This window comes from Dipodomys spectabilis, unplaced genomic scaffold, assembly GCF_019054845.1.
Source record: "Dipodomys spectabilis isolate Male_0828 unplaced genomic scaffold, ASM1905484v1 ptg000297l, whole genome shotgun sequence".
Classification (NCBI taxonomy): Eukaryota; Metazoa; Chordata; class Mammalia; order Rodentia; family Heteromyidae; genus Dipodomys; species Dipodomys spectabilis.
The window spans coordinates 15025598-15156431 of NW_024870974.1; the positions used below are offsets into that span (position 1 = coordinate 15025598).

Below are 130834 nucleotides of genomic sequence, written 5' to 3' on the forward strand. Positions count from 1 at the left end.
GTACAATGAGATGGTCAAAAAGTACTTGATAATGTAGCCAGGCATGAGTGGCTTGTGCCTGTAACCCTAGCCATCCAGGAGGCTGAGATCTGAGGATTAAAGTGTTTTGTTTTGTTTTTGTTTTTTTTTGTTGGTCATGGGGCCTGAACTCTGGGCCTGGGCGCTGTCCCTGAGCATTTCAGCTCAAGGCTAGCACTCTATCACTTGAGCCACAGCGCTATTTTGGCTTTTTCTGCCTATATGGTGCTGAGGAATCAAACCCAGGGCCTCATGCATGCAAGACAGGCACTCTACCACTGAGCCACCTTCCCAGCCCCAGGCTTGAAATTTGAAACAAGCCTGGACAGGAAAGTCCATGACACTCCTATCTCTATCCACCACTACAAAAAAAAAGAAAGAAAGAAAGCCAGAACTAGAGCTTTGACTCAAGTGGTAGAATGCTAGACCTTGAGTGAAAAATCTCAGGGATATCACCAGGCCCTGAATTCAAGATACACACACACACACACACACACACACACACACAAATGTTGACAAAACAGAGCACAATTCTCAAGTAAGAGTTCATACCTTGATGGTTTGGATCTTAAGATTGCAAATCTAGGAAACAGTATCTTCCTCATCTACTAATGGACTGGTAACCACATCCTCATCTTACCTAAGTGTACACTACTCAAAAAGGCGTTCAGCATATCTGCATCCCAAAAATGTACTACTAGCCAGCAGGGAAGGCCAGGGAGGCCTTCCCTGACACCAAACATGGGGAAGTCAGCCCAGCCAGTGGACTTGAGCACAGTGTGTACAGCCTCACTTTCTAAGCAAGCCACCTCTCAGAGTGTGTTACAGAGTGGGCAGTGTGGAGGGCCAGTACCCGGCCTTGCAGAGTGCAGTGCTTCTGCTTCCCTGCTCCTGCTCTTCCTCTCTCTGCCTGTTTTTGTTTTTGTTTTTTTCTAGAATGAACTGCTTCCTTTATCCAATTCATTTTCTTTCTTCTTGCTATGAGAAGCTGGCAGTTGCTTCTATATCAAATTTAAATGTATTATTAGGAACCACTAAGCAAAGCCTTCAAATCAAGAAGAATGAAACTTCAAACTCTATTCTAAAGAACTTCACAATTTTTTTTTCTTTTTCTTTTCCTTTTTTTTTTTTTTAGCAAGGCCTCATTTGCTGAGATCAGTCCCCTTGGGGCACAGGATGAAGCAACAGACTGATTTTGTCTTTCTCTTTCCCTCCCTTCCTTCCTTGTTTCTTGTCCCTCTTTTACCTTAAAGACTAAGGCTTGCTTTCCTTTATCTTTTAATGTTTATCTTTTAAAAAACATATAGCTGATCAGATCAGTTTTTCAGTGTTGAGATTTAGGTTCTTTGCCTCTTAAAGCTGGAATCTGTAGAAACAAACAGCTAACTCTAGTCAGACTCACAGACAAATGCAGACTCAAAAACCCACCTTCTAGCTGTAACCATTGCTCACTACTAGAAACTGCTAGATGGTTTCCTCTAAAAGGAAGAAATTGCACAACAAATAAAACCCATAGAATTGCTGTTAACACTATGGATGCAAATCTGCAATAAATACATAATTGGCCAAATGGAGCAGAGCTGAAAAACAACTCTTTTAGAGCACGTAGGAGTGAGGAGGACCTTGTTCCCCACCATCTGTATATATTTAGAGTAATGTGCCCGTTTTCTCCTTTTGTGGTGTGTGCATGCATGCATGCATGTGTACATGCATGTGTTCATGTGTGTGAATCAGGATTGAAGAAAGAACAAAAGAGAAAGAAATACTTTCTGGATGAAGATTTTCACCCAGAAAACCTTTAGCTAGGCCTCCTTTCAGTTTACATCAATTTAGTGCTTAGGAAACTGGTTTATGTGAATCATTAATGTACAATCTGACTGGTATAACATCACAAACTTAAGCAGAAATGACGTTAAAATATTACACGACAGCTTAGTAGAACTTTCCTTTAACCATCACCAACTGCAAGTCTGAAAAGAAGGGAGCCAAAAGAACAGATCAGATTGCCAGTTGCTTTTACTACCAGTTTTAACTGTTTTCTAACTGTTTACCCATCTGAGAAGTTAGAAGGGCAAACAGTAATTCGAAACCCTAAAGCACACAGTATAAGCAGTTCCCAAACAAACCCGTTGAATCAATACACATGTCTCTCTCTGCCACCCCCCCCCTCCTCCGTGCACCCGGGGAATAAATACTTTGTGCACATCCTGCTAAACTTTGTAGGGTATACAAAGGTGGCAGAAAGGGAGCTGCTGGTGACTTAGCAACTTGGAGAGCTTTTTTTTTTTTTAAATCTGGGTTGGCCTAGACTAACCTCTCCTACTTGGGCCTCCTGATATGACAGGTGCTCACCACCACATCCAGAATGGCTTTTTTTTTTTTTGTCAGTTGTGGGGCTTGAACTCTGGGCCTGGGCGCTGTCCCTCAGCTCTTCAGCTCAAGGCGAGCGCTCTACCACTTGAGCTACAGCGCCACTTCCGGTTTTCTGGTGGTTTATTGGAGTCTCACGGTCTCTCCTGCCCCGGCTGGCTTTGAACCGCGATCCTCAGATCTCAGCCTCCTGAGTAGCTAGGATTACAGGCGTGAGCCACCAGCGCCCGGCTCCAGAATGGCTTTGAACCATGATCTTCTCAATCTCTTCCTCTTAAATATTTGGAATCACAGATATGAGCCACTATGCCCAGCTCTACTACTGGACAAATTTTGATTGACCTTGTATACAAAGAGAATTCCTATCAGATGCTCAGCATTTGCAGTTAGTCCCTGTTTATACCTTCTGTAGACCTGACTAGACGAAATTGAAGAGGATGTATTGGGACTAAAGCAAAAACTTCTCTTTCATCTTCTCTCCTAGCTTGCTAACTTACCAGAAAAAAAAAAAGAGCGCTCTGCATTTAATCAGAGAAAGGTGGTATTAAATCCTAGAAACTGTTGTTTTTAAGTAGATGGGAAAGTTTCTCTCACACTCATAAATCCATTTAATCTAGTGTATTTCTGCACATAAGATGGACTTTTGTATGTTAGACACTAAAGAGTGTGCTAGGTAATAAAGTTTATCTGTACAATGTAGCAATTGCTCATGACTAGGTTAGTAAAAAGAGCAAATAATTTCTCACTTAATTGTTCTGGAAGTGATGCTGATTTCCAAGCAACTTCAAGCTACTGACCATTCCCCCATTCCCCCATTTCCCCACTTCTTTTTCTTTCTTTCTCCCTCCCTTCCTTCCCTCCCTCCCTTCCTTCCTTCCTTTCTTTCTTTCCTTTTTTTGGTTGTGAGGCTTGAACTCTGGGCCTGGGTGCTGTTTCTGAGCTCTTCAGCTCAAGGTTAGTGCTCTACCACTTGAACCACAGCTCCATTTCCAGTTTTCTAGTGGTTTATTCGACATAAGAATTTCATGGACTTTCCTGTCTGGTCTGGCTTTGAACCATGATCCTCAGATCTCAGCCTCCTGAGTAGCTAGGATTACAGGTGTGAGCCACTGGCACCCGGCTCTTATAGGTAAAATTGAATGAATTTCTGAATCTGGGGACCTTATGTCATGGTTTCTGTGGATGGCTGATATGTCACTTGAGGTGTGTTTTAAATGTAGGGGAACTCAGGGGGAGTGCATGGCATGTACATAAACATAAGACATGTCAATACTGTGCAAATTTTATGCTGCAGATGTACACACACACACACAATGAAATATCACTTTCTAGGAACATTGAAAATCTCACCACAGATTCTTATTTACCCTAAATTTGGGATCACACAGATACCCCACATTTGCTATGTATCAATGTGTGTACACATTGTCATCCCTACCTACATGCTTCCTTTTACGAGGATTTGTCTGGCTTTATATTCTTTTATAAGCATGCCTTCTATATAGTTTTGCTCAATAAGAAACTAAGCCTCCTAGGGCAGCCATTTGCTTGCTGGCATAATCAGGTTCAACTTAATCTCTGGATAGAGCTCATAAGAAATGGGAGGGCTTGTGATCTCCATGCTATGGTACAGGGTCTACAGAAGTCACTTGATGGGTCAAGGCCTTTGTTCTGTATGGAGGCTGGGGACAGGTATCCTAAAGGAATCAGAGAAGGCTGGAGAAGTCTTCAGGGAGACAGGGGGTCATGGAGGTTATGACTCAACCTCCATCTCCTCTCCAATAGCATACAGAATTTTTAACAAAAGTCACATGCTTTTAGCCAAAGCTCTTGAGAAAACAAGGATTTTTAAAAATGTGTTCTCTTGTCATGCCAATTTCTTCTGCATTAAGCTCCAAAATTGATAGTGCAAAAGGACTTACCAGCCAGAACTGTTTTCAAGTTTCACGAAGACATCCCTGTAGATTCTAAGATTCCCCCAGGTGGTCCTGAGAGCGTTGTCCTCATGTGCCTATGGCTAGCATCCAAAGACTTAAAAATAATGGGTAGCTATTAACTTCTTTTCTTTTTAGAATATGCTAACATTTAGGCTGACCTAAAGGATAGATAGAACTAAAGCCCTATAAGAAAGAGTCATACAGTAGATGGCTAAATCAGTAGAGTTCTCCTGACTCCTTTAGGAAGTTTAGGTGAATTCTGTCACTTGGCCTGCCCAACTACATCTTGGTACCACCAGGTAAATAGGAACCAAACATGTAAACATTCCATGTTGGATTGGCTTGTAGAGGATCAAGTGTTAAGACTGAAACTCTACAAAGAAATGATACTTCAGTCTGTTTAAGATTTGATTAATGTACCACCTACCTGAGCAGCACGGATGGAGGACCATTTTTACTGACCAAGCAATTATAGTAGGATAGTAACATGAAACACACACACACACACACACACACACACACACACACACACACACACACGCACACACGCACACACACACACACGCACACCAACCACCAACAGTATATTCTCCACACTGGTTCCTGTGTCACCAGAACCATTCTATGATTTGGGTAGACTTTCTCCTTATTCGACCTAAACATGTGAAGGCAGGGCTGTCTTCCTCATCTTCATCCAAGCAGTATCTACTCCTAGATTCTGCCAGTGGTTAGAGTCCATGGGTCTACCATGAAGACTTGTGATCCTCATTACCAGCAAATGACAACTTTGGGTCTCAAGTCAGTAAAGGCCAAGGTGAATTATCATCGAGAACATTGAGTGCAGGCTGGGAATGTGGCTCAGTGGTAGAGTGTTTGCCTCGCATGCATAAGGCCCTGGGTTGGATTCCTTAGCACCATATAAGCAGAAAAAAACCAGAAGTAGCACTGTGACTTAAGTGGTAGGACACTAGCCTTGAGCTGAAGAGCTGAGGGACAGCGCCTAGGCCCAGAGTTCAGGCCTCACGACTGAACAAGGCAAAACAAAACAAAACAGAAAACAAAAACACTGAGTGCTTTTGATGCTTAAGACATGAGGAAAGCTAGAAAATGCTCTAAATGGTATTGTTCTTTCACAGACTTCTATGGTTCAGAAGGAAACACACCAGATAAAGCAGGGCATAAGACCACGAAGACAACAGCCAGGTGTCCTAACATGTTATGGTGAACTGAAGAACTATGGGCTTGCACAGGCCAGTTAATATTTCAGAAGACATGCTGCTGCTTGACTCCAAGCAATGCAGACTGGTGTGGGACTGAAAAACAGCCCCAGATCTCACATGGTTTGGGAAGAAGAGGAATGAGGAATGATTTTGTTGTTGTCGTTTTGGACTCTAATCTGAAACCTGAGAAAATGATAGGCTATAAGGATTTGAGATTCTAAAAGCAAGAAATGTTTCTTTCTCTTTTTCTGTTTCTCCCTACTCTACCCTGTTATACTAAGACAAATCCTTGCGAAAACTTAAACAACACAAAACATGTAGTTTGGATCATCCACTTTTTTAGGGCTATGTGAGAGATGGGATGTGAGAGATGGGACTGGACTTTTGATTTCAATCAAGGAGAAACCAAGCAGGCCCTTTGGTAAGACAGTGGTCTGGCTGTCTCACTGCTGGTTACACTACTTCTACCAGTGAAGTATATATGAGTCCGAAGAAGCCAACATGGGGGAAAACACCAGATTAATAATGAAAAGTCAGCAAATTAAAGGTTAATCACAATTTAAGTTTTTCCTTAATTAATTGGGCAAATCCAGTTTACTACTAGTGAACAAGAATTCACATAAAAATGAGTTGAATGGGCTAAAAAGACCCAATAGGCAGAGTTCTACCTGGAAGGGATAAGTCAAGGTCAGTGTAGAGGTCATTGGCAAGGAAGTTTGGAGGGGCTTGGACTGAGGCAACTTGTATTGTGGGGGAAAAGGCTTGTTTTAATTCCTCTGGTCATGGGCACAAATAGCGGCTCCCAAAGCCTGAAAGCCTGAAGACAGCACAACACCTTCTTATTATGTCATTGTGGGTTGTTTTTTTTTGAAAAAGGTAGAACCAAAGCTTGTTATGAAGCTTTAATGCTTTACTTACTCTTCCTTTGTGAGTTCAAATAAGATCTATAATATTAAAAAACAAAAAGTTTTCTTTTGCCAGACTTTCTTTTGTCTGTTTGCATTTTCTAACTAATTTCTCTTGCTTTATGGCTGGCTTAATTGGAGGGAAATGTACCTAAGTATCATGAAGAAAAGTCTTTTTAGAGAAGAAAATTGAAAAATAAAAATATTTAGAGGATGATTGTATTGTTGTGGTATTGGAGATTTAACTCAGGGCCTTCAAATACAGGCAAGCACTACTTTAAGCCACCCTCCCCACAAACCCTTATTATTTTTTAAAAGACACATACCAAAGCAAATACTGATAATGGATTCAAGGTCTGCTCTGGTGGTCAACTCCACAAGGAGAACTTGCTGGTGCTCACCTTCAAGATCAGCTGGGCCTCTTTAGCGTTTTAGAATCAGGTGATGAAAGTCAACATGGTAGCTGACTAGTCATACAGCAAATACTTAAGGCTCAAACTTACACACTTAAAAAACAACAGAAAAGCCTCCCTTGATAACTGGTGATTATACAGTAACTATTGAAATGGTTCAAACTCATTCTCAAAACATTGCCCAGCTTTGTTATTTCTATTATGGATATTAACTAGTTGGGACATTTGAAATCATATGTCCCTTATTCTTCTCTGAGACCGTGGGATAGAGTGAGGAAAAAGAATATTGTAAACAGTTATTACTTCTTTGGGTTTAAAGAGTTAAGCTCTTAAGAAGTCTGAATTAGGGGAAAAAACTTGGCGGTCATTAAATATTCTTTTAGATTAAAAATTAGTTATAAAAATTACCAACAAATATAATTTAAGAAGACTTACATTGTTAAGAGTAAATGATGCCATAGTAAAAGCAGTTAAGTCCTTATGACATCTAGATCCTAATAGGATACATTGATAGTATATGCTTATTTATGAGAATAGGGCAAAGGATTGAGACAGAAGAAACCATCCTAATAAAGCTAAAATAAAATTGGTATTTTGTTTCGGCCTTAACTTCTCATTCATATAGCAACCAAGAAACAAACTTAGGAGGACAAGTGGGGTGGGGTGTAATTCTAGTTTAGTGAATACATGATTTCCAACATGGAATTTATCCTTTTGTCCTGAATCTTGAACTATTTCTTCTTCTCTGCTGAGTTTCAGTAATCTTTCCTAGCAAACAGAAGACTGTCCAAGTTTGTACTTCCAAACATAAACCTAGTTTATTTCATGCGCTTGAGGGGGGCTTCTGGGAGGAGGAGGAGGAGGAGGAGGAGGAGGAGGAGGAGGAGGAGGGAGAGAGGGAGGGGGAGTGGGAGGAGGAGGAAAGTTAATTGCCACCTTTGTGGAAAATGAGATACGGCAGATTCCTACCTACTCTCTGAACCCATGAGCCTCTATAGATCTTCCCTCCTGCTTCAGTAATAATATCTTGCATTATTTAAAACAGCTTTCCTAGCCAGGCACCCGTGGCTCATGCCTGTAATCCTAGCTAATCAGGAGGCTGAGAGCTGAGGATCACGGTTCAAAGACAGCCTGGGCAGGAAAGTCCGTGAAACTCTTATCTCCAACAAACCACCAGAAAACAGGAAGTGGCTCTGTGGCTCATGTGGTAGAGCGCTAGTCTTGAACTGAAGACCTGAGGGGACAGCACCCAGGCCCAGAGTTCAAGCCCCACGACCGAAAAACAAAAAACAACAAAAAAAAACAAAACAGCTTTCTACCATACATGTGAGTAAGCATGAATGTTCTGGTGCTAACCTGATGAAAAGTTACAGAACCTTCGCCTTGAATGCGTTAACACACATTTCCTAGTGATGCCAGTCCCTTATATCACAATACAGTCATCATGGCTGCTAAAAAGCTGATGCAAGTGGGGCAGTGGCTCAAGCCTGTAATCCTAAGGCTGAGATACGAGGAATGCAGTTTGAAGCCACCTAGGCAGGAAAGTTTGTGAGACTCTTATCTCCAATTAACCAAAAAGCCACAAGTGGAGCTTTGGCTCCAATGGTAGAGTGCTAGTCTTCAGCACAAAAACTAAGGGTTCAAGTCCTAGGACTGACATAAAATAAATATAATAAATAAAAAACTAATGCAAAGTCCCTTGTGTATCAACACGTACTTTAATTATTCAGTTGTTCCTATTTTTTTTTAACTATGATCTAAAGATACAGAGTAAAAAGCATCACACACTGCCTTTTTCAGCCAAATGTCTAGTCAGAGTAAGTATATACTCCTCAGAGAATGAATTATAATTATCCACAGATGTTTTCATAAGAACTTCCTTAATGTAGACTACATCAGAAATCATTTAGAGGGAAACAAATGTAAATTAGCATATACAAATAATTTATCTAGGGTCCATTATTCCAAAATCTGTTTTAGAAGAGCAACAGGATTAAACTTACCTTCCATCTCCCCTCCACCTTTTTTTACAGGGAGAGTTTGCTCTTCTTTTAGTGGAACGCCAGTAATCAAAGCTTGAAGACAGGAAGTTTACATGATGACAGTTTTCTTCCATTGGGCCCTATGCCAGTTAGGTATACACTCCCCTGCTATACCAAAAGCAAAAAAACGAGAGAAAAATCTCATCTGAGAAAAGTTAACTCTTAAGAAAAACAAAATGGTAACTGATTTTGCTTATACCTTTCTGTATGTCAGGAAATCATAGATAAACCACAGCTGCACAAAGTTTTTGACAGACCATGCTCATGGATAGCCTTGCTTGGCTCACCCCAGCTCCCAAATTGTGCTCTTGGTTTTTGAGGTACAGCTTTGTCAGACTGTCATTGGCATTCCCAGCTGTAACATCACGAGTGAATTAACTGCACACACATTAAAGCTCACAGACTGGGACTAACTCCCCTTTCCTTTTTGATAGTCTCCCTTGGATTAACAGAATAACAAGTAGTTCTCATTTAATATGGATAAACTTTCAGAACCACCCTTGTGGCTCACACTAATAAAGCTGAACTTCAGTTTCCTGTACATTTAGAAGGATCTCTTGGCAACTTATCATAAAGAGCCATTTATGCCAGGAAACCTGTTGAGCAGGAAACCTTCAAGTGGGAACACAGAACAGAATTTCATCAAAGTTCTCAAAAGAGGAAAGTTGTTTGCGTTGTTCTATTTTAATAGGTCTTGTTATATTGTAAAAATATACAAGGACCCTTGGCCTTGGAGAAGCTTTGAATAAGTACAAAATTTTCCTAGCTTTTTGAGAAGGAAACAGTCTACTTATAGATGGATAGTCTTTACTGATATAACATTTTCTACTTATAGGAGAATCAGGTATTTTTAATGCCTAAATTTGGTTAGAACTGAGTGAAAAAGGAAGTCTCAACTCTCCTGGCAACTAAGTGGATCACAAAAGGAGCTACAGAACAGGCACTGGTGGCTCATGCCTATAATCCCAACTACTCAGGAGGCTGAGATCTGAGGATTGCAGTTTGAAGGCAGCTGCAACAGAAAATCCATGCGACTTTTATCTCCAAGTAGCCTCCAAAAAGCTAGCAATGGAGCTGTGACTCGAGGTAGTAATGTGCCAAAATGTAGTTAGGAATTATTACAAAATGTAGATATTCTACGTAGTTTAACAGTAGTAGCAAAAATTACATACAAGTTTTGCACTAGCAACTGAATTTGCTTTTATTTTTCACACCTACAGTCATCTGCAAGGAAAATTAAAGGAGACAGCACATTTTGAGGTGGGTATATTATTCTTCAAATCAACAGTCACATGATGAAATGAAACTTCTCTTTCACTTTTTTCCCCAATGTACTTATTTTTACTTTCCATGACACTTTTCTGCCTTACATCATTTCTTATTTGCAGTTAAAAATTACAAGTCAATGGAAAGAACAAATATCTTCCATACTTTGCACTGTATATCATATGAATTCATTGGTGAATGTTTTTTAATTTTTTAACCTGGGAAGATAGTTTTTATACAGATACATGTGTGTGTATATGTACATATATATATTTATATATATTTGTACTCACCTATAGAAGGAAATTGATATAACCCATTATCACACAGTTGAAATAGCAGGATTTGAAGAGGAATTATGTATTTAGTTTCAAACACTCATCTGGTTTATATTTGAAGATGGTGGTCAGCTAATTAGTTTAATATATTTTGTGTGCTTGGTTTCTTCAACTGGGAAAAGTGTTTAAATAATCTCTAGGGAACCTTCAGATCTCGTGTTTAGGATGTGTTTTGAACTTGGAAAAAAATGGTTAAGGTCTATGTTCAGCTAAATTACTTCTATAAGCCCAGGAATTTCTCAGACCTTACGATTTGATAGTATGGGATGAAGAGATTAGTTTCTTTGGTGTATTTTTTTTTCTGGAGTAACTGGTATTTGAATGAGAGAAATGCCAGTTGTTTCTATTCAATTCATCTCCTGCCCTTTCACTCCATATCCCAAACTCCCTAAATCTCATAGTTCAGCCTTCATGAGTTTTCCCGTTCATGTAAAACATTTACAAAGTAGTCTCCTGCTGATTCTATGTATCATTTCATTTTTTGTGAATTGGTTTACAAATCCGCAAAATAAGTCGCCTATGTGTGCTTTTGGGGCTGTTATCTGAAAATCAAGTACAAAGTTCTCTAGGAATACAGCTGAGGGAAGTAACCACACACAAGTACAAGATGAATGCAAGCCTGTTACAGAATATAAACGCGAGGGGATACTATAAAAATTGGTAAGGGAGCTGTGTGCCAGTGGCTCACACTTATAATCCAACCTTCCCAGGAGGCGGAGATCTGAGGACCTCTGTTCAAAGGCAGTCTGAGTAGGAAAGTCTGTGAGACTCTTATCTCCAATGAACTACTCAGAAAAAGCCAGAAGTGGATCTGTGGTGCAAGTGGTAGTGTGTTAGCCTTCAGCACAAGGAGGCTCAGGGACAGGCCCTGAGTTCAAGCCCCAGGACTGGGGGTAGGGAAGTGGGGAATGGTAACTGAAATATCTAACTTCAGGAGAGTTAAGTGTTTCCACACAGTATTTGTTCTCTTGGGAAGTTTTATGATATTTTCTTCTTTTTCTACAAAGGATATGAGTTACTTTCCTAGGAAAGCAAATGTGTCATTCGATAGTATTTGAATTTACTTATTTCTCTCATACATTTTTAATTTATTTTCAAATGAGCAGTGACATGATGAACAAAATTTATATTTTCATTTCCTTTTTTCATTCATTCATGGAACTACCTAGCTTGGTTGCCACTACAACTGTTCTTGAGATGTGCTGAGAGTGGACATGTTTAGCTCCCAAGAGATGCAGACCTGGGGAGAAGAACCAGTTTCAGCATGACAGTTATAAGTAACATAAGCACATTTTGTAGTTGTTGCTATTAGAGTTCAGAAAAATGAAATATCCTGTAGCCTCAGAATTTCTTCCTTTCTTTTTTTTTTTGTTTTTTTTTTTTTTTTGGGTCCAGTCCTGGGCCTGAACTCTGGGCCTGGGCGTTGTCCCTCAGCTCTTCAGCTCAAGGCTAGCGCTCTACCACTTGAACCACAGCGCCACTTCCGACTTTTTTTCTTTTTGCTTATGTGGTGCTGAGGAATTGAACCCAGGGCCTCATGCATGCAAGGCAAGCGCTCTACCACTGAGCCACCTTCCCAGCTCTCCTCAGAATTTCTAAACAGTGACTTCTGATTTAAAACTATGAGGGCCAGAGACACAAGGTACCGTAGCAAACACTTTTAATAAGAATACAAAGTTCACACCAGAGGCACATTCTGGGGAATGTAAGAGAATAATCACGAGTAGTTATTCTGTTGGAAGAATCCAATAAGGCTCTCAGAGTACAAATATACACGGGGGAATGATTTCAAATACGTTTATGATTTACAATCACATTACACTGTAGTAAGCACTCAAAACAGGCATATTAATTAAAAAGCCAGCTAAAAGGCATTTGGACATATATAACAAATCTTACAATCCACAAAGTTCACGTATAACAGTAATTTTAAGTACTTCATTTCAATACAATAGAAATGAACAGGAGAAGAGATATCTTTTAAAATACTAATTTATATCTATGACAAAAAAATTAAAGGAACTTTACATTTAAAGAGGATTAGATTGCTGAAGAACAGCAGACAGGTCAAACACTGAACACAAAACCTGCAGTGCCACACACCAGAATAGCACTGTCTTTCTGTCACCTTTTCCACCCCATACCACCACAGTTCCACATGACCTTTTCATTACCCAAAAGAAAAATGTCCTTCCATGTTCTCATACCTCCAAAGGAATCAAGAGAAACCAAAACAGTAAACTCGAAGGCTGATTTTTACCATAAACCTCAAGTATGGTTTAATAAGAACAAAGAAATCCAACATTTACATATGGTGCTCCTTTCTAAGGATCAGACACATCAACATTATCTAAAGAGGTTTCTTTAAGGATTATGTACATTGGTTGAACAAGAATTACTGTATCTGAGAAGGCACATATCTGTGATTTAAGGCTTAATTGGTATAGCTATATAAGGAAGTCAATGAAAGCTGTCTAGGAATTCACTTCTATCAAAATGAAAGTTACCCAGAAACAAGCTTTCTAAGTACAGATTTCTACCTTAGAAGCTATCAAGAATTTCCATTCCCAAGTCTTCAGGTTAAAAAAAAAAGTATCTCATAGCAGGTTTCATTATAAATCAAAATAAACTGCTAATATAACCACTAGTGACTTTGGATGATACAAATTCGTAAGCTTACACACCTCACAAAATGGACAGTGTGATTCCTGCATCTTTCAAAAAATGTCTAAACAAAATTACAATGGTAGATTTATTGTTCACAACTCCACGAGCCAATTATTCATTCATCACAGCTGCTACCTGGGTGTATGCTGCATGAACACCATATAATTTACTCTGCAAAATAGTTTCCTTTTAAGACAATACATGAAAACGAATCTCTTAAAGATGTTTAATATATATTCATATATAAAATATCTGATGTTGATACAAATCATGTAAACCTCCCTTTGGAAAAGTTACAACTGGTCCTCACCTCCAGGACCAAAAACCTTGAAATTTTATCTCATCAGTGCAAATCTATATTAGATGTTTTTAAACTACAGAAATAGCCATCAATCCTCACAATACAAAAGGATTTCTCAAAAAGGAAGATTACTGTGTTCAGATTATAGAAATTACATTTACATGAACACCACTCACCTGCTCATTGAATGAAGGGTGCAATTGTTAAGGTATGAAAAAGGGAACATACTAAGTTACGTGCAAGAATCACCACCCTGGCTGTCCCTTCACCACTAACTCTTACTAGGCTTGTTTACGTGTACAACAGTTTAAGACGTGCTTTTTCTGCCAGGTGACATTTTACTGTTCTTCAAGCCAAGATGGGGCATCCACTCCAGGGGTTTTCAATTTGATATGGAACTGTTTAAGTGTCTGTTCAAGCTGCTTCTGATTCCCAGCAAAGTAGGCAGCGATGGCATTGTGGAAAAGGACCAGCTGATTGTGCAACACTTTAACCTGTGGATGAGCAGAGTGACAAGACCCAGCATTAGCAGCAAGAGACAATGAAATGGAAGGTGACCAATTACATCCCCTAATTAAAGTTTGTCTCTCCTTAAGAAAAGCATTTAAATAATGACACAGTATTCACACCCAGCAAGTATATACCACTTTGTGGGGTCACTGGGCCTTTGATGACTTCTTAATTACCCTAACAGGAAGAGGTCAGTTAAAAATGTTACACATGTGCTCTGTAACCGTTTACCCCTCCAGTGATAGGAATAGAACCTGGAGCCACATGTATTCTATTACTCAACTAATTGCCAGCCCAGTTGATCACAAATATTATTGAGAGCATTTCAAGTATTATGAAATCCCCTCAAGATAAATATATTCAAAATCATGGGAGACAATGAGATAGGAAAAATTACATGTTTTTACTATGCTATACCTATCACATAGCTATCAGTAAGGCTAAGCCTTTTGTAGAACTGTAACGGCTGAATACTTTTTTTTTTTTGGGGTCCAGTTGTGGGGCCTGAACTCTGGGCCTGGGAGCTGTCCCTCAGCATTTCAGCTCAAGGCTAGCGCTCTACCACTTGAGCCACAGTGCCACTGCCGGCTTTTTTCTTTTTGCTTATGTGGTGCTGAGGAATCAAACCCAGGGCCTCAGGCATGCAAGGCAAGCGCTCTACCACTGAGCCACCTTCCCAGCCCACAGCTGCATACTTTTATACTGCATTTCCTTGTAAAGAATTAAGTAAGAGCAGAGAGTGCTGTCCAGAAATCAATGTGTTTAAAGTTCATATAATTCGTGGTTATTTTCAATTTCTTTTTTGATGCTGAATACATTTTAGCCAAGCGACACTACCTCTATGAATTTTTCTTGACAAAATAAAGCAAGCCATCACAAATATTTACAAATAAGCTGTGTCCTAAGGTCTTGTTTGTAACTTCAACTATTTGATAAATATATATGAAATATATTCATTGGAACTGACTCTTGTTTGATTGATGAAGAAATACCTGAAATATGATGCTAAGTACAAAAGTGGTCATCTAACATGTGTATTTACCCTGTGTCTCTCTCACCATTTCCAAAGACGTTTTCTATCTGAACTGCCTCAGCTACCTCTGCTGTTGGGCCTGAGTTTCTCTTTGGAGGAATGAGCTGTCAGGGGACTGGTCAAAGGAGGTCATTCACCCACTTTAACACGGGTGCATGACCTTACACATGAAAGAATTTCTTTTTTAAAATCACAAATGATAGCTGGGTGCCAGTGGCTCATGCCTGTAATCCTAGCTATTCAAGAAGCTGAGATCTGAGAACAGTAGTTTGAAGCAGCCTGGGCAGGAAAGTCTGTGAGATTTTTACCTCTAATTAACCACCAAACAAGCCAGAAATGGAGTTGTGGCGTAAGTGGTAGAGCGCTACCTTTAAACAGAAAAGCTCAGGAACAGTGACCAGGTCCTGCATTTAAGCCGCAGCACCAGAAAAAAACAAAAAAACAAAAAGAAAAATCCCTCAAATTATGAAGGAAAAGGTCAATAAATTATGTTGAACTTTTTAATTTCTGTTCACTATACAAGAGAGTGAAAAGCCAACCTACAAATTAAGTATGTATATTATATGTAACAGACAAAGACTTTAACAATTACTGGCAAAAATGGGATACAAGTGACACATTTTCAACACCTAATACCAGAAATGATTACGGTAAATCAGAATTACATGAAATCATGTGAGCTCAATTACAAATCATTTTCACAAAGTTCTGCCTAATAATGGGAAACCCAGATCAAACAGAAGCAAAACCACTGTAGCAACATCAACCAAGTGATCCAAACATACCATACAATAATGTAGCTATTACAGGAGAAAGCAAACTTTATACTCATTCTCAAGGTGGAGAGAAGCAGAAGTCTCTCCCCCACCCCCCACCCCCCCCTTGCCCTTTGCTATGTTTTTGTTTGCTTGGTGCCAGTCCTGGGGCTTGAACTCAGGACTTAGATGCTGTCCTTGAGCTTCTTTTGCTCAAAGCTAGTACTATACCACTTGAGCCACAGTATTACCTTTGGCTTTTTCACAGTAGTTTACTGGAGATGAGAGTATCATGGATTTTCTTGCCCAGGCTGGCTTTGAATGGAGATCCTCATATCTCAGCCTCTGAGATACTCTAAAGTATCTAGATTATTGATGTAAGGCACCAATGCCTCTCACAGAAGCAGAAGATTTAAATGAAATGAGTAAAGAACCTTCAGAGTAGGACTGAGAGGCAAAGTGGATGATATCACCTTTCTTCCCTGTCTGCCCAGCATGTGGCACTACCAGACGTAGCTTATAGTGACTGGAAAACTTGAAGGTGAACCCATAAAGCAGGAACTCTTGTTTTAAAGCAAAGTTAGATGATGTATACCTTCTTATTCAGAGAGTTTATTTCAAAACAAGCATTTTCCAGTTAAGGTAAGTTAAAGTTAGTCTAAATATAATTATTAAGTTCTTCAAAGTAATTACTGGCTCTCCCAATAAGTCTAGGAAACAGGGCTTTTAATAAGTGCAGCAAATTATGGACCAGTAGCTTGGGTTAATGTATGAGAAAAAGTGGAACAAAACTATTCTTTTTTTTTTTTTTGGTCGGTTGTGGGGCTTGAACTCGGCCTGGGCGCTGTCCCTCAGTTCTTCAGCTCAAGGCGAGCGCTCTACCACTTGAGCCACTGTGCCACTTCTGGTTTTCTGCTGGTTAAATGGAGATGAGTCTCATGGACTTTCCTGCCTGGGCTGACTTTGAACTGTGATCCTCAGATCTCAGCCTCCTGAGTAGCTAGGATGACAGACGTGAGCCACAGGGCCCCAGCCCCAAAACTATTCTGTAGGGAGAAGTCCCATATCCTTTCTTTGTGCAAGACTACTTCAAAATGGTCAAATACTCTTTCTCTTGCCCATCCTCGATTTTTCCCAGTTAGCAAGGCACCAGGACAACAGCAGGAGCGTAGAATATAATTTTATTAGTTCATAACAGCCTTGGAAATGCCTGTCATGTTAAAGCAACTACTGGTTGAGAAAGAGAAGCATTATCAAAAATATGGGTGTGGGCACTGGAAAGGGAGGAGGGAAGGAAAGACAAATATGAGCTCCAAGTGGGGGTGGAAGAATAGATTTTATTTTTCTGACTCACTGGGATAGGTTTCAACAAATCACTGACAAGCAGAAGGTTAAAAAAAAGTAGTTCTAAGCAAGAACTACTTTCTGTGTTTTGTAAAGAAAACTAAAACAGCTTATAAGGTCATGTCAACAGCTCATGGGATTTCAATAATGTCCTAGTTTTTAAAATATACAGTAGCACCTTAAAATTCTGAATAGTTTGATTTCTAGCCCTTAGGGGAATGCTAGCCAGGTATGAGGCAGTGTGCCTGCTACTCAGGAGGCTGAGACATGAGTATCATTTTGGCCCTGGAGTTTGTGGCAGCCTGGGAACATAGCATAACATTGTCTCAAGGAGAAACAACGAAACAAAACACAGGGATTTTCTCATCCTTAGCCAAAATTGTCTGGTGTGTTGTCATTTCTATTCTATGATTTTTCACTGTTAGTTCTCTTTGCTCACTTATTCCTTCTCTTCTGATTGCTGGTGGTTTAGGTATCATTAATATGGCTTCTGTTTGCCAAGGTTATATTCCCATCTTTTCTCTCTGCTATTTTAAGAGCCTTACCTTGAGCAACATTAGCATTCTACTTATTAAAAGCTGAGTTCTGGAGTCAAAGAAACCTATGTTTAAAAATCTCATCTGACTGTGAGACTTTGGGCAAAGTACTTAACTTCAGTAGCAGCATCAGTATTCTGGGTATATGACCATCTAGATCACGGATTATAAAGACAGAGATATTATAATATACAAAATCCTTACAGCAAGCACTCTCTATTATTAGTTAAAGGTCAGTTTAATGGCTTCTCTAGGAGGAAACCAGACTAGTAAGAAAGTACAGCTTTAACTGAAGAAAAGCCTGGGCACCACGGTAATACATAGGGAAAAGAGAAGAGAAGGAAAAGAAAAGGAAGATGTTTCCCACTTCATTCTTTTCTTGACCTATCCTACAAGTTCTCTTATCCCATTTTTGGTTTCAAGTTTAGAATTAGTCCCTGTTCCTTCAGATACTCATGAAATCCAGAAGAAAGACAGAAGTATGTAAGCAGGGATTATGTGCATGCTAAATTCCTTGATATAAAAGATCAAATGGAGCTATGTGAGTGCAGCAAAATGAGGCCATGAGTAGACAGATTCACTAAGGAAGCAGTAGATTCTGTGCTCACTGGCCTCTCGACACTTACTAGTCAGTAAGAACTCAGTGAAACCAATGGTTAGGCTACACTCACTTTTATCCACAAAAATATACATACACATAATATACATGCAAAATATATGTATAATTTACTTTATAAGTATGGCAGTAGAAAAACGATATTTTTGAGAAAAGCCCAATCTTACATACATATAAAAATATAATTCTATTTCACTTATTAACTATAAGCTTAATAGAAAAAGCTCTATCAAAATTTAAGGCAACACCATTAGTACTTAAAAATCTATGAGCAGTAATATTATGCTAAGCTTTAAGCTTTAAGCAAGGAGCAGAAGGATTGGGGCTGGATCTCAGTAGCTCGCTCGCTTAGCGTGTGTAAGACCCTAGGAAAGAAAGAAGACAACTGAAAATTTAATACGTTTATAAATCATTAACACATTTGATCTGGAGACTTTTTCCTGACCTTTTACACCTATATAGTACTTATTTTCACAGTCTTGCTCATCAAAATGCCATCTAGTGTAGGCACTTCAGGCTATCATGGACATTTCTCTTCATCTAACTCTATCTCTTCTTTTTCAGGCTTCACTTAGCATGCTGTATGTAACAGATTTTGTGACTGACCCTCATCACAGAGGGCTGGTCATAATGCCTTTATTGGCTATTTAGTGCCACTAAATAGCCACTGAAGTGCCACTATAGCCCAAGCACCTTAAAAAATTAGGAATTTTTTTATAAATGTAATTTTATTGTTATTATTAAGGTGTTTCACAGAGGGTTTATCATTTCATAATAAGGAATTTTTTTAAGAGTATCTTTTGAAAAGTTAAAGGATGGCATAAAAAGATAAAAGAATCAAAACACTATTACACTGAAGAGGGAAAATTCCTCTTTATCAATGACTTTTTAAAATCAAACAAAGCAACGTGCAGCTGAGTCATGCAAGGAGCTGGGGTCAACACGCAGTACTGAGTCACGGCTGAGGGTTTCCAGGTCAGGTTTAAAGGCACAGTGCAAGGTCAATTATTAAACACTGCTCTGACATTTTACTCAAAAGGTTCTACTTTTAAACTGCAAAAGCTATAACTAACACCTAAAAAGAACACATGGTACTCCGGCAGTTAATAAGCATTAGTGATGCACTGTTCTTAATGCAATCAATATGCCCAACACAGGGACTGATTTTGCCAACTGCATGCTTAAGGCAAAGGACAAACTGAGAATACAGACAGCTTGGAGATATTTCTCTGAAAGTCTAGGGGCAATACTTCATTTTTGGAATAAAAGCCACTGGACACAATGTTAAGCCTGGCTAGGACAATACTCCATATATGTAACCTCTACTTATTATTGTAGAGTGAAATTTCCCAGCATTAGCTTCCTAAGGGCACAGGTTTTTCTCTGCTTTGTGATTGGACAGCCAAGTCCATCACATCATCTGTGATAGCAAAAAGAAGCAGAAGGCTCTCATTTTCCTGAGTGCAGATCTCTAGCATTTGTTTCTGCATAGCACAACATGTTAAGCACTGTGGCCGCCAAGCGTTTTCTCAGGACTTCTTCACCAAACCTGATCTGGCACTCCAGCAGTGCCTAAAGTTATGAGGAGGAAAGGCACCTTCTGGGATCTCATCAGCCTCATGCCCGTACACAGGTATGTTAACCATCAAAATTTCTAATAAAGACAATAGGTACCCTGTGTTTTCCTTCTTTTCAGGGTTTAAGTCTTTTTTATTTTATTTTGGTATTAATCTTGGGACTTGAACATAGGGCCTGAGCACTGTCCCTTAGTTATTTTGCTCAAGGCTGGCACTCTGCCACTATAGCCATACCTCCAGGCCTCCAGTCCAGCTTTTTGCTGGGTAATTGGAGATAATTTTCTCAGACATTTTCTGCCTAGGCTGGCTTAGATCTCAAGTCTTCTGAATAGATAGACCTATAGGCCTGAGCTATAGGTGCTTGGCTCATTCTACATTTTCTATTGTCTTATGTATTCTCTTCTTTTTTTATTTTTTATTGTGAAAATACTGAACAGAGGGGTTACAATTACATGGGCAAGATAATGAGTACATTTCTTATCAAGCATTGTAGCCTCCTCCTTTGTTTCCCCTTTATGTATTCTCTTCTTTCTCCTGTCCTTTAAGTCACTAAAATAAAAATAATGCAACGATGACCTAGTCCAACAGTGGCACACAAAAAGAAATTCATGAATATTTGCTGAATGAAGGAATAAAATGTAAAATAATGCCAATTTTACACACCAATTCAATTAATTCACCCATATTTACTAATTCATATATCTTTTTCTTTTACTGTTCAAGTATCTCTTGAACTCTGCTCTTACTAATTCACATATATTTTTCTTTAAGTATCTCCTGAACTCTATTTTAATGGTTATAGAAATTAACACTGCCTTAGTGAAAGACTTGATATTTTACCCTTCTTTTTTATGTTGGTCGTGAGGCTTGAACTCTAAGCCTGGGCGCTGTCCCTCAGCTCTTCAGCTCAAGACAAGCACGCTACCACTTGAGACACAATACCACTTCTGGTTTTCTGGTGGCTTATTGGAGATAAGAATCTCATGGGCTTTTCCTGCCCGGGCTGGCTTTGAGCCGTGATCCTCAGATCTCAGCCTCCTGAGTAGCTAGGATTATAGGCATGAGCCACTGGCGTCTGGCTTATGTTAGCCTTAAGAATACAAAATCTTCACTTTTTAATATTTATATCCCCAAATGCTATTAGATCTTTTGATAAATCTATCTCTTCCTTGGTAGATTCACAGCCCTAAAAAAAGACTTACAATACTCAAGTTAAATTATAGTCATATTAAGGAAAAAACTAATCTTTTCTTTTCCTTTTTTTGAGGTGCTGGGTTTTAGAATGCAGGGCCTCAGTCTGTGCTAGAAAGAGTACATTGAACTGTTATTACTAGCCTGAAAAATTAATTCTGAGCAAAATTTTCCCACATCTGATATAGTTCTAAGTCATATAGAGTTGTTAAAAGAGTTGCAGCTGGGCACCGGTGGCTCATGCCTATAATCCTAGCTACTCAGGAGGCTGAGATCTGAAGATCATGGTTCAAAGCCAGCCCGGGCAGGAAACTCTGTGAGACTCTGATCTCCAAGAAAAACCACTAGAAAACTGGAAGTGGTGCTGTGGCTCAAGTGCTAGAGTGCTCGCCTTGAGCTGAAGAGCGCAGGGACAGCGCCCAAGCCCAGAGTTCAAGCCCCACGGCCAACAACAAAAAAAAGAGTTGCTTATTCTGATCTCCAAATTCTTCTCTACCTATTTCTGTACTTCTAATTCTGGAAAGAAAATATGCATGCATTTGCTGAATGACTTCTATATACTTAGCACTATGTATGCGTCATGAGTGTTGAAAAAGAATGCAGGGAACCTCTCACAGTCTATAATAACATCACAAATGTTGTTTTTTCCCTCTTCACTAAAGTAGCTGTGATTTTTTTGAGCCTTGAAAGGAACAGTAACAGGTCAACAAACTGCTTTAAGTCACAAAACAGCTCAAGTTACATCATTTAAAGGTCTTCAAAAAGAGAAATACACATGAAAGGAGAAAGATGAGAAGAGCCCTTACTGCTATGCAACTTAATGTTGTTTAGTAAACAAGAAGAGTATCAGAAACAGAAACTGGTAAGGACTTTTTAGGTAAAAGGCAAATACAATTATATCAAGATATGGAGAGGTAGGAAGGTTTCTCATTAAGGACAAATAATACATCCATATACATGATTTCACACTCAGTGCATACATACATAGCATACACACACATATATAAAGATATATATTACATATATAAAAGTGCATATTTTATACACTCACCTCTCTTTGTTTGGCCAAAGAAGGCTGGACTAAGTACATAGTATAAACATCTTAATTTCTAAACTAGAGTTCAGAACTAGACACTTCTTTATTGTTATTACTAAGGAGTTATACAAAGGGGTTACAATTCCATAAATTAGGTGAGTACAATGCTTCTTGGACAATAACACCCCTTCCTTTGCTTTCCCCCATCCCTCCATCCCTGCCCACAAGTTGCATTTTTTTTTTGGTCCGTTGTGAGGCTTGAACTGAGCCTTGGTACTGTCCCTCAGCATTTCAGCTCAAGGCTAGAGCTCTACCACTTGAGCTACAGTGCCATTTCTGGCATTTTCTGCTTATGTGGTGCTGAGGAATCGAACCCAGGGCCTCATGCATGCAAGGCAAGCGCTCTACCACTGAGCCACCTTCCCAGCCCCTACACAGTTCATTTTTTACATAGTGTATATTAAACACCACGAATACATTTGCAGAACCTAACTCTTGACATGTCTCAAAATTTAAAAAGGAGTTAAGCGCTGAACACTGAAACTTACTATGATAGTCACAAGATTGGCTTTTATTAAACTATTTTAGTCCCTTATAAACTATTTTAGTTCTTTGTTATCTGGTCTTGCATTTTAGAAAAGAAGTTGGCCTAGCAATGTAGCTCAGTGGTAGAGTGTAACCATGCTAAGAACATTACGAGGAGCCACGAGAGAACCGTGACAGACCCTCCCTCTGCAACAGGCTACCAACAAGTACAAAACAAGGTCTTTCGGGCATTATCAAAGTACAAAAGTGTATATTTCATGACAAGTTAGTTTGCATATTTAAAAATCAATCTGCAATATTTAAGAAATAGGTAAGTCTATTATATTTCATTAAAACTCAAATATTAAGTGGATTATGTGACATCTGTACATAAGAGAGAAGTTAAGGTACAAAGTTAGCTGTGGTTTAACAACAGATCAGCAAAAATCCCCACATCTGATGCAATTCAAATTGCCAAGGAAGCAAATTAGTATTATTGACAGTTTCTAGGCCTACATGCTTGTTTTACCTTTTTTTTTTTTTTTTTTTTTTTTAGCTATTAGAATAAGAGTGAAAGTTACTCAATAATAACAAAAACAAAAGAAAGTTCTCTCACAGGTATGTCTTTGTCCAAATTATAGTCACTATGTGGTATAACAGATTGACATACCTCCTCAGTTTTGAAGGATTACATTAAAAAAAATAAGCCAGGCATCAGTGGCTCACACCTGTAATCTTAGCGCCTAAGACATTTCAAGCTGGACCAGGCAGAAGTCTTTAAGATTTCATCTCTAACATTAAGAGGGCTAGATGTGTGGCTCAAGTGACAGAGTGCCACCTGTGATTGAAAAGAAAAACCCAAATGAGAGTGTGAGGCCCTGAGTTCAAGCCCTAGTACCAGCACAAAAGCCCCAAACAACAACAACAAAAAGATAACTATAAGAACTTATCAGTGGACGAGTGCTTGCCTAGCATGCTGAGCAACATTGTTTGATAGCTGTTATACAGTAAAAACTGGGAAAGCAGTTAGTAATTTACATGACAGAAAGGCAAATAAATGCTCTTCATGTACCTCTAAAACCTCAAACTGATTAATAGTGGAATTCCTTCTTGTAACTGTCATGAAAGAGAATTAATAGGGGGAAAAAACCCTTTCTATTAATTTTTCTCTTGTGTGATTTTAAAGTCCCCAGAAAGGTGTCAGAAAGTTAAGAATAAATTTACCTTATTTTCTTCTAAAAATTTCAATTTGATAGACACATCACTGCGCATTTTATCATATTTTTCTTTATGTGCTTGGAACAGATGCTGTGACTGCTCAATTTTTGGCAAAGTGTTTGCATCACGTGGTCCAAGATTGAGTTCTTCCAAGTCAGTTCTATATGCATCATATTCAATCCTAGGAAGAAGAGATTAGGTGATATGTACTACAAAGAAATGCATTCAAATGGGCTGGAAACAAGAGTTAAGGTAATCTATCCCATATGTTTGTGAAATCATTATTTCTTTAAAAACAAAGAGCTACTAATGTAAGAATAGGGTGGAGATTGAAGATATAATTCAGTGGTAGAGTGCTTGTTAGCAAGTGTGAGGTCCAGGATATGATACCCACCACCACAAAATACACACATACATACATAAAAAGAAAGTACAGTATAAGAATGAGGCCAGGTGCTGGTGGCAAAATCAGAATCATAAAGTTTATATCCTAAAACTAAAGGTATTCAGATATCTATAGGGTGATATCTCCTAGTCTGGGAATACTTTACCACAAAAAGTAGAGGTGTGTGGGTGGTAAAGAATAATGGCAATCAGGGAAATAATTAACTAATTAGATATCTGAAAAAGCATCACAGAGTAGAATTAAAAAACTGTAATTAAATTTTAGAATGGTAAAAACTTACTGCATCGACTAGAGTAAGATTGGTAGAACACTGCAGAATGTAAACAACAATGGGCCAATCAGAGATGTTTAAGATAGCATGGCCCATGAGGGAATTAATTCAGTATGTTGTAATCTGAAGTGATAACACAATAATTGGCAGAATTAAACAGTGACTTAACAGACAGGCGGACTGAGGTTGAGCAATACTATGCCCTGTTTAGCAGTGCAGACTTAACTGAGTTGTATGGGAGGCCACTGAAGAACTGTGATATATCAAGAAGCCAGCATAGATAGCTCTGTTCTGGAGAGAAAGGTGACCCTAGTAGCAGTGCAAGGAACAGAGACTGGAGAAGTCTAAGAAAGCACAAGAAATCAAACTACTTAGAACACCATAGACATGAGGAATCAGTCACTGAAGAAGGACAAAAAGACAGTGGTGCCAGGAAGACAGTCACAAAAGACTTCTAGGGCAAGACTAAATTGGTACCAGGAATGAGCTAGTTAATTCATGAGTTCAGTAGTCAAACTCCACCGCCCAGTGGCTCCAGTGTCTTTAGCTAGTATTATCCTCTTTGTCATATGTAAATGGGAAGAATCTCCAGAAAACTTATGTGCTGTGTGCATGCACACATTTTAGAAACCAAACAGTGAAGAAAACCTTTAGAATGCTTATTATTACAGTTCAGTTAGAAGAGTTGCTAGAAGCAAATATACTAAAACTAAGAAAAAGAAAAAAGGTAGAACAAAGGCAGGATCCCACATCTCATGTCTGTAATTCCAGCTACTTGAGAGACAGAGGTAGAAGAATCATCATCTGAGGCCAGCTTGGGAAAAATACAAGACCCTTTTCTGAAATATGACTACTAGCGAAAGGGGCTAGAAGAATGGTTCAGATGGCAGAGTGTGGCTCATAAATGCAATGCTATGCGTAAAAAACCCTAGTACTACATTAGGAGGGGGAAAAAAAACCTAAACTAAATTTAAAATTGCCCTTACAATAAATCACCACATGCTACTATTTTAAATATCCTTCAATGCTCTGGAGAACATTAAACAGTAGCTAATGATTTCAGCATAGTTGAAGTTGTAATTCTGACTTTATGCTCTTTAACTTTTTTTTCATTAAGTTTGTAGATGTGTCCAAATAAAACTTCCCAAAGTGCTCAGTATTACCAAGGGCAGTGTGTACACTAAGTTTTCCAAATGCAACCCTCTCCTTCAAGACTGCCAATCTGAACTGAGCATACATTAACGAAGTTAATGAGGGTTACTTTAAGATTTATGTAAAACTTCTAGAAAACAGGTGTCCACATCTGAAACATCTTCTACACAACTGACTCCCTTGTTGCTGCTGCTGAGTGTGGCTGTCAGAAGATCTGCGACACACAAAGCACACAAAGCGCCACAGGACTAGGAAATCCTTGTATACAATGCATAATAGGGAGCTTTAAAAGGCCACCCAGGCATTTGCCTAAATTGCCACTTTTTGTACTGATCAAATACATGACCTTTGCCCTAAAAGTCAGTAAGTTCTGGTTTTGATGGAGAAGAAAGTCAGTTCCTGAAACACTTTTAGATTCTTTTAGAATATTATTTCTCAGTAGGCATTATTTCAGTGTTACAGCTTACCTAATCTGTAGCTACTATATTAACAGGAATCCAACCTTGTACCAAGCTTAAAGAATAAGATATATATTGTAATTTGAATAGAAGGATAAATGATGGGCTGGGATTGTTGTTGGTTTGTCAAGCATATATAAAAGTTGTCTAAAGGTTTCCTTTAAGTAACCAGCTACCAAGTACATACAACTTGATTTATAGCTTTATAAATGCTCCAAATGAATTTATATGTTATATAAACTGAGATATCATCTTTTCAGTTAGGTTTCTCATTACAAGATGTGAACACTTAAAAAAAAATATATATGACATGGGCTGGGAATGTGGCTCAGTGGTAGAGTCCCTGCCTCGTATGCATGAAGCCCTAGGTTGGATTCCTCAGTACTACACACAAAAAGCTGGAAGTAGTGCTCAAATGGTAGAATGTTAGCCTTGACCCAAAAATATATGTTAAAATATATATTAAAAAAACATGACATGATCATTGCTTTCTGGTGCTGGTGATTGAATCCTAGGTCCCTGCACATGTTGGCCAAATATTCTATTACTGAGATGAAACTCCATTCTCCCAATTTTTATTTATTTTATATTTTATTTGTGCCAGTCCTGGGGCTTGAACTTAGTGCTGCCTTTGAGGTTTATCTTATCACTACCACAGCTCCACTTCCGGCTTTTCTTGGTGGTTAACTGAAAATGAGTCTCTCCACCACCAGACACTGGCTCATGTCTGTAATTCTAGCTACTCAGGAAGATGAGATCTGAATCACACACACAGTTCAAAGCTAGCCCAGGCAGGCAAGTCTGAGAGTCTTATCTCCATTGAACCAGTAGAAAGCTGGAAGTGGCGCTGTGGCTCAAAGTGGTAGAATACTAGCCTTGAGCAAAAGAGCTCAGGAACAGTGTCCATGCCCTGAGTTCAAGCCTTACAGCTGACAAAAAGAAAGAAAAAAAAGTCTCAAACTTTCCTGCCTGGGCTGGTTTTGAATCACTACTCTCAGATCTCAGCTTCCTGAGCAGCTAGGATAGGCATGAGCCACCAGCATCTAGCCCTCCTCCCAGTTTTAAATTAATCCATATCAAGTATAAAAGTAGGAGCACATGGGCTCTAGTCTTGGCTTTGAAACTGACTATGTGTGAGGGGAAGAGCCTTAATATTTGTCCCCTGTAAATAAAATATAAAATGTTTTACATTTGCGACTTTATTAAAGTCACTGTCCTTCAATATGTGTCAATTTAAAAAGGTATTGTAGAAATAAAGACTGAAGGGAAAGACAGTATATGCTAAACAATTAAACTATATTTCTAATATAGGTAAATAAATTATTTTTTTTATCTACCTATGCACTGGAGAAACAAAACAGATTCACATGTTTCTTAATTGGGAGCTGGGGGTGTATTTTTTTTTTTTTTTGGGTCCAGTCGTGGGGCCTGAACGCTGGGCCTGGGCACTGTCCCTCAGCTCTTCAGCTCAAGGCTAGCGCTCTACCACTTGAGCCATAGCGCCACTTCCAACTTTTTTTATTTTTGCTTATGTGGTGCTGAGGAATCGAACCCAGGGCCTCATGCATGCAAGGCAAGCGCTCTACCACCTTCCCAGCCTGGGGGTGTATTTTTGAAACAAAAGAATTCTCATTTCATGGGGCTGAGAAGGTGGCTTAGTGGTAGAGTGCTTCCCTTGCATGCATAAGGACCTGGGCTCAATTCCTCAGCATCACATAAGCAGCAAAAGCCAGAAGTGGTGCTGTGGCTCAAGTGGTAGAGAGCTATCCTTGAGCTGAAGAGCTGGGGGACAGTGCCCAGGCCCAGAGTTCAGGCCCCACAACCGGCAAAAAAAAAAAAAAAAAAAGAGGCTTCAGATGATTAAAGCCAAAAAAGGAAGAGTATCAAGTATGTACAAATTAGGAGATTATAAAGAATATTTGACATTTAGAAAAGAATCACGTAAAACTTATACAAATAAAATGCTTCATTCATACTGAATATGTATATAATGAATCCTTTGAAAAACATACTGTCAATGAAAGAAGTTAAACAGACTGGAAAACAATTCACTAGGAGTATTATCAAAGGCAAAATCATTAGAAGATTTTTTTACAGACAGATTCCTTCAATGTAAGTGAAGGAGATGCTATTGAAAGATTCCTCTTGATTCTTTTCTCCCTCGTTTTCTAGTTTTAATACCATGTTAAGATTCAAACAATAAAGAATAGAAAAAAAAAACCTAAGACCTAGACCTGCACACACATACAAAAGCACTTAAACTGGGTATGGTGGTGCATGCATTTAACTCCAGCATTTGTAAAGATAATGTAGGAGAATTTTAACTTGGGAGGTCAGCCTGGACTACAAAGCAAGACCTTATCTCAAACAACAACAAGAACAAGAGTATAAACATGTAACAGTAAGAAGACTAGGTGTGTCACTTCTAGAGCAAAAGGTCAAAAAAGTCATGCTTCTAAAAGGTGAAGTTTGCATCCATCTTTAGCTAGGGTATCAAATTTCACAGAAAAATATAATCAGAACCTCTAAGAGAACTGGACTGAAAAGTAAGGGGACTGAAAAGGCAGGGCATATGGTGGAAAAACTAGGCCTAGAATCAAAGCAGAAATTTTTTTTTTTGCCAGTCATGGGGCCTGAACTCTGCGCCTGGGCACTGTCCCTCAGCTCTTCAGCTCAAGGCTAGTGCTCTACCACTGGAGCCAAGCACCACTTCCAGCTTTTTCTGCTTATGTGGTGCTGGGGAATCGAACCCAGGGCCTCATGCATGCAAGGCAAGCACTCTACCACTGAGTCACCTTCCCAGCCTCAAAGCTGAAAAAATTTTATCATGGGTTTATCTCTTTTTAGACATTTGTAAGTATTTATAATATACATTTTATTCACATATCAAAATGGTTGTGATAGGGTATATGTATGAAATAAAACGTATGGAATACTTGCATTATAACAACTTCAACATATAAGGCAAATACTGAAAAGGCATGGTGGTGGATACTTGTAATCTCAGCACTCAGGAGGCAGAAGTAGAATCATGAATTCAAAGCCAGCTTGAGCTATATAATAAGACCCTGTCTAAAAAGACCAACAACAAACTACAAATACTTCTACAAAAGGTAAACTGGCACATGTTTGAAGGCTAGTAATACCTGGACAAAAGAAAAATGGAAGTTGGGGCTGGGAAGGTGGCTCAGTGGTAGAGCGCTTGCCTTGCATGCATGAGGCCCTGGGTTTGATTCCTCAGCACCACATAAGCAGAAAAAGCCGGAAGTGGCGCTGTGGCTCAAGTGGTAGAGTGCTAGCCTTGAGCTGAAGAGCTGAGGGACAGCACCCAGGCCCAGAATTCAAGCCCCACGACCGACAAAAAAAAAAAGAAGAAAACTAGAGGTTGGTGTCCACAGTTCAAACTTGGCTGTGGAGACAGAAATGAGCTCCTGTATCAGGAGCAGACAGTGCGATCAGTGCGCTGTGAGGGCAGTGAGCTGCTTTTGTCAGGAAATACCAAGTAACAGGGGTGACAAGTACATTGGGCCACATTATTGAGGACCATCTACTTTCTGGTCGTCTTTCTGGTAGGACAGAGGGCCCTGTGCTTTTCCAGGGAAGCTCAAGCAGGGAGGTTCTCCATTTCTTTGCTTCTTAGCAGGCAAGGTTTGGACACCTAACAACGCTCAAATGCACCTTCCCAAGGCTGAAGCAAATACTCAAGGCCTTTAGAAACTTCTGTGGGAGGTATGGCAGCATCAAGCACTAGAGGCACTTAGATCAGAGTCCTAATTATGTATTTCTGAGTTTTTATTTGGCTTTGGGCTCTTGTGTATTTCTAGAATTATGTTCTCCTCTCTCTTAGTTCTGTGAATTTTCTATATTTTTGTATATTTTTTCCTCGGTCAATATTGGACAAAGTTCTTTCTGCAATTAAATTTACAGGTGAGTATGTGCCACCTGAAAAATGGGCAATCTAGTGGAAATTGGTACCTACCTGGCACTCTCGTATTGTTTCACCGTCATTAGTGTATCTTCAATTGTTTTGTTCACCAAAGTGTTCACGCTGGCAATGAAAAAATTAATGGCCCCAAGAAGGGTTTCTCCATTTTTAGCCAGCAGCTTCTGAGTATCTGCATTGTAGCCAAATTCTTCCTAAAACAAAGTACCACCGTTATTTAACCAGTAAAACAATTAGTAGAAATGACTTCGAAATTTCAACCATATCTCTAATGGGAAAACATCTGATTTAGAAATCTAGCAATAGAAATTTTACTTTTTCTTTAGATCTTTAAATATTTAAAACTCTAAATCACAGTTAGCTATATAATTATCAAAAAGTTTAGTCATCAGCTCAGATGCATAGCTAAACCTAGTTTTTAAAAGTAAAACTACTTTGTACTAGAGAAAGAATATTTTAGTTTCTACATTCTGTTTGTATTATATTATAAGCACAGCTGTTAGGGAAAACTATAGCAGATTATTAATCAGAGAAACTATAACTTTCACAACCAAATTAGGTAATAATTGGCTAAAACTATGAGACATAAAATAGATTGTAATTTTTTTGTGTTTTGACTGAATCTCCTCAAAGTATAAATATTAACAAGACACATTTCTTTGTAGACTTAGTGACTAGCTGACTTCCAAGCTCAGGTCTATCTATACGCACAGCTAAGGAAGGATCATTTGATGCCAGATTTAATTCATTTTCTTTGAATGAACTATGTTTTAGCTCAGCAAACATTACAAATGATTCCTTTAGAGATAGCCAGTATAAACACCAAATGTTCAGCAGTGAAAGCTTGCCAGTCTGTTTGGTTAATTATAGATTAATTAGGAGCATATGTGATCAAATAATAATAAATGTTAATATTTTATTGCAAGATATTATCACTGAACTTGTTAGAAGCACTTCAATTTCAGTTGAAAAAGTAATTATTTTTGGTCAGTCGTGGGGCTTGAACTCAGGGCCTGGGCGCTGTCCCTAGAGTTCTTTTTGCTCAAGACTAGCATTCTCCCACTTTGACACACAGTTCCACTTCTGGTTTTCTGGTGGTTAATTGGAGATAAGAGTCTAACAGACTTTCCTGCCCAGGCTGGCAGGAATCGGGATTCTCAGATCTCAGACTCCACAGCAGCTAGGATTACAGGTGTGTGCCACCTGTGCCTGGTGAAAAATGTAATAGTAAATCAACTAGATTCTCAGATGAAAATTTAATGCTAGTTTATTATAATCAAATTTCTAGGTGGTAAATTATCGAATAATTCAATAAAGAGCAGGAAGGTAAAATTTCTGTATTTAAGAGAGATCCATGTAAATCTTTCCTAAAGATTAAGTCTGTGGCATTGTGTAGAATTAAATGACAACTACTGGTACACAAAGGATTACATAAAAAGAAATCTGAGGTTAGCAGTTCAAAGTCAATTTGGGCAGGAGCCGCCATAAGATTTTTATCTCCAATTAACTACCAGAAAGCTAGAAGGGGAGCTGTGGTTCAGTTTGCCTTGAGCAAAACAGTTCAGGGACAGCACATAGGCCTTGAGTTCAAGCCTAAGGGCTGGCACCAAAAAAAAAAAAAAAAAAAAGTAAGACGTAATATATTGCAGTCACTGATATAAAATAATTAGAATATTAGTAAGTAAATACATATATGTATATGCTTTGTTTATTAATAAGTTAAATTTTCTTGTCAGTTACAAACGAAACTAAAACATCAAAGAATATTCACATCATGAATAAGGTTTAAATTCTAATTTGCCACTAGAAAAATGGAAGACTAGTACAATTTCCAGAGTTAAAAATCTAGTTGCTGGGAAGGTGGCTCAGTGGTAGAGTGCTTGCCTTGCATGCATGAGGCCCTGGGTTCAATTCCTCAGCACCACATAAGCAGAAAAAGCTGGAAGTGGTGCTATGGCTCACATGGTAGAGCTCTAGCCTTGAGCTGAAGAGCTGAGGGACAGCACCCAGGCCCACAACCGACAAAAAAACAAAAAACAAAAAAAACCTAGTTGCTAAAACATCTTACTATTGGCATAAAAACCAATACAGAGACCAAAGGAATATAATAAAGAAGCAGAAATAAATCCATGCACCTATATAGCCAATTAATCTTTAATGAAGACATCAAAAACCTACACTGGAAAAAAGACAACTCTTGAATAAATGATGTCAAAACTGTACAGAAGCTACCCTTATTCCTCACAAGCTAAAAAAAACCCATTTCAAATGTACCAAAGATCTAAACACAGGGCCTGAAATTGAAACTACTAGCAACAAACTGGGGAATACACTTCAAGATACTGGTATAGGAAATGATCTTTGGCTAATATACCAAAAGCACTGCCAACAAAAGCACAACTAAACAAATAGAATGGGAGATTATACTGTATTTGCAAACAACTCCTCTGATAAGAGATTAATATTCAGCATGTATAAGGGACTCAACAACAAATGAACCAATTAGAAATAGGCCAATAATCTGAATAAGCATTTCTCAGAAGAGAATAAACAAATGGTCAACATCACTCACTAATCAAGGAAATGCAAATCAAAATCACAATGGAAGCTCAATGCTCTCAGTTCAACCCCAGTTCTGCTCCCCTAAACAAAACAAAAAACTCACATGAGTTAGCATTGCAACTCAGTTAAACTAGCAATAAGCCAATAAGCAAAGAATAACAATAACAAAAACACAGGTGAGAATGTGGAGAAAGGGGAGCTTTTATGCCATCATAAAATATTATACGGACCTGGTTCCTGGAAAATTTTAGAAAACCCAGGAATTGCACTACTGGCTATATTTTCAAAGGAAATAAAACCAGAAAGTCAGACACAAAAGCCAAGTATATCCTTTTTGTCTATCAAATGACTCAATTAAAATTGAATTTCTGTATTTTTCATTGTTATGATATTAAAATTCTTCATAGCAAACAATTCTTTGTCCAAAGTTTTAGGATAAAGTGATTTAATCTTCTACTCTATCTAATTCTTCAAGTTAGAAGTCTATAGGCCAAGAATATCTATCTGTAACTTTTGGTTCCAGGCAATGAACAAGAAAAAGAGGGTCACAAGATAGTTAAAAAAAAAAATCCTAAGAATTTTGTTGAATACTTAGAGATAAATCTTGAGAAATAATTTCATGCTAAACTTCATAATTCATTTTATTTTATTGTTGCAGTGTCTTGTATGTGCTAAGTATGCACATTACACCTGAATTCTATCCCTAAACTTCATAATTTAGTGATTTCAATAAAAGTGTATCACAAATCCATTTGAGAAAGTTACCATTTGTTTGCACACTTGCTTGGTAAGAGATTTCCAATAAGTGACTAATTGCTTTTTAACCTACACCAAAGAATTATACAGAGCTAAGATTCTTTGTAGGCTTAGTCACTGGCTAACCATTTTCCTACTTTCTAACCCAATTGTTTTCTCCCAAAGTTTCCATTAACATCTATTCTAAGGTATAAAAAGATCACTATATTGACAGAAGTCAGTTGGTCCTTCTTAAGTATATTAAAAGAAAACACCTCAAAATTTTCATTACGTGGGTTTAAAGCCTTGTGCTGGGCTGCATCCAAACACAGTATTTCAAATTGTATTAAAGAGTTCAACAAATCATAAAAATTACCTCTTAGAACCCTTATTCCCACCTCTCACCCTCCAAATAGTTTTAAACATAATCTTACATGGAGCTCTAGGGACTTCAAACTCAAGTCAGCAAATGCATCTCCAAGTTGTCTTTGTGTATGCACCATCTGGAAAAGCTGGGTCGACAACGTCTGAGCCAGTCTTAGAATATTTTCATATTTTTTCTTATTATCTCTTAATATATCAATCTGAGCTTCAAGTTCAAGGTCCACAGTTCTTGAGCCACGGCCTAGTTTCTCAGAGATAATTTGTCGAGTACACTAAAAGAAGAAAGATGTACTTAATTAGGGAAGAAAAATAAAGAACAAAGTAACAGACAAACCACAAACATAAACCCTAGGGCATATCACATATACCAGTTGTTTTTCTTCCATGAGCTAGTCTAACAAACTGAAAATTGATGCTGCTTTACAAGCTTATCAGGATTCAGAAAAAAAATCAATGTATCAGGGATCAGGCATGTCTAATAACTATTACTAACCAAAGGAAGTTTTAAAATTTATCTAGCTCATTTATATACTGCCAAATAAATTCTCTCATATAATCCAATTTCAAGTTTACTGTATTTGGATAAATGACTTCAATATCTGACAATGTTTGAAAAGTACATATTGAGACTGTTAATATAAGAATAACTATCAAAATTCTAACTTCTTATTGGTTTAAATATTTTTCTCTTCTATCTTTCCCTAAAATAGTTTATGTGTATGTATATGTGTAAAGGAGGAATGGCAGGAAAAAAAGGAAGGAAAAGAGAAAGAGGGAGAAAGGAGACAGGTAGAGATTTGATAGTCTTGAATTCTCCTTTTACTTTTGCCCAGATGGCATAGTGTTAAATTACATTCTTCTACATTACATAATGTAGTAGAAACTTATACATGTTTAATGTATTGAATTTCAAAGCCCTTGGAAATAAGTTTCTTAGTAATAATTTGTGATAAAAATTTAAAAATGCATTTATTTCACCATTCACTAATATATTTCAAAGTTAACTGTATATGGAATCCATATATTCTTCATAATTTGCTCTTTATTAGGTTTCACAATTTTGGTTGAAGGATTAATTTTGCCAGCAAGTAATACAGGGAAAAAATAGTGAATTCCCTCTTTCTTTCTTTAATCTTAGCAAACAATAGAAAACTGAAACTATTAACAGTCTCATGGATGTTCTAAACTCTCTCTTAAACACACAATCAAGTATATGCTATTTTCAGAGTAAGTATGAGATTGTGTTATACATAGTATATCCTAAACATTTCTTTCTTTTTTTTTTTTTTTTTTGGGTCCGGTCGTGGGGACTAAACTCTGGGCCTGGGCACTGTCCCTCAGCTCTTCAGCTCAAGGCTAACGCTCTACCACTTGAGCCACAGTGCCACTTCTGGCTTTTTTCTTTTTTCTTATGTGGTGCTGAGGAATTGAACCCAGGGCCTCATGCATGCAAGGCAAGCACTCTACCACTGAGCCACCTTCCCAGCCCCTAAACATTTCTTTTCTATGAACAAAATATCTTGAACCTTTTCGCCAATATAGATAAAGTGCCTGGCTTTTTTTCTTTATTTTAAGAGAGTCTTGCTGGGCACCAGAGGGTGAGCCTGTAATCCTAGCTACTCAGGAGGCTAAGATATGAGGACAGCAGTTCAAAGCCAGCCCAGGCAGGAACATTAGTGAGACTCTTATCTCTAATCTCCAACTAACCATCAAAAAGCAGAAGGTTAAGCTCAAGAATAGAGCGCTAACTAGCCTTGAGCAAAAAAGCTCAGGGACAGCAACCAGTTCAGAGCCCCAGGACTGGCATACACAGAGAAACAAAAACATCTTAGCAATTACCATGGAAAGCATAGAAACATTTCTGGAAGATAAAATCGCACCAGGTGAAAAGTTTAACTGGAAACACTGTGATTTTTAAGCAGATAAACTTTAGCAAGAAGTATCTGAAATAGTAACAAGATAAAGGAGATGAGTCACTCATCCTTTCACCTTTTTTTAAAAATTTACTTTATTGTATTATAAAGACTAAGATTTCTCCTGCCAGAGACATTTATTTATTTGTAAGCTAAGACATGCAGTATCTTCCATAGAATAATCTGTTGATAGGCAAGAAGTCAGACTTATTGGAGGTTTGTAGACTGGCAAAATGAAAGAGATGTCTACTGTTGTCTGAGTGGCCATATTTTCACAAAAATAGCAGCTACAAGCAGGCAAAGATTTAATAAGAAATGCTGTATATTTCCGGGAAGGAAGACAGTGACCAGAATAAGGTCACTGTGATGCAAATTAAGATAAAACTGGACATCTGAAACAAGTTTTGAAACTGAATTTACACAGCCTATACTCTTAACACAGGCTATTTATACACCCTTAAGAAAAAAAGCTAAGGGCTGGGATGTAGCTCAGTGGCAAAACGCTTCCCTAGCAAGTGCAATATCCTGGATTCAATTTCTAGTACCAAAAAAGAAAAGACCAAAAAAAAAAAAAAAAATACAGTTAAAAAAAAGAAAAAAGCTAAATCTGGAAATGAGATCATTAGAAGGTATCCACCTAGTTTTGCAAAGAAATAAGTTTTGCCACTCATCAGGGTCTCAGAGGAAGTTTTTTACATAATCCTTGAACACTGGATTTTTTAATTTAAATTTATTTCTAGTGTATACTAAACTTAAAATGCAAAATTGAAGACCAAGATGTATTACAGAGCAAGTTTAAGATAAAAGGGAATGAAGATTAAATGTTCTACCTTTCCTCAAAGTCTGTGAAAATGGAAACCAATGAGCTGGGAAAGTTTCTCATATAAATTAAGAATTAATTTTGAGAACAATAGCTGCTACATGAAATTAAATTAAAAGGACAGAAGGAAGCTACAGTCAATTATTGACTTACATAGAGGTTTTTCTATTTGGAGAAGGGCGGATGAAACAAAATTAACACATAGTGTGCAGAAAACTATGAGTCACCACTGTATTGGCTCATGAATTTATGTGTACTTAAATAGAAGCAAGACATTTCTCTGTAATGTCAAATAATAAAGACATTTAAGTATAAAACACTTACATTCATAACAACAACTGAACAATTTTTAAAAGGATGATTAAGAGCCAGGCACTGGTGGCTCATCATGCCTGTAATCTTAGTTATTCGAATGCTGAGACCAGAAGATCACAGGTGAAAGCCAGCTCTATCTAGCAGGAAAGAGTGTGAGACTCTTCTCTCCACTAAACTACTAAGAAGCCAGAAGTAAAGCTGTGGTTCAAGTGGTAAAGCACTAGCCTTGAGCAAAAAAGCTCAGGGATAGCACTCAGACCTTGAGTTCAAGACCTAGGATTAGTGTGTACACATGGCATGTGAGCATGCACACATACATACACACATGCATGCACGCGCGCGCGCGCGCACACACACACACACACACACACACACACACACACACACACACACACAAAGAGTGATTAAGGTGATAGATAGAGAAATGAATGGATAGAGTAGGTCAACCAATAAATAAATAAGCAAGATGACAAGAAACTCAGTTATGAATTTAAAAGGTATCACTTTAGTAAGAGTGTGATTGCTGGGCTGGGAAGGTGGCTCAGTGGTAGAGTGCTTGCCTCACATGCATGAGGCCCTGGGTTTGATTCCTTAGCACCACATAAACAGAAAAAGCCAGATATGGCACTGTGGCTCAAGTGGCAGAGCGCTAGCCTTGAGCTGAAGAGCTGAGGGGTAGTGCCCAGGCCCAGAGTTCAAGCCCCATGACAAAGAAAAAGAAAAAAAAAAGTGATTCCTAATGGAAAAAAAAAAAAAAAAAACATTTTGCATTTAGGAAAGTTGAACTGAGATGACTATTTAAAAAAAGCTGAGATGAATATTTAAAATGATTTCAAACTGGGCATTACAGCACAACCTTACCTTTTAAAAAAGATTTTAAGATAGCTGGGTGTTGGTGGCTCATGCCTGTAATCTACTTAGGAGGCTGGGAATGTGGCTTAGTGGTAGAGCACTTGCCTTGAGCACAAAGAGGCTCAGGGAGAGCATATAGGTCCTGAGTTCAAGTCCCACAAACACCCCCCCCCCCTTATATTTGTTTTTAATTATATATTATATAAATGGAATTAAGTATTTTCTCTGAATAAAATCCTCAAAGTATTTGCTAGAATAGAAACAAGAGGAATTAAAGGCATAAATCACAAAGGAGGGAGGATCAAAGTCAGAGCCAGAATCAAGTTAGTCAAGAGTAATATGAATACAAGCAGTCTTAAATCAAGCAACTCAGAACAAGAACTTGAAGCATTATCCAAGGACAACAAATACCCAACATTGGCTCTAATTTGGACCCAAATAGGTGAAAAAAGAAAGTCATGTAGACTCACTAGAATTCTTACAGTGAGCTTCTTTTGGTTCAGAGATTTATCTCAGCCTAAACACACAGGATACAATGCTCCATTAAATTATTTAGGTCCAATTTTTTTTCTTCTTTTGTGACCTAGACTGGAATATCCAAATTAAGTTCTGATTTTTCATGTAAAAATAAAGTGATCACAGTAAGGGAAATGATCCTTCTTTCAAATGGCATTATACCATGCATGCACTATCTTATGTAAGCCATTTTCATTAACATTCATTTTAAAACAAGCTTCAGATGGTGTGCTAGTACTGTAAGACAGATTACTGCAGAGGTAAGAAACAGGTGAAAGGAAATGATAACACAGATACAGACAGGAACAACTAGATAAGGAACAAGAAAAACAAGTAAACGACAGCAGAGGAAGACAAATAAACAAAAGCCTCAATTTGAAAACAAAACAAAACATCGAATTGGTATTTATTAGCTTCAGAAATAATACCTGTTCTCTTAAAGTTCAAAATGTGTGGATACACAATATTTATAGAGGCAGATTTCCTGAACAAATGAAGAAAAAATGGCTAAGTTTGAAGAATGAATGAATTAAACTCTGTGTGGTATGAAAGATAAACAAGCAAAGCTAAGGGGAATTCCAAACAGTTGGTGGATCCAGCTCATGAACGAAGTGCAGAAGTGTGAGAAAGCACAGGCTGCTTAAGGGGATCACTGTGGAATCTGGCACACACAGATCCACAGGCAAGAGAGAGTAGCAGAAGACAGAGCTGGCAAGGTGGGCAGAGGTCAGATTCAGGCCACCTAGAGACAACGTGGATCTCCTGAGGGATTTTAAAGCAACAATGACCACATTAGCTGAACATGATCTAAGAGAATCTGCTGAGAAGCTATTAACAACACTGAGAAAGAGAAAGACTGAAAAGACAGAGACACAAGGACAGAGAGACAGAAACAGGGACAGAGAGAAATAGACATTAACTCTGGCTTTAAGGCTGCTGGAGGACATGAAGACGGCAGAACCCATAAGGTACACCGGGTGCATATGTGAGCTCAGAAAGAAGACAGTAGCCACTGATAAACTCTCCGGCTAGCAGCTGTGATATGAGGCATACAAACGTAAGAAGATTCATAGAATCCCCACCTTTGACAACAGAAGGGACATTGATTTACAAGAATGGCCTACAGGAAAACAGCTTAAGCAGTGTCTTTTCTTTTTTCCATTTTAATTAGCTTATCATCTCATTTATGTGGAGGGGGACACCTTGCTGCATCTCCACCTGTTTACACTGCATTCCACTCAATTTCGCTACTTCTATCACAAACAGCATCTTACCATTGGCATTTCTTGGGTCTGTTCTAACATGGGCTATTTTGAAAAAATTCACATAGCACATTTAAAGACACTTTTCTTTTCTTTCTTTCTTTTTTTTTTTAAATTTGGTTGGTCATGGGGCTTGAACTCTGGGCCTGGGCGCTGTCCCTCAGCTCTTCAGCTCAAGGCAAGCACTCTACCACTTGAGCCACAGCACCACTTCCTAAAAATACTTTTCAATCTGAAGAAAACTTGTACTTTTGTAGATGATTTTAATTTAAAAATACTAACTAAAAGAGCAAATTTACTCTAACACTTCAGAAGACAAGAGAAATCCACTCTGTACAAAAATGTAGACAATTTTTTTTTCAGTCATGGGGCTTGAACTCTGGGCCTGGGTGCTGTCCCTCAGCTCTTCAGCTCAAGGCTATTGCTCTGCCAGTTGAGCCACAGCACACTTCCAGTTTCCTGGTGGTGAATTGGAGGTAAGAGTCTCACGGACTTTCCTACCCACAGTAGCTTGGAATTGTGATCCTCAGATCTCAGCCTTCTGAGTAGCCAAGATTACAGGCATTAGCCACCAGGCCAGCTTTGACAATTCTTAATACACTAGATCCTCAACCAATCAACTCCCATCACAAAGTTGTGTACTGCTGGCACTTTCAGCTATTTAACTACTCCAGGAATTCTACTGCCTTATCTTTGCTAAGATTCCAACAGATTCCAAGTGGATTTGTGGCCTGAGCTGTTTGTAATACATCCAATCCCTTGTAGGTTAAATAGTTAAATGAATTTTAGAGAATAAAGAAAAATAATAAATTTCTCTGGAACAATGAAAATAACAATATTTAAAACTCAGAATCTAATTATTTTGCAGTTAGATGCTGCCTGTACAGTTATTACTTAGTTATTACAAAAGATCAGAGAATTTCAAGTATGAATATACTTTTATGTATGAATATACTAGTGTTGTATGTCTATAATCTTAGCTCTACAGGAGGCTATGACAGGAGGATTACCTGACACCAGGAGTTCAAGACCAGCCTGTGCAACACAGTGAGACATCATCTCTTAAAATTAAAAACAAGTCAAGTGCTGAAGCTGGTGGCTCATTCTTGTAATTCTAGCTACTCAAGTGGCCAGAAATCCTCAGATTTCGGTTCAAAACCAGCCAGGACAGGAAAGTCTGTGGAGTCTTATCTCCAATTAGCAGCTAGAAAACCAGAAGTGGAACTGTGACTCAATGTGGTAGAGGGCTAGCCTTGAACAAAAGAAGCTCAATGACAGCACCCAGGCCCTGAGTCCAAGCCGTACAAACGACAAAAAAAAAAAAAAAAAAAGTGAAGTATCAAAGAAAAGGGGAAAATATACCTATAGCAACTCTTAAGCTAAATGTATTTCAAGGCTGTTGAGCATTTTAGTACCTTTTTACACTCTGTACTGACTTTTTTTTTTGGTCAGTCATGGGGCTTGAACTATGAGCCTAGGAGCTGAGCTGTCCTTGAGCTCTTCAGCTCAAGGCGAGTACATTACCACTTCTGGTTTTCTGGGAGTTAATTGGAGATAAGAGTCTCATAGACTTTTCTGCCAGGGCTGGCTTTGAACCGTGATGCTCAGATCTCAGCTTACGGAGTAGCTAAGATTACAGGTGTGAGCCACTGGCTCCAAGCTTGTACTGACTTTTAAAGTATATGTATAGATCAACAATGAAAAAAAATGAAATAAACATTTCATTTTTCTAATTGTATTACCATGTTTCCATGAAAATGTAATTCCTATTCATATAAATGGAAAAAAAAGAATCTAAATAACATACAAATGAAAATTCTTAGAAAATAGTTTAAAAAATACAAACCTTATATGTGTTTAGACTCCATTTTCTAACAAGTTCTAACTTTTCCATTGCAGGACTTTTAATTTCATCTGCTAGAACAACTGGTCCACTTTTTGTCTGAGTTCTTTGGCCACCTGCATGATCATAACAAAAGACAAAAATAATCCACATAAAGACAAAGGGGAGAAAGAAAAGGAAATACTGATGCTGTTCACACTAAATTACTTCTGCACTTAAAAAATTAAAAAGGCTCCCACAAAGTGAAGAATTACAAACTTCCTGGAAGCATGGAAGGTAATAAATTTCCTAATCACTTAAAAAATGAATGTTTTTGATATAAAGAAATGATAAATGATAACTTTGTTTAACTTGATTTAAATATAATATATATGTATGTATCAAAATATCTTCACTGTTAATGTTCAGTTTTTGTTTTGTCCGTTGTGGGGCTTGAACTCTGGGCTTGGGTACTGTCTCTTAGCTCTTCAGCTCAAGGCTGAGTCACAGTGCCACTTCTGGTTTTCAGAGTGGTTTACTGGAGATAAGAGTCTCACGGACTTTCCTGCCTGGGCTGGCTTTGAACCACAATCCTCAGATCTCAGCCTCCTGAGCAGCTAGGATTAAAGGCGTGAGCCACCAGGGCCTGGCTACTTTTTGCTTTTATATATCAGTTAGAATATTAAAAAAAAAGCGCTACTATCATTACAGCAAAATGTGTTAAAACAGACCTACAGTGTACATTTTTCTAAGTAGCCCCTCACCCCCAAATTTAAAAAGCAAGGCAATGTAAAGTCCTACCAATCAATAGACTGCTCCAACAACTAAGACATAAAACCAACTTTTCTGTAGTTCCTAGAAACTGTACAGAGTGCTCCACCATCCCAGCTCATTTTTCCTGTTTTTATAGTCCAACCATATGAGTTTCTATAGAAACTACAGGGTTACTATTGAAACTAATTTGAGCATGGCTGTATACTCCTTTAATCCTCCCTACCTTGTAAGATCAAGATTCCAGGTCAGCTTGGACAAAGAAGTTAGTGAGAGTTCATCTCAATGAAAAAGCAGGATACAGTGGCATATGTTTACAACCTCAGCTATGAGGGAGGTATAAATGAGAGGATCATAGTCCACGGATAGTCAGGTAAAAATATAAGATTTAAGCTTAAAAATAGCAGAAGCAAAGGGGCTAAGGACATAGCTCAAGTGGTAGAGTACTTGTCAGAAAGCAAGGAGGCCCTGAGTTCAATTTCTAGTATTAGAAAGAGGTGGGGGAGGGGCAGGGAAATACATTCCATAGTTTGTAATAAAATATTTCTAGTAAAGTATTTTCCACAGCAGAAAGATTTTCATAAATGTTTATGAGAATTATGGGAGACTGATTCCTGTGGTGGTTGGAAAAACAGGTGTAGGAGAAATAGTAGGACAGGGTGGCCTGGGACCCCGCTGCAGCGCCAGGTGAGCCTGCAGTACCTTCCTAACATCGTCAGGCCCCTGGGGACACTGCTTGCCTGGGCCAGTGAGGATTATAGCAGGTGAAGTGGGGCTGGGGCATCTGGGGAAGGAAATGGAGGTGGGGTGGGGGGCAGCGGGGTGGAAGGCAGGCTGGGGGGAGGTGTAGGAGATCCCTGCCCTGCACATGGTATGACTACTGTGCCATGTAAGTTCTGAAGCCAGGCAATGCAGAGTACCAACACACTGAAGCGCGGGGAGTGTGGTGGTAGAAAGTTTATGATATCAATGACCTGGGATGGAAATTGTCTAAAAATTAATTTAAAAACAGTAAAATAAGGAGAAAAAAAGGTTTAAAAAATGTCTTTTTCAACTTCTTCTTATAGCCAGACCAACCTTAAACATAACTTCACTACAAAGATTGAGCATGGTTTATAAAATCAAACACATCTGAGAATTTACAAAATCCTCACAGTAATAAAATAAAAAGAAGTGTGGAGTTCCTTTTTCCTATTTTGTTTCTTAGAGGTGGAGTCTCGCTATACAGCCCAGGCTGTCTCATAATCTTCATGCCTCAGTCTTCCAAGTACTGGGGCTTTAGATGTGTGCCATCGCAATGAGCTTCTTTTTCTGTTTTTATAGTCCAACAACATTAAAGTGCAGCCACACTGGTATTTTCCAAGTGTTTTTCAGTGGGTATAACTGGTAAATTAGGTGGTATTTTGTTTTACTCTACAAACTACTTGTAAGTTGAGACTAAAATAAGAAAGCAAACTTATCCAATAATAAACAACTTAGTTGTTGAAGCTTCCGCTCCCCCCACCCCTTTTTTTAAACTGAAAACAGGACAGAGGTGACAAGCTGAGATTGTTAGAATGAAATAAATGAACCTGCAATGCCCAGAGCAAAGAAAGAATGGTTTGAAACAAACCACATTTCAATATGTTTTTAACTTAAAAAAGATTGAATTTCAGCTTTGAGATGTAATTACTCTGAAAAGAAAGATAGGCTGTGTCTAGAAAAATTATTTTCCTTATTGTTAAGAAATAAAGAAGCAGTCATCGAAAAGGCCAGAAAAACACACACCTAAGAATACAAAGCAAGTGAGTATGAAACTGAGTTAGTTTAGCTTCAGCAGTAGCAAGAGGACTTTATCCAATCAGTGCAGTGAATACCTGCAGGAACTATTAAATCACTTCCTTGTTGAGCCAGTCGGCTAGCTGCAACCCTGCTAGGAGACAGAACAGATGGCAAAGGTGGTGCTGGGGAACCTGGAAAGGGCAGACATTTGACTGTGAAAATCCTTTTCCTCTTCCGCAAGCTGCACATTTTGAATACAGGTTTAATGACATTTCCTTTAAATATTCAAACACTGAGATTAAAGACTGGATATGTTCACTTTCCTGTAGGATTAAATGCACGACCAGGTTGTGCTCTTATACAAACTGCATCAAAATGAAGCTATCAAAGTGAAACTAAGCATCTTTTGGATTAGGGTTTAATCTTTGAACAAGTGTGACTAGTGTTTTAATGTTCATGTACTAAAATTACAATTGCCAGGAGACCCTAATTCTGCAATATTGTTTCAGTTACGGGGGAAAAAGAGATTTAATTAAATGTGAGCTACATAACTTCATTGAAATACTTAAAAATATCTGAATATTAAATTCATTTTTGTTCTATGTTGACATTTAAATTTTGAAAACGGGGCTGGGGTTTGCCTAGTATGTATGAGGATCTGGGCCTGATTCCCAGTACGTAAACAAGTAAAAATAAAATGTGAAAATGGAGGTCAACAAAAATGATGTCAAATAAGGTAAAGTAAGTCTTTTTTTTTTTTTTTGGGTCCGGTGGTGGGGCCTGAACTCTGGGCCTGGGCACTGTCCCTCAGCTCTTCAGCTCAAGGCTAGCACTCTACCACTTGAGCCACAACACCACTTCCGGCTTTTTTCTTTTTGCTTATGTGGTGCTGAGGAATGGAACCCAGGGCCTCATGCATGCAAGGCAAGCGCTCTACCACTGAGCCACCTTCCCAGCCCAGTAAAGTAAGTCTTATTCAGTTAATCCTGTCAAATTAAAAGTCATCCCCTAGTGACAATGTTGTCAGACACCTTGTATTCATACACTGTTTTGTAGAATGGGAACTTCTTTGTATAACTACTTAAGGATAATAATAATTTTTTAAAAAAAGAAAAAAAAGTCATCTCCTACACAGCATTGCTACAATGATTCAGAATGAATGAATAGAGTGCCCATAGGGCTTATACTGTATACTGCTAAGACATGACGTGCTTTCTTCTTTTTTATAGCTTTGCTTTTCTAAACATAAAAAAATGATGTTACTACAAGGTCCATTCACTTCACAGCCTAGAGAGGAGAATATGATACTGGATTATTCTTAATGCCTATCCCAGCAAAAAATATGTACCAAAATCTAAGTTGTCCTAAACAGTTGGACAATTCTACAATAAAAATATACATTACTATTATCTGCAACCTTTTGCAGATAATAATAATAGTGGATCTTTCCACTTGTGGAATTACAAGACAGCACTAAAATTAATATAATTCACTGGTCATCAACTGTAACTACTTAACTATATAGGTCTACCAAAAAAAAACGATCAATGTTTCTACATAGAAATATTTACAGGTTTTTCTTTCACTCCTAAAAATGAGCACTAGAAAAGTTATTCTAGGTAAGAACATTAAAACAGGAGGCAATTTTTCATTTCTATTGAATACACAAACACACACATATCATACAGGATGTGTGCAGAAAAGCTATTTTACTTTTAACAGTAGGTCTAACTCAGCTTATACATCTGGCTCTTGACTGGTGACTAGGAACCTGAACTTAGGAGGGATTGTCTCCTTCCCACAGGGATGGGCTCACTGGGCCTACAGCGTTTATATAAACAATGTGGTTTATGCTGAGTCTGTATTCCTTCTCAAAATCTAGACGCTTGATACTGCTAGACAGAGGATGATTTGTGAGTAATCTTAATTAAAAACCCTGGGGAACGAAGACACCTCTGTGCAACTTTGTTAGAAGACTCTTGGAAGCTTACACCTAATTTTACTTTTTGTCTCATACAGTTTCTGACTTTACTGAATATGCCTGGTAGTCTTCCACTATAATAAAGTATAGCCATGAGTGGGGCTTTACACTGATTCCTGCAAGTTCTCTTAGCAAATTACTGAACTTGCAGATGGCCTTGAAGACCTCCTCTATAGCATGAAAGTAGGAAAAACAGGAATTCATTTTCTTATCTCTTTTGAAATAAGAAATATGTATTTATACAAGTAAGTATAGCCATAAATTCTTTGTTACAAACCAACCAACATAACCTATATTTATGTTATGATACAAGTTCTGATTTTCCATTTCAATACTTCACAGGCTGGGGATATACGCTGTGGTAGAGTTGTACCCAGCACTACAGATGCCCTGGTCCCAACTCCAGATGATAATGAGTAAAATTACACTCACTAATCTAAAAAGAAAATTATTACAACAATTTCTAAATTGTGTAAGTTCAAGAGGATAATAATTACATTTGTGACCAATTGTTTTGTAATTTTATTAATAAGTATGTATACAAAGAGGTTACAATTCCACACAAGTCAGGTTGTAAGTACAATGCATCTTGATCAAAGCCGTATGTATATTCCAGCATTCCCCCTCCATCCTACCCTTAAGTTACACTGTTAAATCTGTGACTTGTTTTATCAATAAAGTTAGAGGCTCAGCTCTTGTGCTGTCTTCATAAAGGTGGCATAGGGTGAACTTCCTCCCTCCTCCACCCAGTCATATTTACAAGCACATGGCTCTTACCTTGATATGCTCCTGCTTCAATAACCCTTTCTTTGGTACTATCAAAGCCATGAGATGTAATTTGAGATTCTGAGAGACCCAGTCCAGATGGTAATGAACGCTTCAAATCCTTAGTAATGTATGGATAAAAGAAAAAAGTTATGAATTCCACAGCACATAACAGTTCAGAATAATTGTGTTATTTTAATCTCATACTATTTTTCTCTTTTCCTTTATATTGTTATGGTTTTCTATAATGATATATAATCAGCAGCAAATATAGCAAGATGTACTATTAAGTATCACAGCATATGTCAAATATAACAGGTTTTCATTATTTTAGAACTAAGCAGCAGACAGAAATTAATATTTAATTTAATTTTGTGTATGCTGATGTTGAGCTTGAACTCAGGGCTGTGCTGTCTCTGAGCTTCGTTGCTCAAGTTTAGCATTCTATGACTTGAGCCATAGCTCCACTTTTAGCTTTTTGGTGATTAACTGAAGATAACAGTCTCACAGGCATTCCTGCCTGGGCTGGCTTTGAACTGCAATCCTCAGATGTCAGCCTCTTGAGTAGCTAGGATTATAGGCATAAGCCACTGGTGCCTGATCGAATTAAAAATTTTAATCTACTAATAAATCAGAAAAATCATAATTAAGATCACTAAAATGCTGTGTCTAATATTTAGAAGTTTACTGATGTCTAATACAATGATGAGCCTATACCAGTGGCCAATGTAAACAAATTATTGACTTGCAATATTAATTTATCTTCAGCTTCAAGGTGAGCTGGGTAAATTGGGTTTCTCCAACTTCAGAAAAGGAGAGGCAGCTCAGAGCAAAAGTGTGAAAGGCAAAAGCAGGGCTGAAGGTGTGGCTCAAGTGGTAGAATGTCAATCTATCAAGCTCGAGGTTCTGAGTTCAAACCTCAACAACAACAACAACAACACACACACACACACACACACACACACACACACACACAAAGATACTATGCTATAAAGTAGTGTTATATATTTTACTAATCCATCGTACCTTGTGTAATTTAATGCTAAAGTATATAGCCTACAGTAGGGATCCAGGATATTTTTTTCCACAAGGAGAATTATACTCATTTAATATATCTTAATCAGTTGAAGACAAGTTATAATCAAGCAGGAAAGTATGCAACAATCTGTGATGTAGTTAAAATATTCAGAAGAATAACTACTGTGAGTTAAATGGAAGTAAAGTCTTAAAAGATGGCATCTGTGTGTATAAGCTACCAAGGTGGAGGATACAGAAGGCTGGAGAGATGGAATGAGGATAAACCAGGATGCATTCTCAACATAATAAAAACATTTGTTGGGGAGAAGGCAGGAAGGCTAGCCAAAAGCATATTATTGGCACAGGCTAGCAATTAGGTGCCATGGCAGGTATAGTGAAAGTCTATGTTGAGATATGGGGGCACAGAATGGCAGAAAAATTTGGGAGACACGTACGAATAACAACAGTCACAAGATGCACCTACATCTAGCCCAAGACCAGAGGAGGAGCCAAGGAAATGTGGAGAAAAGATGAAATTAGGAATTAAGAATACTTTAAATACAAACTTCTAATGATAGTTTATGGTATAGCCACATGTTAATAAAATGGGATAGCTAAGATTTTATACACACACACACACACACACACACACACACACACACACACACAAAACACACACACACACAACCGACATAAGTTGCCCTTATACAAGTTAATTTCCATAGACAAACCAGGATATTATTTAAACCACTCATCAAGATATAATTCAATTTAAACAACCATTTCTACTCTGCAAAGGAAGAAATGCAATAAAAAACAGCTAGGTTTATTTTATATATGGTTCTGGGAAAAGGTATGTGCTGCAAATGGAAGTATCTGAGAACAAGAGCAAAACCCTTAGAAGGTGAGCAGGTATGGGCTGATGCTTTTCTCTACCTTGAGGTTACCTCTGGAGGACGCCTGATAATCAGACTGGGTATCTAGGTCCAGACATGTTGATTCTCTACCACTAAATTCTTTAGTTAAAACCACAAACATTTAAAAAGACACATGACTTAAATACATAGAAATTAAAATAATCTACACTTTAGGACATCAGTTAGTTTTAATATTGCTTAAAACTATCCTTAAGTACTCTTATTAAAGCACCTTAATAATAATTTTCTCCAGTTCCTAACTCCTGTATATTGATCTCCTGCTGTCTTTCTTGTATTTTTAGGCTGTATATCAAATCAGTAAAATTACTGTATTAATAAATGATCATGCAACATCATCTTTTAAAGCACTTTGGTTTAGCTTTGGAAATTTGTTTCATTTATTCAATCTTAAATCTCCAAATTTGTAGCTTGATTTCCCAAATAATCCAGTTACTGAGTGATTATTGGGAATAAACTAAATGAACTTGCAGTTGTGTCTGGGAATGGCTCCTTTATCCTACTGTTTAATTAGGACTGGAATTCCATCTTATCTTCACTTGTAGCAAAGTGTGTATCAAGTGATTTGCTACTAACATAGTTGGAAATAAAGCAGTTATCATCATTAGTGTGTAAAATGCTTCTCATGTGGTAGGTCACAGTGAGCCCTATTACTTATTTTCAATTGCAGTTCCAATATGCTTTCTGGATCGAGAGATTCAGGGCAAACTTTCAGAAGGCAAACAAGATTGGACAGCACTGACTGGATATCAGTGAACACTTGAGAAATGGCTCTTATTCTAAGTGTATGGTTATTTTATAAAAGAACAGTGGGGCTTGGAGGAGTGACTCTGGTCCTAGAGCACCAGTCAATGAGCAATAGCAAGCCTCAGATACCGAGTTCGAGTCCCAGTCTCCAACAACAGTAACAAAAAATATCAAGTAATCATTTGATGAGGCAGTTTAATGTAATGGTTGCAATGTTTGCTCTGAAGTCAGGTCAGATGAACCTGAATTGGAACTCTGGCTCAGTCATTTAGTAGCTATGTGATACCAGGCAGGTTCTCTGAATATCTGAGTTTCTTTAGTTCTTACCTCATTAACAATACGTAACAAGTACACAGGATAACACCTGGCACTTCAAATATTAGTATCTGTCTCCTTTGCCCATCTCCAACAGAAATCTTTGGGAGATTTGAAGTTGGAACAAGATTGTTTTCTTATCACTAAAACTGGGCAGCTGTACATGGTGGTACATGACTGTAATTCCAACTACTTGAAGATTTCGAGCTTGAGGCCAGTCCAGGCAAAGTTAGCCAAGACCTTATTTTATAAACAAAATAAAAACAAAAGGGCAGGAGGCGGTTCAAGTGGTGGGGTGCATGCCTAGCATCCTCAAGGCCCAGGGTTCAATCCCTGATACCAAAACTCCCAACAAACAGATCACCCCTCCTTCCCCCCAAAACCCAAATAACAACAACAAAAAACTCAACCCTGGGCATTAAACGTGTTTTCATAGAATTTAGAATGAGTAATTTTATTTTTTGAATAATGAAGACAGTAGAATCTACCAAGGTCCTTAATGTACCTCCTTATCATCCCAGAAACATAGGATTAAAAGTATCCTCAGCCTTATTATTATACTTACAATGTCATCTTAATTATATTAGGGCATGCCTATATATGAAAACAGCCATATAATTAACTCAATAGAGCAACTACACAGAGGTTACTGAGAGACATGGATCTGAAATGTCCACCAGCTAGTTGCAGCAGTGGCACTTGTCTAGTCTTCTCATCTGCTTGGGAGGATCACATGAGCCCAGGAGTTCAAAGCCAGCCTGGGCATCAGAGTGAGTCTTCATTTCAAAATAAATAACCAGAAAGACGGACAGATAATGAAATATACAACTTAATGTATACAACAATAATAGCTTTTATAGAAACTATCTTGAGAACAGATAGAGATGGAGAAAAATACAGGAAAGATATACTTTAAAGAGATAGGATGAGTTTGATACAAAAATAAGCACTATCTAGGAAACAAAGAAATAGGGCCAAAAGAGACATCTGGAAAATCATGAACTTCAAAAATAAAGTAATAAAGAAACATTATCATAAGGAAACAAAGGCAACTCAACAGAATGGATTGGGCTTTCAGTCAATGGAGCACTTCTTAAAATCCTAAAGGCAAGAAGTCTGTGTGTTCCTAAGAATGAAGGAAGGCTACTCTACATCCAGTAAATCATGCACCTAAGGAATTCAAGGCCCTGAACCTTATGATCACTCACCAACTGTATACCAAATACAACTCAAGCTCCTTCTTTACAGTGGTAACAAAGTTTCTTGGACAGGAAAAGAAAATACTGGTCTTGGATCTCAAATGGGTTTCCTGATGCATTATATTTTCATTTAAAATTTCCTTTTGTCCTCTGTTGTACATATGAGGGATGACTTCATTTTCATGAGCAGAGTCAATAGATCCTATGGGTTTTCCACAATAATAACAAGTTAGTGATGCACAGCCTCCTCTTTTAGAGTGCTGGGGATAGAATCCAGATCCTCAAACACACTAGACAAACAATCTACCACTGAGGTATACTCCATACCTTTCCTAATACTCTCACTTACCACATAAAATACATGCTTGAGCATGTGTATTATTTACTGAATCAACACCTAGTGAGAACCAACTTCATGACACTTGCTGCTCTGCCACCACAGAGAACAGGAAGGAAACAGTCCCTGTCCACGTAGACTTGAGTTCTAGGGGCAGGAAGGCAGGAGATGAACAGTGAACAAACCTATGTCAGGTAGTAATAAATGAAAATAATGTAGTCAATAAGTAATAAATAATGAAAAAGTCACAGAGATTTTGGCTTTATATTTCAAGATAAGGCAAGAGGGATACAGAGTGGCAGGTCATTGCTGCAACTGTGCATGAGTTCTATGGGGAAGGTCTCTGAGGAGAGCAACACACACAGTGTACAGGTCTGGGATGGGTATGTTTACTTTTTCTTGCAATCCATCTGAAAGAATACTAGGCACTGAGCCATTTTCCATTCTGAGAATATTGTGGAAATTCTTAGGAAAGCAATATGACAGCAGCTGTATTAGGGAGGAGGGAGCTAATCAGAAGTTAAACAATAGAATACATATTATAAAAACATATACATGAACTGATGTAAAGTTTTCAAGGTTATGGGATCACCTTTTACCCTATATCTCAAGGCCTCTAGGCAAGGTAACTTTAGTGCTGAGAGGGTGTTTCACCTCACTCAAAACCATCCCCATGGTTTCCAGAGTTCCATTACGTAACAAACTCAAGACTAGAGACAAATATTCTTTCCTTGATGTAAAGCAGTTGGAGCAGTGCTAATGCCTTCCTGTGCCTAACTAATAGTAGCAGAGAAGCCTGATCAAAGTGGTGCCAACGGGCTGCTCCAATTCTCAACCTAAAGAGAATGATACTAAACAGAACACAAAATGACATGGGCTATGTGAGAATCGGGAAAAGCTTCACCTCAGCTATGTCTAAAAAAAGAAATTTCTATAAATCTGACAACTATAACTTGATTCACAAGTGACATTGATCAAGATGTACTGTACTTATTACCTGACTTATGGAATTGAAAACTTTTTGTACAACATATTAATAATAATGACAAGGATTGAATTATGCATATTGAGTATGGATGGGATGGGTAAAAAAATGGTGAGAATGAAACCGGGTGCCGCTGGCTCATGCCTGTAATCCTAGCTACTTGGAAGGCTGATATCTGAGGATCATGGTTCAAAGTCAGCCGGGTCAGGAAAGTCTATGAGACTCATCTCCAAGTAACCACCAGAAAACCAGAAGTGGCACTGTGGCTCAAGTGATAGAATGCTAGAACGCTCGGACAGCACCCAGGCCCAGAGTTCAAGACCCACAACCAAAAAAAAAAGTGAGAATAATGGAAGGGGTGATATTGATCAAGATGCATTGTACTCCTAATCTGACATGTGGACTGAAAAGGCCTTTGTACAACTACTTAAAAAGAACTAAGAAAAGAAATAAAGAAGTTTCAATCATACAGTTGGGCAATGAGAATCAGAATGAAAAATGGACAATTTCATTTGCTGTACCACAATGACACCGTGTGGCCAACCAAGTTATGACAACTCAATAAGCCGCCACAGACATATTCTAAGACTTTGCATTAAATACCAGTCATTTTAAGTTTACACAGCAAATACATATAAAAGGAAGAGGCTTATATGTAAAGTATGTGAGAAAGCTGTGATTATGATTCAGTGCTATACACAAGATCTCTTGATTAATCTCTAAGTATCCATAACCTAATGCTAATCAATACGTGTGATACTTTGTGGAACTTTAAAAACAAAAATGGACCTGAGGTTAAAAACAATTTCCTGTTTATTTTTCAGGAGGATAGAGTAGGCAAAGTGAACATTTAGGCAATATATGTCTAATAGATCTTGAGTTTAAAACATTGAAAGTATGCTTATGAAATGTTTCACTCACAAAAAAAAGTGGTAGAGCACTAGCCTTGAGTGAAAAAGATCAGGGGCAGTGCTTAGGCCCGAAGTTCAAACCCCACGACTGACAAAAAAAAAGAAAAAAAAAAACAAAACACCCCAAAGCATTTGGTTGCACTGCCCCCTAATTTCATAGACACGTACTCATTTACCATTCCATCATGTGATGTCATCTGTCTTATTATAATGCAGCGGGAGGTCTTCAAGAGATACCGCTACCTGATCTTGAACTTCCTGTCTATACAACTGAGTTAAATAAAACTATTTTAAAATAAATTATCCAACTCTCAAGTATTCTGTTATAGTAACAAAAACTTGAAGCTTGAAGATTATATAATAGTTCTTTTTAAAAAATTGTTGACAAAAATAAATTCAATGGAATTTTCTAATATCAACTAAACCAATGTCTAAAATAGTAGTTCTCAACTGGACATGCATTTCTCCCCACCCTTGAAGACATTTAGCAATATCTGGGGACAGCTTTGCCCATTACTAAGGAGGGTACAAATGGTGGCTAGAAGGCAGAGGACTGAGATGTGCTAGCCAGTCTATAATGCAGGTCCTCACCAAGAATTATCTGGCCCAAACTATCAATAGTGCCAAGACTGAGAAGTCTTGAGCTAAAATATCATCTTCTGTTAAACTACAGGATTTTATTTTAAACACATGGCAGAGTTCTATCTCTAAAATAATTCAGTTACCTTTTCAGTTATTACTTTTTCCAAGAATATGATACCTATGTTTTTAAAGCTGTACATTTGTATCAAATACCATTGGAAAGATGCCCAATCCCAGAAATAAATCATTATTACCACTTCTAAGATTATATTAGGAGTATTATATATTTAATATTAATATCCTCAAGAAAGGAAGTATGATTTTCATAACAGAAATATAACTAGAAAGATTACATACTCTCTAGAGAGATTACATACTAGATTATATACTGCTAGGAATGAAATTTGAACTGAGATTATCTTCAAACCTATGGTGTTCTCATTAAAGTGCATGGAATTTAAACTTTAACTTGGAGGAAGAACAAGAACACTGGTATGGGGGCTGGGAAGGTGACTCAGTGGTAGAGCGCTTGGCTTGCATGGATGAGGCCCTGGGTTCAATTCCTCAGCACCACATAAGAAAAAAGCTGGAAGTGGCGTTGTGGCTCAAGTGGTAGAGCGCTAGCCTTGAGCTGAAGAGCTGAGGGACAGCGCCCAGGCCCAGTTCAGGCCCCACGACTGGAACCCTCCCCCCCGCCCCCAAAAAAAGAACACTGGTATGGAGACAGCTCCGTGGTAGACTATGTAGTTGGCAAGTACAAAGCTCTAAACTCAATCCCAGAACAACAATAGCAATGATCACCAAAATACTCCCCCCAAAACAGAACAAAAACACCTTGAATTTCAATTTCTCTGAGTCAAGTATGCCATGTTAGGAAGGTAACAACAAAATCAGGAGTTATACTTAGGAATTATAATTACTTAGGAATTATAAACATACAATATGCAAAAAAGAAATCAGGCCATGCCAGTGTTGAAAAGGCTCATCTTTATTTATCGTTTTCTGTGACATATGAAATTAAGTACTTTTATAAAGTTATATAGCAAAACAGTCAGACAACACTTTCATTCTGGTCTCCTGCTAAGATGAACACCAAAGCTTAATGATCCTGGAGCTTAATTAATCTTATCAAAACAAAAAGCAATCCAAGAAAATATTCCTATATTAGATTTTGTCTATTATTTTCATCTCAACATTAAAAACCTTATCATGACTCTCGGTATTAACAAAAAGAAAAGTACTCTTACCCTATTAAAGCCATGTTCATGGGAGTCATCCACTTCTCCATTACTCGTCACTGGAATTTCTGCTGCTGAATTTTTGGGAGACTCGTGAGCCATGGTAGACTCCTTGAAAAAAGGGAGAGAGAAAAAGCCAACTAAAACCAAGTCATAATAGACAAATATTCCAAAGACTATATTCCTGTGCAAAGCACTTAGTTACTAGTCTAATATTTTTATTTTATAACCCACTTACTACTTATGAAACAAACATTATAGAAAAATAATTAAAAATGAACCTGGCTGCATTCACTTCACTCAATCTAAATTCCTTGATGTACAAGAAATTCCTTGGGCTAAGGATGTAGTTCAAGTGGCAGAGCACCTATCTAACAAGCTTAAAGCCTTGAGTTCAAATCCCTGCACTAAATCTCTAGAACTAAAAATCCAATTTTTCAAAACAAACAATAACAATAGAGAGATTAAACCTAACAGCCAAATGGAGTTGGTACTTAAGGAAAAAGTAAATGACATAAACCAAATAAAAACTATTATTCAAGGTGAAGGACAGAGAGTACAATAGATTGAAGAAAAAAAAAACTTCATGAAGATCATCTGTCAGATCTTCATGGTCTAATACATGTGTAATTGAAAAAGGAGAGGAGGGAGAAAGGGACACAGAAAAAATATTGGAAGAATCAATGATGGTTCTTGCCTGTAATCTTAGCTACTCAGGAGGTTGAGATCTGAGGATTATGGTTTGGAGCTAGGCTGGATAGAAAAGCCCCTGAGATTCCTATCTTCAATTAACCAACAAAGGCCAGAAGTGGAGCTGTGGCTCAAGTGGTAGTCAGCCTTGAGCAAAAAAGCCAAGCAAGAGCATGCAGCCCTGAGTTCAAGTTCCAGTTACAGGAAGGCACACAGGCACAGGCATATGCATGCATTTGCGCGCGCGCATGCGCGTGCGCATGTACACACACACACACACGCACGCACGCGCGCGCGCGAGTTGATGGAGCCAGGCACACTGGGTACACCTAAAATCCCAGTATTCTAGAGGGTGGTTAGGATGGCAAGTTGATGGCCAGCCTGAGCTATATAGTGATACCCTAAGGGGGAAAAAAGTATAAGGAATTGAAAGCCAACATGTCCTCAGATTTACTAAGATTAAAAAGGCTCAAAAAGCAAGGCAAAAGAAACTAAAGAAGTCCACCTTAAACATATCATGGTCAAACTATAATTATGAAATGCTCAACACTGTGAGAAATGATTCTGGCAGTTCTGTCTTAGGAACATCACATTACCTGAACCAGTGAGCAAAACATTATAAAGAGCTAATTTTGAGTTCAGCAAGAGAAAAGTAAACACTACTATCAAGGAACACCATGTAATTAATAGCTAACTTCTCAACATAATTTATAAAAGTCAGAAGAGACTACAACATTTTTATAAAATCAAAACTTAAGCATGGAACTGACCTAGTAAATTAACCTATTGCATAACCTAAGAAGTGGAAGACAGGAGCTTCAGTGGGTCACCCTTAGGGATGAATTAACAGGGCCCATGATGAGTCAAGATTTTATAATGATACGTTGTCCTGAAGTGAACAGCAAGGCCTCAGTAGGCAACGGACTGCTTCATTTATTTACATCAATGATTCTTAAGGTTCTGCACTTACAATCACCACAGGAGCTTTTTAGCTAGTCCACAGAGACTGTGATTTAATGATGGGCCCCAGGGAGCTCCCATATAAATAGCCAGAAAGCTTTTATACTATTTTACAAAGGTCATTCAATGTGTAGCCAAGTAAGAATCATTGCTATCAGTATGACCTAGACAAGACAGGAAACCGAATACAGCAAAATTAGCTGTACAATTAAATATCTATTTTATTTATTTTTAAAAAATACCCATGATTACGTAAGGGCCTTTGCTGCACTTTCACAATAACCCTTGCCACTCTAAAAAATACAGAAAATCCTAGTATCGAGAAGGACCTACAAAGTCAATTGGCTCAACTTCTAGTGGAGATCAAAACCTCGAGATACCATCATATACCTATTAGAAGGGCCAAAATTAGGACAAAACTAAGTGTTAATAAGAATGGGAAATAACTAGACTCTATATTGCTTGTGCCAACAAAAGCTAATAAAATCTCCATAGAAAACTACTTAGCAGTATTAAAGTTAAATACATTCCTACTCGATAACACAGTGATTCTATTCCTGGAAATCTATCAGAGAAAAATAATGTCCATCAAGAGACAAGTATAAGAATTTTCTGCCAGGTGCCGGTGGCTCATGCTTGTAATTTTCTTAGCTACTCAGGAAGCTAAGATCTAAGGCTCATGGTTCAAAGCCAGCCCGGGCAGGAAAGTCCATGAGACTCTTATCTCCAATTAACCACCAGAAAACTAGAAGAGGCATTGTAGCTCTAGCTGTAGCAGGTCAAGGGACAGTGCCCAGGCCCAGAGTTCAAGCTTCATGACCAACCGAAAAAAAAAAAAATTTCCAAGCAATCTGGGAGTAAGGGCTCATGCATCTTATCCCAGCTACTTAGGGAGCAAAGATTGGGAGAATTGAAAGATTTTATTACTTTAACAAAATAAGCAAGGCATGAGAGAGCACACTTGTAACCCCGTCTATGAGAAGGCATAGGTAGGAGGATTGTAGCTCAAGGTCTGTCCTGAGCAAAAATGCAAGAACGCATTTGAACAGGCAAATTTAAAAAAAAGGCTCAGGCCATCATTCAAGTGGTAGAGCACCTATCTAGCAGCAAGCAAAGCCTCTGCCTCTTAGTTCTAACCCCAGTACAACTTATATATCAGAGGAGTTTTTATTTAACATTGCTAAGAATTGGAAACAATCCAATGTTGATCAAATAAATTGTGGTTGTCAAGCACACTTGTAATATCAGATACTCAGGTAATGGGAGCAGGATGATCATGAGTTTAAGGCCAGCCCAGGTTCTATCTCAAACAATACAAACAAAACAGCTAGGTCATGCTTCAAGTGATAGAATACTTGTCTAGCATGCATGAGACACTGGTTCAATCATTAGTATTAAAAGATAAGTAGTATAGTCATACAATGTAATACCATACGGGAATAAAATAGAAGTACTGCTATTAAAAAATAAAGTAGGAAGAGCTGACAATGCTCAGAATTGACGCCAGAACCAAAGAATAAATACTGTATGATTCAATCCAAAGAAAAAGCATTAAGTGATCTTTTCACAGGCAGAAGAACACTTTTTTTTCAGGTGGAAGAGTACATCATGTCCCTGGAGCAGGCAAACATGTCTTAGACACAGAAAGCAAAAACAAGAGAACCTTTTTTTTTTTTGTCAGTTGTGGGGTTTGAACTCTGGGCCTGGTGCTGCCCCTTAGCTCTTCAGCTCAAGGCTTTTGCTCTACCACTTGAGCCACAGTGCTACTTCTGGGTTTCTGGTGGTTAACTGGAGATGAGTCTCATTGACTTTCCTACCCGGGCTGGCTTTGAACCATGATCCTCAGATCTCAGCCTCCTGAGTAGCTAGGCTCACACGTGTGAGCCACCAGTGCCTAGCTAGAAAAAGTAAAAAACACTGATAACTGGACTTCATTAAAACTAAAACTTCTCAATGATATAACTGCCACAGACTGAGAACAAACAGTAAAAATATAGATGACAAATGATTGATACTCAAAACATATAACTAACTCATGAAATTCAAATGTAAAATGGTAAAGATTTTAACACATTTCACAGAAGAAAACTACCAACTGCATAAAACTTGGCTAAAGTCTGAGTTGGCAAACCAGCTGTTCCTCTGTTGCTGTTATTAAAAGATCTAGAAGAGCCAGGCACTGGTGGCTCACGCCTGTAATCCTAGCTACTCAGGAGGCTGAGATCTGAGGATCATGGTTCAAAGCCAGCCCAGGCAGGAAAGTCTGTGAGGAGACTCTTATCTCCAAATAAACCACTAGAAAACCAGAAGTGGTGCTTTGGTTCAAGCAGTAGAGCGCTCGCCTTGAGCTGAAGAGATGAGGGATAGCGCCCAAGCCCTGAGTTCAAGCCCCACGGCTGACATAATAATAATAATAATAATAATAATAATAATAAATAAAAGATCTAGAAGAGTAACAGAGGAGTTTCTTTTTTCTTCCTGGTTGACTCCATTTCATGCTCCGCCATTCTTCAGTTATTTGCCATTGTTTAGATATTCTCCTCAGACGCAGTACTCAGTAGGCAGTTTTCAGACTAGATCAAAGAGTATGTTTGTCAATGACACTGATACAGTTATTTCCACAATGACAAAATACTAGTGTGTGTATTTGTATATGGGTACATGTATGTATGTATACATATATATATATATATGTATATGAGAATGATAAACTTCATTTGCTGCTGGGTTATGGAAAAACCAGTCAGACTCCCCTACAGGGATTTACTATGTCATACTCCCCCACAAGATTGATACAGGTGATCTGTACATGGATTTTGGGCAGGGAAAAATAAGCCTTGCTGTTGGAGATGCTAAAATAGAATTCTACTGCTTTTCAAAATAAGCCAACAACAACAACAACAAAAGCCACCCCAAACAAGCCAACAGTTTATTAAGATAAAAATTAAATACAATAAAAAATGTACCTATTTTAAATGTACAGACCAAATGTATAAGAAGGAAGCAAGAAAAAGACCTACCTGAAAAACAAACTAAAGGCAAAAGGATCCAGGATGTGACTCAACTGGTGACCCTAAATTCAATCCGTAGTATCACAAAACAATACCAGTACCATTACCAACAAAACACATACACATTATACACAGAAAACCACAGCAGGGTCCAGAGGAACTTACTTAAGGACAGCAACGGCTGTAATAGGATCAAATGTAGCACTAGAGCAACAGGCACTGGGCCTACCACCATAGCTCCTGGTGGGGCGAGCTGCTCTACCTGGTGCTAAGCAATGGCAGGTTGTCCTCAATGGACCACTGCAGAACCATGTATTGGAGTGGCCTGGATTCTATTCTCCCAGCTCATTTGACTTCGTATCCTTGTGCTAAATACCTTTTCTGAGAAAATGAGCTTCAACTTAAAGATGCAGGCATCAGACGTATAATCGAGACTTGGAAAAGTGAAGAGACCTTCTAATAACTTTATGAATGTTTTTGAGTATTAAATGACAACTGAAATGGTCTAGCCACTTTTTCCGAATATCAAGTGCTATGAAACTGTTTGACAGTTTCACTATTCCCTACTGTAATACTAACATTAATCTCTAAACAACTCATCTTTACTGAGTGTACACACTAGACTAGGCACTACACTAAGTACATCAAATCAATTAATTTAGCTCCTACATTGTGAGATAAGCATGACTTCCTCAATTTTACTCAGAAAAAAACTAAGGCCTACAAAGGCTAGGGAATTTAATAATGCATCCTCCTGCAGATAAAACCCTACAAGAATAAGACCTAAAACTTCATGAGTACTTAACATGTGCCAGCCACCATTCTATGCGTTTCTAATCTATTAACAGATTTAATTTGATTGGCTTCGATGTGTATTAGCTCATATAACCTCATAACCAGCCCCTTAATTTTTAGATGTATGAGTTGAATCTTCTATTTCTTTCTTTTTCTCTTTTATTTTTTCTCTTTGAATTTGGGGCTTAATGCTTACTAGACAGCGGCCTATGACTTAAGCCATGCCCCTAGTCAGCTTTCATTACTTTTTAGATAGGTATCAGTTATGCCCAGGCTAGCCTCAGCCTGGGATCCTCCCACTTCTTTTTCCTGTGTAGTTGAGATTACAGGGCTTCATGTGTACACTCCACCTGGTTTGTTCTTTGAGATAGAGTCTTGCTATCTTTTTTTTTTTCTGGGGCTAGCCTCAACCACAATCCTATTTCTGCCTTCTATGTAGCTGTGATTACAGATCTAAGAACCAGGCCTCCAAATGCACCGCGTTCTTGTTGGGAGCTTGTACTGTTGTTCCTTTTGCTTTCATAGTATCATGCACAATTAAGGAGCACCTCCTGTTTAATTATTCTGGTATTTAGCAACTTAGAACTGAGGCACCAGTCAATATATTACTAGTCCTGTCTTCCACCAATACTAGAGCTTTTAAGATGGCTGCATCCTAAAAACTCCTAATCTAGATATTGACAATTGGAGAATTAAACTAGGACTCTTGGGAATCAGACATTCCAGACACTCAGTGTGGCTGAAAATGACATCACCTGCCAGAAAATATGCATGTGCTCTCATTGCTCCTGATGGCTCAGTGATTCTCAAAAGTGGAGGGCATAGAACTTTCATGTCTGACTGACCCCGCTGGGGAAGGTGTGGTGTTAGCACTTTACAAGGTAAAAGCCAGGGATGCCACTCAACATTCTACAGTGCTGCACAGGACAACCCACCACACTAGAAAATTATCTAGCTAAATATGTTATCAGTGTCAAGACTGAGAAACTCTGTCAAAGAGACTGATGTTACAAATGCTTTTTACATAGGCAGGTTCCAAAGACTGTGATATTTACTCACTTTAATTCTGTAAGTATATTTCATTTGCATTAGAAAACAACAGATTCTCTAGGCCTTTCTTTGGTGGACCTAATGTTTAGCATTCCAGCCCACTTTCTCAACACTAGCCTGGCTTAGAAAAGTGCTTAAAGTCTCATCCTTCCTCACGTCTCCAGCTGCTTCTTGAATAATCTCCTTCCATTCTCTTCATACTGGACAATTTGGTAACTAAATGACCACTGACTTCTTTACCCCTGGGATACAGAGTAAGTCTCCTCCCTATCAATTCAATTCCTATTGTATCGCCCTGTCTATAGCTAAGAAGTTCATGTAATTTTTTTTCCCTAACACTACTTACATTTTCCGAAAATTGAAAAGTATATCTTGACATTAACGCAACAAAAGGCATTTTGTGACAATTCAACGTTGGTTAAGTGGGAAGAGGAACCATTAACAAAGTTGCATCTGATGACTAAAAGCTATCTTAATAAGGAAATGAAAGGCATGCTAGTAATGTTTCTTGCTATTATCAGCAAATTACATTATGTATGGAAAAGCTTAATTTCTGAACTGCTTTAGAAACAACCTAGAAACTTTACAGAAAAGATCCAAAAGAGCTACCTGAGCCTTTATCAGTTCTGTGAAATATGATGTCTTTATTTTTATTTATTTATTTATTTTCCTGGTCATGGGGCCTGAACTCTGGGCCTAGGCGTTGTCTCTCAGCTCTTCAGCTGTTTACTAGTGCTCTACCACTTGAACCTCAGTCTCACTTCCGGCTTTTTCTGTTTATGTGGTGCTGAGGAATCGAACCCAGGGCCTCATGCATGCATAGCAAGCACTCTACCATTGAGCCACCTTCTCAGACCATGTATGATGCCTTTAAAACACGTATTTAACCTTGTTGTTTAGTCCACTTTACCAGAGCAAGTAAAAATAAAATATAGTAATAATGTTAATGTTTTTGTTTGTTTCTAGTATGGCCTGTTTTAAAAACTGTTTGAGAGTACAATAACAGTACTGTTAAACAGTTCCAATGCTCAGGTCACTGCTTATGTTCCATAGGCATTTTATTCTGCTATCAAATAGTGATTTTCGTCCAATTTCAAGGACTAAATTCTGTTTTCTGAACTCTGAAAGACAGTACAAAGGATCCAGTGCTTCTTTTTTTTACCCTTTCCATCATTCTTCATCCCATCTATTCCCTCTCCTTCCAGACTCATCTCACATTTCCCACTACCTTTATCACATACGTACGTATGTCCAGAAGTATTCTTGATGTATTTCTTTCCTTGTTCCCTTTTCTATTCACTCCCCTCCACCACTACCCTTCTTTTACAATCTTATTTCAACTTCCTGATATTCATTTTATTAAACTTGTAGTTGCTCAAAAGGTTTACTCCATGGAATTTAACTCCTGCACATAAAGGACTAGATTCTTAATTTCAGTCAATTCTAGACAAAGATCAAAAGAAAATAGAGAGAAGGAAAAAAGAAGAGAAACTGCAAATATTCAGCCCTAAGTGTTCCAGTTACGGCTTCATACAATGAAAGCTGTAGTGCTCAGTGAACTAAATTATACATTTCAACAGAGACTATAGTTTGTTCTAATACCCAAAAGCACAAATGCTTTCTGTGTCAGATGAAATTATTCAAATTTTTGTTTGCCTACCAAGGGAGAAAGCAATTCTATTAAATTCATATTTCAAATACTCTTTGAGATTTCCTTGTCAAAACCTGACCTTTTAAAAATGGTTAATGGATTTACTGCAAAGTGTTAATTTAGCACGGTACAAAAGTATTTAGTGACAAATCCTAGTGCATGCATTGTAGGGCTAGTCAAGCTATTAGACAACATGAACTTAAAAGTCCATGGGTGTTGGTGGCTCACAGTTATAATCCTAGTTACATAGGAGGTGGAGATCTATGGATCCTGGTTTGAAACCAGCCTGAGTAAAAGTCCATGAGACTCTTACCTTCAACTAACCATCAAAATGTTGAAGTGGAACTTCAACGAACAATCCTGAGCAAAAAAGCTCAAGGACAGTGCCCATGCCCTGAGTTCAAGCCCTAGGAGCAGCACAAGAAAAAATATAATAAAAAGGCATTACTAGAGTCATACATTTGAAACACATCTCTACTGACATAAATTCAATATAAAATTGGCTATTTGATCTTTCTCCTTAGTCTCATGAACTAAAACAGGTAACATATATCTGGTACCTACATATTTACCTGATATGTAGTAGTATAGATAGTACACATCAGAATCACCCTTAAAGCTTTCAAAAAGAAACAAAAATATACAAAGTCCAGTGTCTATCATTGCAGGTGATACATGAAATGTGAAATATAAATTCAGTAGTTTTGTAATTATCTTCCCCTGATTTCTGAGGCACACCAAACCAGAGAGAATGATGACAGTGAAATATGAGCCTAATGGTACTATTAGTTCCACAGAAACTTGTAGCTAGTCATATTTCATATTTAAATAAATAAATAAATAAAGCTTTTATGTGCATTTTTAGGTAACAAGCAAAACAATTCTCAAAAATTTCATAGCCAGGCACCAGTGGTACATTCCTATAATCCTAGCTACTGAGGAAGTTGAGATCTGAGGATCACAGTTTGAAGCCAGCCTGGGCAGCAAAGTCTGTGAGACTCTAATCTCCAATTAACCACCAAAAAGCTGAAAGTGAAGCTGTACCTCAAACACCAGACTTCAGCAAAAAAGCTATGGGAAAGTGCCTAGGCCTTGAATCCAAGCCCTAATACCACGACCAAAAAAAGAAGAAAGAAAAAAATATCCAAACCGATGTTAGTGGCTTACACCTATAATCCTAGCTATAGTTTGGAGCCAGCCATGGCAGGAAAGTCTGTGAGACTCTGAACTCCAATTAACCACTAAAAAACTGTAAGTGGAGCTGTGGCTCAAGTAGTAGAACACTAGCCTTCAGCAAAAACAAGTTCAGGGACAGTGTCCAGGCCCTGAGTTCAATACTTAGTTAATATGGATAGTCTGAACCTTGACTGAGATGGGCTGACTTTACAAAACAATAGAAAGACCACCCAATCACCTCAGAATTAGACTTGACATCTTCAGTGGCTGGCTTAGATGCACCCAGAGCTGTAGTATCATTGCTGCAGTCAGACATACCTAAAAGTAAAATGTGTTGGACACATATTAAATAACTTAGTTAAAAGAGCTGTGTCATCCCATAGGTACTCTTTAAAATATTCCATAGCACAACTTATTTGTAGTCACAATTTGTTCTTCACAACTATATATGAGGATGGAAGTAGAGCAAATTATTTTGAGCGACGTAAGCCAAGAACAAAGAGATAAACGGCACATGGTCTCCCTGATATGTGGATGCTAAAGCCAAAATCCAAGAAGATATGACAAAGAAAACAGGACTCAAGAAACAAAGGACAGCCACTTATTCTGTCGTATCATTACTAAATGACTCCATGTTCTTGACCATATAGATGGAAGATATATGCACACAACAGGGGGAAGCCAGGTTGAGGACACAGAATAAGTGGGAAATAGAACAACATATAACAAAGAGGCCCATCAGGTACACTGGACATAGAAGAAAAAGAACTAAGCCACCCAAAGACAGCAATAGGAAGGGAGGAATGAAAGGGAAAGAGCGAACAGTCTACACTAAGCAAAAGGAAAGAAATGTAAACATCACCCGATGTAGAGGAAATACTTTGTATTGTCAAAGCTCATAGATTTCACAAACTTTATAGACCATGATCATGACAATTTGCCTTGAGAAGATTAAAATGTGTTTGTGATGTTAAGTATCACTATCCCACAATACTGTGAAATATGTGAAATTTATGTAATCACCTAATCTCAGTTAAAAAAAAAAAACAGTGAGAGAAGTTAGGAGTGATGGGTGGCAATGTTGTCAGACAAACTGTATTCATACACTATTTTGTAGAATGGGAACTTCTTTGTACAACTACTTACAGATAATAAAAATAATAAAAAAGGTTTTAAAAAACTATATATAAGTAATTATATTGGGCTCCAGTGGCTCATGCCTAAACCTAAGGCTCATGTCTGATATTTTGAGTACTATATAGTTCAAGGGCAGCCCAGGCAGAAAAGTTTGCTAGGTTCCATCTTCAAAATAAACAGGAAAAAGTAGGGCTAGAAGTGTGGCTAATGTAGTAAAATGACAAGAAGTGTGAGGTCCTGAGTTCAAGTCCTAGTCCTGCTCCTCCGCTCCCCAAAAATCTATAATTGTATGAGTATCTGTTGGCTACATCAGGCAAGCATTCTAAAAACAAAAAAGTTCAGAAAAAGCACTCATGGGAAATGACTGAAAATAATTTCATAACCAGCCATGGAGGCACAGGCTTTTAATCCCAGCACTTGGGCGCTTGGGGTTGGAGGCAGGACGATTGTAAATCCAATGCTAACGTAGGCTATAAAACATGACTTTATAATTGCTCCTTGTTTAAGTGATATACAACACTTGGATTTTATCATAAAACTTTAATGAGCTAATTTTCTTTTAACTTATTCAACAATACTCTGAGAATGTCAACTATATATAAGCAACAATCCAATTAGATAATAGAAATCAATTAAAGGAAAAATAAAGAAAACTATCTCTATTTGCAGATAATATAACAGTGTGCCTAAATCAAACCCCCAAGGAGTTAATGATATATGTAAGAATTCATTGAAGTACAAAAATACAAAATAAGAGACCTTCTAAAAACTAAATGGTCAGTATTCTTCAAAGGGATCCTGGTGGGGGCCAGACATAACAGCTTATGACAATAATCCCAGCTACTTAGTAGGTACTGGTAGGAGCATCATGGTCCAAGGCTGGCCTGATCAAATGCACAAGACCCTACCTGAAAAGAACTTAAAGAAGAAGAGAATAGAGTATGCCAAGAGGCAGAGCATATGTTTACCAAGTGAGAGACTCTGAGTTCCAACTTTAGTATCATTAAGTAAGAAGGTTCATCATTATGAAAGGTGGAAAGTATGAGAAATGTACAGATTAGCAGAGATTACAGAATATAACTAAATGCAATCTAAGTTCCAAGATAGGATCTGGGAACAGAGAAAGGACAGTTGAAAATCTGGGTTAATTCAAGTGAGGTCTGTAGTTTAATTAAAATTATATTCTTCCAATATTAATTTCCTACTCTTGATAATTATGGCTATATAAGAGGTTAGCATCAGGGGATCCCAGGTGAAGAATAAAAGGAAATTCTCTGTACTATTTTTTCCACTGCTCTCTAAATCTAAAGTTAGATAGAATGTTTTTAATAATAGTAAGTAAGTAGAGGAATTATCTTTAGAAGGAAGAGATTGCTTTCAGTATAACAGGAATGGAAGAAGCAATCATCAGACAGTGAAGAATGTACTGGACAATGAAAAGGTTAAGGCCATTCACTTTTGTTGTCTTTTACTTTCTTGTGAAATAGGAATTAGCATCTATAGCACTGTGTTTGTTAAACAGTAGTACCAGTTAAGAAAATATATCATTACTGTCAGTTCTAGAAAAGACCAATAATCTGAGACAGATAAACACAGAAACATTTTCTGAGAATTGGAGTGAGAGATAAGTACTAAATCTGTTATTTGTACTTTTCAGTGCTTTAGTCTACTTCATATTTATTTTACAAAGTTATACTTATTCACAACTTTGATGACTAACATATAGGGGTGATAACATTAAAAATTAATGACTTGTTACCAGGCACCGGTGGCTCATGCCTGTAATCCTGGCTACTCGGGAGGCTGAGATCTAAGGGTTGTAGTCTGAAGCCAGCCCAAAGCTCAGGTCCTAAATTCAAGCCCCAGCACTGGGAGAGGAAAAAAAGAGCTAATGACTTGCAATTTGTGCTGTTTAAGATACAGATTTTCTGCTGGAAGTACTATTGCTCAGTGTACTTAATATTAGTGAGGTCCTAGATTCAATCCTCAGTACCCCTTCTCAAAAGATACACATTTTCTGATTTTTATACAAATATAGTTATTTTAAAAGATTACCTTCAAAACAGAATGATAAAGCTGGGAGCCAGTGGTTCACACTTGTAATCCTAGTTTCTTAGGAGGCTGAGATCTGAGGATCAAGTTGAAAGCCAGTCCAGGCAGGGAATTTCTTGAGACTCTTATCTTCAATTAACTACCCCAAAAGCTAGAAGTGGAGGTATGACTCAAGTGGGAAAGCATCAGCCTTGAGCAGAAAAGCTAAGGAATGATACCCAGGTTCCGAGTTCAAGCCCTAGTACCAGCACAAAAACAGAAACAAAAAACAGAATGATAAATTACTAAAGTACCATTAATGTTTAGACCAATTATACTGGAGGCCAAAAATGCCATAAGTAATTTCTATGGTTTATTTTTTATGATTAGTCAGAAGTATTCATTAACTAATGAGTATAAAGGTCAAAAAGCCTACAAAGTGAGTTACTAATTAGCATTTGTAAAAACATAATATAATCTTATATTTATAAATTTCTTAACTATCTAGAGTTATTTTGATTTAAATTACTTTTTGATCTCTCAAACTGAATGGAGCTATCCAAAAGGATATCACATGTAAGAATTTTTAATATGGGAGAATTTTTTAATTTTTTAATTGTTATTATAAAGGTGATATACAGAGGGGTTGTAGTTACATAAGTCAGGTGATTAATACATTTCTTTTTGGACAATGTCATCTTCCCTCACTCTCTCCCAGTTTTCCCCTCCTATCCCCACTAATATGGAAGAATTTAAAAATTTAAACCCAGGCCAGTTAGAGCATAAAAAAAAGTAAAAAGAGGTTGGAGGTATGGCTCATGTAGTATATTGCTGCTTTCCTAGCAAGCACAAGCCCAGAGTTCAGTCTGCAATACTGACAAAAAGGAGTTGTCTTTCCATTTTCCCTCTCAGATTTTATTACAGAGAAACCAATGAGAATTAAAATGATAAGATTCTACAAAAGAAATTACTAGCTGGCACTGGTGGCTCACACCTTAATCCTAGCTAGGCTGAGATCTAAGGATCATAGTTCAAAACCAGCCTGGGCAGAAAAAAAACTGTGAGCTTATTTGCAATTAACCACCAGAAAACTGGAAGTGGAGCTGTGGCTCAAAGTGGTTGAGCACTAGCCTTGAGCAAAAGAGCTCAGGGACAGTTCCCAAGGCCCTGCATTGAGCCCATGACCAACAAAACAAAAACAAAAACAAATTATTCTAGGGCTAGAAAACTATCAGTAAATAAACTCCAAATTAATCAGGCCCCATTCTTCATAGATGGCTAGCTCAGTTCCAGAACATTAGCAGAGAAACCAACTCAGAAACAAAAAGACCCACTGGGGTCAAGATTTGCTATAACTGATTACATTCCAAGATCATATACATCTTGATTTATGTAAAAGCTGTTTTTCTCCCTTAGTGATAGACAATTAGAGATCTACTTTGTTACTAAATTCCTCAAACCATATCAAATAATTTCCCTCAAAACTCAGAGGTAATTTCTTTCAGTAGAAAAAGCTCATAATCTAAGAGTACATCTTACCAAATAAACATCTGTTGATGTTTTAGATGTTAAGCTTACAAATACATTTCCTTGCTCTCTTAGTGGAGGGTGTCTACAAGCAATTTTACTCCAATAGTACTGAGGACACACAGATACTGGGCTTTTCCAATAAAAGGAACCTGGATTCCTTGGAGAAATGGCTAATCTTAGGAATGGAGCTAGTAATACAGAAATGAGACTAGAGCATTTTATAGTGCCAGGAAGTGAAAAGAAATGGAAAAAAGTATTCAAGCTGGCTGTGTTGGTGCATGCCTGCAATCCCAGCCCAGTTCAAGACCAGCCTGGGGCACAGAGTAAAATCCTAACTAGAAAGAAAAAAAGAGAGAAAGGGGGGAAAGAGAGAAAGAAAGAAAGCAAGAGAGAGAAAAAGAGAAAGGGAACAGAGAAAGAGAAAGGAAGGGCAGATGGACTATTGGATTATAACCCCAAATATAAAATAGGTATTCACAAGTCAATATTGATTTAAATGACTAAATAAATCAATAAACGAAGAGACAAATCTCCCTTACAAAATATTTCCAAAAACTTTGTATAAATATTTTACCATTGAGGAAGTAGAGCAAATTTCTTTTTCTATATAAAGTCAATATTCAAAGGAATGGGGGAAAGAGCTACTTCGCAGTTAACAAACCTGATAAAACCTCATGGCAGGTTTACCTTAATCAAGGTTTACACTGACAGTGCTAGGCCATACTGACAGTATGAACTCTCTATATGACGTGATAGGAAAAAATTTCTGTGGTCTTCCTCCCCAAAGCATGTCTAATCATGAGAAAAACATCAGACAATTCTCAATTGAAAGATGGCCTACAAAATACTAAAGGAGCCCAATAAAGAAGAAAGAAGTTTCACGAACATGATGATGATGACGAGTTTGGAGAAGTATGCGTTGTTAAGGGGCTATATTTTTACTCTAGAAGGAATGGAAAGCCATCAAGAGACTTAGGGGAGGAGCAAAGAGAGTGACAATCAAATGTTTTCAAAATAAATCATGGTGCCTTCTTCAGGATGGATAATGTATTGGAAGAGGCAAAAAGTACACACGAATGGAGGCTTCCAAAGAGCATTCAGGCAAGAAGACAGAAACTGAAGTGGTGATAGTGACATAGGAAGAAATAGAATCAAGAACCATTACAAAGTAAAATTAATAAAGTCTGTTGACACATTTATCAAGGACAGGGATGCTGAGCACAACTACTTCTCTGGATTTTAGAATGAAAAGATAACGGCATCATTCACTGAAAAAAATGAGAGAGGATCAATGTTTCAGGGGTTTGGAAGAAAATGAAGGGGAAATAAGATTAGTGTTAAACATACTAGACAGCTTTTTTAAAAGATTTGGTTCAAGAGAGGGTATCAACCAGTCAGTAAGATATCTAGAACGACAAGGAGATAGAGAACACATGCCCTTGGAAAAGCTGACATCTTCATCCCAGAGAAGGAGCTAGCAATAATCCCCAAGACTTCAAGAAAAACATTAGACTTTGACCCCCTGTATTTGGTTAAAAAGCTAAGAGAGAATAGCAACAATAATATTTCATTAGTTAACATAAAACTGCAGGCACTGTGGGGAACAGAGATTTTTAATATCTTGGTTCAGTTATATACTGATCATGACACCAAACATATAGCATTTTAAAGTTTTGGCAGGCTTGGTGAATGTTGAAATGTCCTAAATCTGCACAGTCCAATAAAGTAGCCCCTAGCCACTTGGCGACTAAATACTGAAACATGGTGACACAACAGAGGAATTTATTTTATTTTATTTTTTAGCTAAATTTAACAGCTCCAGTTCCATGTGGCCAGTGGCTAAGGTATTAGAACAGGTTAAGAGCATCCTTATATATTTTTATTTGATCTTCAGCAACTACTTTTTGGATTAACTGGGAGAGGGCATGAATAGAGGAAACATTCATTCCATCCACTTATGTCTAGGGGCCTGGGTTCACTTTTGAAACAAAAAAAAAAAAAGGAAAGGAAAAAAATCTGTAAGTAATCTTTAGACATACATGAAAAAGTTCTATAGTATTAACTCTTTGTTAGAAGTACCTGTAGCATCAATGGCAGAATTTATTTCCTTTGAGTTTTATCACATTTTTCTTCTAATCCACCTCTATCCCCAAAAACTTTGGAAACTCTACTAGACAGCCATCATATCTCTAGAACTGTTGAAGATCAACAATCAATAATAGTACAATTGCCAATCTCCCATGGCAGCACAATTTAACTGGAATTTGATCTCTTTTTCAATGTCCTAGACTCACTTAGAACTACATGAAAGGAGTACAGACTTTGGAGTTGAACATTTATTAGTCCTGATATTCTTTCTTTTACTACTTGAATGACCTAGACTAATAATTTTTCTTCTAATTTCTGTATTAGTTTCTCCTTTTGTTGATAAAAATTAAGATTGCCTAAAACACAGTGCCTAACCAGAGTATCAAGTAAAGGATGCAAACCACCATGGGGCTCTATGTGCCTGGCACTGTCCCAGATTCTAGAAACAGCACTCAAAGCAGAGAGTCCTGGCCTCCTAGACACTGAAGACACTCCTGAACCCCCAAGGACTCTTGCAACCTGAAGTATCAATTCTTGATCCATCCTTTTTACTTGTTCAAAGCACTTATTTCAACCTTAACAACTTCATTTCTAAGAAATGAATGTTATTGTTCTACCTATTATGCCTGGAGTAAAAACAAAATGAAAATATATGTGAAAGTGCTTGGTAAACCATTACATGCTAAACAAACATAAGGGATTAAACCAAAAGTAACATTTTCTTCCCTAGGGTAAAACATTCCAACCAACTGGTTAGAATGGATCACACAGATGTGCTGAAAGGCTGACATCCCTCCAACCTCCCACCCCATCACCTTTTTAAAGAGCTTGAAGGGCCTAGATACAAACACAAACGTAAGTGTTTTTATGTGTATTTACAACACTATGTCACTAGGAGAAACCAGAGCTGGCCAAGTCCTTCCTCTAGGTAATTTTAGGCCTCATCTCCAATTCTGCTACTTTTATGATCCTGCTCCAAAAGTAGTGTATCACTCCACAGAATGAATGAGGATCCAGCCTGAATATCAAGGAGCTGCTAAGTCCAGTGATATCATAGTACAAAAATAAAACAAAAAGCTATTAAGTAAAAAGATGGCAAAGATAAAATCACATTTCTGCATACCACTGGAGCAATTATTAGTTTTACAACTACTTACAGAGTCCAAAATATTCTAAAGTATTTGGGAAATTTTATTTATTTTTTGCGTGATAGTTAAGAACTCATGGCCTTGTGCTTGTGATGTAAGCACTCTACCAGTTGAGTCACACCTTCCGCCCCTTTTTGCACTGGTTATTGTCAAAGGTAGTTTCATTTTATGCCTTGTCTGTGATCCTCCTACTAGGTCACTGGGGATGATAGATGTGTACCACTGTGCCCAGTCATTGTGCTTCCTCTGTAACTGGGATAACAGGCATGGACCACTGCACCTACCTATTAGTTGAAAAGAAGTCTCATGAATTTCTTTTTGTACTAACTGGCCTCAAATCATAATCCCCAGATCTCTGCCTCTCCAGTAAGCTAGGATTACAGGCTTGAGTCATTGTACCTGCTTGTCAAGGATTTAACTTTTGTATGTCTCAATATGAATTCACGATAGTTCTAGAACTGATTTCAAAGTAGACTGTTTACTCAGAATACTGTATTCATTTAAATAAGTATGCTCGTTAAAGGGGAAAAAAGTAGTTGATAAAAAAACCACATATTCATTTTGCTAGAAATTAATTGCAGAGGGAAATAAGCAATATCTGCCTATGTCCATCTTAAGACAAATTGTCTAAAAGAAATAGATGAGAACAGAGGAATAAAAATGGAGTAATGGAAATAGAGAATGTGTGTGTGAGAAAGAGAAAAATAAAGAGTACACTTTTGTCCTAAAGAGAATAGCTGAGAATCTGAAAGTGATAGGCTTCTGTGGCTGCCTATAGATAGTAGAAAACAAGAACAAAATTATTTTCAGATCCTTTTGTTTTATAGCTTCATACATGCTAGAAGAGACACCGGTACATACCCCGTTTTTAAAGACTGTCATGGTACTTAAGTTGTCATCTTCCACATTATGTGGAACAACTCATTCTTCAATGTACAAATACTGTTAGTTTTCTACACAGATGAATTCAAATCCTAGTTCCACAAGTGCTACTCTATGCAGATTATTTTAGACTCAGCCATTTGGTTTTAGTCTCTTCATCTATAAAAATGGCAAGTGATGCTGGGCACTGGTGGCTCACGCCTATAATCCTAGCTACTCAGGAGGCTGAGATCTGAAGATCACAGTTCAAAGCCAGCCGGGACAGGAATGCCTGTGAGACTCATCTCCAATTAACAACCAGAACCAGAAGTGGCACTGTGGCTTCAAGTGGTAAGAGTGCTAATAGTGTTGAGCTGAAGAGCTCAGGGACAGTGCCCAGGCCCAGAGTTCAAGCCTCACAACCAAATTGTGGGGGGGGGGGGGGAGGGGTAGAGAGGCTTCCCTATAAAGTTGCTAGGAGGATCACAGGAGATAATCATGTAAAGCACTCAGCACATAATGTCTGGCACCTAGTAAGCAAACAAATGCCATTACAGTGTGAGATGTAATTTATCTTGTGGACAGTGAAACTAATTTAGCCTAACTTATTCTTTACCAAGTTATGTTTCCTGCACTCCTAAGGTTGATGGCAACACTGAAGAAATCTATTTTGTTGTGTGAGCAGAAGAAACTGATTAATGTAGACAGATTATGTGTAATGAGCTGTACAGGTTCCCTCAAGTTCTAATATTCTATGAAATAAGTTTCAGCCCTTTAGAACTTTATCTATCAACAAACAATTCACAACCAACTCATTAAGCATGAAAGAATTCTAAATTTCAGCAGGGTACCAGTGGCTCACGCCTGTAATCCTAGCTACTCAGGAGCCTGAGATCTCAGGATCTCTGTTCAAAGCCAGCCTGGGCAGGAAAGTCTGTGAGACTCTTATCTCCAATTAAACCACTAGAAAACTGGAAGTGGCGCTGTGCTCAAGTGGTAGAGCGCTCTCCTTGAGCTGAAGAGCGCAGGGACAGGGCCCAGACCCAAAGTTCAAATCCCACGACTGACCAAAAAAAAAAAAAAGAAAAAAGAATTCTAAATTTCAAGGGAAAAAAATTATTCAAATACCTAATACAGAATGGAGGGAAAGAGGATGTCAAGATAAAGCAGCCACATACCAAAGGCTTATGGAACCATACCACTGAAATCATCTTATCTGTCCTGCCAAGCAAAGCTAAATCCAAGTCAAAGCCCAAGGCAGCTGCCTCTAATGAAAAACAAGAAAATGAAAGCAATGTAAAACCAGAATTTAAATGTTTTATTATCAGCTGTACCTGATGGGTACGTGACACTTAATATATTGTGAATAGTGATAAGCGTACATTTATAAATCCATGCAATTGACAAAAAAAAAAGTGCCACCAACAGCAATCCCTAAAAAGAAATAGTAAAACCACAAATCAGGAACTAAGTGAGTAGACAGTGCTGCTTCCTTCTGTAAGTATAAGAAGTTATGTAGAAACACCAAAGTGTTTAAGTAGTCTGAGATTGCAGTGTCAAGCTAGAATCCTTGCAGCCTACTCTTCTTGGCCCCATACAATTTTTTTCTTAAGGGGTGGGGGACAGCTCCAAAATAAATTAGTATCTGTTTTCTACTAACTTTCAAGAAGAAACTAAATGGTGGGTTTTTAAATTGATCTGGACATTAATTTCAGAGGTAGGGAGAAAGAAGGCTTCTGAAAGTCACTGATGCTCCAACTAATAATCCAGGATTAATGCAAATCATAATCCAAGGAAACCTAATGTGTCAAATCGAAAAGGAACAAAAGACTGAGGCAGGGACTTTAGTTCAGAAAATAAAGAAAGAGTGGAACCATTCTCTATTTTCCCAGATAATGAGTAATAGACTTTGGGGTTGGGTCAGGGCCTTCAGCATGCAGAGCAAGAAAAACCAACCGAGCAACAAACAAAACACAGGAAGAAAAGTATAACTAAAACCATGGTAAAAAAAAAATACAGTCACCGTACTTCTTCTGAAATAGCAGCAATGAAATGGCCCACTCGTGCCGCTAACGCCAAGGGCTGGGTGAACGTCACCAACTGGGTGCACTCACTGGGTCGAGGAAGTTAATTAAATGGCAAAGGTGAACACACCCTTCACAGGTGAAAGCAGAAAACTCTTCCTCTTTCTTCTTATCAAATAAGAACTGAGTAAGTGTACTTTAGGAGGAAAAGAAAGGAAAGGAAAGGGAAGGGAAGGGAAGGGAAAAAGAAGGGAAAGGGAAAAGAAAGAGAAGGGAAAGGGAAGAGAAGGGAAGGAACAGAATTCCTCAAAGGGTGTCTGGCTAAAGAATCTGCAGGCAGTGTAAAGAACAACCTTTGTCCCCCCCTTAAATCAAAGGGCTGAGAGGAAGGTAAGAACAAAGCAAAGAAAGCAGTAATAATAAACTAAAGCGAGCCAAGTCTAGTATCTAAAAAACTTTTTGTTGTTGTTGTTGTTGCTTTCTAAACCCTGTTGTAGACACGTCAACAGGAGTTACTTAACCCCGTGGATGGGACCAGAAGGCAGGGCCGGAGTCTGCCAGCCCCAGCTGCAGCATTCCTTGGACGGCCTCACCAGCCGTGTCAGGCTGGCGGCAGTTCACGGGCAAGTCTCCTCCCAGCCCCACGGGGGGGGGGGGGGGGGGGAGGGAGACGACAGCTATCTCCCTCCCCTCACCGCGGAAGAGAGGAAGGGGAGCTGCGGGCAGGGAGCGGAGAAATGCCAAACCTTAAAGGCGGCCCAACCCCGGACCCTGCAGCCCCCTTCCCACCCGGTGCACGCCGAGCCCGGAGGGTGCCGCCCTGCAGGCCCGGCGCTCCCCCACCCCTCGGCAGTCTCCCGGGGGACACGCAGAAGGACCGCAGGAATGTAGGCGCAGAAACCCCCGGCAGGACTCCTTGGGCGGATCCGGTGCCCAGGCAGGGCACCAGTGCCCGGGGAACGTCCGGAGCTGCGAACACGGAGGCAACGTGTCGGGCCCCCGGCCCCCCAACCCGCGGGGCCCGTCTTTCCCCGCCCCTTCCCCGGCGGGCCTGCTCCGCCCTCACCTGTCTGCGGGGATCCCGGCGGCACCCGAGTCGAGGATTATCCCGGCCGCTGCTCCCCGGAATTGCCTCAACCCAGGCGAGAGGAGAGCGGAAGCGCCACCCGGACCTTTTCCTCCGTGCCCTCCCCCGCGCGCCTCGATGCTCCGGGGCGGGAGCGGTGCAGCTGTCAGGGGCGCACACTGGCCAACCGCGAAGGACACCCGGACCCGCGCCGCTCCGCCCGGCCGCCTGCACCCGCAGCCCCAGCCGCGAAACCGGAAGTGAGCAGACCGGAAGTGGCGGTGTCCTTAGCCCTGGACGGCCTCTCTCTCAGGCTCACTGAATCGAGCCCGGCGCCGCCACGTCTCGTTGGTGCCCGCACAACTCCTACGAGGTTCCCCCGCCCCTCTCCAGAGGTTGACCACGCCTCCTCGAAAGGATGGCTCCGCCCCCTCCGGAGAATGGCTCCGCCCCCCGCGGTGGCCCTAGCAACCACATCCGGGGCCCCGCCACCGGCGTTGCCCGGGTAATTTTCTAGCAGCTGCGGTGTGGGGAAGCGTGAAGGCGGCCCCGGAGGTACCGGCCCGCGCTGGGAGTTGGCGCCCGGGCTCAGGGGGTGGAGGTGGACGTAGTGCACCGCCACGCCACGACGGAAGAGCCAAAGCTGCTGGCAGCGGAGAGCACGGAAAAGGTTATTGGAGCCCGCCTCGGCCGCGCCGCCCGTGCACACCGCCCCCGGCGCCGGCCGCTCGCCCGTCGCCGCGGACCCCACGCTCTTTGCTGTCCCTCTGTCTCGCTCCTCTTGACGGAGCTCTGCTTCCAAGTAGGTCCCTGTCCGGTCTGCAGAAACGCTCCGCAGTTCCTTCTCCCGGAGCCTTTCGGAGTTTCCTAAATGGAGGCCCCCGACGTGCGCTTCTTCCCCGCCCCGTCCCCCAGCCCCGGGGTGGCGAGCCGGACGCACCGAAGCTCCTTCCCCGGGGCGCCCGCAGCTCGCGCAGCCACGCCCATCCGCCTGCAAACCGCGCCTCCCCCGACAGCCGGCTGGATCGCTTCTATTCGCATTTCCCTTGTAGGAGTGCGAGGGGTGGCTGTGCCCAGGGTGGGACTTAGCCACTTTTAGACCACACTCACTCCTTCCCTTGTCACAGCAGCTGGCAACTCGTTTTTAACAACAACAAGGACCACAGGCAGAACCCGAAGTTTCAGTACATAGTGAAATATCCCTGCATAGATACCTTGCACAGATCCCTGAGTGGTGACACTACCTGTGTTTCCTGCGGAACTGACAACACAGTCTGAGATCTCTCGCCTATCATCCCGTGCAGAAGCAGTACTGAAATTCCCAAACATCAACCTAGTCTAACGGGCCCTTCCTCATCTTTACAGGAAAACTCACTAAACCATAGCATTTCAGTTCTGAAGCTTATAGTGGATTTTCTGTTCCAAATCATCTTAGGTTGGAACCCCCTCAGTCTTCTCAGTTATTAGGATCCCAATCTGGATTTATCACGGCTCTTATTGTGTAGGAACGGGGTAGCTACAGAACTTGCAGATGAATGCAAGTTTTGGAAGGGTGACTTAAAAGAAGGGCCTGGTTTAAAAAAAAAAAAAACTGATGTGGACAACGTGTACTTAAATTGGGCAGTCTCTAAGGATTTTTGTTTTCTATCTGGAGTATAGCTTCACCAAAGTTAATCTGTTACATTGTTTAAATTAGAGGTTGTTTCTTATGTTTAGAAAGTGAACACTTGCTTTAGTTGTTATCCTTAGCTAGATAATGCCTTTGCACCTGTTGATGGTTTTGATAAAGATTCTGACTCTTTCAGAATTGCTTGGAATTGCTGCTGCTTATTGTGCCTTGGCGAACATATTACTAATTATCAAGTACTTTCTAGTCCGGTCAGATTCTGGTACTATCTTGCTCAGGGCTGGTACTTTTTTCTGCCAGTTGCTTTGACTTGTGATCCTCCACGTCTCAGCCTCCTGAGTTGCTAGGATAATAGGTATGATCCACTCACTTCTGGCAAGGATTTCTTTTTTTTTTTTTGTCAGTTGTGGGCCTGAACTCTAGGCCTGGGCACTGTCCCTCAGCTCTTCAGCTCAAGGTTAGCCCTCTACCACTTGAGCCACAACGCCACTTCTGGCTTTTTCTGCTTATGTGGTGCTGAAGAATCGAACCCAGGGCCTCATGCATGCAAGGCAAGCACTCTACCACTGAGCCACCTTCCCAGCCCAAGGCAAGGATTTCTTAACTCGTGGTGTGTGTGTGGGGGGGGGCGGGGGGAGGGGTTCTAGGGCTTGAACTCAGAGCCTGGGTGCTGTTTTTGAGCTGTTTTGCTTGAGGCTAGTGCTTTTCTACTTGAGCCACAGCTCCATTTCTTGCTTTTGGCCTGTTAATGGAGATAAAAGTTTTCAGGACTTTGCTGAGCTAGCTTTGAATCATGATCCTCAGATCTCAGCCTCCTGAGCAGCTAAGATTACAGTCATGAGCCACCAACACCCAGCAAACTTCTTAACATTTTAAGGCAGTTTTATAACAAGTACATGTACAACTTTATTCAGTTATGAGTAGATTATACCTGTATATGTGATGAATTAAGTGACATTATGGCTCTTACGTAGCATTTCTTTCTAAAAGCAGGTGTGTTCTCTTTTAAGCATGTGGTATGGTAACTGGAAAACTCATGTGATCTTGTCATCCTTCCCATCAAAACCTTTAAATGGCATTTGTGACATACTGATGAATTCTAATTCTTTATTCTGGCATTCAGGGTTTAACAAGGTCTGACCTCAGTCTTGTTTTTCTGGTGTATATAATGCAGTTTATAGAAAACTAAACCAATACTCAGGGAAAAAAAAGTGCTCATTTAGCTGGGTGCCAGTGGCTCACTCCTATAATCCTAGCTACTCAGGAGCCTGAGATCTGAGGATCTCGGTTCAAAGCCAGCCCAGGCAGGAAAAGTCCATGAGACTCTTATCTCTGATAAACCACTAGAAAACTGGAAGTGGCACTGTGGCTCAAGCAGTAGAGCGCTTGCCTTGAGCTGAAGAGCTCAGGGATAGTGCCTAAGCCCAGAGTTCAAGCCCCATGAACAACCAAAAAAAAAAAAAGTACTCATTTAGCCAAGTAATATGGACATCAACACAGAAAACTTTAGTTACATGGAACTACTTACTATGCTTTTTATATTGCCCTACAATTTCCCTCCTGCATTTTTTCCCTCTCTTTTTCCAGTAGAAAAGTTTTCTCTCTCTTTACCTTTTATGTCCTTATCCATCCTTTACAGTTGAGTTCAGGTTCTACTTCTCATATGGACTCATTCTTCCCACAGCCCTTGACTTTGAACCCCAGCTCCTGTCATTGCATATTTACATATTTGTTTCCCATGATCTTTTTTGAGGTGCTGAACTAGGGACTCATTTTATTGTCTTATAGCACCTAGAAACTGCTTGTTAGTGAAATAAGTTTATATGCTGCACATAGGCAAATTCCAGCAACTGGTGCTACTTACAGTAATGTTGTAGACAGGATTAAGTGGGCATGGTAGCTATCTATTTGTGGAAGACAGAGAATAAATGCTTCCTTCACTTTGGAAAGTGGTTGATTCTCTTGCAGAGAACTGTGAACTAGTGATTAAAAATGAGTAACTTATTACTCCTGGATACTCTGAGTGGGAACAATGCCAACTTTATGACTCTAATACTGAGATTTTAAAAAAATAACCTGGCACAAAAAGAGCATTAGAATTGGAAAAATAAAATGAGTGGTTTTTTTAAGATATAAAGAGAAAAGTACTGAACTTATTTATAGTTCAGTTACCTAGAGGGAATGCTGAACATTTTTGGCCAGTATCTATTTTTCTTTATGTGTATGTTTTCCTTTATTTAGCAAATAATTATTGGGAACCTCTTGTTTGCCTACACTGAGCACTGAAGGACTATTTTCAGTGTGTCCTCTCTCTCTCTCTCTCATGATTTTCATTATCTGCTGTTCGCTACTTTCATATTTTGTATTTATCAGATCTTTTTCATACCATTAAAATTGTTCTTCAGTGGCTCAGTAGCATTTCAACACAGAAATATTCCCTAATTTTCTTAACTAATCATTTTATTGAACATATAGGTTGTTTCTAGTTTTGTCTATAATCATATTCTTTTTTTCTTTTTTTATTTTTTTAGGTCTGGTCGTGGGGCCTGAACTCTGGGCCTGGGTGCTGTCCCTCAGCTCTTCAGCTCAAGGCTATTGCTCTACCACTTGAGCCACAGCACCACTTCTGGCTTTTTTTTTTTTTGCTTATGTGGTGCTGAGGAATCGAACCCAGGGCCTCATGCATGCAAGGCAGGCACTCTCACTGAGCCATCTTCCCAGCCCTATAATCATATTCTTGTGTGGCATGCAGAATTCTACAGTGATTTCTTATATTTTCCCTCCCTTGGGGATACAATGAGAAAACATTCCTATGATTACTTCGTTATACATGCAATGGGATTTTTCAGGTAAAACTGAAGTTACTAATCAGGTGACTGAGTTTCTCAAAGGGGAGATAATCTGGATGGGCCTGACCTAATCACAGGAGGAATGTTTTCTGTGGTAAAATGAAGAGGGCTACAGAAAAGGACCTGATAGTGGGCCCAAGGAACTCTGAGAGTGGTCCCTGGCAACAGCCAAGAAAACCACAGGGACCTCAGTCTCACAGCAAGGAAGTGAATTATGTGAACAACCTCAATGGGATTGGAAGCAAATTCTTCCCGCAGCCCTCAGATAAGACCTTAGCCTCTGAGTGATGTCACAGTTTCTGCTTTATGAGACCCTAAACAGCAATCCCAGTTGAGTGTACCTTACTTCTGACCTATAGAAGGGTATGCGGTAATAAATGGTTATTGTTTTAAGGTACTAAACATATGATAATTTGTTACATAGCAACAGAAAATTCACATACTTTGAGAAATTATTTTTACATCTATAAGTATTCCTTTGAGAGTAAAATCCGAGGATCTAGACTTGCTAGATAAAAAGTTATACAATTTTTTTTCCTGGCACACATCTGCTATCTTGGCTGCAGTAGACCAGAGATGATAGATACTAGGAAGGTGGAAGGAAGCCCATCTGGGGCCCTCCCTGTGAGTATTCTCAGAGTACTCCTGGGCTTCTGTGCCCTGCTTCTAGCATTATGTTTAACATGGGATTCTTGCTTCCATATATGTATGGAATTTCATGAAATCCCTGGATTGTAGATTCTGGAAAGACTGAAAAGACTTGAGATGACAATAAGAAGGAGGGGGCCATCACCATATATTTGTTAAATACTATGCTAAGTGCCTTATTCTCAGTCACTGGGTCTCATTGAATGTGAAATCACCCTGTGAAGTGATGTGAGAGTAACCCTCTCTTACCTCAATGATAAGAAAATAAAGTAGGATTACATTGAGTGCTAAATGGCAGAGTCTCCTCTCAATTCAGATCTGTTATTCTCCAAATCTATGTCATTCTGTAAGGTAGTAGAGGTTCTGAGAAGGTAAGATCACAACCATCCCTCTTCTTCCTGCTTAGTCTTTTTTTATTTCACTAATCCTCTTAATAAAAAAGTTTATTGCCATGCATTGTCTCAGGTATTTCTAGCCCATGTACATTCAACTAATGTGTTACACTGATGTAAAAGTTACTGGGTTTTGGGGGCTGGGAAGGTGGCTCAGTGGTAGAGCGCTTGCCTTGCATGACTGAGGCCCTGGGTTCGATTCCTCAGCACCACATAAGCAAAAAGAAAAAAGCCGGAAGTGGCGCTGTGGCTCAAGTGGTAGAGTGCTAGCCTTGAGCTGAAGAGCTGAGGGACAGTGCGCAGGCCCAGAGTTCAGGCCCCATGACCAGACCCCCCCCCCCAAAAAAAAAGTTACTGGATTTTTAAGCTTTTATGTAGAAAGAGGCTTATATTTTTTAAAACAGAATTATCAATTGCTTGATTTGAATTTCTTTCTTTCTTTTTTTTTTTTGGGTCCAGTCGTGGGGCCTGAACTCTGGGCCTGGGCACTGTCCCTCAGCTCTTCAGCTCAAGGCTAGCGCCCTACCACTTGAGCCACAGCGCCACTTCCGGCTTTTTTTTTTTTTTTTGCTTATGTGGTGCTGAGGAATCGAACCCAGGGCCTCATGCATGCAAGGCAAGCGCTCTACCACTGAGCCACCTTCCCAGCCCGATTTGAATTTCTTTTTAGTTCAGCATTTCTTCCAGACTCCTATAAAGGGACACTGTCCCCACATGCTATTAAAAGTTGAGCCTCGTGACTATCGTCTGACTATGTTATTTCTTTTAGAAAAGTCAGAGGGTACAGTCTATGATCTCATGTAAAAGAAATAGCCCCTAAGAATATATCCAGCATCATTTTTAGTTCTTTAATTTCGGTAAGTCCACATTTTCAATGCAGATTAAATTTGTCTGATTTATTTCAGAAGTATATATTCCCAAGGATTCAAAGACAAACAAAAATTCAAATGCACAGTGTAGATCTACAGAGCATTCTACAGAGAGGTGCTTCTGAAAGGTAAGTTTCTCCTGAAAACTTCAGTTATATTTCCCAGAAACATCTTCCCATTTTTTTTCTTGTTTAGAGCATAATAATTGACTTAAATAATCTTTTTATATTCAATTGACCTACTGCTTAAATTTCTGCTTCCCCCTCCCAGAAGACAGAGAAGATGTACTAGCAAATTGTAGAAGCGAGCTATCATTTTCTTCTCTATCCTTGAAGAGACTTGGAAATTAATGAGTAACATTCACATGACAATTTTCAGATGTTTTGTTCTTTGAAGCCTTTGGTGGAGAATTAATAAAAGCGCACATGGATAAAATGATCATCTTAAAGGATTTCAGCTCCAGAAATATATCGGCAGGACTGGACAGGTTTGACATAATGAGATTTCTATTTTAGCTTGACTTTTGGAACTCTGAGTAAACTATAAACTGGGCTACCCAAGATCCTAGGACATAAGTTTCTCTTTTCAACCATTCTAGTTGGATCTAACATTTTCCTTCTTTGGGTCCTTTGAAAAAGGATATTTAGTCACACATTTCCTGAGAAATAAGACTTAACTAGACATCTGCCGGTGTCTAATATATGAAATAGATAGAAAGCAGCACTCTGTGTCTTGCTGTAAAACAAATCAAAGGAACTGATACTGTGAAGTAAGAGGAGAAATCTGTATCCCCTCTGGCTGAGATGGCAGAAGCGCCTGTGGATGCCTCAACTCTCCCTGTAACGGTGAAGAAAAAGAAAAGTCTGTCCATTGAGGAAAAGATTGACATCATAAACGCAGTGGAAAGTGGCAAGAAAAAAGCCGAGATTGCAGCTGAATATGGAATAAAGAAAAATTCACTGTCTTCTATTATGAAAAACAAAGATAAAGTTCTAGAAGCCTTTGAATCGCTGAGATTTGATCCAAAGAGGAAAAGACTGAGAACTGCTTTTTATACGGACCTAGAAGAGGCATTAATGAGATGGTATCGAATTGCTCAGTGTCTAAATGTACCAGTTAATGGTCCAATGTTGCGTCTGAAAGCTAATGATTTTGCCCAGAAACTGGGACATAATGATTTTAAATGCAGTAATGGTTGGCTGGACCGTTTTAAATCCAGGTATGGTTTAGTATTCAGAGCACAACCTGTAGAAGCCACAGGCATAGCAGTAGACCCATCATCTGTCTGGTACCAAAATATTCTACCTTACTATTTAAATGATTATCATCCTAAAAATGTTTTTAATATCAAAGAGACTGGGCTCCTTTATCGTATGTTACCTACAAATACATTTGCATTTAAAGGAGAAACTTGCTCAGTTGGAAAACTGTACAAAGACAGAATAACTCTGGTGGTTGGTACAAACATGGATGGCTCAGAGAAACTTCCTTTGCTTATCATTGGGAAAAACAGAAGTCCACATTGCTTCAAAGGTCTAAAGTCATTGCCTGTGTATTATGAAGCTAACAGAATGGCATGGATGACCCCAGACATCTTTGAACAGTGGATGCAGAAGCTTGATGAGAAGTTTCAAGCTCAGCAACGAAGAGTGGTGATTTTTGTTGACTCTTTTCCTGCACATCCAGAGGTAAAGAACCTAAAGTCCATTGAGCTAGCATTCTTTCCATCCTGTTTATCTTCCAAGTTTGTAGCTATGAAACAAGGTGTTATTAAAAGTCTTAAAATCAAATATCGACACTGTCTCATCAAGAAATTTTTAAGCTCTGTTGAAGGTAGCAAAGAATTTACATTTTCACTACTTGATGCAGTTGACACACTGCATCTCTGTTGGAGGGCTGTAACCCCAGAGACAATTGTTAAAAGCTATGAAGAAGCAGGATTCAAGTCTTCGAAGGGAGAAAACGACTCAACAAGTGCAGAGAGCGATACTGGTATTGACTTGGTGGCCCATGCTCTAGGGGCAGGGGTGGAATTTCCCGAGGGTTTGTCTATAGAGGAGTATGCTGCCCTGGATGACGATCTGGAGACTTGTGAAGCAGCACCGAGTGAGGACTTGGAATGGACCAAAGACAGTAAATCTGATGAGACTGGATTTTATACTTCTGATGAAGAGGAAGATGGGGGGTCTCTAGAAACGGAATCCCCTATACCATCAAAAACTGAAGCAGTTACTGCTTTAGACACTCTTAAAAAATTTCTTAGGAGTCAAGATATGAATGATGGGCTTCATGACTCTTTAGCAGACCTTGAAAATTTTATTAACTCTTTATCATTGAAATAATTATGTATCATACATCTGAAGAATAACTTCTTGATGTATTTTATTATATATGGTATGCAAAGAGAATTACCACTTAAATAGAAAATTTTTTTTAAAAAAACCTACTAGGCTTTGGCTTGATCACCAAAGCCTTTGATCTGACTAGCTAAGTAAATAAATGATAAATAATGATAAAGTCAGTAAAAATGTAAAATTCTACTGAGCAAGATTTCAGGGAGTAGAAAATATATTTCAGAAGTTTTGTACTTAAAAACGGTATGTATATTTAACAACTCTTCAGCTGTCTGAGTTATACACATGGAATTGGTGATATTTTCTTAGTGTTTTTTTTTTGTTTAGATCATGTTCTAGAATATTTTATCTACCTAGGCTAAGAAACAAAATCAATAGTTTAAATACTTATTTTTATAAGGTTATACATATACCATATTATTCTAACTAAACTTTTAAGTACCAAAGTGATTTTAAGTTATTTTTCTTATAGTTAATCTTCCTTATAAAAATGACATAAAACATTAAAAATGAATTTGACCTACCTATGCACCAATATGATTGAAAGTATATGTGTTATGAATTTCAAGTTTCATGCATATAAGATCAAATGTAAAACTATGACCTTATCAAGTTTTGTGTCATTGATTACCAGAAGAAATGGGTCCTTCTAAATAAATATATGTATTTGCATGTGTCTAATAGAAAAAATACTTTAGTAGAATATTTATTAAACTCATATCTATTTTCATAGGATTAATCTTAAAATGTAAATGTGAAGAATCAAATGTAGTTACTATAAAAGAAACTATATGGTGCTTAAATATTTAATTGTAACAGCTCAACCGTTAAATTTATGATATTTAATTCTAATCTTGATTTTTTGCAGGAAAAACAAAATGTCCTTTTAGCATATTTTGATAGTTAAGTTTTTTCTCCTAAGTTTAATATTTGGATTAAAATTATTTGAGAATGTTTTATATACTGTATCCTTTAAGAGACTGTGTGAAATTCATTTTTATCCAAAAAAGTTTTAAAAATTATAACAATGTCAGACTTTTCTATCATTCAGTATAAGGTAGTATGCTAGTTTAATTTACACCTATTTTAGGTACCCTTTGAAAAATACTTTGTAAAAATGCAAAGCATTCAGATTATTTTTATTATGAATTATTAATCTGCCAGCAGATAACACATTTGGAAGTAAATATTCATAGAAGCTATTTTTATTTGTCACTGTTGATTTGCTCTACTTTTGAGACTTAGTAAGAGCTTTAAATATATTAACAATTTGGAAGTTTCTTTTAGAATGAAACATGGGTTATTAAAATTAAAAGCATCTTACCTCCTTCTTTCTGTCTTTCCTTTCTTTTCTTTTCTTTCCTCCCTTCTCTCTCCCCTCCTCACCACCCCTTCCCTTCCCTTCCTTCCCTCCTTCCCTCCTTCCCTCTTTTCTTCCTCGCTCCCTCTCTCCTTCCTCCCTCTCCTTCTCTCTCCTTCCTTCCTTCATTTCATTCTTTCTTTCCTTATGTCTTCCTTTCTCCCTCCCTCCTTCCCTCTTTCCCTCCCTTCTCTCTCTCCCTTTCTTTCTCTTTCTTTCTTTCTTTTCCTTTCTTTCTTTCTCTCTCCCTCCCTCCCTCCCTCCCTCCCTCCCTTCCTTCCTTCCTTCCTTCGTCTTAACTTGGCCAGGTGACAGCGGCTCATGCCTGTAATCCTAGCTACAGAGAAGGTTGAGATATGAGGATTGTAGTTTGAAGCCAGCCCTGTCAGGAAAGTCCATGAGAAACTTATCTCCAATTAACCATCAAAATGTGGAAGTAGAGCTGTGACTCAAGTGGTAGAATGCTATCCTTGAGCAAAAAAGCTCAGGGACAGTGCCTAGGTCCTGAGTTCAAGCCATAGGGCAGGCACAAAAAATCCCAAAAATCTTGAGTTACAATTGGCTTTTAAAAAAATTAAATATGATATTCTTTTCTCTACTTATAAATTCCTACTGCTACAAGAATGTGTTTGATTCTTTCTTCTTCATTAAGGACAAATCTTATGTTGAATTCAGGTCATTGTTCTTCAGCTTGTGACAACTGAACGCCTAGTAAAAGGTTTAGTTCAGGATAAAATAGGACAATGAGTAAATCAAAGCCCTAGGTTTTATTTTGCCTGACTAGCTCCACATTTGAGTTCAAATCTCAAACTCTGATTTCACTATACAAGACTGATTGGAAAGGAGAGGAAAAGAGGGAAGATGTCAGTGAATGAGAGCTTTCTAAACACACACTACAGAGGTTGTGAAGAATCCCCTTCTATACAGGCCCAATAGGGGCTCTGCAGAGAGGATTGTATCTTAGGAAAGACAGTACCAGCACCACTGGAAGTAAAATCTCCTCCTTGATGAATATCTTTTTTTTTTTTCTTTGTCGGTCATGGGGCTTGAACTCTGGGCCTGGGTGCTGTCTCTCAGCAGTTCAGCTCAAGGCAAGCACGCTACCACTTGAGCTACAGTGCCACTTCCAGTTTTCTGGTGGTTTATGGAGATAATTTCATGGACTTCCTTTCCCTGGGCTGGCTTTGAACTGAGATCCTTAAATCTCAGGCTCCTGAGTAGCTAGGGTAACAGGTGTGAGCCACCAGTACCCAGCTGATGAATATCTTATGCTCATCATAAAGCTAGTAAATTCCTTGCTCAGTAAAGCATGGACTGAACTGGTGAAAAATGAGACCTACTTGTTTAATGTATTATAGGTGACATGTTTATCTTCATGTATTATGTGAAGTCCAAAGGAATTACTTCATTGATCAGACACTCATAGCCACTATGTATAGAAGGAAAAAATTGAAGATAAAGTATCCCACTTTATTCCACATTATTTATATTCTCCTAGTTGTTTGTTTCAACTCTCAACATGATTATGGTTAAGTTGGTACTATTGTATAAACTTTAAAAAAATATATCCTCAAGAGTGTACCTATTAAATGAATACATAGCAAGCTGTAGGTATATTGAAATATGTGCTCCAGAGAACAACTAAGCAAAATGTTACAGATGATTTTGTTTGCTCTATTAGAAATAAAGATCAGGCTTTTGTTTTGTTTTTCCTGTACTTCCTCTTTATAAGCCATTACACTCTGCTTGGTTAATGCAAAGTCACTGTTTTGGGCTGGTACCACGCCTTATTTTTCAAGATTGCAAGACAGATAACTCAGCCTAGAGATAAAAACAAATTTCATGTTATTACCCGAGCAAACTAGGATGGTTCCCCAAAGAAGGCCCAGAATTCCATCTTTCAGCTTTGAGTGCTTTGTAGAGTTATTTGACCTGTATAGACGAGTTTACTGAGTTGTTACACCCTTTCTATTTAGGGCAACTCCTGCTCCTGTGCCCAGAAGAATTCTGGGAGGGGTAGTGAATCCTACTATATCTAAATAATGACGAGAAGAAATTAAGGCTTAACTCAAAAGATGTTATATTTAAGTGGAAAGATTAAAATTGTTGATTATTTTGCTTCTACGGAATGGAAATGGAAGCATGGGAGCAAGTAGGATTTAATTTGTTTAAAGTACACTGTATTCCTGAACATATTTGGTACACACAATTTAGATACACTATAGGATAATCTTTTATAACATCTGCTTGTACTTAGGCTGTGAGATATAAGCTTTGAGCTTTTTTTTTATTTCCAAAGCTGATGAATATCCTATAGATTTTGTAAGAGAAATGGTAGCTCTATATCCTTAAGAAGAAGTTCAGACTGATATCCGCCCACTCCCCACTCCCCCTCTGCCCAGGGCCTGGGCACTGCACCTCTTCTGTTCAAGGCACTTTTTGTTGGTTACTTAGAGATTAGAGTCTCCTACACTTTCCTGTCTGGGATGGCTTCAAATGCTGAATCTCAGATGTCAGCTTTCTGAGTAGCTAGGATTATAGATGAGCCACCAATACCCAGCTCCATATTGACCTTAGCTAATTTATTTACTTTCTTAGGGCATTTTCACAAAATTGGTTAGTGCCTAGTAATTCTAAAAGTTGTAGTAAGAGAAATAATGTCAGATTATTCAGGAGAGTTCACGTGCTCATTATGCTAAGCAGTGAGGATTTAATGTGAAGAGTAGGGGGAAAAATCCCTCCCTGTGGCATTGGCAGGCTGGTGGGGAAAACACAATATTTAATAATGACACAAATATAATTGCAATGGCAATAAATATCCTGCAGGAGCAATACCTATTTCTACAAAACTATTTAATGTAGAATATGATCTAGTCTCAAGGTCTGAAGCTGAGACCTGAGGTTTGAATGAGGGTTAAAGGAGACAAAGGGTAGGAGAAGAGCATTGTGGGGAGAAGGAGGGACTGAAGGAAAGCATAGAGTGGGAGAAAAAGTGTGATAAGGTAATACTGGCTTGGCCACGAGGACTAGCTTGTAGTTGAATAAGCATGAGCTTTTTATATTTTTGGGGGGTCTGGTCGTGGGGCCTGAACTCTGGGCATGGGCGCTCTTCAGCTCAAGGCTAACTCTCTACCACTTGAGCCACAGTGCCACTTCCGGCTTTTTTCTTTTTTCTTATGTGGTGCTGAGGAATCGAACCCAGGGCCTCAGGCATGCAAGGCAAGCACTCTACCACTGAGCCACCTTCCCAGCCCCATGAGCTCTTTTTTGTATAGTTTCCCCATTGTTAGTTTTGAAAGCTTGGACAAGAAACAGCATAGAGGGACATCTCTTCAGCCCTGTACTGGGGTCTGAGCTCAGGGCCTTGCCTGTACTAAGCAAGAGCTCTACCACTGGAGCTACACTTCCAGCAGAACAATGGGACTTGGAGCAGAAACAAAATGTTAGAGAAAAAGGACAGTTTGAGCAAAGTGGAATTGCTTCTCAAGATTTAAAAAGATTTCCTCTAGTTGTGGGAGAGGCTAGATGGCAAGGAGATGGCGCTGAGAACAGGGAAATCAATGGGACTCATTATACACTTTAGACTCCAGCCCACTTAATACTCATTCCCATCAGGCGGCCATTAACACACAATTTAAGACACTTACTTAAAGGTGTATTTATAAACACTTCATACATTAATGATGTACAGTCAAGGTTACATAGAGGGACATTATGTGGATTGGGGTGCTATAGGAGCCCAGCTTCCCTGTAATGAGCAGCATCAACTGGGCCTGGGGCATGTATCTGCGCTCCTGTCTGGGTCCCTCAGGAGGACTCTGCTTAGTGACAACCATGCAGAAATGATTAGTCTTAACCTTCAGATTTTAGCAGGTTTTGTCTACTTCCCTATGTGGGCAAACTATAACTGCCTTTAAAGAGGGGCTGTTGGACCCTGGATATCTGGTGAAATGGTGGGGATAAGGAAGGAGAATTCTCAGATCAGAACTCAGAGCCCATAATCCCTTTAACTGATCTGCACCCTGCCCCATAATGGTGAAGCCACTTCCTTTATGCTAATAGTATAAATTATAACCCGGTGGAGATGACTATACATAGAACAGATACATAATTGTACTATAAAAGCCATGTATCTTTATTGAAAACAATAAAATATATGCTAATAGTCTCATTAAAATTCTTGTCCCTTTTGCCACTTATCTATGAATAGATGTGAATATAAGCATGAAGTGAATAATAATCAGATGTGCTCCTAAAGGCTGTAGGGTATTGTTTTCATGGTACAGCTCTATGTTCGGCTAGGGTTCCCAAATAGATTAGGAATTATTCTGCTTGGGAAATAAAATGTGTATAGTTAGGAGTATAGAACGCAGGGTCTGAAAAACAAAATAACAACCAAGTCTCCATTGCTACTGGAGAAGCGTTTGTAACATAATCCATCTGAAAAACAATATGTTTTGTGGTCTACTCCACAAAAATTTGTTTTCATTATTTTTTTTTTCAGTCATGGGTCTTGAACTCAGGGCCTGGATGCTGTCTCCAAGCTCTTTTGCTCAAGGCTAGTGTTCTACCACTTTTGATCCATTGCTCTACTTCTGATTTGCTGGTGATTATGGAGATAGTCTCACAGACTTTCCTGCCTGGGCTGGCTTTGAACTGTAATTCTCAGATCTGAGCCTCCTGAGTAGCTAGGATTACAGGTGTGCGCTGGCTAAGAAGGAGACTTCTTAAACACTGACTTTATTCTGCATATTGCCTCTGGTTAGAAAATAGTTCTTTTGAATTTTATTTTTTTTTTATGAGAACTTTGACTACAACCTTGGGTGACAGACATCTACTCTGCTGAGCAGTTTGAAAACTTTTTTGAGTCTGGGAAAGACATAGTTCTTAATTAGCTGCCTAGAGAATGGTTTCAATGTATGCTTCTAGTGGATTTTGTGGGACCTAAGGGAGCTGATACTTCTTCTTAATCAGACAAACTGAAAAGCTAACACTTTTTAATGACTTGGCAGCCCCTCTCCTATGAGGACTCCAGATGTTCAAAGCTCTCAAGAGCAATTCTGGAAATTCTTGTCAAGTTCTGTAGGCCCATGGGATTATTAGTAAATTTTGCCTTTGAATACTACCAGTAATTTCGTTGTTAGTTTTTGTGTTTTTTTTTTTTTTTTTTTATCTTTGAGGCTCTAAGAGGTAGAGGGCTTTTCGTTTTGTTTACTTTAAAATAAGTCAAAAATTGCTTTGAAACTTGAGACATGTTTGGAATAGAAATGATCTGGAAGTGTCCTGATCTTGCCTATTAAACTTGAAAGTAAGCAGGTGGGAAGAATGGAATGTTTTTAAAAGCACTCTTTTGATTAACAGTCCCATTTGGGACTGTTAATAATAAAGCTTCAGTTTTTCTCCCATAAAAAGATATGTATTAAAATTGTAGGAGATTTGACTATGTCTGGTGCTGGGTTCAATCTCACTTCTCACACATGTTAGGCAAGTGCTCTACCACTGAGCTACAGGGCATTTGCTATTAAAGAACTACTTCATCTTTCTACCACTTATAAAGTGTTCATTATTAAAAACTAAATAAAATATTAAGAAAAATAAAAGGCAAACATCTGCGGAGGAGATTGAGCCAATATTTCATATCTCATCTCCCTTTCTAAACACGTCAATGTTACCAGTACATATTTCAATTTTAATAAAATTATTTTCTAAACTTAGCAATTTGGGCTTGTTTTCTAAATTATTTTTAACTTTGTCTTTTGACTGCCATTTTTGATAACGTTTTTTAATAGCTTGTTCGTGTATTTTTACAAGGAATTAAGTTCCTTTGCCAAATCCAATTACTAGAACTTTTGAGGCTGTTTATGTTCTAGAAGCTGAACAGAGTCTGGAATTAGCAGCAGGCTGGATTTCCATAATAATGACTTATTTACTAGTACACTTTCAGATGTTATCTTTTAGTGAGGCATCAGAAATACATCATTTAAGACGTGCAGATTACAGATTCCCAGGCTAACCTAGGAAAGTTTTGTGTTCATTTTCAGAGCAATTCAGTCATACAGGCCATACAAGAATCTATTTCAGGACCGAAAACAGGACTATCACAGAAGCATAAGACATTTTGGGGAGTTTTCTCTGTCAATGCATTGTGCCAAGCAGTGTGGGATTTGCAGAGGAGAAAAATACTTAATGTCTGCCTCAGATTTTTCCATCTAGTCAGGAAGACAGAATAATGCTTTGGATGATCAACGCCATTTATTATACACTGTTTCAAATCAGTGCATCACAAAGCTTAATGTGAGCTACCCTAATTAGAAAGTTTCATGCAAAAGACTTCAGGTCTGGCCAGTTGAAGCATAAAGTGGTAAGTGTACGTTTTTAATATTTCTAAATGTAGACTGTAAAAGATGAGTCCATGGTTTCACCCAGGGCTTATGTATGTTGTAGATAAATCAGCAGTACTCTACCCTTGATCACATGAGCTCCAATGGGAAAATCTAGTGAGAAAATCCTTTTCCATTCCAACTGTGCATGGAATCTTCACAAAGGAAATATATATATATATATATATATATATATATATAAACAATTACTGCCAGAGATAGGAAAACTTAGGCCTGAGCTCAGGCTTTTAAAATACATCTGGGGTGGGGTTAGATGAAAGGATTAAATGGAAAATACCAGAGTCCAAAAGAGCACTGAGGTCAAAAAAATTATTTTGGGAGCTAGAAGTTTATATTAAGCATCCTAAGGGGTAGCTGAAAAGCAATGTGGGTCATGTGACTTCCTGTTCTCTGCTGCAGGTCCACCTAGAAGGAGTGAGCCTTTGTCAGGAAAGATCCTGAAGAAAGAACAAATCACCTCTCCACTCAGCTCTTCAGTTTACTTGCCAGTAATTCACTTGCACAATAACTTAAATATTAACCCTCTTAACATAGCATAAAATTTATTCTAATAATAGTCCCCAAACCCATTCTCACTCCCTTAAAACCTAAGGCTTTTACTAGGGCTTACCCCCATTATTTCAAAAGAAAGAAAAAAAAGATGTAGCTTAGTGGTAGGTAGTGTGCTTGCCCTGCATGCTCGAGACCCTGCTTTCAATCCTTAGTACCTCAAACAAACAAACCAAAACCAAACAAAAAAAATACCTTAAGCCTTCACTTTAAATATACATAAGGGTTGATGTAGGTGAAAAATAAACACTAGGTTTCTGAGACATTGTGAGGGAGTCAGGACTGGCTTGTTCTTGACTGGAATACACTAGCTTTCTCATTGTCTCAAAAACATAGTAATAACAACACTAGCCTTTATTACGTGCTTACAGTGTGGCTGGCACTGGGTTAAGCATTTTGTTTCTATTGTCACATATCCTAAAAGCAATAACCTTGTGAAGCTGCTAGTGTTCCTTAAAAATTTTATAACTGATATGTAATAATTATACGTTTTATGTGTAGAGTGTGATGTTTCAATACATAGGAATTCATTTTACAGGTATGGAAGCTAGTAAATGGTCCCAGGTCTTTAAAGGCTATTTGTCTGTATGGTCACTCCTAGAAACTCTCCATCCTCCTGAGCAAATGCCCTTCCCACTCCTCTGCTTAGATCCCATGTTCTATGGAAAGTGCTTCTATTGCCTGTGTTGACATTTCTCATCTCAGAACCCTGAAAACATCGACTTTTTGAGCTCAGAAGAATATTAGTAAAACATGGGTTGGTGGGGATTTTGATTTTACAATCTAATCAGAGTTAAAGCATATCAAGTACTCTGAAAAAAGACTTTTCTAAGAATTATTAACCAACTCCATTCTCTTGAAGCTATGAAGTCAGAGACTGGGGCATTAATAACTTTCCTAGAGGAAAGGTAAGGAGACTTTGAAGTTGTCAGAGACTAGGATTTGAGTATAAAAAAATAAATATACGTAAAGTGGAACAGTTTTGACATGTGGAATATTTACATGTTGTCATTGCTATTTTACTTCACCCAGTTGATCCGTTGACTACTAAGAAAATGAAGTATCTTCAGTGAGCCATGTTAGGCATGACAGTTCTGTAGTTAGTTCATTCTTCTATTCCACAAATATTTATTATGTTCTTACCATGGGCCTGATGCTGTTCTAGGCATTGGGAGCATATATATATATATTTTGGGGGGTTCATAATACTGTTCTTTCCAACAACTGTGCACAGGGAGTTTACCAGCTCTATGACTACAAATTAACTGACGAACATACAGCTGCCAGTGTGGAAACATTGGGGTTTAAATATAAATCTTTCAGAAGCACAAGTTCCAGACTCTCCCTTCCTTCAGAAGAAGTAATGCCACCCTTACTGGCGACCCACCTGGTATAACCTATTCACACTAGGGGGACACTACAGATTTGGAAATCAGAAAGCTGTTACACTCTGCCAATAACATCACCTTCATCCCCAACAGTATTTATAGACTACAAATGTGCACTGTGTTGCTGGCAAAGCTGCCTACACCACCCTATCCTACACTGTACAGCCAATGAGCTCAGGGGAAAGCAGAACAGTGCGGGGGTGGGGGTGAGGGTTGGGGTAGTGGTGGGGTTGTCTAAGAGGTGGAGCCAGAGTGGATGCGTGGCTCCCAGGAAGTCCCCACACAACTCTGCTGCCCCACAGAACACAAGGAAACCACTGAGGTTGAAGGGAAAGGTCTGTTTATAGAAGAATGATTATTTTAATAATATTTTGATTAATCAACCAATCTCCTTATCAGTTACTCTGTGCTAAGCACAGTTTAAAGCATTTTACAAATACCCCTCTTAGATCTCAGTTTGAGTCTTAATTTGCTACTTAAAAGTTGGGAGATGAGCCGGGCGCTGGTGGCTCACGCCTGTAATCCTAGCTACTCAGGAGGCTGAGATCTGAGGATCGCGGTTCAAAGCCAGCCCAGGCAGGAGAGACCGTGAGACTCCTATCTCCAATAAACCACCAGAAAACCGGAAGTGGTGCTGTAGCTCAAGTGGTAGAGTGCTCGCCTTGAGCTGAAGAGCTGAGGGACAGCGCCCAGGCCCAGAGTTCAAGCCCCATGACCTACAAAAAAAAAAAAAAAGTTGGGAGATGATGGTCAGAGCTGCTCATCTGAGCCTCCATTTCCTTGCCTGCTACCTTTTATGAGAATAGAAAGATCGCACAAATGGCAAGAATCAAATAAACCGTTTACCAGGGCTTTGGGAATTGATAACAGATGTTATTGTCATTTTGGTTATTATTTTTCTACCACAGAGTTGGGCATTTTTTTCCTCCTGAGCACTGCTGATCTATGACGGGAGTTGACATGCACAAACCTGAGCTGTAGGGACTGGGCTGGAGGGCCAGAAACTGTATCCCAAGTTCAGAAAAGCATGAAACATGAATGTATCGGTACGGCTCACTGAGAATGATGAGTACAGATGGTTACTCAATAGGGTAAGGTTGATGCAGTCCTCTCTCACCATTTCTCACCATTTCACCTCTGTAGTCTCAACTATGGATTCCTGTGCAGAGCTCTTCCGATCCCCAAGCCCAAGTAAGGGATGGCTTCACATGCCCACAGCATTATTCTTCCCACCCCTTATTATTAACAGCATTCTTGTCTCCAGCTCCTTAACCAGCTCTGAAGAAACTAGGCCACACCAAACCTTTTCAGCTTTGTTTCCTCAGCATTGAACAGATATACTGGCTATTAGAACTTCAAATAGTTGGAAAGCAAAAATGATTTTGTATCTGGCCTGAAGAAACAGAATTTGAAACTTTTTTTTTTTGTCGGTCATGGGGCTTGAACTCTGGGCCTGGGCGCTGTCCCTCAGCTCTTCAGCTCAAGGCGAGCGCTCTACCACTTGAGCTACAGCGCCACTTCCGGTTTTCTGGTGGTTTATTGGAGATAGGAGTCTCCCGGTCTCTCCTGCCCGGGCTGGCTTTGAACCGCGATCCTCAGATCTCAGCCTCCTGAGTAGCTAGGATTACAGGCGTGAGCCACCAGCGCCCGGCTTTGAAACTTTATTTAGAGAAGCCTTCCATATAGGTGCTCTACTCGGGGCCTTTATCCCTTTTTGTAATCCCAGCTACTCAGGAGGCATAGGTAGAAGTATTGAGACCTGAGGATCTACCTGAGAAGTAACAACCAAAAAAGGTTTGAGGCATGGCTCAAGTAGAGATTAAGAAAATGCCGCTGATTTCTGATTACCTTAAAGACCTCCCTGTGACTATCTCCGATAGTGGGTGTCTATAATCAGTTTAGGCTTAGTTTGGAGATGCATATAGGAGATGCATATAGGTAGACAAGTAGATATTCCCTTTTTAAGAATTCAGCCTTTGAAGTGTAACTCGCTGGGAAGAGACTGGAAGGGAAGCCAAGCAGAACTGTGTTATTGAACTTGCTTGGAACACACAAATATCCCTGTCAGTTTCAGAAGGGTCAGTAAGAATCCTGCTCACTGAAAAATTTCATACATTGCAAGGAGATGAAATGGCATTGAGAATGAAATGAAATGTCATCCACGGTGAAATGAAATGTCTGGCAACAGGAAAAGGAGACGGACAAGGATGGTAGCGCTGACAGTCACAGGCAGACAGCCACTTAGCATAAGTTAATTTACTAGGCAGCTCAGTCCAAATGGATGTGGGTATCAGGCTCTCGCTATGATATATTAGACCCAGACATGATGGGAGGAGGGCAGAAGGTGAAAGCCATTTTCAAGGACGCAATGCATTTTATGTATGAATTGCTTAAGCACAAGAAGGACCAAGAAAAACCCAACAGGTGTTTTCTCATTTTCTCCCTCCACCTTTGTTCCAATGCCAGCACTACTCTGAAAGGCAGGATCCATGCAGTTCAGATGCATTGAACTGAATGAGGTGTCTCCCTGGTGTTAGATTTTATCTGGAATCAGGGAGATAATGCATATGCCTGCAAACACATAAGTTAATTATGGTTAACTAGCCCTTGAGAGCCAACTACAAAGCAAGTCAGCCATATTATGCTCTTGTCTTAGAATAAGTCAGGTTGTTACTCAATTTGAAATGTAGAGATGAAACCAAAAGATCCCCCTCTTTCTTTCCATATTGTGGACTCACATATACTAAGCAATACTCTACCACTGAGCTACATTGCCAGTATGACCTTGGTGTCTGAAACATGACATATTCTGAAAGATGAAAGATACATTTTGCTTTAAGTGCTTTTCCAGTATCAGCAGCTGACACACGATTTGTATTGAGGCATCGGAAGCCTCTGGGGAAGGAAACCCAGAAGCAACTGTACAAAAAAAAAAAACACCAAGGAGGCTAGGAAGACAGTTCAACTGCAAGCCTTTCCCTTGACAACCTGTGGCACAGAGTAGGTCCTCAGCTGAGTTAAACAGGAGGAAGAGAAGCTGCTACCTGAAGGAAGACTGAGGTCTCTAGACACTTGAACGTGATTTCAATAATCTCCTAGTCGGTCTGCTTTTGCTTCTAGATGTAGAGAATGGTGGTCAACTGAAAAGAAGCCAAAGAAGAGGGAAGAAAAAGCCAATGTTCTAGGCCGAGCAACCATATGCAATCTGGGTACAGCCTCCACTTGGGTAGCTGTTTGGTGCCAGTTGCAGCTTCCTACCTGCCTGCTCTAAGTGCCTGGTGCAGAGGCAGTGGGCAGGAGGAGTGAGTGCTACCGCTGCCGCAGGCAAAAATAGAAGAGGTGTAACTTGATCTGAAAAGTGTCTGTACTCTTGAAATTTTGGATTTAGATGTAAAATGGAATACTATCATACATGCACTGCAGGAGCTTATTGTATAAGGAAAATCTGTTGTATACCTTCTCTTAAATGCAAACCTTGTTATTTCCAAGGAAAACAAAACAATTGGATTTTCACCAATATGCCCTCCAAGCTTGACTTTGAAGTGTAGCTTTTCCTACGGTGAGCTACATCCAATATTCTGAGATTTATTCTTGTAATCATCCTGTACTCCCTAGCAATAGAAAAATAAACCGCTGAAATATAAAATACATTCAATAGAAGTTTTTAGAAAGCATAGAGCCAACCAAAAGTTATATTTTGCCAGGAAAGAATTTATTTTTTACTGTTCTTTCACGTAAGAAAAAAATTACCATCCACAAGGTATAGGAACATGACATAAAGAACCGTTGGGCTGGCATGATGATACATGCCTTTACCCCTAGGATGAATTATGAGTTCAAGGCCAGCCTAAGCACGTTATCAAGACCCCTCACACCTCTGCCCCAAGGAAAGAAAAAGAATGATAGCTGATAGTCTTACAACAAATACAGGCAAAATATATTTTATAAATAAATATATATATAGTTTAGGAGAGTTACTATATAATTTTTTAAATATTACATAGTATATCACTGCTAGATACACATTTATTGGTTTATAGTTATATAAAATAAAGCATATTTATTCTCATGTTATACTTTCATTATTAAACTTAGCTTCTCAGAGATTGGTAAAGCAAACTGGGAGCAGGGACTAGAGACATAGTTTAGTGGTAGAACATGTGCTTAATCCATGGGATACTGAGATTGAGCCCTCACACGAGGAATAAAAAGAAAGCATCCAAACTTTTCTCTTGATTGGCCATATTCTCTGTGGAAAGTAAGCAAGTCTTGCTGACGGCTGGCTCTGGTACACTCTTCCTGCTCAGCAGGCTCTGCTGAGTCTGGGGGTGGGGCTCTCAAGGACTCCTAGCTGAAGGTGGGCAGCTCCAGGGCTGGGGCTTCCACTCGGAACAGGTGGAGTTTATGGCAGAGACTTCTTAGCCGGGAAAAAGTTCTCCTCTTTGATGATCCCGTAACCACTGTACTACAGGGAATAAAGGCCAAGTTTGCTTTTGTGGGCATGAGAGATGCAGAAGTACTGTACTACTGAGCTATATTTTCAGCTTCAAAAAAAGATTTTTTTTTTTGTGGTACTGGGATTTGAACTTAGGGGCTCATGTTTACTTGGCTTGCTTACCTGGAGCTCTGCACTTCAGTCATGCCTGAAGCATAGCTTTTTGCTAGTTTTTTGAAGATGAAGTCTTGGAGATTTTTCTGCCCAGGCTTGCTTTGAACGCCAAACCTCCAGATCTCAGCTGGGACTGATCACTTGTTGAAGACACCAAGTTACAGCTGTCTGAAGAGATGAATACAGACACCTTTTGCTATTCGATTCAGCTGTCTCCCTGCTATGTACTTTGTAAGAATGAGCTTATAAGCTAATCAGTAGACGTCTCTGTGGAATCTGTTGACTCAGTAGCACATCTCCCTTCACAGTTGCTTGATCCTTTGTAGGCTCTGTCTGGTTGCCCATCGTTCATCATCTTGACGTCTAACCCTGAACCATTTACCCTGCTTTTTGCTCTGTCTGTTCACTTCCTAGCATTCCCAGAAGCATTGGTAGAAGGGTGTTTATGCAGATGAATGGGTGCTTGTCCTCGGCCCACTTTTCTGTGTACTGCTTGATTAGACTCAGGATTAATTCCATGGTTTTACATGTGGGAGAGTCACTTATGCTAGGTCTTTTTAAAAATGGCCACATTTTGTGATTCATCTTTTCACCAGAGCTGCCAGGCGTTTACCATTGATATTTCTTACTATGGTCCATTTTCTGAGACACACTCCCTCCTCCCCACCACCTCTCCCCCCCGCCCCCCCAAGCCAAAACGGTGTTATTTGGAACCCTGGCCCCTGCCTGTCTGCTCTGGTACTATTGTAAGCCTTTACTACATCCAAGATGAAAGCAGGCTCTCTCTACTCTTTTTTTAAGCAGCTCACTTGATTCCTTAATCCGTCAAGAAGGCACAGAAAGACTGCTAAGCGCCAGGCCAGGGCCTGGCCCCCGCACCAGTGGTTTTCCTGCGTTCACATCCTCATGTAAACACCAAATAGGAGACAAAGCCCTTGGTCTTCATTTCCTGCTCTCTGGCTCTCCCCAAATTCTGCTCCTCTTCCTACCAAGGCCCATCCACTGAACCACAGACAGAGTTGTTTCTTTGTCCAGATCCTGGAGTTTCTCTCCTATGAAAACAAAGGGGAAGGTAAGTTTTCTACCATTTCCCAACTAAATTGCCCTTAAGGTAACAATGCAGAGGGGAAGTTCACATCAGCTGTGCAGAACGCAGCCTGGTATCATGATGCAAATCAGGCTCAGAGACCTGTGTTTCCTAAATTGGGGAGAACATCTGGAGTATAGTTAATGACCATGGAAGCTCTGAGGGTGACTGGAGAGGGAGGTTGCACTTTGGTTTGCTAGATCCTTGCATATAGAAGCAGATTGCGACCCCAAGACCCCCTCAAAACGGATTTTTTCAATCCTACATACACTCTACAAAATGCTTACTGATCTTCTGAGTCATCAGATCCCCTAGGATCTATTTTCTTGATAATCTTCTTTGATTCTATTGCCTTTAGCTAGACAGGACATTTTTCTGAAGAGAAATTTTACTTTTATTATTTTGCAGCCCTGGGAATGGAACCCAGGCTGTGTTGCATGGCTGAGCTGATGGCCTACCACTGGCCTCACATCCAGCAAGGACTTCAGAAAACAGTATTTTCTCTCTGCGATAAGGACTGAAGCCAGCCTGAAGACATTTCAGACATGGGGAGGGCCACTTTTCTTGACTATATTGTGTTTTTTTTGTTTAGCCTTTGTCAATTTAATGATGTGCATTCTTTATCTAAATTACTATTCTCATTTAGCCATTCATTCATTCACTAGTGTTGAAGACTGACTCAAGGCTTTCTGCTTGCTATGAGCATAATTTGCGCCATTCCCCCAGTCCTTTTGCTTTTGGTTTTGTTTTCTTCCCCCAGCGAATTTTGGCTAATTGCCTTGGATCAGACTCTTTAACTTCTACTTCCTGAGTAGTTGGGATTGCAGGCATAAACTGCTATGCCTAGCTATATTTATGAAAAGACTATTGCACTGAGGTTAGAAGTTAGGAGTCAAAGGCCTGGGCTCTGTTTTGCCCCCTCTCAGCTGTTGCTAACTTGGGTAATTAATTGCTGTACCTTGGTTTTCTTATTTTAAAAAATGCAGAATATAAATCGTTCTTACCTTATGTTGATAATCAGCATGGGTAGCATGACATAAGCATTCAACAGTAACAGCTAGTGATATGCCAAAAGAACCTCTTTTCACCGAGTCAAAACAGAACCTCTTAGATCTCCAACTTTCAAGATTAGCTCGTTCTATTGTTTCAGTGGGTTTACTTTTAGATTCATTTCATTATTATAGAGGTGATATACAGTGGTTACATATACATGAGTCAAGTAATTATTTCAGTGTTTTATAGGTGCTAATATTCTAGTCTGTAGTTAGTTTCTCTTGTCCTTCCTATTCGATCCTCCCCCTTCAATCCATTCTCTCATAAAAGTACACTTGCTGGCAGTTCTCCAGCTCCATTACCTTTTCCTTGAAGGCAAGTGACCTGGGCTTGTTCAGGTGTGATCCTCCCTAAAGGCACAGAAATGTACTGAATAAGGAAGCTTCTGGCAATAAGAATCTGTGCAATGACTCAGGTGAAGGGAATTTCCTTCTGCAGACTGCCTCGTCCATTCTCAGAGACCTCTTCATAACACTAGAGGGCACTGTTACAGCAACATTTCAACAGCAGGTGCCTAGCCAGGAAGAAAATTGAGACAGTGTCCTTCAGACTGTGGTGAGAAGTTATTACACGGGTAGTTTGAAGGCAACAGCTGGAATTTTATCAAATTCCTGAGTTGGAATTCTCTCTTAATCTCTCCTTGTTTTTCACCTCTAGAAAACAATTCTGCTTTTCTTGAAGGGAGTAAGACCTCAATATAGGCAGATCTGAAGCTTTTCTGACTTCTGACTTTGGTTCATCCGCTCCAGCTCTGATCCCCAAGCCAAGCCTGCTACTTACTATATTTCAATCATCTGCCATCAATCAATCATCTTCACATGGTAGCCCCACCCCTTCCCCTGCCTGCACCTTCCATTCAAAAGAAAAAATTGCCAGTCTTTTTCTTCCCCTCCACCTTTATACCCAAGTAGACTTCCCTTTCTCAACCTTCAGGACTGGTGGTTAGTATTGGACGTGCAATCTAAAGTCTTCATTGGCCAAGTCCTGTGGATTTTATTACTCACCAGTTTTCTGAAGCTTTATCTTTTGTAAAATTGGAACAATAGTACTCACTTTGTAGAGTGGGAATTAGACTAAGAGCTAGGTGTCGGTGGCTCATGCCTGTAATCCTAGTTACTCAGGAGGCTGAGATCTGAGGATCGTGGTTCAAAGCCAGCCTGGGTAGGAAACTCTGTGAAACTCTTATCTCCAATTAACCACCAGAAAACTGGAAGTGGCACTGTGGCTCAAGTGGTACAGTGCTCACCTTGAGCTGAAGAGCTGAGGGACAGCGCTCAGGCCCTACCACCAACAAATAAAAACAGTAACTACACACAAAACAAACTGAAACAAAAACAGACTAAGAACCCCTCTGAGCCTCGTCCTTAAACACTCAACTTGGTTCTTTTCATCCTCAAAGTATCCCTTAGTCTCTAGTCTTCTTTTAAAATCATTCCTCGATTATAGTAATATCCACCTCACTTTTACTCTAGTATCAAGCCTACCTGGAGTCTTAGCACTTTCATATTGCATCTAGACGATCTTTCCAATACCCCAACCTCTTGTGATCCTGCCTGCTACCTAACTTTAGCCTCTTACTCCTGCCAAGGTTCGTACATTGAACCACACGGTGCAAAGGAACATTCTGTGGTGATGGACATGTTTCATATCTGTTCAGAATCACATGAGGTTACTGAGCACTCCAATTGGGCCAATGGGAGTGAGGATTGAGTTTTCAATCCTCTCTAATGTGTAACTAGTTTTAATGTAAAGCAATGTAGGCACTGACTGTGCTTGTATTCTCTTTGCTCTCCATTTCTAGAGACAAAGGTAACTCCTAGCTGAGGGTCCAATCACCATCATTCCTCAGAGGCCATTTCCCACCACAAAGAAAGTCTCCTTTTCTTTCTCTCCACAAGTCCTCATCAACCTACAGACATGCTGCTATTGCTTCCTTCTTAATACTGGAGGGAAGGACACATCTTGGTGTATCCAAAGGATTCTTTTCCTTTTTGCTCTAGTGAGAATGAGGAGGACACAGCAGTAACCAGATGGGATGTTGGGACCAAGAGAGGTTTTATTATTAAGAGGGGGGCCTGATGTTCTCCTCATCCAAGCTGGCTCTCAAGAGGCATCTGATAGTTTTATTAAAAAAAAAATCATTTAAGGCAAATTGTTTTTCATTGACTATATGACTATATTACCGACAGTTTAGGCTGGATAATTTCTTGTGGGGGGCTGTTCTGTGTGAGCTAGTGTTTAGAAGCATTCTTAGCCTAGGCTCTGGCTTCTATTGGCATCACTCTTAATTTATTCCCAAATCCCCATTCCTACTTGATTATGAGAATCAAAAATGTTCCTAGAGGGGCTGGGAAGGTGGCTCAGTGGTAGAGCGCTTGCCTTGCATGCATGAGGCCCTGGGTTCGATTCCTCAGCACCACATAAGCAAAAAGAAAAAAGCTGGAAGTGGCGCTGTGGCTCAAGTGGTAGAGCGTTAGCCTTGAGCTAAAGAGCTGATGGACAGCACCCAGGCCCAGAATTCAGACCCCATGACTGGATCCCCCCCCCAAAAAATGTTTCTAGACATTATAAATGTCACCTAGGGGAAATGTCACCTAGGATTGAGATCACTGAAGACATAGCATTGAAAGAGATATCAGAACCCTCCTGTCTCCTTCCCCTTCCCAACTGTCCTGTGGGAGCAGCTTCCTCCATGATGCCCTACTTCTCCCAGGCACCAAGGTGAAGGACAAATGACTGCAGGATAAAATCGCTAAAACCATGGGCCCCAGTAAACTTCTCCTTCAAGATTTTTTTCCAGGTATGTTTTATGATGGAAAGCTGAGTAACAGGGAAAGGAAATTCTTTTTTGCTTTTGTGTCTTAACTACCCAATGTTTCCATGGTGGGGCCAGTTGGAATGGACAGGGGTAGGGGCATCACACACACTTAAATTACCCCAATATTATTTTCATTTTCCTATCTGAATTTAAGATATTCTTTAAAGTGGAAGAAAATATCTTCATCTTTTTGTTTTTTGGTAATACTAGAGATTGAACTCAGGGCCTCACACTTAGTAGGCAGGTACTCTACCACTTGAGCAATGCCTCCAGCCCCTTTTAACATTTGTTCTTTTCAAAGTGGCGTCTCAATGTCCTGTTTGGTTTGTGATCCTCCTTCTTGTGCCTCACATCCTTTTGTGGGGAATGGCAGGTGTACATCACCGCGCCTAGCCACTGTGCTTCCTTCCTAGCGGGGATAACAGGTACAAACTGCCACACTCAGCCACCGGTTGAGGTGGAGTCTCATGAACTTCTGCCTGAACTGGCCCTGAACCAAGATTCCCCAATACCTGCTTCCCAAGTAGCTAGGATTACAGGCTTAAACTACCATTGCCCCTTCACATACTTGCCATTTTAACTGCAAAGTTATGTAAAATACCCCAGCACTTCTTTTAAAGTAAAAGTCTTTTTTCTTAACTAGCTGTGGTATCTTGGTAAATGCCCAAGGGAAAAAAATCTGGTTTGATTAGTTATAATCAACAATTACTCAAAGACTCTGACAAGATTTTCAAGATAAACACTTGAAGAATACAGCAACAGAGAACTTGTAATATGCTTGCTCTTGAGATTTAGAATATGATCAGTATTCCTGAATTTAGTTTGTATTTTTTTATTTTTACTAGCAGAGAGAGACTTTAGGTTAAAGTCTAATATTCTTCCACATTTACCCATTTATAAAACATGTTTTTTTTCTCCTTTCTCCATCTTTCTTATTTTTTTCCCACTTCAGAAAATGAGCAAAGTATGAAGTAGGCTGTGGGTTATCTATCTCTATCTATATACTACATACATCTTTTCTTATTGAGATACATATCTTCTACTTGTAGTTTCTTCAGAGCTTGTATCATGAAGAAATATTTTATTAAAGCTTTTTTATATCGAGATAATCATGTGACTTATCCTCCTTTATTCTGTTTATGTACTATATACTTATTATGCATTTTGAATGAACCTTGCATCTCTGTAATCATGCTGCATGATGTTTTTAATGTGTAGTTGCATTCAGTTTGCAAGTATTCCATTGAGAATTTTTGCATCTATCATCAGGGAATTTTTAAAATAATTTTCTTTTGTTGTATCTTTATTCTGTTTTGGTACCAACCAGGCTAATACTGGCTTGTAGTAGTGTTCCTTTCCTTCCTGTTTTATGGAATAATTTGAGGAGCATTGGTGTTAGTTTTTCTTTAAACATCTGGTAGAATTCAACAATGATGCCATCCATCTAAGTCTCAGTTTTTCTCTGTTGGTAGAATTTTTTTTCTTTTGTCTCCTTTTCTTTTCCTTCTCCCATTCCTACACTCAGGTTGAATATTTACTATAAAACATTATCAATTTTATTGCTTGCTTCAGATCTGGTTAGGTGGTTTATATCTTCCTGGTTCAATATTTGGCAAGTCATATGCATCTAGAAATGTGTCCATTTCTTCTAGATTTTTCTACTTTATTAGAATATAAGCTATCAAAGTAGCCCCCAATGATCTCATTGGTTTTATTGTAATATCCCTCTTTTTTTTGGGGGGGGGGGTCCGGTCATGGGACCTGAACTCTGGGCCTGGGCGCTGTCCCTCAGCTCTTCAGCTCAAGGCTAGCGCTCTACCACTTGAGCCACAGCACCACTTCCGGCTTTTTCCGCTTACATGGTGCTGAGGAATCGAACCCAGGGCCTTGTGCATGCAAGGCAAGTACTCTACCACTGAGCCACCTTCCCAGCCCCAATTTTTTAAAAAGAATTTTTACCTGCATCAAGGCCAAGGGACTGGGGGTGCTTTGCAGTTACAGGTAGAAAGTCCCTTGGAAAATTTTGAACTCACTGGCAGAGAGACACATTGGAATGATTTGGCAAGTTTTCATGGCTTTGGGGAATAATATTTAAAAAGAAAACTTAAAATTCTTAGGCTTCCAGCCCTTAATACTCTCCTAGTGTTTGCTCCCTGGTATTCAAGCTAAATTTGGTTCACAAATCCCACTCCTACAGCATGACAAGTCATGTTTCTACTTTTTAATATCTGACGCTCAAGGTATTTTCAGATGAATAAATGCACACACACATTCCCAGCAGGCGGGAAACCCACCTCACAAGTTTGTCAGCATCACACGTGGTGAGCAGCTTAGGAAGCCTGCTGTTCTTGAAACTTGTTCCAGGAGAGCACTGAGCTCTCTGGAACCTATTCAACTCTGATTTTTAAGATCCAGGATTATCATTTGATTTGATCTTCCACAGCTTTTTCCCCTTTGGCAGCAGAATAGGTTGTTTGCTAAAAAAAATGATGGGAAAAATATGGCCCTGTATTCCACTGTATCCTGCCAGATCAACATTGTAAGCAAGTCGATGTAAATCTCCCTTTAAGTTAGACCTTCTGCTCTCTCTCTGGTTCCAGAGGAATAAATAATAATGAAACTGGTAGGTGGGTTGCACCTGAACATTAGGGAATTGACTCCAACAGGGTAGAAAGGCCACTGGAAACGTCATGAGGGGCCTTGGTGGCATTTTGACCTCTGTACACTTTAATTCCTGTTTCTAACAAGGAGCAAATCCTGCCTGTAGCAGTGTACCATCTCTATACACATATCTTTAGGTGGACCCTCCGTGGAGATAGAGGTCGAACTCTATGCAGAAGGGTTTGACAGGCAGAACATTTCCTTTCTTTTATCCTCCTCCTTTGCCCACTGTATCATGTCTCCCACAGATGGGTGACAGCACCATCCTCTTCCTCAGCCTTCTTTGAAGTGTCTCTTTCTCCTGAGAAGCTCCAGTGGGAGGCTTGGTCAGTCAGTGTGGAAGTGATCCTCCTACCTCGGCCTTCCAAGTAGTATAATAAGGTTTTAATGTTTTTCCTTCCCTAGTCTCCAGCAACTTCTCACTCTCTTGTTAAAGACTGTTTTAAGAAAACAGTGAAAAAGACTGAAAAGAGGAAGATATCAAAAGGGACCAAGAGTTGATAGGGCAGAGTTTTTCCTATGATTCTAGGATTCAGGAAGGGAAAAAAAGGAGAATCTTGGGTCTTAGGAAGAAACTTTGAGATTCCCCATAGTTTCCACCTGGGGAGTAGACAAGTTGGCCATCCATCCTCTTCCTCCTGACACTGGGTAGCTCTGGGTGTGGATGGGGAGGAGGGAGGAGTGACTGGTAACTGCCACAGTTACATTACTGACTTGAATTCGAGCCATTCACCATGGTCTCTGTTCCTTCCACATCATTAGACACTTCTTACAACTTTGTAAGGAGAAAGTCTTCTCTTGAGGGACTCTCTTGAAACACCTTGTTTTCAATAAGGAGAGAAAAAATTATGCAAAGAAGACTTAACAAAAAGCTTTTTCTCAAAATTAGGTAGCGAGAAACATTGCCAGAGAGGGAAGGTTTCCTTAGAAAGAAGATAGAAGCTCTATGCTACTAGTGTGTGACTTTCACACACTGTGTTTATCTTTTTTGTTCCTGGGTGAGTGATGGGAGAATCTAGAGGCTCCCTGACACTCAGCAAGTCCCAGCTGGGAGAAATACCTGAGGGCCGCAGTCAGCCAGAGAGTGGTCCCTGGGGTGGGGTGCTCCTGCAAGGACCCAAAGCTTGCAAAAAGCCATTCACTTTTTTTTTTTTAAGGAAAGGAAAAGTGGGAGTCTTTGAGCCAGTTTTTCTATGTGTGGTAGAAGCTCTGGGTGTTTGATTTTTCTAAGTCTATTCTTTGAAGTCGCGTGGGGAGAAAGGCAGTGCTGTCCAAGAACATACAGGCTGTGAGCCCCAGCTCCCATCAACAACAGCAAAGAAGTCATTTTGCCTTTGAGATGGGAAACTAAAGCCTTGGGGGATGTGGAGACTGAAAGTCCCTGAGCCAAAATGATGGTTTGCTCCCAGGAGACCCACAAAAATGAGACTGTGGCCTGTCCTCAATCAAGGAGGACATTTTTAAAATAGCAGCAAAATAGATATTGAGCTGGGCAATCAATCAAGTCATCAGATAAGTGGGCCAGATTTTCTGCTACTTTTTCTCACTTGATCACAAAGTCATTAAGTGACATTGCTTGAGAAGAAGTCAAAGAAAATAGGAATGAATATTTACCTTCTCTTGAATTAGAGAAAGCCTTTCTAAGCATGACAGTGAAACACTGAACATAAGGAGAAAGATCTATGAATTTGACAAGGTGAAAAAAATGCAGGTAGGTTTTTCAAAGACCATTACAAACAATAGTATGGACAAGTAATAATCTTGAATAATGTCTTCATCATACATAACAGACAAGGATTGAAAATCTTAAAAGAAGGCTGGAGGTGTGGTTCAAATGGTAGTGTCCCTGCCTACAAGGAGTATGGCTCTGAGTTCAAACCCCAGTATGACAAGGAAAAAAACAAAAAAAATGAAAATGGCCTGTAATTTTCTGAAAAAAGTGCATAAAACTGGTAAATAAGGAAATTTACATTAAACAATTCCCAAGAACCATTTTCACTAAATAAAGCACAAAGGAAAAAATAGCGAGTCTTGGTGTTTGTTTAAAAAGTATCATATATTTAGAACATAATTTGCTATGTTTCTCATATTTGGCAATATGTGTCAAAAGCCTTAAAATTAATTTCCCTTTGGTCCAGGCAGTAGGGTAAGAAAGTCATTAAGCACATTCACCAAAGCATGTATTCAGGGATGGTCAGCTCCATATTGTTAACCATAGCAAAATGTCCCTGAGGGAAGACAGGATCCGGTACTAGGGAATTGGTCAGGAGAACTGTACTGCAGAATAGCCCAGCAGCTTAGAGTGGGTTCAAAGTCTCACTCTCCATTTATGTGTGTGGCCTCTCTGGGCTTTAATTTCCTCATTGTGAGAAATGAGTTACTTTATGTTAATTGTCTGGTGTACTCTAAGTGTTATTTTATTCTTCTTCTTCCCATAGATATACCATGGCCATTGATATGTTGTACATCTGAAAACATAGTGAAACATCTAAATATGGGCGACAGATGCCTGTAATCCCAGCTAGTGAGGAGGTAGAGATCAGGATGATTTTAGTGTGAGGCCAGACTAGGGAAAAAATTTAGCAACACCCCAAATAAACCAGACATGGTGCCTCTGATCTACCAGGGGCCATAGGTAGGAGGATGGAAGTTTGAGGCTGACCCTCCCCAGGGCAAAAAAGTGAGCCCCTATCTAAAACAAAAAAACAAAACCCTAAAACAAAAGGACGATGATGTGCCTTAAGTGGCATACTCTTGTCCAGCAAGTGCAGGACCCTGAGCTCAATCCCCAAGTACTACCAATAAATAAATACTTTAAAACAGGAGGGAAGTTAAAAAAGTTTAAAAAAGGAGATGATTACTGGTAATTTTATAAACATACAGAAAAATTAAAAGTACTGGCCATAGAGCAAATGTCCAGTTTTTATCTGAGCAATAGAGATTGGAATGATTTATTTTTTCTCAAATGTTTGCAGTATGTTTTAAACTTTCTACTTTAACAATACTGTTGCTTTTAATAAGTGATTTTAAACTGTGAATATGGGGCTGGGAAGGTGGCTCAGTGTTAGAGTGCTTGCCTTGCATGCATTAGGCCCTGGGTTTGATTCCTCAGCACCACATAAAGCAGAAAAAAGGAAGTGGCGCTGTGGCACAAAGTGGTAAAGCACTAGCCTTGAGCTGAAGGATCATGCCCAAGTCTAGAGTTAAGGCCCCATGCTCAATGAAAAATAAATAAATAAAACTGTGTCAATGAGCATGACTTAGTTGTGATTCTATTGTAGGTTCCCTTACCTGACATTAACAGAATTAATTAATCCAAGTCAGAAAAGGACATACCTAATCCTGAAGTTCTCCACCAAAGCACCAAATATGCTGCCAGAAATGTAGGGCTGCTAAGTTGACCTCAGTCCTTGTGGCTGGCAAGAGAAGAATTCACATAAGACACAAACACAGGAAAGGTGATAGGAAAGTCTATTAGTAGTCTATTAGCAGGCAAAGAATGTGGCATGCCACACAGCAAGCCAGTACTTCTGTCCATCTCAGCCATCTTGTACTGTGTTCCTTCTCACAGAACTTGGGCCTTGGGTTAACTACGGAGAATTGGAGTCCTTGCAGATGGCTTTCTGATTGGTGGGTCTCCTTTCTATTTCCTGTAAGGTCCTGTTGACCACCGCATCCTTATTTCATTCTTTTGTCCTTATTTCCTCATTCTTCTGTAGCCTTCTCCCCTCTGTTGTTGCCGGGCAGGTTTTGGTTTATCAGCTGATCCTTTCATCTACAAGCTGAAATTCCCTTCCCACCTGTTTTCCTACTAACTCCTATTAGTAGAACTATGGAATTTTGTTTTTTTAGACAGAATGTTGAAACTCACTGGAACACCTCATCCTCCTACCTCTGCATCCCTAGTACTAGAATTACAAGTGTGCTTTACACTTGGCTGGGGTGGGGCTTTCGTCCTTATCTTTGATTTTATTCAAAGATTTGATTTCACTGGCTTTCTAACTGCAGAGCAAGGAAGCCTCTGGCAATGGCCTATTGCCCCAATAGAGTCTGGATGATAAGATACATCTTTCAAATGCTATAAAACCCTCATTTTTCTGTTGTCATGCTGGATAACAAGCTGTAAGTGGCATTCATGTCCACTTCTAGGTATAGCAATCCAGGTCAAGTCTTTAAGTGACCTGGGAACCTGTGCTTGCCCTATTGCCCAGCATTGTGAAATGGTGGCTTTACTCCCATCTCCTAGTGAGAGGGCTGGAGAAGGAGAGAGAGGGCTGAGAGTCAGTGCTTAAAGGGAGATCTGGCAGTGAGGTATGTGAAACTATTGTTTTTCTCTCTCTCTCTTTGGCAGAAAACAGGAGAGAACATAGTCATGTGTAGGCTCCTGAGTCACCACTGGGCTGATTTCCGTTTCCCTGCACATCTCTTGGTGTTTCTGGATGCTGGCATATTGGGGGTAAGCCCCAAGTGTGGCTGACTGGATGAACAGGTAATGAATGATTAAGAGATGACTGGATATGTGGGTAGATGGAGGATGGTTAGCTGGAGAGTGGGGGCTCCAGGCTGGCCTGCTTGAATCCCCTCATCTTTCCCACCTTTCAACTTGCTAGGTGGAAAGAGAGGAGTGGGTACCCCCACGCATCCTTTATCAGAATCCCACCTTCTCTCAACACGACATAGCTGAGGCTATTATTTGATGCAAAAAAAAGCCAAGTCTTCATAGTGGTAACTTAAAAAGGTCTTTCATATGCAAAAATCCTGAAAGGTCAACCAACAAACATCTCCAACCCAGTCCTCAATCCTGAGTGTCAGTGTAGTCCATGTAAAACATGACTAGCCCTTGGAGGAGCCATCATCAGCTAAAAGGGAAGTCTGGTGTTCAACGACTAGGAAAACTAGTTTCCTGAGATCTTTGCATCTGCCTGGGAGTTTATTTACAAGTCAGAACACAGAAATCGCTCCTAGGAAACGGCATTAGGCCACTGATTCACTTCTGGAAATGGAGCCCAAGAGCCGATCGGTGCTGATCAGAGCTGAGTGGACCAGAGGTACCAACCAGGGGCTCTATGGCTGCCCATCTCTAGGGCTTTAGCTACTAGTGGTTATGTAGTGACTACTGCCTAGAGAGCAGGTGCAGGCAAGCAGACCTTACGCTCTTTCACTGGATCTATTCCACTAATTGTTATGTGGGGGGGGGGGGAGGGGGGGTGGCTAGGAAACTGAACCCAGGGCTTCTACCATTCTTCCTCCCTTTTTTTAAAAATCAGTCGTGGGGCTTGAACTCTGGGCCTGGGCACTGTCCCTAAGCTCTTCAGCTCAAGACAAGTACTCTACCACTTGAGCCACGGCGCCACTTCTGCTTCTACCATTCTTAACCACTGAGCCACAGTCTCAGCCCTTTGACCATCTCCACTCCAATGTTTCCTTTTTCCTCTGGACACCCACATGATTCAGACACTCTCTCCTCCCCCACTCCCTCTTTAGGAAATTAGTTTACATTAATTATTTAGGGAAGTGGTGTTCATTGTCACACTTCCACATCTGTTTATAACACAGTCCAATCAAGCCCACCTCCTCTACTACCCTCCCTTCCCTGCACGACTCCTTCCCCCAACAATTTCAACAGGTTTCATTGTTCTATTTTCATAGTTGTAAACAATCAACTTTGACCAAATTCATCTTCCTTGTTAGCCCATTCCCCTCCTACTAATGCCACCCAACAGAACCTGTTTCCCTTGCCCCTCCTCCCTCCTTAGTGATTCAAATAGCTTTTGTTGAGATTCTTTATGCTATTTTCATACAGACTTGCAACGTATTTGGAAAATATGTACTCACTTTTCAGGCTGTCTTATCTTTAAGAACAGCTTAAAATATTCTTACCTTGAACTGCTTCAGATTTCCTTTCACTATCAAAATTCTCAAACCAAAGAACCAAACTCCAGGTTTGTACCTTTCCATATAACCCTCATTCCTTCCTAGCCTCACAACAGGAAGGTAAACCTAGGAACTTCTATTCACTGCCTGGCTCTACTTTCTCTCCTCTGCTTACAGAAGAAAAGCGGGACAGCACAGCACATGGGTCACACATCTCTACTTTACCTTGCGCATTGACTCATCCTAAGCAGTAAAAAATTGCATGTGTTTATGGGTCCCTCTGGGTCCTCCTCCCCCCACCCCAAGCCTCTTATCCACACAAGAGTTTCCTCACTATTAAATAAAACTCAAAGAAGGCTACAAGTGGTTTGGACAGGGCACCTACCCTGGGACCAATGCAATCTAGTTTTGTCAGAGTTATTGAGCTCCGGTTGGTTGCAGGAGGCAGTGTAGATAAGTCACTGGTTGGCTGAGTAAGCTGTCATTACAGCAGTCATTTTTTCGGGGCTCATGTCCACTTTCTCATAAGTGATTGCCTTGTTGGTTAGAGTTCTCAGAACAGTGTAGTTCTAGAAGCTGCCTAATTGACAAATGGGTTTCTTCTTTGCTCAGTGAAACTCTACTTGGCATGGTGGGTCTGAGTCATTTCCCATTTAACAGCAGCTTTGCCTCTAACAGCTGCAGCTCTGGAGTTTTTGGACTGAAGTGTCAGTCCTTCAGGAAAACCAGACGCTGTCTCTCCCACCTGCAGAGCCTCCGTGAGTGGTACAGTGCCGAGCACTGGAGCCCCACATCTCTGCTTGTTTGCAGGATGGATGACAAAACACCATGGGATGGACTTTCCTGCGTGTCTCCACCAGGCTCTTGCTTCTAAAGCTGCCTGCTGCTCATTCTCACAAAAACATCCCAGTGTTAGTCATGATTGGGAGCTGTTATTCTCTCAGGAAGCCTCAAAATTGTAGCACAATCACTACTCCCCCCATCACCACCTAATCCTGGGTTTTGCATCCTGACTCATCCGTTCTACTCCATCAGAGAACATTGTAGGGCGGATGGCAGTAGCTCAGGCCTGTAATTCCGTTACTTGGGAGATGGAGATCAAAGGAAGAACAAGGTTTGAGGCAAGACTGAGCAGAAGGTTAGAATATATGTCAACAAACAAGTTGGGCATGGTGACATGTGGCTGTAATCTCAGCCATGGAGAGACACAGGCAGGAAGATTGTGATCTAAGGCCTATCCCAAACAACAATGCAACGCCCTATGTGAAAAAATTATTCAAGTAAAAGAGGTCTGGGGATGTGGATCAAGTGGGAGAGCATCGGCCTAGCAAGTGTGAGATTCTGACTCAAATCCCAGTACCACCTAAAGAAAAAGAATGCTGTAGCCAGGTGTTGGTGGCTTATACCTATAATGCTAGCTACTCAGGAAGCTGAAATCTAAGGATCGCAGTTCAGAGACCAGCAGGAAAGTGCATGAGACTCTTATCTCCAATAAACTTCCCCAAAATCTGGAGGTGGAGCTACAGCAAAAGAAGTTCAAGGACAGCATCCAGGCCTTCAGTTTGAGCCTAGGACTGGCACCAAAAAAGAAAGAAAATGAACATTGCAACCAAGGCATTCATGCATAAATGAATGGATGACTATGAACGACTTTATGAAACTTGCACCCAGACATCTAGTTTCTACAAATATCATTATCAAGGACAGTTGGTCCCTATGGAAAGGAGATTCTCTTCCCATTAAGCTGCAGGTGAGCAGTGTATACAGCCTAGAGGATAAACCAAGCAAATGCAGCCATCCCTCCCACACAGGTGTTACTGGGAGCCAATAAAGGGAAGGGTAGGAGTATTTAATGGCATCATGAGGCAAGTGAGACATTTTGGGAAAGTTTTCCTTGGAATCCAGATTTTAAATATCTGGGGCATCTCAGATTCAACTTTTGCTCTTCGTGTTCCTACAGGATCAACTTTGATATCACAACTAGGAATTCTTCCTCTCTCATTAATGTCCTTATCTTTCTTTCTTCTCTATGTTCTCCAAGCCCAAACTTATTTCTGCGGTTTTAGTTCTAGAACTCCATGTTTCCCAGGTGGTCAAGTACAAGGCAGGAAACGAAAGGTGTGTGTGCCCCCATGCAGCCTAGCTTCAGGAGAGCACCTGGGGTTTGCTGTAGGAGGCCAGGGCAGTTCAGAATAGCCAGAGGGAAGCTCTACGAGAAGGAAGATATGCATCACCCCATACTTAGTAGTGTTATAGGTAGTGATTAAGCACTTGTTCAAAAGCAATTATTCAATAATTAAATACCTGTGGCTGGGACCTTGCAAGATCTCTGTCTGACAATCATTTGGGCACCTTGTTAGGAATGCAGAGTCCCAGGCCCTGCTACAGGCCTACTCAGAATCTGTCTTCTATATGAGTTTTTTTTTTTTTTTTAAATATAGTGATTTGGGCTCACATTGAAGTTTAAAAAGCTCTGCTCTAAGTGTTCTCAATTTTTTTTTGGCCAGTCCTTGGACCTGAACTCTGGGCCTGGGCACTGTCCCTCAGTTCTTCAGCTCAAGGCTAGTGCCACTTGAGCCACAGCGCCACTTCTGGCTTTTTTCTGCTTATATGGTGCTGAGGAATTGAACCCAGGGCCTTATGCATGCAAGGCAAGCACTCTACCACTGAGCCACCTTTCCAGCCCAGGCGTTCTCTATTTGGTTCTTGAACACATATTCTAAGAGCTATGTTATGAAGCTGTCAGTGATCTACCATGGAAGAGGGTTACCTTCCTCTCAAAAGGTAAACAACACAAAATATCAAGTTAGCAACAAGTGCCACTGCTGAACAATCCCATTCCTTCCAGCCCACATCTGGCCCCCCGTCTTCCTAGCTCCTGTTCAGGGGCCACTGGAATGGAGGCAGAGAGGAGGTGTCAGGGAGGAAAGGAGAGAGGTATGGAAGGGACCTATGGAGATACAAAGCCAGTTCTGTCCAGTGCTCAGGGCAGAAGCCATAATGGTAGGGATTCCTAGCAGCAAGGAACACTAGATAGTCTAAAAGGAAGGCTGCCCCCATACTGGAATGCTTCAAAGGTCCACCAGCAGAGAAATGGATAAATGGATTGTGGTTAGTCACATGATGTTTACCACTGACCAATAGAAGGGAGGGACTTGCAGATGCCTGTAACAACAAAGAGGAAGAGAGTAGCTGTGATTGTCCTATTAGGGAGAGGTGAATAGAGAAGTGGTATCGCTGGAATTTGTACAGCCTCATCAAAGACAGACTCCAGCACTAACTCCGTACTTCATGATTAAGAATAATTTACACAGGATAAAATTCACCCAGAATATATAGTTAGATGAGTCTTGCTAACTCCATCACTCCATGACCCTCTGTAGCTAGTCTCTCTCCCCACCCCCAGGCTCTGACATCCATTGATCTGTTTTCTGTCCCTAAAGCTTTCATATGGAGAATATCCTATGAATGCAAATTTAATAGTACATAGGTCATTCAGCCAGGCTTCCCTCATTTAGCGTAATGTTTTCAAGGTACATCTATGTTGTAGCAGATATCAGTCACTCATACCTTCTCGTAGCAGTTATTGTTTCATTGTTTAAATGTACCACGGTTTGTTTATCCATTCACAAGAACATGAGGCTGCTTATTGTTTTGGGGATTTTTTCTTGGTGCCAGTCCTGAGGCTTCTGGAGGAAAGGAAGGAAGCAAAGTGTCAAAACAGCATGGTTAGGAGTTCCCAACATGAAACATGAACTGTGGAAAATTTGAGACTGTGGCCAGAAAAATGGTGGTGTTCCTGCCATACTTAGCTTCATGTCTAGTGCCTTCTATCTTTCCAAATTCTCTACCTGATTCCTGATGGTTCTGCTTCTCTGCTCTTGAACTGGTCCTGAAGCACTGGCAGTGCTGTTGAAAGACATCAGGGCAGTGCCAAGGAATAATACTGGAAGTGCTGACCAGAGACTGCCTGCCTGCTCACCTTTCTCTGGCTTCCACCCACAGAGACCCTCTGAAGAAGGACAGAAGGAGCAAACAGGTGTTTTACATTCTTTCATGTGGTTATTAGTAAGATATAGCCACAAGAGGAGACAGAGGGGGAGGCACAGGACAGACGTTTACTGTCCTCACAGGAGGCCTAGCTCACTGTGCAGACCACACAAGAAAGCGCTGGGCAGTCAGGAGCCAGAAGCCAGAGGGAGCATTAGGTCAGCAGGTGGACAGTTTGGATTTGCCTAGTTTGAATGGCATCAGTGGGCTCTGAGCTATAGTGGTGTTCCCTCGTTGCCCGCCTCTGGCCTTCGGCCGAGTGAAGCAGTGGAATATTGTCTCCTGAGGCACGCAGTCCAGATGAAGAAGACTGGCTCTGGATCTGTTGGTTTGCCTTTGAAAGGAATGTACCCAGCTGCGTCCTTGCTACTTCTTAGCATTAGCTCTCCCCAGAGGGGCAGTGTCTCCCCAGCCAGAAAGATTAAGTCATCAAAACATCACAACCTACAGAAAAATTTAAAGATATTTATGCTCCATCATGGAAACTCACTCTGTTGCCAAAGGCTTCAACCTAAACATGACTTTAACTCCCAGTAGGAAGGCAAGCTGAGGCAGAGAGCAGAGAAAACCTAACACACACTAATATATTTCCCAAAGATTGCCTCAAAGAGGAAACGAGTGTGGGACAGTGCGCTCAGCAGTGGGGCCAAGACCCACAGTGGGAGACCAGCCTGCAATGAGGCCCCAGTGGGAACCTTGCTCTTGGCCAGCAGTAGATGCTGTGCTCTAAACCCTGCAGGGAGAGAGCTGAGGAACCACGGTTCCTTAAATACCTGCCTCACACAGGACCTAATGGTAACGGGTTAGGCTCAGAAAAGGCCAGAATGCTGGGAGCTAGCTCTCCCAGATAGGGCTCTCAGGCTGCCCATAAAAGCTCTTTAGATAACCACCATCAGTTTAAGCAATGGGTTCTCCACAAAGAATGACTCCTTTGTGCTTCTTAGGATGGTTTTCTGTGTGAAGCACTTACAGGGCTAGACCGAGATTGTTTGAACTCCTGTGCTCCTGTTCTGAAGATGTATGGAATTTTACCTAAAGGCTTATGCCCGTTCCCATAGTTCTCAGGGGAAAAGGCAGCCCTTCCCTTTCTGGCTCCGAAGGTATTACAGATCATGGGATGCTCTATTCTTAGGGACACAGGAAAGGCTATCACTCCCTTACACAGATGTATGGTTTGGCAAAGGACACCAGGTATGCCTGAGGTGTGACCAAGGAGATCACAGAAGGAAGGTTTCTGGTGGAAAGGTGCAGACCCGAGGCTTCCTCCTAGAGACCCTGCCCCCCTACAAACCTGTACCATATGGAGCCTCCGCTGTCCCGAGGCCTCAAGCAGACTTACCTGGGAAGAGAATTGCTACACAATTTACTACTCTACGGAGGGCTCCAAAGTCCGGCGATTAATTTCTGAGTGTTGTTCAGGCGCTGCTGCAACACATAAGTTTTGTTCATTGATTTCTTTAAGCATTTATTATGCTCTGTATGCTGTTGTTATAAATCATTGAGATTTATGAGTCAGTATATTCCATTCTTATGCATACCCTGCAGAGCTCAAGAATCCTGAAAGAAATCATTATTATATGCGCTCAGTTCTCACATGTCCTTGAATAGAGCTCTCGCCAGGCATACAAAATGTGAGCCCCCGGGGAGCTCTGCTAGCCAACTTGTTTTCTCCTTGAACTGGACATGCAGAGGAGGCTGCTTTTTCTTGCTGTTCCCAAAAAGCCCCTAGTATTTCCAGCACAGAACAGGACACAGAGCTAAATATTTAATTAGGAGGATAAAGACCAGGAATGCACAAATACATTGGTGTGAATTGAGAAAGAAAAGAAATTTAAAGGGAGGAAATGAAAGTCTTTCTTAACCAAAATAACATGTATTCATGAAGAAAAAAAAATCATAAAATTTAGAAAAGCAAAATGGAAAAAAATTGAAAAGTCAACTTATTATAATAACCCTTCCACTATTCAGAATTCATCATGGCTAAGATTTGATGGATGCTCTTCCAGAGTGTGTGTTTGTAGGATGTGTACATTTTTTTTTTTTTTGTCGGTCATGGGGCTTGAACTCTGGGCCTAGGTGCTGTCCCTCACTTCTTCAGCTCAAGGCTAGTACTCTATCACTGAGCCACAGCACCACTTCTGGCTTTTTCTGCTTATGTGGTGCTGAGGAATCGAACCCAGGGCCACATGCATGCAAGTCAAGCTCTCTACCACTGAGCCACATTCCCAGCCCGGGTGTGTACATTTTTATATGTATATGTGTTTATGAATAACTGTAGAATCAAAACAGATTATATTTGCCTTTTGAGTATTTAAATACAATGTAACAATGTTTCATGTGAATGCATATATTCACATATTTACATAGGTCCTTGTAGTTCAGTTCTTTATTGAGCTAATCATAGAAGTAACAAGTCAGGATTTTGGCACTAGAGTTCAGAAAACAGCATTATGACTCTGAAATTAAATATAATACCTTAGTCCGAGAGAGTAAGGGGACAGGTAACCACAAATAATGAGGAAAGAGATACTGTCTCATGGGCCCAGGGTCTAACACAAATGATGGTGAATATAAATGGAAAACAGGTAATGTAATACTTGGATCAATGTTAACAAGTGATATATTGCAAGCTGTGCATTCTATTTTCTTTCCTTGGCAAGTTATAAAACCTTGTGAGCCTCTATTTCTTAATCTGTAAAATGGGAATCATTGTGTCTCTTATCAGAATGATGGTACCTGTAACGAAGTCTGACTCGTGTCTATCATGGACTAATTGCTCAATAGTTCTTAGTTTGCTTGCTCCCACTTCTTCCCAGTTGGGTTGTATTGTTCAGGAATAGAGGCTTTTTGAAAGCAGAGTTGGACCCTACCTGTGTGCAGACCTGTGGGCTGTTAAGTGGGGGGTGGGGGGAGGTGGGTAATGTGGTCAGAGATTCATGAATTTTATGGAGATGGCTTTCAAGTTAAATGAACCTTCTATGGATGCAAAGCCATTATGAAGTTTCCAGCAGTGCTGCTCTAGGGGGCCTGCAGGAATGGCCTAGCTGAGTGGTCCTCAGAGTGCAGCCCGTACAGCAGCAGCAGCACCCAGAATGTGTCAGAAGTGCAAATTATCAAGCCCCACCCGTACCTGTGGAATCAGAAACCGTGGGAGTGGATCCAGCAATCCTGTTGCAACAAGGCCTCTCTATGTGCGAAAGGCTGATGACGACTAGTGAGGCAAGAGTCTGAAAGCAAGAATTGCCGAGCCTGAAACATAGCCTTGCTCCTTCATTCACTGTGGTTCCCTGACAAAGTCACTTTCCTTCTTGGAACCTCTATTTTCTCATCTTGGAAATGGGAAGATGGTATCTTTCCATGATCTCAAATGATTGTTTTTGGGAGGTGAAAGATATTCAAATAGCAAATTATGCAAACAACAACTATACTTTTCAATCCCTATTCCAGGGAATAACAATGTGCTAAAGGCATTACAAAAATTAGGGTCAATATGACAGAAATTCTGCAAGCAGATCTACAATAGCTGAATATGTTATCGAAGAAAATGCTAAGTGTGTGTGTGTGATGCCAAGGGCCTGGTGTGTTCTAGGTAAGTGTTCTAGTACTGATCCCCAGCCTGAGAAATAATGATTCTGAAGCTGAAGGTAGATAGGTAAAGCAATATAGAAATGTTAGAAGAGAATTGGTTCTTCATATTGATCATTGAAAGAAGAATCTCTCATGAAGTGCCCAAACTGCCATAATGGCATCTTCTCCCGGGTAAATAAAAATCTCTACTCAAAAACCATCTGTGTTTCAAACATGTGAGGATGAGAAGTGAACATTTCCAAACAGAATAAAAAGGACACATGTGAGGAGACAGAACTATTTGTTCTCTTTTTTCAAGTCTTAGCAAAAATGGAGAACAGCAGGTCACCACCCTAAGTACACACATCCCTCATCTACAAGGGAGTCATTAAGTTGTCTTTCAGGATGAATAATTCTGCTTTCTTTAATCTCCTCTCAAAGGTCTCATTGTCCTCCCTTTTAGTCATCTTTGCTTCTCTTCTGTGAACCTTTTCCAGGTTATTCATCCACAGCCTTAGTGTCGTCCAGGCCGTTGGTTCTAGAGCCCTACATAGACACAGAGCCCTAGTCTCTGTCAGGCTGTAGAGAGGATGCTGGAGGAAGGCCTCACAACCTAACTCACCTCTCAAAATACTCTACAAAGCTCTGCTCTGTTTCTTTAGGTCAAGGCTGTGATTCCTGGCAATGCTCAGGTGCTTGTCAATCTTACACCACCTTCCCTAGTCAGTCATGTTTAGCTCTTGAGATCCTTTGTGCCTAATGGTCTTTTCTATTCATCCAACATCCTATATTTCCCTAATAGAAAGCAAATTTAACACATTTATATATGCAACAGAAATTTAGAATGGATGTGCAGGATCATAAGTAATTTTCTTTGGGAAGTAAAACTATAAATGATTTCAGTTTATTTTTTTGTGCTCCTCTAAGTATTTGTTGGGATTGACATACCATTGTTTCATTCATGTAGAAGAAAAAAATTAAATTGGAAAATTGACTTTCTATGTGCTCACAGGCCAACGCATAACATACGAAATCCTGGTGTGAAGTAAGGTGTCATGCCACACCGACATTCTATTCTGAAACTATAGAGAGCTGTGGTTGGGTGAGGGTTTGTCCAGGATTGTCTCAGTTTGACAGAAACTGGGCAAACCAGAACAGTGAGTCACCTGCCTTCCCAGCTCACTCTGTTCTCTGTCCCAGATGAACAGCCAGGATTGTCCACTGTTCTCTGTTCAGCACTTCCCTCCAATGTCTTGCTTTGTCATTTCTCAGGAAGTACAGCTCATTTGGCCTTGAAGATAAGAAGATGCTCAGAGGCATGCTCTGTGTGTTGGCTCACTTAAGGCATAAGACCTGCTGGAGAAAAGACAAGTGTTTTCCTTGTCTTTCCTCAGAATTCATAGCAGGTCCCTGGCTATGAACAGCAGATGCCAGACCAGTGGAGCTATGAAGACAAGATACTTGTCTGACTCTCGGCTATGGGTCGAGACTCCAAGCAATGGTTCAAAACTATGGTTGTATGCAGCAATCACCTAAAGATTTCTTAGCAATATAATTGGAAAAGATGGCTCAGAAGACCTGTCTGACTAGCATAAGGGTACTCCCTCACCCATGAACTGGTTCAGATACTGACATTCCCTCAGCTTATTGCCTATGACTTTTCAGTTGTGCAACTTTTGATGCTTTTAAATGTCCATTTTCAGTTCACCTGGGGGAACTTCTGAATCTGACAAATCAGATGGCTAGCCCTCCTCCTAAGGTTTCTGATTTGGCAGTCCTGGCATGGTGTCTAGTGTCTGTACTTCTAGTAAGTCCCAAGTTAAGTTGGTGTTAGCTGGATCAAGAGCTATTCTTTGAGAAGTGCTGGTATTCGCTTATTTTATCATCTCATCCTCTTAATGACAGACAGTGGGATCTAGAGGCATGGATACAACAGAAATGAATTCAAGCCACATACACAAACAGCACAGGCAAGGCTTCTTATTGGGACATTCAACTGAGCCAGCAGACTTTACGCCCAAGGGAGTTTATACTGACCATAGGTGATCAGGCTGCTTATTGAACAAAGGCAGCAGAAAGAGTTTTTTATTGATTTTGTAGGTGGGCTACAGTTTGGTAATTGGCCATTACTCAGGAGCACAGAGGTTCTTTCCTTGTGCACAAACATCCCTGGTGGGCTAACAGGTACCCAACTTCACTCAAGAGCTGTTAAGTTACAAGTAGCAGCATCATCCTGTCCTGGCTTCATGGTTTGGTCTGGGCTTATGATAGGGCTGAGGAGACTGTAGATGCTTGAACTGCTGAGAAAGGCAGTGTAGATAAAATATGGATTTGCGGCAATGGGCAAGAGATCAAATGAACACAGTGTGACAGTGTCACACATTTCTCAGATGATCAGCATGTCAACATGCAGATTTGAGTAGATCTGACACAAAAGTTGAGGCAGCAAAGGGGACAGACACAAAGTGAAGATAGAGATACCTGGCCGCTCATCCAATTTTAGTCACCCATCAGATACCTTTAGGCTTTTCAGCAAAAGCCACAGAGTCTCAAAAAGCCTCCAAGTCTTGCAAAAGCCTCCAAGTCTTGCAAGTAACCTAGGCAACGGTTAGTACAACCTACATGTCAGAGGTGTTACTTGCAGTGGAAACTAGTGGAGGACTAATAATGTGACTCATAACTTCCCAAATTAGGAAGTTTTGAGTTAACTCAGAACAAGGGAAGTTACAAGGCGTATTTGAATCTTTGTCATTTGGTAGCCACTTCAAACCCCACTAGTTTTAGCTTGCTTTAGTTATGAGGGTACCTGTGATCATTCTGGCATCCTGGCCTGATCTGGTGTTTTAGGACAAAGCTGTTGAAAGCATGCTTTTTTCTTGGTAATGAGTTTAAGATCCTTGGGTTTACTTGCCTTTTGTCCCCTTGCAATGATCCCTACCCCTCTCTCAGTATTTTAGTTTTCACCTAGATCTTTATTTTCCTCAGCTTTTGTTTTCCACTTCTCATTAACTTATCCTAGATTTAAATTTTTTTCTTAATCTATACATTATCTAGATATTTTTTGTAATCACCTTAAATTCCTGATTTTTTTTACTGCATTTTATTTGACCAGGATCCTTCTCTTCTGCCTTTCTTCTAGCAGGTTTTAAGAACACAGTACATTGGTATTAACTATAATCACTCTGTTGCACAATAGATTTACTCCACTTAGTCCTCCTATCTAACTGAAATTTCATAACTTTTGGTCAAATTTCCCACATACCACCATTAGTAGTTGGTTTTATTGTTTTTATATAACAGACTTTCTGTTGCCCACTCAAAAAGTCATTTTCCTCTCCTATTAATCCCTATTGAGGGATTTATTGAGATACTGGGAACTTACATGTTTCATGAACCCCCCCCCCCCCAAAAGGCCAGCTTACTCTTTTCTCTTTTTTCCTTTAGAAATGGGGTCTCTCTGTATAGTCTGGGCTGGCCCCAGACTCTCAGACTAAAGCAATCCTTGCTTCAGCCTCCTGTTTGGTTCAGAAGTGATTTTAGATAAGATTAAACCGGTGGAGGTAATGCCATTGTTCTTGTCAGTGACTTTACAATGACAATGAAATGTAAAGGGAAGCCAGACAGAACTGTCTGGCAAGTATTGCTTGTAACAAGACTCAGGAACACCTTTTCCCCCCAGATTTCTGGTCTTCTTGTCTGAGTGCTTGATCTTTAAAAAAGCAAAAGTCATCTGGAATCTATGGGGAAAGATGCCTCAGGACCCAAGAAATCATGAGGAGGCAGAATGGAAAGCTAAAAGGAACTCACATCTTTGGTGATGCTAGTCAGTCCCTGAACCAACCAACCCTGCAATTGCCTTACCTGTAGGCTTTCATGATGTGAGTCTCTTTACGCATTCAAGTTGGGTCTTCTACTATTTGAAGCCAAAAGCATCCTAATGATGCATGTCATTTTAACCTTAAACATATTTTTATTTTTCTGTAATGACTTGTGGGTATTTCACAGAATAATCATTTGAGATCCCTTGATATTTTATCTAGAATTGTCTGAAGATCCTATTTTGGTTTGAGAGGCCAAATGTATGATTTCATTTTCAAAAACATTAAGTTTTGCTTCGAGTCAGATTTCTGCTAATGACTGGAGACATTAAAATAAATTTTGAACATGAAACATCTGTAATTATTCAAAACAAAACACATTATCTTAGGAGAAAGGAGATTTATTGTAAGGATTCCCTCTCATTCCCCTCAGAGGTTCTGTCTCCATGCTTGTTAATTCTCCTTCCTTTCACCACCAGCTGGCCAAAGGGCTGAAAATCCTTCAGTCCAGATTTCAAATGATGAGTTAGACCTGTTTATTACCCAAAGCCCTTCGGTCCAACCAGTAGCCACCTCAGGACATTGTATCCTGGATGCATCTCCCTGAGACTGGAAGAGGAAGCTAGGGATGAAAGGCACCATGGCCAGCATGCCTGTGTTAGGAAGTCACTCTGATAAGGAATGCCTCATAGTGAGATAGTGGATGACCCTTTTACTTTCTGTCATTTACTTTATATATATTTTTTCTATTTTTTTCCCTGGGAAAATACAGTACCTGAAAATATTAGAATGAAAATTGGACAGGTGGTATACCTAGGTAGCAAAATACGTGGCTAGCATGGGAGTAGCCCCAGGTTGGATGCTTAGACCCACTTAAAATTAATCTTTCTCACTCTCTCCACACACACACCAAATGAATAAAAATTAACAAGGAAAAGATTCATATACTTGCTAGGGGACCCCACATGTTACCATAAGCAATCAGATGCTTTCCTTCCCATGCCTTTTGGGGTGATGTTGTACACCCAGACTTGACTGTTGGGCACACATTGTGGGCTATTTTGGTAATATGAATGAGGACTTGTAGTAATAAGCCTATTTGGGTTAGTGTCAGGTGATGACTACTCATATTTGTGCTATGACTTCACTTAGTATATACTTAAATAGACAGCTGCAAGGACAGCCTGCGCGGGATGCTATTTTCATCTGCTTCTAGTTCTCAGTAGGCTGTGTCATCCAAATTAGCAAAGCTGACAGTCCTTACTAAAAATCTACCAAACTGAATGCCTTTAAAAGCAATCTATTTTGTAACCCATGCAGGAAGAATGTTATTAAAAGAAAATGTTCTGCATGGAGTGGACTTCCTAAAATACAGTCAAGTCTTAATGCTACTGCCCTTAAATATCCAGGCATGGTTGGAGTCATGGCTTAGTAGTAGAACGCCTGTTTAGCAGACTTGCTATTGCCAGTAGAATCCCATCCATGTCTTCTCCCTCCAGCACTTTGTCCTCTCTGTTTTATCTTTTTTCTTTTTGTTGGTCCTGGAGCTTGAACGCAGGGCCTGGGTGCTGTCCCTGAGCCTCTTTGTGCTCAAGGCTAGTACGCTACCATCTGAACCACAGCTTCATTTCTGGCTTTTTCTGAGAAGCTTATTGGAGGTAAGAGTCTCACAGACTTTTCTGCCTAGACTGGCTTTCAACTGTTTTCCTAAGATCTCAGCCTCCTGAGTAGCTGAGTACAGGCGTGAGCTTTGGCCACCTGGCTCCTTTTGTCTTCTTAACCTTCTTGTTCACCATGTCTTTTTCCGCACCCCCATCTAACCTCTGGGGTCATCCTCCTATAAACAAACCAAGCACTTTCAGATCTCTATAGATCAAAAACTTCCGTGGCTACATGACAAAATATGGCCACGAGCCACCACTAGAGAAAAGACTATTTTACTGATGCTTCTTGAATAGTTTTCCATAAGCTTCCTCTGATTATTACTGCTTGGAATTGTGGCTTTCTGCTTTTGCTTTGAAACAACCCCTTTCCCTGTCACCCTCTAGAGTCTAGCACACATTGACCCTATATGGAGTTCATGGATGGTGATGGTTGTGATCCACACACCAGAACACCGAGTCAGTGCCTAAGCCCTGGATCCACATGCTGTGTGCCTTTGAGTCAAAGAGTCTTCCCTCTAAACTGCCTGAGGAAACTGAGATACCTACCTGCCCAATGTAAGACTTTCAATGAGGAGCAAATGGATGTGAAAATGCCTTGTATTCTGTAACAAATTCACAAGTATATCGCCTTCATTATTCACTTTCGTTTGACGCAGGGTTCTAGACCTCAGCACTTGACATTTCTGACTAGACAATGCCTTGTTGTGTGGGTCTAACCTGGGTGTTGCAAGATGTCTTCCACCAGATGCCAAAGGCACTATTGAATTCTGGCAACCAGAATTTGCCAAATGTCTCCTGGAGGCCCTGGGTAGGAACTGCTGGTTTCCTGGTTTCCTGTTAGAGTTATCATTCTCTGATCACCTATCCACCACCTCCCTCCAGTTGTTCCTTCTTTTGCAGACACAGTCTTTCCTGATCATCAAAAGAACAAGGCTTATTTTGATCTGAAGCTGGCATGCCTCACTGCACTCCCGCCAGGACTTCACAAAGATGTGTTTGTGGTTATCCACATATATACGTAGTAGCTGCTCTGCAGGTTTTCCAGTCTACTGGAACAAAAGTTGATCTCCTGACATTGAACTAAAGAATATTTCCTCTTTTCTAAGACCTGCTTCCATCTTTGTTTACTAGACAATCCTACTTTTGACTTTCTGATTTTGACATACAATGTCTTTTAAAAGTCCAAGACTATTGAGTCGTGTCTCCTACCAACATACCTTTGGGCCTAAAAGCAATTCCATAATTGCAAATGTATTTTATCTTTGCACATCTTAATTTTTAGTATTAAAAAGGCAGGGGCTGGGTATGTACTGCAGTGGTAGAGTACTTGCCCAGCATCCCAAGGCCCTGGATTCACTCAATAGCACAAACAAGATAAAAGAAAAGAGACAAAAGTGTTCCCTTCTCCCTGACCCCTAATGGTAAGCTTTCAGTCTCCTTCATTCTTGGTAAGCCCCAGCCTTCCAGAGTATTTTTACTCCTTGCCTTTTCAGCATGATAATGTCTGCTTTTCTTTACTCTTGTCTCCAACTACAGTAACTCTAGTTACTCTGCATCTCTGAAGATGGTATTCAGTGTTCTGCAAGTATCTAAGACAATCCCTCCTGCCATAGCCCACCAGTGTTCTCTCTTGTACAGAGGAGAGGATAACTGCCACACATCACCATGCAAACCCTAAACCTCTAAACCTTCAACCTACTGGGTATGATTTGTTTTTTTAAAGAGGCAATGTGTTTTGCAAAGGATCTTAGAAGAACAATGAGCTTATACATTGAAAAGAAACAATTCTATCCCAGGGGAGGGAAAATGCAGGTAGGATGGGTATCAACATTTTACTGAAAAGAACTCCTAATGAAGGTTCAGCAATTAAAATGACAGCCAGGGAGATAAGGAGATATATATCAACTTTTTCTTTTTTCTGATTCAACAACTTGTGACCATTTATAAATTCAGGTGCCCAAACACAAAGAAGAGATTTTTAAAAATTCATATGAATAAAGGCCAGTTTTAGGTTTTTATTTCTGTAGTGCTGAGGCTAGAACTCAGGGCCTCACACATAGTAGACAAGTGCCCTACCATTAAGCTACATCCCCAGGCTTCCCTAACTCTTGTTCGTTCAACATGTATTAATTGGCTTTGGGCTTTCTTGTTGAGTTTGAGTAGAAGGAAGTCATAAAGTTAATCAGATAAGGATCTTGTTTTCAAAAAGCATGTGGTCAATTAGTGCAGAAAGATTTAGTGCTAAATTATATAATTGGAATATAGTGTGATAAAGGTCATGAAGAACAGCTCACAGGGTCCAGCATCCACTCCCTCCCATGCCTACATAGGTCTGTGAACTCAGTTCTAACAGGATGGCCCAGCATCTCAGGAACCCAGGACTGCTGTGTTACCACAGCAGGGCTAAGCAAGACTTAGTATGACTGTAGGCAACTGCTGGCTCTTCCCCCAGCAGGGATCCCTGCAGGAAGAGGGACATAGGTTGCATTGTTGCATGGGATCAGTCCAGCTTCCCCAGGGCACCATTAGATTACAAGGCAGCCTGATTTCTTCAAGTTTACTGCTTACCAAAAACAGTTCTAATTTCCTTCTGATTTTCTCCATCCAGCTTTTACAACGCCTGATGAAGAGTCCTAAGGAGGACATGCTTGCTGCACCAATGTTATATAACATATATGCTTACATACTACCTTGAACTTGTCATCGTAAGCATCTGTTTTCATGCTCATGATCTTGTCTATCAGCTGACATTTGGAGGTTGCACTAGGCTGGATTCTGGTTTCTCCACTTGGGAGTCTTCATCACACCTGGGCTTGTTAGCAGATCACAGAGCTGCAAGATCACAGGACGTGGTATAACAGGCCGGTGTGGGGTGATTCTTAAGGGCTTTTGCCCACAACTGCAATGCTTTTGCATCTGTATTTCAGTAAGTCAGAAGTAAACTTTACCTACTCCAGTGAAAGAAACTACTGAGTCATAAGAACATGGATGAGCAACTGTAGCTTTGAGAAGGTGTGAAGAACAGGGAAAGACGATCCACGAGCAGAGCCCTTTCTCATCAAGAGACAGCATAACAGTGAGATATATAAGTGAGAGACCTCTTACCACGTTAAATAGAGTGGCTGCTGCCCTTTGGTTCCAATGTTGTGTATGTCTTGGAGCTTAAACTGTCCCCGAACAATTTTTGTCCAAAGCTAATGCTCTACCCATTGGGCCGTGGCTCCACTTCAGGCTTTTGGTTGTTAACTGGAGATAACAGTCTCAAACTTTCCTGCCAAGGCTGGCTTTGAACCCACATCTTCAGATCTCAGCCTCCCAAGTAGCAAGGATTACAAGTATGAGCCACCAGTGTGCTTGGCTTGGTTCCTTTTTTTTTTTTTTTTTTTTAGTATATTGCTGCTGAAGCCAGCACATGGATGCCCACTTTGGGTGCCCAAGTACAGTTACAGCCCCAGTGCGTGGTATGCGAGGGGTTGCAGCTGAGAAGCTCTCACTACCGAGCTGCAGGTTTTTGCTCTTGGCTTCAGAGCAGCTCTTACCTGCTGCTTCACAGACAGGAAGGGAACCATTGAATATTTTACCCATTTATTTCCTTCCTCCTGTCCTAATTTCACAATTACCAAGGCACTATAACCTACCACCATGTTTATGGCTGTTCCATTTCTTTCTTTTTCCCCATTAGGAGAGAAGGAGGAGGCTGAGAACTGAACCTATAACTAGTAGTTCCAGGCTGCAGGCCCAACTCTTGGAATTCAAGTCTGTCCATGCACTCTTAAATAGAGACAAGTCACAATGAAGAGATTTACTACATGGCCTAGGAATGCAGTGGGAAGGCAAAGCAAGCACTTCAGCTTCCTTTGTGGATCTCAGCAATGATGGGAAGGTTTAAGAACCTGGCTGGACTGCCTGCAGTAGTCTGTCTCCAGTAGCTAGGGTCAACCTCTCCTCTGAAAACCATATCTCCACAGACTTCTGATGGACATCTGGAATATGAGTGACAGATCTCAAAAGGTCTTCTAGTCAGCCCCACTGTTTTACAGCCAAAGGAAATGAGGACAAGAGAATCTAGTTATCTAGACTGGAAACATGTACCTCTGATTCTTTTTTTTTGGGGGGGGGGGGTCCGGTCGTGGGGCCTGAACTCTGGGACTGGGCACTGTCCCTCAGCTCTTCAGCTCAAGGTTAGCACTCTACCACTTGAGCCACAGCACCACTTCCGGCTTTCTTTTTGCTTATGTGGTGCTGAGGAGTCGAACCCAGGGCCTCAGGCATGCAAAGCAAGCGCTCTACCACCAAGCCACCTTCCCAGCCCCGACCTCTGATTCTTAATTCAGTGGACCAACCATGGCTTACCACATCCATCCCTTACTGGTAGGAGTCTGTTGCATTGTTATTAGAAATTATTTCTTCTGTGGTGCTGGAAGTTGAATATGGCTCTTAAGCATGGTAGGCAAGTACTCCACCACTGAGCTACACCCCAGCCCAATTTTAATTAATTTTTTTTGCCAAGCCAGACACCAATGGACCAGGCACCAATGGATCCTAGCTACTTGGGAGGCTAAGAGTAGGTGTATGGCCTAAGCTGAAAAAAGTTTGGGAGAACCCTTCTCAACTGAGATTTGCATATGGCAGTGCACACCTATTATCCTCCCTAGGACAGGATGCCTCAAATAGGCGGATCATGGCTAGGAATCAGAACTTGTCTGAAAAATAACCAGCACAGAAGAGATCTGGAGGCATGGCTCAGTGGTAGTATCTGTGTAACAAGCATGAGAGCCTGAGTTCAACACTCCAGTATCGCCAGGAAAGGAAAGAAAAACAAACAAACAAACCTTGAATCTCTACCTGAAAAATAAGTCAGAAGCATCAGAAGTATGGCTCAAGTGATAGAGCACCTGCCTAGTAAGAGGCTCTGAGACCCTAGTACTTACCCCGCCCCCAAACATTACCTCTTACTTCTACTGCTCATTCACTTCATTCTTCTTCTGTTTTGCTTATTTGTGGCATTACCTAGGTAGGTACCATGGCACTAGGCCAGTTTTTGCCCCACATTCTTACTATTTGCCATATCCCTAAACCTCTGCATTCTTGCATGTTCTAGTTTCATTGGTGTTGAGGATTTAGTTGGTTAGGACATCAACAACTGTGAATCTGGAAAGTAGAATTAAACAGAAACCTAGGGGCTGGGGCAGAAAGCTTGCCAAG

At 39.8% G+C, this 130834-nt stretch overlaps 2 protein-coding genes across 5 annotated transcripts; one reads left to right on the forward strand and one right to left on the reverse strand.

Moving 5' to 3' along the window:
• Positions 1-12152: 12152 nt before the first annotated feature.
• Positions 12153-76310, reverse strand: Arfip1 (ADP ribosylation factor interacting protein 1). 4 transcript variants are annotated; one of them, XM_042701693.1, is made up of 10 exons: positions 75992-76308; positions 64345-64424; positions 54783-54884; positions 46520-46628; positions 43857-43952; positions 41254-41366; positions 33780-34001; positions 30085-30242; positions 23825-23999; positions 12153-13971 (listed from the first exon to the last, which is right to left on the reverse strand). In XM_042701693.1, the coding sequence occupies exons 2-10, from the start codon at positions 64420-64422 to the stop codon at positions 13816-13818; spliced, it is 1209 nt and encodes a 402-aa protein (XP_042557627.1). In that variant the 5' UTR covers positions 64423-64424; positions 75992-76308; the 3' UTR covers positions 12153-13815. The 4 variants fall into 4 exon arrangements, with proteins under 4 accessions (XP_042557627.1, XP_042557626.1, XP_042557628.1 ...); XM_042701692.1 differs by lacking the exon at positions 75992-76308 and adding an exon at positions 67299-67388; XM_042701694.1 differs by lacking the exon at positions 64345-64424 and having other exon boundaries at positions 75992-76310.
• Positions 76311-76468: 158 nt separating this feature from the next.
• Positions 76469-85406, forward strand: Tigd4 (tigger transposable element derived 4). Its single transcript, XM_042701741.1, has 3 exons — positions 76469-76546; positions 82413-82504; positions 82647-85406. The coding sequence occupies exon 3, from the start codon at positions 83180-83182 to the stop codon at positions 84716-84718; it is 1539 nt and encodes a 512-aa protein (XP_042557675.1). The 5' UTR covers positions 76469-76546; positions 82413-82504; positions 82647-83179; the 3' UTR covers positions 84719-85406.
• Positions 85407-130834: the final 45428 nt, after the last annotated feature.

Coding starts and splice junctions, on each gene's coding strand:
- Arfip1 (XM_042701693.1), bottom strand. CDS start 64,422: ATGTCTGACTGCAGCAATGATACTACAGCTCTGGGTGCATCTAAGCCA. Junction 54,885..64,344: donor ATGTCAAGTCTAATTCTGAG/GTGATTGGGTGG, acceptor CCTTTTTTCAAG/GAGTCTACCATGGCTCACGA. Junction 30,243..33,779: donor TGAAGTCCCTAGAGCTCCAT/GTAAGATTATGT, acceptor ACTTTGTTTTAG/GAAGAATTTGGCTACAATGC.
- Tigd4 (XM_042701741.1), top strand. CDS start 83,180: ATGGCAGAAGCGCCTGTGGATGCCTCAACTCTCCCTGTAACGGTGAAG.